The sequence below is a fragment of the Labrus bergylta genome, chromosome 15, assembly GCF_963930695.1.
Source record: "Labrus bergylta chromosome 15, fLabBer1.1, whole genome shotgun sequence".
NCBI classification, from domain to species: Eukaryota; Metazoa; Chordata; class Actinopteri; order Labriformes; family Labridae; genus Labrus; species Labrus bergylta.
This window is the reverse complement of record NC_089209.1, coordinates 10,215,341-10,337,236: the sequence shown is the minus strand read 5'-3', so window position 1 is coordinate 10,337,236 and position 121,896 is coordinate 10,215,341. Positions and strand designations below refer to the sequence as shown.

General features: G+C 39.7%; 8 protein-coding genes across 12 annotated transcripts; 7 read left to right on the top strand and 1 right to left on the bottom strand.

Annotated features, from left to right (window-relative positions):
- The first annotated feature begins 599 nt into the window (after positions 1–599).
- On the top strand, positions 600–15,995 carry LOC109989658 (apolipoprotein B-100-like). Its single transcript, XM_065963881.1, has 28 exons — positions 600–686; positions 821–850; positions 1,087–1,199; positions 1,318–1,463; positions 1,564–1,711; positions 1,858–2,010; positions 2,265–2,389; positions 2,487–2,572; positions 2,674–3,118; positions 3,267–3,381; positions 3,609–3,755; positions 3,840–4,051; positions 4,161–4,356; positions 4,459–4,638; positions 4,752–4,955; positions 5,064–5,231; positions 5,337–5,542; positions 5,878–6,060; positions 6,155–6,285; positions 6,388–6,598; positions 6,687–6,859; positions 7,261–7,421; positions 7,506–7,615; positions 7,701–8,074; positions 8,345–14,179; positions 14,268–14,379; positions 14,584–14,770; positions 14,857–15,995. Exons 1-28 carry the CDS (start codon positions 629–631, stop codon positions 15,838–15,840), a joined length of 11,193 nt encoding a protein of 3,730 aa, XP_065819953.1. The 5' UTR covers positions 600–628; the 3' UTR covers positions 15,841–15,995.
- Positions 15,996–25,453: 9,458 nt separating this feature from the next.
- Positions 25,454–69,982, top strand: LOC109989637 (apolipoprotein B-100). Its single transcript, XM_065964115.1, is given in 57 exon segments — positions 25,454–25,523; positions 25,936–25,980; positions 26,436–26,548; positions 26,660–26,805; positions 26,942–27,089; positions 27,483–27,635; positions 27,882–28,006; positions 28,274–28,359; positions 28,512–28,962; positions 29,045–29,159; positions 29,262–29,408; positions 29,511–29,722; positions 29,843–30,038; positions 30,181–30,354; positions 30,459–30,662; positions 30,778–30,945; positions 31,189–31,394; positions 31,626–31,793; positions 32,243–32,373; positions 32,525–32,726; positions 32,870–33,042; positions 33,162–33,337; positions 33,426–33,541; positions 33,672–34,045; positions 34,149–38,830; positions 38,942–40,059; positions 43,898–44,451; positions 44,454–44,575; positions 44,577–44,629; positions 45,327–45,489; positions 45,491–45,510; positions 47,251–47,614; positions 50,497–50,565; positions 50,860–50,965; positions 51,178–51,365; positions 51,490–51,659; positions 52,079–52,373; positions 52,469–52,562; positions 52,710–52,817; positions 52,950–53,095; positions 55,532–55,652; positions 55,795–55,935; positions 56,071–56,367; positions 56,452–56,679; positions 56,841–57,108; positions 57,260–57,389; positions 57,509–57,643; positions 57,789–57,926; positions 58,854–58,979; positions 59,279–59,350; positions 60,173–60,294; positions 61,291–61,483; positions 62,398–66,146; positions 68,251–68,335; positions 68,436–68,509; positions 68,611–68,716; positions 68,799–69,982. Coding segments are annotated over 53 exon segments (14,439 nt in total). The 5' UTR covers positions 25,454–25,468; the 3' UTR covers positions 62,530–66,146; positions 68,251–68,335; positions 68,436–68,509; positions 68,611–68,716; positions 68,799–69,982.
- Positions 69,983–71,715: 1,733 nt separating this feature from the next.
- laptm4a (lysosomal protein transmembrane 4 alpha) lies at positions 71,716–80,643 on the top strand. The gene is made up of 7 exons (XM_020641531.3): positions 71,716–71,930; positions 74,364–74,484; positions 75,976–76,052; positions 77,162–77,284; positions 78,121–78,216; positions 78,828–78,926; positions 79,679–80,643. Exons 1-7 carry the CDS (start codon positions 71,802–71,804, stop codon positions 79,751–79,753), a joined length of 720 nt encoding a protein of 239 aa, XP_020497187.1. The 5' UTR covers positions 71,716–71,801; the 3' UTR covers positions 79,754–80,643.
- A 968-nt stretch (positions 80,644–81,611) lies between these two features.
- matn3a (matrilin 3a) lies at positions 81,612–87,946 on the top strand. Of its 5 annotated transcripts, XM_065964137.1 has the most exons (8): positions 81,621–81,844; positions 83,200–83,700; positions 84,848–85,423; positions 86,261–86,386; positions 86,557–86,577; positions 86,773–86,871; positions 87,041–87,110; positions 87,206–87,946. In XM_065964137.1, exons 1-7 carry the CDS (start codon positions 81,655–81,657, stop codon positions 87,094–87,096), a joined length of 1,569 nt encoding a protein of 522 aa, XP_065820209.1. In that variant the 5' UTR covers positions 81,621–81,654; the 3' UTR covers positions 87,097–87,110; positions 87,206–87,946. The 5 variants fall into 5 exon arrangements, with proteins under 5 accessions (XP_065820213.1, XP_065820209.1, XP_065820210.1 ...); XM_065964141.1 differs by lacking the exon at positions 84,848–85,423 and having other exon boundaries at positions 81,612–81,844; XM_065964138.1 differs by lacking the exon at positions 86,557–86,577 and having other exon boundaries at positions 81,623–81,844.
- A 3,304-nt stretch (positions 87,947–91,250) lies between these two features.
- Positions 91,251–93,980, top strand: ttc32 (tetratricopeptide repeat domain 32). The gene is made up of 3 exons (XM_020641532.3): positions 91,251–91,396; positions 91,610–91,776; positions 92,792–93,980. The coding sequence occupies exons 1-3, from the start codon at positions 91,281–91,283 to the stop codon at positions 92,917–92,919; spliced, it is 411 nt and encodes a 136-aa protein (XP_020497188.1). The 5' UTR covers positions 91,251–91,280; the 3' UTR covers positions 92,920–93,980.
- Positions 93,981–94,648: 668 nt separating this feature from the next.
- On the top strand, positions 94,649–100,205 carry zpax1 (zona pellucida protein AX 1). The gene is made up of 21 exons (XM_020641480.3): positions 94,649–94,797; positions 94,868–94,950; positions 95,030–95,125; positions 95,211–95,335; positions 95,758–95,901; positions 95,992–96,081; positions 96,169–96,321; positions 96,401–96,497; positions 96,572–96,789; positions 96,877–97,033; positions 97,111–97,319; positions 97,419–97,536; positions 97,611–97,810; positions 97,878–97,992; positions 98,074–98,243; positions 98,318–98,433; positions 98,521–98,651; positions 98,739–98,928; positions 99,677–99,818; positions 99,897–100,026; positions 100,106–100,205. Exons 1-21 carry the CDS (start codon positions 94,778–94,780, stop codon positions 100,171–100,173), a joined length of 2,772 nt encoding a protein of 923 aa, XP_020497136.2. The 5' UTR covers positions 94,649–94,777; the 3' UTR covers positions 100,174–100,205.
- A 1,875-nt stretch (positions 100,206–102,080) lies between these two features.
- Positions 102,081–109,015, bottom strand: LOC109989675 (uncharacterized). The gene is made up of 21 exons (XM_020641526.3): positions 108,861–109,015; positions 108,724–108,782; positions 108,559–108,645; positions 108,352–108,473; positions 108,113–108,256; positions 107,861–107,959; positions 107,665–107,772; positions 107,190–107,292; positions 106,346–106,566; positions 105,905–106,061; positions 105,614–105,825; positions 105,408–105,522; positions 105,049–105,248; positions 104,823–104,937; positions 104,574–104,743; positions 104,390–104,487; positions 103,864–103,994; positions 103,197–103,386; positions 102,453–102,594; positions 102,261–102,357; positions 102,081–102,183 (listed from the first exon to the last, which is right to left on the bottom strand). The coding sequence occupies exons 1-21, from the start codon at positions 108,881–108,883 to the stop codon at positions 102,113–102,115; spliced, it is 2,664 nt and encodes an 887-aa protein (XP_020497182.2). The 5' UTR covers positions 108,884–109,015; the 3' UTR covers positions 102,081–102,112.
- A 1,374-nt stretch (positions 109,016–110,389) lies between these two features.
- LOC109989695 (potassium voltage-gated channel subfamily S member 3) lies at positions 110,390–114,452 on the top strand. The gene is made up of 2 exons (XM_020641550.3): positions 110,390–110,576; positions 111,171–114,452. The coding sequence occupies exon 2, from the start codon at positions 111,175–111,177 to the stop codon at positions 112,672–112,674; it is 1,500 nt and encodes a 499-aa protein (XP_020497206.1). The 5' UTR covers positions 110,390–110,576; positions 111,171–111,174; the 3' UTR covers positions 112,675–114,452.
- The last annotated feature ends 7,444 nt before the right edge of the window (positions 114,453–121,896 follow it).

Sequence of the window (121,896 nt, the reverse complement as noted above, 5' to 3'; positions counted from 1 at the left end):
TCTGGGTTGTGCTTTTAAATAAGCATTTCAGCTGATATCATGCAGTATATAGCTCTAAACTTTCTAAATCATGTAGAAATGAAAAACTGTGAATATATAGGATTTCTTGATTAACAATATTAATCACTGACATGTAAATCATTTTCAAAAAAGCATTTTACTATAAGAATAAGTGCATCCCAAGCAAGATTTTCTTTAAAGAAATTAGTCTTGTTAAGCGTTGATGCAGATGAGTTGACACAATCCTGTACAAACATGTCGTCTAAATACTGACTGGGAGGAGACTCCTGAAAACCTGGTATGTGTAAATCATCTGTCATATAAAGTACTTCTGCTTGTTTGTAATTTATTGTTTTCTTATTATGACAGCCACTTGAATGAAATCAAACATTTCAACACGAAAACACAGATTTTTAAACTATAGCATCACATTCATGGAAACTTCATGAAACTAGTTGCCTTTGTCCCTCCACACATACGTATAGAGTGGACTTTGGAGCTGAGACAGAGCAGTATGTAATTCCCGCCTACCTTGCACTGAGAACACCTTCGGTATAAAAGGCATACAAGGAGGAGGAGGTTGAGGTCTCAGCCAAAGGAGCCCCAAGGAGAGAGTAGCAGAGAGTCCATGATGGCGGACTCAAAGCTTTTCCTTTCTCTACTACTTACCACGCTAACCTTGACGCGTAAGTATTATTATTTAAAACTCATTTTACTATATGATTCATTTTTAAAGTATTTTTTTCATAACTTGAGATTTTTGTATGATACAAAGACTACAATGTAATGGTGTTAAAGTTTCATGTGTATATCATTATAGATGCCCAAGAGGAGCGTTCACCCTGCCTGAGTAAGTCCCAGTGCTTAATATTTTAATAACCTAACCTGAGGCAAAAAAATTTTTATAGTTGTGCAGCTGTAAGAAATAATACAACTTTAGGAGACCAGTGGTAACTTTACTACTGATGCTAGGACATTCACTTGATATTTTCACTCAAATTCCTGGATTAAATTAAAAACATTTCTTTACTACACAACATGTTATGATACCAGAATCTAATGTTAAATCAATATCTTCTCTTACAGTAAACCAAAGATACAAAGCCAACCACAAGTATGAATATGAGTACAATGCTGAGTCTTTGAATGCCATCAATGGTGCTTCAAATCTCAGGAATGGACCCAAGGCCACTTGCAAGGTACTGAATCAGATACATTTCCTCTTTCTCCATTATCTCAATTACAATTTAAGGCACTTTTTGTCTTCCTTCTATACTACATATAACAGGAAAAATCTGAAATGATCTTTTAAAACAGGTTGAAATTGAAGTACCTCAGACTTGTAGTTTCATCATCCGCACCACTGGCTGTAGCCTGAGTGAGGTGGTCGACATGGACACAGAGGGCAACCCTATGTTTGGTCCAGCTGCCAGCTCAGAGGCCTTTTCTGCTGAAATGGAGAGGTATGTTCCATCAATGGGTTTTCAATTAAATGACACCCAGATGCATGAAAACACAATTGCTTCGAGTAAATACATAGTAATAGTCTCGTATGTTCTGTAGGTACTCTCTGAAGGTTGTGATTGAGGGTGTGCACGATGTGAAACTGTACCCTGAAGTTGGTGAAACAACAACCATCCTGAACATGAAGAGGGGTATCATCTCTGCTCTGGCTGTGCCTCTGCTGGAAGAAGTCAAGCAAAGGAATATGGTAAGTGTCCAACACTTAAAAATGTAAGTTTAAACTTCTAAGATAACATTTCTTACTCCCTTGTGTGGATAGTTGTCTACAGATGCGATGAAAAACATACAACAGAATACATTGTTGATTCATATCTCTGTTAACACTTATTTCAGCCCACAATCCATGGCATTTGCAAGACCCATTTGTCAACCAACACGAGAGAGGACATCGCAACAGACATCAGCCTCACCAGGGATCTGTCTGAATGTGACAAATTTGTCCCAATGAGAGATCACACAAGCCCACTGGCACTCATCTCTGGCATGGTAAGGTACTCAAACAACACGTAGGTTGGTCTGGTTTGAAATCTTTAAAACATTTTAGGACAAGTTGAGCGGTTCGCTGCAGTACCGATTTTTTTAATTTCTGTGACTTCAAGCCCAACAAAAATCCAATTACAACTCTAGTTTTGACTGGTGGGCTTGTAGTCTACTGTAAAACCAAACCACAATGCATTCCCAAAATTGTTAAGGTGGTTAGACAAAACTCAGACAGATTAGATGATTTTTATGTCTTTCAGCATTTCCCTCTGTCCAAGCTGATCAGAAGCAAACAGACCTGCAACTATAAGTTTGACAATGAGAAGAAACATATGACCTCTGGCTCCTGCACTGAGAAACACATCCTCATTCCCTTCTCACACAAGTAATTGAACCCTGATATTTTACTCTCTTCTGCGATTTCAAATGTAATTGTCCGAGTATCGTACTGTACTTTTTAACATTTTCTTGGCTCTACACAGGGCAGAATATGGAGTTACCAATGTTGGAAAGCAAGACCTGACTCTGGTTCAAGTATCTCCTTACAACGATGGAGTCTTTGACCACAGTAAGCTTCTTAACTTTGTTCTTTTAATTAAGCGTGCAATTATCAAAACTAAAACTAAATGTCTGAACAATTAAATTTGATTCTTAAACTGTGTATCAAAGGTCACATTGTCAAGGGTCTTCCCATGGAGACTGTTGAGGACAAGAGTGTTATCCAGGATAAAGATGCAGGTCTGAAACTCCTCGGAGAACTGGCCACTCTGCCTGAGAATGAGAGTGACAGGAGGGCCAACCTCTTCCAAAAGCTGGTCACCATCGTCCGTGGAATGAAGACCGAGACCCTGAGTCCCGCCATCCCTGAAGCCCTTGCCGTGTCCCGTGTCCTGACCTTCCAGGTCCTCGCCCAGTGTGGAACCCCTGAGTGCAGCAGTGCCATCATGCAGATCTTCAGGACTCTTGACACCTCTTCACCCGAGGTTGATGCTGGTGTTTTTGCGATGGGACTCGTCTCCAATCCCTCTGCCTTGCTAATCAATGACATGCTCGAGATGGCCAAATACAAGCCCAGCAAGCCCATCATGTATGCCCTGAGCAATGTTATCAAGAGGTGAGTGAATTCAACCACACTTTCATCCTTTAATCCTATTAGAAGAATAAAAGTAAAGTATCTTCCTAAAAATAATTTCCCATTTGTTGAATAAGCTTAAATAAGTTAAAGGTTATAAATTCTAATTCAAAGGTTTGATTTTTAAAAGGTTTTATAAAGCTGAAGGAAAACTGATCCCAGAAATACATTCAGTTGCTGAGTTCATGGCTGCAAAGTTGGGCGACTGCTCTGGTGACAAGGACAGCACTTTCATGACATTGAGGGTAGGTAACTATCTATATTCAGTGTATCAAAATTGCCAGCAACAGTAAGCAGAAGGGGGCGCTGAAGGCCTAGCAGCTCCATGTATTTTTTACATGCGACAGCCCAGGTCTGACCTGCGGCTCCCGCATGTCAATCCCCACTCTCTTCCGATTATCTACTCTATCCACTGTCCTAGCTAAATAAAAGCAAAATGTCCACAGAAAAAAAACATGTTCTTTTACTGTAGGTTATTGGAAACATGGCTGCAGCTATGGGACCTGCCAGTCCTGAACTCAGAGCTGCTGTGATCCAGTGTGTGAACCAACCTGAAGCTTCCTTGTCTGTGCAGCAGGCTGCGATTCAAGCATACAGACTCACTCCTGTCCCTGAAGAGGTAAGTTAAATTCCTTCAAAGTCTGACACATTACTGGATTAAGTTCTTCTGTAATCTAATTTTGTCGACCTTCACTGGTCACAGGGCAGAGAGGTTCTAATGCAGGTGCTCTTGGACAGTGCCAGTCCCATGCAAAAGCGTATTGCTGCATATCTGGTACTTATGAAAGACCCCCAGCCAACTGAACTGGCCCAGCTGGCTATTTCCATGCCAAATGAGCAGGACCAACAAGTCAAAAGCTTTGTGATCTCCCATGTGACCAACATTTTGTCCTCAACTGAGGCAGAGACCCAAGAGTATGCAATCATCACTAAAAATCTAAATTTAATTATTTAAATGTGTTGTATATTTTATTCTACATTGTTAGTAGTTTACTGCTTTGATTATAAATTTTTTTTCCTACAGTCGGAGGCAGAGGATTCTTGATGCCCTACAGGGTAACGAAATTGGACCAATTATGGACCCTACTAAGTTTTCAAGCAACTATAAGATCGGATCTGTTGAGGGCAACATGATATTTGAGGGTACCAGCTACCTGCCAAAGGAGGTCATGCTTGAAATGACTCTCAAGGCTTTTGGCTATGACATTGACATGATGGAGGTAAACGATTTGAACTATTAAACTAAACTATTAAACAAATTTGACTTGACATAGTGGAATTGATAGTAGACAAAAAATTGGAAAAATCTATCCCCTTAACAGGTCGGTATGGAGGGCAAAGGATTTGAGCCAACTGTTGATATCCTGTTTGGAGAGGATGGATTCTTCCCTGACACTGCCTTGAAAACAATGTACTTCGTCTCTGACAACATGCCACTCAGAGTCAATGAGATCCTGAAGAACATGATGCCTGCATTGAAGAAGGACAGGATGAAGAGACAGGTATAAGGATAAAAAAATAATGCATTACAAATGTAGTTATTGTCGTATATATGATCAGAAAGTAAGATTTTAACATACAATAATGAATATAATATGGGTATTTATATGTACAGGCGTCCCAGAACCTGATGAGGGAAATGAGTCGAAACATCAACAAACTTGTGAGGGAACTGACGACAACCCAGTCCCCCGAAGCAATGGTTTATCTGAGACTTTTGGGAAATGAGCTGGGATACCTGAAGACCAGTGAAATCTCAGAGATGGCCTATTCCGCTGCCTTGATGATAGACAACATGTTAAAGATGTTTCCAACAGATGTAAGAAAAAATCCTTAACTTCAATTCAAAAATGTAATAGCTTAAAACATTTAACATTCTTTTTAACACATGCTACATTTGTAATGATAATGTTATTTTTTACCACAGCTTGTGAAGGCATTGATGACCAAGTCTGACAACACAATCTTTGCCCACTACATCTTCATGGACAATGAGTTCTTCTTGCCTACTACCACTGGTGTGCCTCTGAGGATTGCACTGTCTGGTACTTTCACCCCTGGCATCAAGGGTGGACTCAAGATTGCTCCTGACATGGTGGGTATTGAATCAAACTAGGTCTAGGTTAAACAGACATCTAATGATAAAGACTTCAGCAAAACAAATTAAAACAATTCCCCTATGTCTGCTGTATTTCCACAGAATGAAATTACCTTCATGCCCTCTGCTGGCATTGAGTTTGACACTAGGGTTGGTTCATACATTCCTGAATATGTCAAGTCTGGGTTAGAGATGCACACCAGCATATTCCATGAGAGTGGTCTCAGTGCCAAGATCTCCCTGGACCGTGACAATGTCAAGCTGACCATCCCTGCTCCAATGCATCCAATGAAGCTCGTCAAAATAACGTAAGTTTGGGTAAAACTTTAAGTTATTCTGCTAATTTTTGCCCCCAAATCGCTATGATGGGGAACACAAACACTGTAAATGACAAAAGAAACCTACAGCTGGGGTTTGCTTTATGATTAATAAGGAAATTTATAAGCACGATAGCCTGAAGAGGTTTGAACGAGTGGAAAAAGTTAGGGCTCTGTTTGTAATCAAAGTGCAAATTATTTGATCAGTCTAATTATAGCATGAATAAAGTAATTCAGGGGATCCTGTTTACCTAACTGCCACAATAAATGTCTTCACTTAGAATTAGCCAATCTTAAATTAATACTTTTCTACAATTGAACTATAGTAACAACTTGGTGGCAGTGACTGGATCAGCAGAGTTGACCATCCCTCCTACAGTGACGGACAAGGTTGATGTCAGTGAGTGCACTCCCTTCTTCGCTGGAATGAAATACTGCACTGCTCTACAGTACACTGATGCTTTCTCTCAAGAGACAACCCCCTACTTCCCCTTTACTGGAGACAGCAAGTGAGCAAAACTTTCTAAACCACAGACAAAGCATTTCATTTATCAAAATGAAATACAAGTGAATATTGAACAATTAATTTCATAATTTTCATAGATTTGCCATCGAACTACACCCAACTGGTGAAGTCACTGAGTATACAGCTACCATTGCCTACGAGCTCCTCAGGGAGGGAGAAGAGGGCCGGCAGAAGGTTGACTCATTGAAATTTGTTCTGAGAGCTGAAGGTAATGCATTGAAAATTATTCTTATTCATTATAAACTTAATTTTGATCATGTTATTTTGAATGGAATTGTTTTATTTTAATCTATTGGCTGGTCAACAACAGGTGCAGAGCCAACTGAAGCCACAGCAATGATGAAATATAACAGAAGGAAGAATGTCATCACAGCTGACATCCAGATCCCCGACTACGATGTTGAGGCTGGACTTAGGCTGGGTGTTGTTGATGGAAACACCAAGGGCAAAGGAACCCACTCCATCTCTCTTGACTTAATAAACAAGAACATCCCTCAGTTGTCCCTGGTTGGCCGTGCCAAGTAAGAAATCAGCTACAAACTCTCTAGATATAAAATGAATGTATCAATGATAACTGAGAGCACACTAATTCCCTGGGATGCTTTTCAGACTTATGGCCATGAAAGAAGGTATGCTTCAAGTCCAACTTCTTGTTCCCTCAATCAATGCTGACGCCACTGTCACAGCAAACCTGAAACGTGATGAAGAAATGGAATTGGGGCTCAAGAGTGAAATCAAGGTCATGGATGCTACATCTGAGCAGGAAATCGCAATGAAATATGGTAATTTAAATGTCATGCTGTTTATCATAATATATTATTGCAATTTAATTTAAAGCTCTTGGAAAGGTTTATATACCCTTGGGTCATAACTCAAATAAAGCCATGGAAAGACATTGGTGAAAAAGGGGATATATACAAAATGGGGTCAAAGTGACAAGAGATTGTTGGCAAGTTATGGGCACAAACATTAGGTTCAATTTGGATGAAAGAATATAGATATTTCAAAATTTATGCTTACCATTCTGAAAATACTGCTGTTATTAAATTTCCGTTAAAAAAAAAACCTGGCTTCTTGAAAATATCGACTTCTATTTTGTTAAAACAAATCTAACTTATGGTCTTAACTTTAGAACATTGTTTTATCATGTCGTCCAGCTAATGAAATTGTGCTGTTTTTGCAGATGGCACCAAGGTTGAGGTTGAAGTCAAGTCTGATGTGAACACTGAGACAACCAGCCTGCCAAAAGCAGACATCATTGACAAGTATGGCAACCAGCTCCTTGACATGCAGGTCGGGCAGACTGACATGAAGGTCCGTCACATCTTCGTGAAGTTTGTGGAGGTATGAATCATGGATTTAACAGTCATTCATGTAATTTTGGTAACATTTTGAAATATGCATAAAACTATGATAATTTTTTCTTAGGCGGCAAACAACTACATGGAACAGTATGGTGCCGATTTCCCTTACATAAAGAAATTCAAAGTGCCTGATATGCCTGAGATTTCCCTGCCAGAGAAACTGTACCTGAATACGTAAGTGTAAAGAACTCAATGACTATGTTTGAAACACATGGAAAAGTTTTCCAAAACATTTATGCATTTTATATTTTTTTAACAGTGAGGCGAAGGCCGTCTACTACTTCAACAATGAGCGCTTCATCATTTCTGTCCCTCTTCCTCTTGGTGGAAAGTCAACAGAAGAGCTTAACTTCCCACCAGCCTTGACCACACCAACTGTCTCTCTGCCCCAGTTTGGACTGGAGTTTGTCTCTATGGAAATTCCTATCCCAGAGCTTGTTGTCCCTGAGAGCCTTACTCTGGCTATTCCTCTTTTTGGAAAAGCTGAAGTTTCAGCTCTGATGAAGAGCAACCTTTACAACATGGAGGCCTCAATCGCTGCTGGGAAAGATGTTGTAGAGACACCAAGCTACTCAGCTAAGTTTGATGTGAAAGGAACCTCCCCACTCGACATTCTCTCAGTAAAGATTGACGGTATGTAGTGGATGCTATTCATTTCTTAGTAATATGTCAGGTTGTTATGCTCTAAAAATACAGATGTAAACTTAAGTTGGACTTGAATAAAGGACTTTATTTCAGTTTCAATGATAAAGTCTTCTCTGATAACACTAAACTACTTTATTATGTATATTTTCCTGAGAGTTATTGTATATCAGTGAATCTATCTCAAAAATAATTAGCAGAAAATACTCACACAATGCAATTATTAGTTTACAACCTCCTATTTCTTGTCTTGTTATTTAGGCTCTGGAATGTTGGCCACTTCTGATTCCATCAAGGCTGAATTGAAAAGCACTTTAGCCCATAAATTCATTGAGGCTAGTATTAATATTGTCGAAGAAGCCACCATCACAGACAAAATTTATTTGAAAACCAGCAACAAGATTGAAGTCACAAGCCCCCTCGGTCTCAATATTGTGCTAGGGCACACTGGTATGGCAGGAATCAACACTGAAGAAATCTCTACTGATAGCAACCTTGAAGGAATGTTGAAGGTTGGACCCATGTATGGCAAGACCATTTCAACCCAGTCATTCACAATCTCCCCATTCAAGCCAGAGGCCAAGATTGATTCCACTGTTCAGATTGACTCCTCAATTGTCAAGGCCCAGAACACCATTGCAGCAACCCTTGCCAATGGTGAACTGTCAGTGGTTTCCAACACCAATACCTTTGAAGACATTCTGACCAATGTTGCTGAACTTTCCTTCAAAGATAGCAAGCTGTCACTTAAATGTGATACAAATGCCATGCCTCTTGGCATGAAAATTCGCAATCAGGCTGAGGCCTCTGCTGGTGCAGGCGAAATCGTTCTGAGAATTGAGACAAACGCAGACTACACTGAAAACCGTGTTTACTCTCTAATGACTGCTTCCCTGAATACCAATGGTCTGACTGTGAACAGTGATGCTACCATGAAGCTCCTCGAGAATGAGGCTACTCACAAGGCTACTCTGACAATGAACAAGGATGGTTTGACAACAAGTGGAACCACAACCCTTCAGAGCCCCCTTACACTGGAAAACACCTTCAATGCTGGGCTTGATGCTTCAAAGGCTTCTCTGTCTATAATCAACAAGGCTGTTATGCATGACATTAAAGTTGATAATGCCAACACTCTGACAATTACACTCTCTAGCCTTGACTTCAACTCAAAGGCTGAAGCCACTGCAAGTGAATATGCTGCTTACACTCATGATATCACCATCGACCTGAAACCATACACAGCTTCTGCAAATGTCAACAACAACCTGAGACTTCTGACAGCCAACTTCATCAATGAGGCCCAGCTACAGGCAGAACTTTACAAAATTGATCTTACTGGTAGCCTGAAAGCTATCTATGGTGAGGAAGAGCTCAAGCACACATATCAGGTAAATTATGCTGATATGGCTGCAATTGCAAAATGCAGCACTACTGGAAAGTTCCTTGGAACACACATGAACCAAAACACTGAGCTTGAAGTTATAGGTCTTGCTGCCAGGATTACCAATGATGCTCGCTTCAACTCACAGCCAATGCGCTTTGACCACACCATCCGTTGCAGTATTGTTCCTTTTGATTTCAACCTTGATGCCATCTTTAACGCTGATGGAGACATGACCATGTATGGAAAGCACAGTGCCCAGCTCTATGGCAAGTTACTCCTTAAAGCACAACCCCTGGTAATCGCTAGCTCACATGAAAGCAGAGCATCATTGACCCAGCAGCTTGATAATGGCTTTTCCTTTGAGACAACCTTTGACAACAAGTTGGATAATGTTCTATCACTCCAAGAGCAGAAGGCCAGTTTCGGAATGAAATCAAAGGTGAATGAGCATGCTTTTAACCAGGACATGAGTATTTACAACACTGCTGAAAGAATGGGAATTGAGGTTTCCAGTGCCTTCCTCACAAACATCCTCAACACTGACTCCACAGAGGACCAGGAATTTGCCATCTCAGGCTTCCTCAAGTATGACAAGAGCACAGACAGTCATATAATTCAGTTTCCTCTTATTGAAAATCTGCCTGCCCTGTTGGAAAGCATCAAGGGCTTTGTTGTGTATGCTGCAGAGGCACTGCAAGGTTTCATTAACAATGAGGAGATGATAGTAAAACTTGAGGCTCTTCAACAATATATAAATGAATTTGTTTCTCAATTGCATATAGAAGGCAGGGTTATTCAGATGAAGCAGTATTTAAGTGACTTTTCACAAGAATATGTTATCTCCATGGAGGATGTGGAAGCCGTGTTGATAAATCTCAAGGCATCTTTTGAGAAATTGCTGTCAGATCTCAGTGTTTCCATCCAACAATTTTCTGTTGTGATTAAGGAGATCATTGTCGATGGCACCCTTACTGAAACACTCATTCAGACAATCCAGCACCATATGCTTGCCAAGACCATGGTTGTGTATGTGATTGATTCCGTCTCTGCGATGATCCAGCAGATTGACCTGGAAAAACTTAAGGACAGCAGCATTGCTTTTCTGAATGATTTTGAAACCCAGCATGAAATCAAGGCTAAACTGCAGGAGATAATGAGGCTTTTGATAGAAAGGATAATGGCCTTTGACATGCAAGTATTTGTTGCTGAACTGAAGAGTTACATGTCATCTACTGACTTTAAAGCTCACATTGATGAACTAGTAAGTCAAATTCCCACAAAGATGTTCATAGATATAAAATATTATATTAGGGATGTAATTCAGGACCTCAACATCCTAGATAAGATAAACACATTATATGCTATTATGAGAGACCTGATTGAAAAGTTTGAGCTTGACAGAAAGGTTCAAGCAATCTTTGAAAAGGTTGCAGATCTCATCAAGCAGTTAAAAGTTGATGACAGCATCAGGGCTTTAGCCCAGATGGTGAATAATGCAGACATTCCCACCAAATTCATGCAAGTCTTCAAGGGTGCATTCGACTACTTGCAAGCAACAAAGGTTGAAGATATAATTGCTGAGTTAAATGTATATATTCACATTATTGAGCAGAAAGTACATTTGTTCGTTTATAATGATTTTGTGGCTCAGGCTAATCAAATGATAGCCGAATACATTGCTTTTGTAAATGACCTCATAGAATCTCTTGAAATCCAAAAGAAACTTGAAGCATCAAGGGACTTTGCCAACTTTTTCTTAAACTCTATTCAGGATGCTGTGGAGCAACTGAGAGAAATTAACATTACGGAATTTTTGAAAAATTTCAAGGAACAAGTTGTGTTAAATAATCTAAAGGAATTTGCTGAAATTATAAAGCAGGAAATTGAAAACCTAGATCTAAATGCTAAAATGACTTCTTATCTGCAGATGGCAATGAAGCCCTATACTGAGTTTATAACCACTTTAACTGATATGTTCACCAATATGGTTGAGATGATTAAGAAGGCAGCACCTCAGCAAAAAATTGTCCAAGAGATTTTGCAAATCATCGAAGGCCTTATGACTGGCCTGAGGAATGTTGAATTTAACACGCCATCCTTCACCTTTCCTCTCACTGATCTTTTTGTACCTTCTATAAAGTTCAGTGTAGACAAGATCTACCAGTTTGAATTCCCAAAACAACTGGATATCCCTCAGTTCACCATCATGGGTTTACACACTGTGCAAGCCACTGCCATCTCAATGAATGACATTAAACAGATATTCATTGAATTGATTGATTATCTTCTCAACTGCCAGATGAAGATGTTTGATATCGGCACTTCATTTGGAGACCTGATCGTGAACTATATTCCTACCCTGCCTAAGTTTTCACTTCCGGAGATTGCAGTACCTGAGTTCTCTTTTCCCACCCTTCCCAGTGTTCAAGCAGAGAAACTCGTTGAGACTCTTCAACTTCCACCATTCAAGCTGCCAGAAATTCCTTGTGAGATCAGGATTCCTGGATTTGGTAAAGTGAGTTATGAAATGAAAGTCAACACTCCCATCTACACAATTAGGAATGCTGCTGAAGTTCAGAGTTCTCATGATGTAGATGGGACTCCTCAGCTGACCGCTTTCCTGACTTCTCAAGGTACATCTATTGGCTTTGAAATCCTTAACTTTAACCTGGATTCCACTGCCCGTATTGCTGTTCCCGGGGGGCGTTTGATTGCTGCTGAGACCCTTAAGGTCACTCATGAATTTCTGATTGTAAACCACGATGTCTCAATGACATTTTCTGACCTCTCAGCCCAGGTCTCAGTTAAGACCATACTTAAGTCCACCACTGGACCTTACAATGCTGAGCTTTTAAACGAAGCTTTCTTAGCTACTAATGGTGGTTTATCTGCCACTATGGACACTTCCTATAAACATGTGGTCAACCTACCCATCATTGGCCTCACTGGTGAGGCATCTGTAACTCAAAAGGCTGTTGTCCAGCAGGAAGGTACCTCTATTACAGTAACTGTGGGTAATGAGGGTACTGCCTCCCTCAACTCTCAGGAGAATTCCCACAAGAGTGACCTTCGGTTCACAGTCAATCCAAATATAGTTGAGCTGAAAGCAACCCATAGCACAGATTTGAATGGTCTGGTCAACGGAGCCCTATACAATGTGATTGATGTAACTCTCAGTCCCATGGAGATTGTGTTTAGCCTGCAGAATAAAGGAAACACAAAGGTTAGTTTGAATGATGCTCTTGCTGTCAAAATTGATCTGCAGAATGATTACTCAGCAACCTTCAGGCCTGACACACATCATATGAACACAGTAGCTCTGGCACGTTTTAATCAGTACAAGGTTTTCTGCAACTTAACTGTAGATAACAATGAGAGGGAGGCTGCCATTCTTACTGCTATAGAAGGGGAAGCAAACCTTGATTTCCTGACATCACCCATCAGCATTCCTGAGATTAATATTCCATTTGTTAATTTAAATACTCCAGCTATCAGTGATTTGAACTTGTATGAGGAAACTGGATTGAAGGACATTTTGACAACCACTGAACAAACTGTAGATGTAAATGCCAAGGTTGTTTATACGAAGAGCCAAGCTGCCCCACTTGTTGATATGATGGGTCTTATCCAGATCCACCCTGTCGGCAACCTGATCACAGATCTGTCTTTCAAGTCTGCGATCATTAATTTGAATGCCAATGCTGGACTGTTTGCTGAGGATGATCTTGTGTTCCGTCTGGGAGCTACCACAGCTTCTGTGTTTGAGAGTCTAAAAGCCAAACTTGATGGCACCACAAGTCTCACCACTAAGAGAGGAATCAAATTGGCCAATTCACTATCCCTTGAAAATCAGCACGTTGAAGGAACTTATGACAGCACGTTCAGTGTGAACACTGAGACCCTTGAAACTGCTGTGTCTGTGGCTACAGTCGCAAAGATTGCTCTGCCCATACTCAACCTGGAATCCAAACAAAATCTGGTTGCTGACACCAAAACCAAATTAAATGCTCTGTCCACCTTTAGGATGATAGGTGATTTCAAAATCCCGGTGATTAAGGCTATTGGAAAGGCTGACATGGACCATAGGCTTAAACTGGAGGGAACCTTTGAATACGTCTCCATGGAGTCATCCACAAGGGCAAATATGGATGGTACAGTGCTTGAAGATTTTCTAGTTTTTGGATTACTGGATAATGAAATCAATGTGTATCTGAATACTGATGGCTTACGCTCAGTTTCCAAAGTTATTGCAGATGCCAAACTTAACCATGGCACAACCAAAGTCATTGGCATGGATGTAAATGAGAGTCTTGAAGTTGAAGCCTCCCTGAGCCGTGTCTATGCCGTGCTGAAGTATATCAGCAACAACGAGGCAAACTTGTTAAATTTATACAATAATAGGAATTTACACAATAATGGGAAGCATATTGTTCAGACAACCATTGACTTCGCACCAACATCTTCATTGACTGCAAGTATGGAGACTGAAATATCCCAGACAAGCAACCTGGGTGACCTCGCCATCTTTGGGAAATCAATTGCTGAAGTAACAGCTGACAAGCAGAAGATTTCAACAAATGCCAAGTTTGTCAGCCCAGTTTACTCCTCAAACCTTGCTGCTGAATTGGATGGCGGTGCTCCTGTATTCAAGGTTGACTTTAGGTCATCTGCCACATCTGACATTATCTTCTTGGAATATGACATGGACTGTAAGTGTTTTTATTAACATAATACAGTTTACATATTCCATAAAAAACATAGGCTTGGGTTTTAACTAAAGTCCATGTGCTTTAACAGCTTCCATTATCCTAAACTTGGAGGATGCTGGAGTAAGATTGACTGGTAAAGGGGTTTTTACCCACAGCGACCTAACCATGGACATTCAACACATTCTTTCCCATACACTAAGGTAAGATTTAAATAAGCATAGTGTGTGAAATTTTGTGTATTTTGCTTTTCTAACTTTACTAGTAACTCCACAACACACTTTGTTGAATTTATTTTCAGTAACGACTTGGTCTCTTTACTGTAATTACTTCCTGTAAAATAGTTTGTTGGGTAAAGTTGTCTTCTTTACTAGAAAACAGTGACACGTTTCTTCCTTACTCTACAGTGACTCTCGCCTCACCCTTAATGTGGACATAACTAGCTCCTCCTTCACTGATATGAACTTGCGTTATGCTGTCCGCAAAGATGGAATCAGTTGCACAATTTCAATACCTTCTTCTGGCTTTCTGGGTCTTCACCTCCATGGCAGGATCCCATCTCTGATGAATGCCAGGCTTTATGGTCGTTATGCTGTAAGGATCTCAAATTTTTACATTTACACAATTATAGTAATAATAAAGACTTGTATATCTGACTTTATCTCTGTCATGCGAAACAGTCTGATCCTGGGAAGGATGTTGATATCGTCACCATTCGAGCCTCCGTCAAAGATGCTGTTAAAATAAATCTGAAGATGGTAATAAACATGGAGGCCCATGACATCATGCTCAATGGATTTCAGGAAAGGCTTCCAGCCATTGCCGCTAGTATGTCCAGCTTTGTTGAGAAATACCATCTGTCAAGACATGCTGCTCAGCTGAAGAACTTTATTATCTACTACACTGAGGAGGCCCACAATATTGCAAACAACCATGCCCCAGACCTGAGCCATGTTTCCATCCTCTTTAGGAACACTGTTGTTCAGTATCAGAAGACTGTTCTGTTATTACTGGATGCTACCATCAATGTCCTGAAGGAGACCAAGGTTAAATTGCCTGGTTCTGAGGAGATGACCTCTCTCATTGATGTGCTCAATAAGATGACAGCTAGCATAACTTCTTGGTTGGAGAAGACATTTAACTTTGTGGCTGGTAATGCAGAATACACTTTCAGTGTAGTAACTGGCCTTTTCAGTAAGATACAGGTTAAAATGCCCAATGGTGATGTTATGATTAGTGCCAAGATAATCGATGAGATAAGGGAAAGGGTAAGGACTATTACTAACTATATTATGGATCTTTTGAAAAACCCAGATAATCTAGATTTTTTCCTGGTGAACCTTGGCGACACTCTTAAATTCTTTGTTGACAAAGCTCAAAACTTTGTTGACAACACCCTTAAGTCTGATTTCCTTGATGCTATTGCTGTCTACCTTAATGCTTTCCATGAGGAATTTACTAGATTAATGAGAACAATTACTAAGTATGCAAACAGAGATTTGGACATAGAGTTTCTAAAGGGCACCATGGATTACATTCTCACGGTTTTCAAATCTGCAGTGAACCATTTTAACAAAACCTTTTCTGACTATCTGCATCAAGCTCCTGCTCCGTGGAAATTTTATGTAAAAGTAAAGGATGGAAAGCTTGAGATTAACCTGTAATTCCAACTGAACAAGTAAACTGAAGATTTAAATAACTGTTTAATTTGCTTCTATATAATTTAAACATATATGTAAGTTATGTTGTGAAAATTCTATACAAACACAAAGTGTCATTTTTAATTGTAATTAAAAAATAAAATAGATGGTAAAACATGTACTCAAGGTGTTACTTGTAACTTGTAAAACCAATGTTTTGCAAGTTTAATTGTATTGTGTGTGTGTGTGTGTGTGTGTGTGTGTGTGTGTGTGTGTGTGTGTGTGTGTGTGTGTGTGTGTGTGTGTGTGTGTTTTCGAGTTGCCTTAAATAAAGTGCATTGACTAAAGAGTATTGTTCAGTAATTCTTTCTACTTTCTACATTCCATTCAGTAATGTACACTTCCTAACTTATGCATTGATATAACCTACAATTTATATTACTTATGTCCATGAAAACCAGTGTATAGGAAATAAATACACAATAAATTAAAAATACTTGTTAAGGCATGTCAAAATATCTTGAAGGACTATGTTTTTTTAAAGATTTTAATTCAATTGGGTACCAAAAAAATGTTTTTTCATAAAACAATAAGCTAATTCTTTTTTTTTTACATTAAACTTAAATATGTAAAAGAAAAACAAATACAGTTTGTTCTTCTGCTTCTAGTAATATAGTGACAAGGGTCAAGGGTAATATGATTTGCTATGGAACAGTCTATTTTTGATATTAAAGAATCAAAATGACCAACAGGAAGAAAATGTAGATATTCTTATTTGCCTCTGACAGCATTCCCAAAGTATATGGGGTTGTTCCCCTTTAGCTCACTTGGTACATTAGGTACCCTGCCCTATATACAGACACTACAGTCCTCAACGCACCGGCCGCAATTTCAACTCCCGGCCTCAAGCCTTTGGTGCATGTCTACCCAAATCTCCCCATATTTCCCATTTCTACTCAGCTGCCCTATGAAATATCGGCAAAAAAGGCCCCCAAAAATCCTTAAAACTCACACGAGGAGTTTTTCCGATGGTGATGAAATGGACTGAAATTAAAACTGATGTCTCTTTAATTAAAAACAGCAAGACCAGAAGCATCTGGGGGGTAGGTGTCAGAAGAAGTGATGAAGGTATGTCCCAGGCAAAAATTCTGGGCATTTGAATGTAGTAGATAACAGGTAGACATTTTGTTAAAATATAAAGAAAAACACTGTATACATGTACAGGACAAGAAAAGGCAGCTTTGTCCACAGGGGGCTTCAAAGGAAGTTTAATTAAGCTTTAAATTCAAGTCACTGCACTTTGTACATTGCTTATTATTTTAGTATTACTTGGTACTTATTGCTTATTTATTGCTTATTTTCTTATCTCTATTCTATTTTATTTTTACATTCTTTAATTAATTGTATATTTCCTACTGCTATGTTGTGTTTAAGAGCAACTGTAACAATTGAATTTCCCCCTGGAATTAATAAAGTATTTCTGATTCTGATTCTGAAATGAACACAAACTAGAAGTTCCTCACAGGAGCTTTAATAATATATTAATTTCCCCCCTTTTTGTCTGTTGTTTTGTTTAATGGTACTGCGTGATTAAGCTCTTTCGTCAAGTTTTTATAGCTAGAAAAAGATAACAGACATTCTTGTCGTTTTGCAATTTTTGTTGGTTTTAGCATCTATCATCTTGATAAAGAGATGATAGATAGTCTACTTAATAGATCCAAATGGAAATCGAGAATATGAAACTTTTTCTTAAAGATTAAGATTCATAACAACATATGATGAAGATATCAGTAGAAAATATTCTTAATTGTTATGTAATTAAATTGCCCTCAATGCAAAATGGAATGCCAGGCATCTAATGTGCATACACAGCCAGATGGGGTCACTGCAGCATGTTCTTCTTACGCTATGATTTGACTTTACTGTATGCCAATACCAAAATAAAAATGGGATTCAGGCTTCTGGTCAATGTGGCTGCCTGCCTTAGGGTCCTGTGTTAGCTAATGAAACAAAGGCTTGTGTTCATTTCTCATTTGCACAGTAGCATGACATTATGTAAAACCGTGAATGGCAAACATGTTATGGCCCTCCAGTTGGTTTTATCATCTGCATGTTTATATATTGTAGCAACAGACTTTTAACCACTATCCTACAAACAAGCAACTGCATATATTCAAGATACATTCTCTCTCTATGTTTGAACCTAATCGGACCTCCTGTACACATTCCAGATGACTTTGTTGATTTTTGCAGAACTATGAAATTTGCTGAGGGCTACTTAAACAGTCAAATTAGAATACGCACCTAAAATACGGTATGTGATAGCATGTGCTTCTGTCAGGTTAAGTTATAGAAAGTTATTAAGTAAGTAATTAAGTCAAAGCAAGTCTTGGCAATCATAGTTCAGCTGAACACTCAATTCCTGGGATTTGCCTTTGAGGAAATTTTTTCAGAAATTGAAACCTTTGATCCCTGACTCTCCTTGACAGTAAAAGAACATGTTATCAAGAAGTTCCAGAAGATACCAATCAAAGGCAACCAGGATAATGCTGTCAGGGTGCAGTACACTGCCCTACAACAGGTTCAGTGAAATGTGTTCTTGGAAAACAGATTCAACCAACAGTACACACAAACAATAGAGAGAAATCGCAGATGAACTATACATTATATACATAATATACATTTTTAATATGCTGAATAGCTACGCAAAGGCTGCAGGGTTAGGCAGAACTTATTCACTGGCATTCAAAAGGCTTTCATTTTTTTCTTTCATTTTATTTTAAGAAAAGTATGAACCTGTCCACTTTCAGAACAAGCCTGCAAAGTTTAGCCTGATTTGAAACAGCAGATGGCACTGTTTAACACATTTAAACCAATTAAACATTCAATTTTTATACATTTGGTCAAAAAAGTCAAATGAACAACAGCATTAATGTGTTTTAAAGCACAGCCGTATCATTTATTCTGCAGCTCAAAAACCTTGTTTTGGTTTGCACCAGCTCTTTAAAAAAACACACCTTCTGCATGCCAGAACAATTGTGCAATAAATACTAACCTAAGCCGGCCCCAACATGTTTGATTAATTTTGGAAACTCACACTGCGGGCTATGCAAACTAATGCTCCTTCATTACATCAGTGATGCAACTTACAAACATCCACACACATATGGTTGATGAGTAAAATGATCTATCAACAGACAAAGGCAACAAATAAGAACTAAATAAAATGCCCCTGTGGCTCTACTATGCTTCACCTGATTGAGTTGGTGTTGAGTTGCTGCTGAGAGCATTGGGGAGTTTATATCATGTTTCAGCTCAAATGAAGAAAGAATAGATGTTCTCCTTCTGAGATTTAGAGCGAACCAGATATTATAGCTTTTCCTCCCCTAAGCAAGGACCGTTGTGTTTTCTAGCACCTTGGGTAACTCACTCACACCCACAACTTCAAAACTGGAAAAACCACAGGTCAACTCCCTGCATTAACAATGTCACAAAAAGTCTGCCCAACAATAGTATCACAATCTTTTTGTTTTGCAATAAAGGGTGCTGGTAAGAAGCCCACAGGATGAAGCTTTTCTTATTTACTGTCCTGTTGAGACACATCTCTACCAGGGCGGGGCGATTTATCAAGTTTTTAAACTATATCGATACATTTTCAAACAAGATAAAGGGAATGACAATATAGTTTATGTTGCATTAAAATAATGTTATACGTGTCTTCCGTAGAGCCGCCAGTTCACCTATTTTGTATCTATATTTATTTCTAGAGAGAAAAAAATATGGACAAATATATCGAGTAATGACATTCAGCTCAATAATATCGAGATATGAGTTTTGGTCCATATCGCCCAGCCCTAAATTCTAGAGATGAAAGTTTATTGTTTTTGTGTAACAGTGTATAAGCCTTATTAATTGAAAGAAACTGTCTTTCATAAGTAAGTCTAACAGTAAAGTACAGGGCAGAATCACTTACATTAATACTTGTTTCATTCCAAACAGCAGTCCCAAGAACTCCTTATGGACATGCTGGCTCACTGGCAGGCCTTAAGGAATGAGATGGAGGCCTCACTTTCACCTGTGCACTTCCTGTTATGAAGAAGAAGAAAAAGTCAGCTGTGACAAATGTTTGTTGGGCAGTGTTTCTGTTTCATTCACTGGAGCCTATAAGACTTTTTTTCACAGTGCAATTATGGAAATGTACAAGTGTATATAATAAAGGGGGAACACATCTGGAAGCAATATATATTTTATTTATACACAACAATCATCGATTGTTGAAGGTTTCAATCTTCTGATGCACTATAGGTGATAAAAAAAAGAGCTTATCATGTGAAAGAGCTGCAAACTGTCTTAATGTGTTATTCACATACATATTTTTTATGGGCTAAAGGGCTTGTTCATATTTGAAAGGGACATTATTGAGCGTTAAATAATATAGCTATCCAAATTTGCTATCGACAACTAAATCAAGAGAATATTCAGTTCTTTTATAATGCAATGTGATTATTGTTGCTGAATATCCAACTATTTCACTTGACTTGTGGACTATTAAGATGCATCAAAAGGCAAATTAAACCCTCCAAGCTCTTGAGATAAGAACTGAGGTGGATTTGGGTGTGTAGTGATGAGACTGGACAGACATTTGTTAGAACAGTTAGGGCTTGAAGAGCAAGTTTTGAGTTATTTTAACCTAGCTCGTCTTAGTCAAAGAAATAAGAAAAATCCTGTTCAAAACAACAAAATGATGACAATTAGTATGATGCAATCCATCAGTTTCGATTGACTTTTTTTTCCCATTCATTGATGGGTCAATTAGTCAAAGCTTCTTGTAATTAAAATAAATTGTTGGACACACTGTGGACTTTTTTTTTCTCTCCATCTGGCTCTATTGCACACATTTCAAGCTATCCACACAGATTTAGGAACGACATTGTACATCTCGTCAGTGTTTAATCAATTTTCTGTGTCAGTGACCATTAATAACCAATTAAGGTATTATGAGTCTGAAGCCAAACAGTGAAATTTAGCTAGCTAGCTTGCATAACACAACATACAAGCAACGACCAGCGTAACTTGTATTATGAGAATGTTGTTACTACTACCTACTTACCCAACCTGGAAAAAGGGAAAAGCTTAAAAAGTGTACACTCTCTCTGTTTATTGGAGTGTTACAGTGTTACAATTCACTTGGCAGATGCTTTTATCCAAAGCGATGTACATCTTGCCCAAGGACACATCAGACGTACTACTCAGCTGGGGTTTGAACCCTTGATCTTTGGGATGAGAGGCAATGACTCTGCCAATTGAGCCACAGCCACCCCACAATTGGGATGGAACTAATACTTGGTGTTTAGACAACAAAGCTTTGTGTACAGAAGCGAGCCACAGGATCCCATAGAAGTCCCTATAAGTTGTCTTGTTCTACATTTGCATTAATGCATGCTTATTTATTTGTAGTAAGTAGATGTGTTTTTATTATGGAAAATATGAATGATAATTTATTTACTTTTTTGTCTCTTTTTTGGTTTTTATTGCCAGAAAAACCTTATCTCCTACTTGAACCAAGTCCAGCAGTTACGACTTGATGCATCTACATCACTGTTTCACCACAGAGGATGGTGAGCTGATTTTTCTTATTACTTAAAATGAAGTGATGTGATCTGGCTCCGGCTAATCCAGAGAGGGTCCACAGAAATCAAAGCCAGAGAAAACATCAAGACACAATAGGGCAATATTGACTCTGGGACGCTTTGGTTAAATAAGGTTACCCTTTAACATTTTAATAGCTAAACTTACTGGTAGGCCCTTATTTATCCAAAAGCTCCTTCAGTTGGAACTTGTTACCCCCATACTCTGTTTATAATCCTACTTTATAATCTACTTGAAATATACGTCACATTTTTGCTTTACATTAGGCTATTTCTGTACAGCTTAAAGGTTTCTGATTATTTAAAAAAAACACTTATTCCTTAAATGTCCATCTTGTTCACTTTTGCCCTCTTGTCCCTTGTACACCTGGTCCAGATTTGTTAGCGAACAGTATAGCATTGGAGGAACACTGTAGCTATTTAATGACACCACATGTAACCCATTGAACGGCATAGATGTGTTCTCTGGTCTTTTTGGGTCGTTTGGGTGATCTCAGTGCTTTAAGTACAGCAGATGAGCAGTGTCATAGGATGAACTTTGGCTCAAGCTCAAAAGTCCCTCAGACTCGGGAGTGGAAGAAGTTAGGTTGTTTTTTATTGAGCTGTGTATTGTCTTTTATACGACATAAAGTGTCAAATTTAAGAACGATTTAATTATTATTCCTATTATTTGATAGCGACACCCTTTTCATATTACTTTGACATTAGAAATGTTTGTCATCGCAACATAGAAAGGCATCTCTACATACAGTTACTCTTTTCATTAATAGATAACTTTCTTTTTTTTTTAGCACGCTCCCAGGGCCGATAGGTCCTGGGAGGCCGATTGAATATTTTCGACACAGTGTAATCACTGTGATGAAGGCTGCTGTGACTCTTATGTAATGTCAGACAGCCTTCCTTTGCCTGATTAACTTATCTTGGGTTCACGTCTGTTATATACCTGATCAAACCGCCATCACATGCTTTTCTAAGCAGGTGAAAGGTGAGCTCGGTATGTTAGCGTTGAGAGATCCATTTTTTGTAATACAAAGAATTTAACAGACGTTATACATTTTATTTAAATTAAATCTCAAGAGCCACTGGAGCACCGCTGACTTCATTTATAAATGCTCAGTCTTAATTATAGCTCAAATGGCTTACTCTTAATTTTTTAAACAATAACATTATTAACACTACAGGGCGGTTAGTTGATAAATTGAGCATACCAGAGGCCCATATTTGCTTAACAGGATTATTACAATATAAAACAAAGACAAAAACTGAATTAGTAGGATTGTCAGCATAAACTTTAATCACAAATATCTGCTGTTTTGTCTATTAGACACATCGTGGTTAAGCCACCGCAGTGTCTTCCTTGTAGTCAAAGTGATGGAAAAGATCAACCCTGTTGCATCTTTGAATGTCTCATTTCAAATTAAAACTTCTAGACGGATCAGTTGACGAGTCAAAAGTAATATCCACCTTATAACACTCACTTTTTTATTGTTCCTTTCCTTCCTTAGTAACAAGTTTCTTTTTCTATAGTTAGGTTAATGTTGTAACCTTCGATCTACCTGAAGGTCCTTACTTTACTTTGAAATGAAAGCTGGGTTGAATTCAAATAGCTAGTAAAGTACTCTCAGCTCAAGACAGTACAAAAATTCAAAATAAAAGCCTAAATGCATAATTATGGAATTTCAAACATGCGATTAAAAGTGTGGTTAATAACAATAAACTATTTAAATTTTGTGATTACAAGTTGATTTTGTTTGACAGCCTTTGTGATACATTCATATTAATAAATCAAGTATTCATATAACCTAGAATATAATACTGTGCAAATGTCAAACATATTTGTAAATGGTACACAACATTTTAGCCTGAAACTAGTTGAAAACTTTATTGTCCTCTTTCATGTTTTTTACTTCTAATTAATGGTGAGTTATTCAAACACTTTACTGATGGAAAATCACTTACAACACACTGTAAAAAATAATCCATGACAAAAACAAAGACCTTAACAGAAAACTTTACTCAGGCATCAAAAGTAAAAGCATCTTTTATTCACAGAGACATCTCACCAGCCACATGAACTTAAAGACAATAGTCTGCCCTTACCCATTATAAAGTTCAACTTTACAATCGCATTGAGATGCTGTAATACCTTAAAAACGTTAATGTTAAATCCTTGTATCTCTGTTTAGCTAATGTTATGGCTAATTCAAAAAGAGCATTGTCCTGCTAGCCTCCATGCTGGACAGTAAGTTATGTTATCCTAGCTAACTTCTCCATTTTAGTATAGTCGCTCTGCACAGATGCTAACCTAACATACCCCTTCTTCATCCTTTTTTAATACCTGGCCCCTCTATAAACAACATTGCATGCGGATTTTAGTGTTTTACTCGCCTCTGTTTATTGTGTGCCATTTAGGTATGTGTGACTGTTTTTTTTTTTTTTTTTACCAACTTCTGGTTAAAAAAAATGACTCCATTCAGAAGTGCCAAAACAAATTAAATTCCTCAAGTGTCGACTTGAGTCCGGCTGCAAAAGCGAGGGCGTCCCCATTAGTTCCCATATTAGTATGACCATTTTTAGCAGAAATAAATATGTTTACATAGGGAACACATTGTTCTAAATAACGTTTTTAACTTTATGAAGGCTAAGAGTTATGCAAACATTTACATAAATCTGGGTGTCACTAAAGGATTGACATGTGGACGTGTAAGTAGCGGTTTGCCAGGAGGCTATAGGCCAGTCTCAGTTCAAGCTCTTTGCCTGTTTCCAGATTGATCTAAAGTTAGTTTGAGATAGCATTTCAAACAAGGTGACAGCCATTGTTGGACTTCAAAACACCTCTTCATAAAACCAGTGGGTGATGTCACTGAGACTACATCCATGTTTTCTACAAATAAATTATTATAATAATAATAATAATAATACATTTTATTTAAAGGCGCCTTTCAAAACTCTCAAGGTCACCTTACAGAGCAGAGATAAAAAAAACAACAACAAGGTAACAACACAACAATAAAATTAACATTAAAAAAATATAAATAAATAAATAAATAAATAAATAAATAAATAAATAAATAAATAAATAAATAAATAATAATAATAATTGAAGTCCAAGTTATGGCGTGAAATTAAACTAAATAAGATAATGTCATAAAACAGTAAAACACTTTAAGACACGCTCTAGTAATGTGTCAAAAGCAGCAGCGGACCTTGGTTTCAATTCTGTCATTATGATTCATATTGTTAAGAAGTCATGGGGCAAAGGTTTTCTTACTTTCCTAAAAAGGCTTTCATGTTTTTGTGAGGTAGTTGAAGAGACATTATAGTGTAACCTTTGTTCTAAAATAACATTTAGGGAGGAACTACAGAGTATCCAGGCTCCTTCCTTTTGAGTGTCTTTACACACTAAATCAACCCTCTGAATATTTAAAATCTAAACCTGCTTGATTTTAACACCATATATTTTTAAACATAAAAAATGACAAAAATAAGATGACAGTTAAAACATTAAAGTGCAGTTTGTGACTTTGCTGATTCAATCTCATATCTAAGTCTACATTTGTTTACTGCACTTTGAGCACTGCAAACAAGCAGTTGATGCTGATGATTCACAATATATGAACGTTGAACTGATTATTCTTTGAAGACGGATGATATTTTTATTATTTACTTCAGAAATTATTACCATAATTGTTTTAATTTCTTAGTCATGAATTGTCCTATTGTCTAAAGAATTCAACACCAAATGTGTAAACAAGAGTATAAGATAAAAAGACAGAATCCTCCCCCACCCCATGCTGACAGACATTCTAGTTTCTGAAAAGTTTTAACCTTTGGCCTGCCACAAGGACAGCTCAGACTTTGGAACCAGGGCAACACATTTGCAAGTAATCACATACAGTAAAGCCTATAAAAGCCAGAGCAGTGAACCACAAGAATTAGTCTTCACTGAAAGAGGAAGACTCTCCCTACCTTAAAGCTTCAAGGAGCTTGACTTAAAGCCCATCATGGGGGGTACTAAAGTCTGCCTTTTGCTGCTTCTCGGCACATACGCACTGGCCCGTGAGTATTATTACGCTGTTGTTGTTTTTTATTTTAACTTAGCAAATCAATTTTAAACAATAATAAATATTTGATAATTTGGTAATATTTGATGAATGTTAGTGGTTGTCTGTTGCTTGATATTTATAATGAGGACTTTTTCCTTTAAGTTGTTACTGGTTTTATGTGACAAATTAGAAATGCACTAATGTTTAAGAGCATTCTTAGTACTTTGTCAATTTAATATAAAGGTTCTTTTTTTTAATGACTGAAATGGAACAATTATAGCTAATAAGGATAAACAAATGCTGGTAGTTTGATTATATTGTAATTTTGTATTCTGTTATCTAAGTGTTACCGTATTGTCTGGTGTTTTTAGAACACTATTCGGCTTTTCAAAATGTCAAGCAAACTATTCTTTTTCCTTTCACAGAGCAAGATGTGGGAAGTGTTGAGGAACAATCTCCAGCTTGCTCTTGTAAGTAACTTCATCAAGCTTAAAACTGTTTAATCACTTTTTTATGACATTTATAAGATGTGATTTAATTTGATATACTGAACAGAAAACACATTTTAAGTCCTTCTTATCAGCTAATCTTTCATAAAAGTTTGATTTTGTATTAGGTTGTACATTTTCAGTAATTAAAGTTATATGTCAAGCTTTGTGCCTGTTTTAAACAGACTCATGCCTGAGCTAGTCTGGGTGCATGACCCCAATTTATTTATATATTTATTCATTGATGAATGGTCTTACCTACTCTTACTGGTGGAATTTTAAAATGTGTTTGCATTGTGTGTACTCTGTTGGTAGAATGTCTTACAGATGAAGATTTTTTTGATTGCATTTTTAAACAGGATTTTGTTATAAAGGTATGCAGTGTATTTAAAATAATCATAATAGTGCTTTAACTGATGTTTCAAACAAATTTTCAGTGTCCAAAAGATTCAAGAACTTCAGACGATTTGCGTACGACTACAAAGCTGAGACCTTTAACGGCGTGAATGGAGCCAGCGACAACAAGAGCGGCCCCAAAGTCTCCTGCAAAGTACGTTTTTACATCCCTGTTGTACAGTTACTGCAAACAAACAATTAAACAAAACAGTCCCATAACTGAATTTAAACAAAAGTAAGTTAAAATGCTTGATTTTCTGCACAGGTTGAAGTGGAAGTGCCCCAGACCTGTAGCTTCATCCTGCGCACAACAGAGTGCTCTCTGAGCGAGATCTTTGATGTGGATGAGGCAGGAAACTCCCTGTACCGTCCTGCTGCTGAAGATGAGGCTTTCAGAGATGCCATGGCCAAGTAAGTCCCCTCGTTTTGTTTTGAGCATTCAATTCAGATTCAGCATTTTTCTTCACATTGAACCTTAAAAAGATGTCGCTCAAATGTTAGAAAATAGTCATACATTGCTAGATATTCAATATTTATCTGTTAACAGGAATCCCTTGAAGATCACCGTTGAGGGAGATCTTCAGGTCAAGCTCTACCCTGAGGACGATGAGCCCGTCAACATCCTGAACATCAAGAGGGGAATCGTCTCCTCCCTCATTGTGCCAGTCATGGAAGAGGACAAGAACAAGATAATGGTAGCTACCCTGACTGTTTTTTTATTGCCTCGTTTTTGTTTTGTCAGTATTTCCAGCTGTTACCTATCAATTCAGGTCAGAGTCACAAAGTGGAATCTGATTATCATGCAAAGATAAACAAGTTGCACAATGAGCTGATAAGCTGCCCCAGACAAAGGTGATAAATGCTCACGTAACATCATGTCCTCAGAATGACTATCTTGAGCTGCAGGGCAAAGTCCCAGATAACTTTATCTTGTCGATGACCTCACCTGCTCTCATAACAGGGAGGCAATCTGTCAGATCAATTGATAATTCAGGGAGGCTACTGAAAGGACAAAAACATGTTTACTCATCAGTCTCTTGCAACTCTGTGAGGTTAATTGTTGATGATGCCTGTTTTTTTGTTTTCAGTCCACCGTGCATGGAGTCTGCCCCACTGACTTCACTGTCAACGCCAGAGAGGACATCGCCACCGATGTGACTGTCACCAGGGATCTTTCCAAATGTGATATGTTCTTTGCTCGCAGGCAGCACACCAGCCCCTTGGCCCTCATCACCGGCATGGTGAGAGACTAATACTGGCAGCGTCACAAGCTCAAGCCAAGGGTTGTTAGATTGGGTGTAGGATTTAAAAATAATTCAAGAGAACAGCACTCATTTTAAAAGGATAAGAGAGGATAATGCATTTAAACACACTATTTTAAAATAGCATATTATTTATAAAGAGCTGTGCTTTCTCTGTCCGACATCCAGTAAATCTGTTTTCAAGCAGAATCTAATAGAACCTTGCTTTTGATTGTCTTTCTACAGAACTTCCCTCTGTCCAAGATGATTGACAGCGCCCAGACTTGCAACTACAAGTTTGACAACCAGAAGAAGCACATGACCAGTGGAGTCTGCACAGAGAAACACATCTTCCTGCCCCTGTCCTCCCAGTAGGTTTAAAAAAAGAAAAAGTGTTTGACATATGATAGAGAAGCAAATTTACCATCTCTCTACACTTTCAAATAAACTCGTCTTTACAATGTGCAGAGGGCAAAACTTTAGATAATACATGACAATTTGTAGTGTAGGTTTGTTCCTATATTTGTGAACAATTTAGTGAGTTTTGCTCATTGCATTTTCCTAACTGGCCTTCATATCCAAACTGAGTTGTACGTTTTCCAATCATGACCAGTTTATCTATATTTATTTGCAAACAGGAATGAATATGGAATTTCCACGCTGGTGAAGCAGACTGTAACTCTGAGGGAGACCTCCAAGATCAACGACAGAATCTTTGACCGCAGTGAGTGTTTAAGTTTTTTAATTACAAAAAAATGTGAAGAGTAAACCTTACATATTTAATAACATGTAAGATTAAAAAAAAGCCTGTAAAATATCAAAATCTGTCATCATTTTCTGCATTTTGTAATTGTTCGTGATTCACTTCCTGTGCAGATGAGGACAACCTTAAATACCTGTCCATGGATGTTGTTGATGACAAGCTCCCCAAGCAGACCACCGATGCTGCCCTGGTCACCATGCAGCAGCTGAACACCCTGTCTCAGACCAATCAGGGCGAGGAGCGCGCCGCCCTCTTTAACAAGCTGGTGTCTGAGATGCGTGGCCTGAACGTTGACGTTGTTGGATCTGCTGCCGTTGAGATGATGGCTGTCTCCGAGGCTCTGACGTTTCAGGCTCTGGCTCAGTGCGGCACCCCAGAGTGCACTAGTGCGCTGCTGAAGGTTCTCAGGAACTTTGACCAATCTGCTCTTGAGGTTGATGCTGCCGTCTACGCCATTGGACTGCTGCCCAACCCCTCCCGACTGATGGTGAAGGACATGCTGGCCATGGCTCAGTACAAGCAGAGCAAACCCATCATGTATGCCCTGAGCAATGCAGTGAGGAAGTAAGTACATCTATCTTCATATTTGGGAGCTGGAAATTGTGTTTATACCATATAAATCACTAATCACTTATTTATTCCTTAGACTGTACCAGGCTGAGGGTCTCACCCCTGAGATCACTGCTGTCTCTGAGTATATGACTACCATTCTGGGCCCTGACTGCCCTGGAGAGAAGGATCTGACCTTCCTGTCCTTGAGAGTACGTTACCAGCTCTGAAATTCAGCCACTTACACAAAAAAGGTAAAAATCTTTATGGCAACTTCTGGTACCTTTTTTTAAATTGTCTTTCTTTCCATCCAGGTTGTTGGAAACATGGGAGATGCAATGGAGGCTGCTGACCCAGCCATTAAGACCATCCTGCTGAAGTGCATGAGACAGCCTGCAACCACCCTGTCTGTGCAGCTGGCTGCCATCCAGGCTTTCAGACGCATGACTGTGACAGATGAGGTAACAAACATCCCTGTTTACAAACGATTAGTGTCCTAGATTATACATTTTAGTGTCACTAAAAACAATGACAAACAAGTAACGGTATTTTTTTTTCTCCAGGTTCGCGCTAACCTCCAGAGAGTCAGCCAGTACCCCAAAGGTGCAGTGCAGAAACGCCTGGCAGCTTACCTAACTGTGATGAGGAATCCTCAGGACAGCGACATTGAGATGGTAAAGAAGCTGGTTACGCAGGAGCAGAACGTGCAGATCAAGTCCTTTGTGACCTCCCACATCTACAACATCATTACCTCCACCGACCCAGAAACCCAGGAGTAAGAACAGAGCCCCTTTCAACTGACAGCCAACTTCAGTCTTGATTAAATGGTTACCCATTCTGCTGATGCAGTGCATGTATATTTGGCTGATTTTGTCAAATGTTATTGTTCCTCCAGGCTTGGTAGGAAGATAGTGGATGTCCTGCAGGACACTGAGGTCATTGCACACGGTGAATACAGCACAAAGTCTCGCAACTACAAGCTGAGCGGCATTCAGGGAAACATCGTCTTTGATCCTAGCAGCCAGATCCCAAGGGAGGCGTTGCTTGAGACTACACTGAATGCTTTTGGTTTTAGCATGGATGTTTTGGAGGTATGCAATATTTTTTTTTGTCTTGTTTACACTTACCAGAAACTCAAGCAAAGGTCTTCTATTTATAACAATGTAAAAGTGAATATGTGGTTGGCCTAGATTCACACTCAAACACACTAAACTAACCATGTTTTACCAACAGATTGGCATGGAAGGAAAGGGCTTTGAGCCAACCATTGACGCTTTGTTTGGAAAGAATGGATTCGTCCCTGACACCGTGTCCAAGGCTCTGTACTGGGCTGATGACAATATGCCACCACAGGTCAGAGAACTTCTGAGGAAAGGGTTTGGTCCCATGGAAACAGAAGGAAATAAGGTATATTTGATGTATAATTACTTCTGTTAAAAATAATAATCTGAGTTATGTTATTTCCACTGATACCATCACAGCTAATACAACTTTTTCTTTTTTCTCCAAAGGTTCCTGAGAATCTTATGAGAGAGGTTGCACGAAACTTCAACAAGCTGGTTAAGGATCTGCAGAGTCAGGAGTCCCCAGAGGCCATGGCCTACCTGAGGATCATGGGAGCTGAGCTTGGCTACATCAAGGGCAACGAACTGAAGTTTATTGCTGATAATGCAATTATGTATGCAGAATTCTTCATGAGGATCCTCCCTACCAAGGTACTGTTCTGTTTGCAGGTTGTAAATGTATGAAAAAGCCTGTCCAACAAATAACAGCTCTCTTCTGAACAACAGTGGTTGAACATTTAAAGTGACTTTTGACTCTTTTTATCAGGTCATGGCTCAGCTGATGTCCAGCACTGACAATGAGCTCTTCGCCCATTACATCTTCATGGACAACAAGTTCATGATGCCAACAGCATCTGGCTTGCCTCTGACATTTGCTATGTCTGGCACATTCGCTCCTGGTGCAAAGGGAGGACTGCATATTGCCCGTAAAATGGTAAATGTTAAAAAATATATATTTTGAAGTTTTTTTAAAATTATGCCACAGCTCTGTTGTTAATGTGCTTCCTCAAAAAAATCATGATATTTTATTGAAATCTATGATCATTATAAAAGTTCCATATAAATAGTATAAACGTTATTTTGTAAGAGATTAAAGTTGCATGGAGAAGAAGTGTTCGTATATTTTTCATGATTCTGCACACTTTAACATTTGATTGTATTTGTCTTGGCTTCACAGAATGAGCTGGTGTTCATGCCATCTATTGGAATTGAGTTTGTGACTAAGATGGGAGTCCACGTGCCTGAATTTGTTGTATCCACTGTTGAGATGCACACCAACATGTACCATGAGAGTGCATTCAATGCCAAGATCACCATGGAGGGTAGCCAGGTCAAGCTTACAATCCCCGCCCCACAGGGCACCACAAAGCTCTTCACCATAAGGTGACAAAAAAAAACACCCTGATATTTCATATTTAGTCAATTTAATAGTTGTTTGTTGTAGTATTTCAATTGCATATGTATTGCCTAGTTTTGTGTTATGCCTTTGTAAAACAGTTGTAGATAAGGTTTAGTGATAATTACATTTTCAATGTCTGCAAAAGAAAAGAAAATGTGTATGTTCAGTTTTCAGATACAGAAAACCAATTTTGCTGTTTGTTTTCTCTGTCATAGCAATAAGGTGCAGATTGTGGGCGGTGGTGTTGCTCCAGTGATCCCATCCAAGGAGGGTGAAATTAGCTGTGACACTCTCTTTGGAGTTAAATACTGCACAGAAACAAGCCGTGCTGACACTCGTGGCAAGACTGACATTCCTTTCTTCCCCCTGAATGGAGAGACCAAGTAAGTCATTCTGCAAAGATTTAAAAATGGATTCTTTTTTACAATTCTGTGTCAATGATGGCAACATAATGAATGATTATAATGTTTTTAAGCCCCAAGAAAAGTGTGTTTTTTAGTTTTGTTTCATCTGTGTATAGTTACATCAGTTTGCTTAGTTTCATTTGGAAAAATAATCTTGATTGAAATATAATTCATGTCTAAACATTGATATACATCCCCTCAAGTTATTAGCTCTGCTACCATATAAAATCCACTGCTTTACTTTCTGAGGTGGTATAATACGTTGGATTAATATCTTTACATGTAATGACATGCCAGTAAGTGTGTACATACAATATTGTATGCAAAATGTAGGTAAAGTTTGGCGTTTTTGATGTTTTCTTAATTCATGGTGCTATACCAGTTAAGATCCATTTAAAAACTCATCAGACTTCAACTTGTCTCCAAAGGTTTGCTCTGCTGATCAAGCCCTCTGAAGAGGTCTCTGAATACACAGCCACCATCGTCTATGAACACCTCAGTGAAGGAGAGGATGGCCTCCAGAAGATTGACTCTTTGAAATTCGCCTTGAGAGCTGAGGGTATGAACTTCTTATTTGGAAAAAACATCTAAAAAATAAATTAGTTATAATTCATTCATAACAAAACCTCCTTATTAATTTTTGAGAGTTTCAAGCATGAAAAATAACGTTGTACTTCCTTCCTTCTTTCCTTTTTACTTATTGTCCTTAGGTGCTCAGCCTACAGAGGCTACAGCCACCATGAAATACAACTATTACAGGAATGTCTTCACCACCGAAGTCCAGATCCCTGACTTTGATGTTGAGGCTGGTGTTAAGGTTGGCATGACTGACAGCAGTGCCAAAGGCAAATCCATTACACTTGAGATCTCCAACAAGAATGTGCCACAGATCTCTCTGACTGGCAGTGCCAAGTAAGTCAGCCAGGCCATAAACTTAAGTCAAACAATGAAATAAATGTAATATCTTATCTAAAAGGAGGTACTCATGTAAACAGTTTTTCTGAATTTTCTTCCAAAAGTTGACATTGTTTTTGTTGTTTTTTCATAATTTAAAGGCTTCAGGCCATGACTGATGGCATGCTGCAGGTTCAGCTCTTGGTCCCCTCACTTAATACCGATGCTGCTCTCACTGCTACCATGAGCAATTCTGACGGACTCACCATGGAGATCAAAAGTGAGGTGAAGCTCCCAGAGACCTCCTCCATCCAGGCAGTCACATTCAAATATGGTAAGTCTGTAAACCATGGTGATAACAGACTTCAAAGATTAATCATTTCAGGAACTCATGATTTCTCAAAAGTCCAGTTTCAAATTAGATGATAAAATTCTGAATGCTTTTCATCTCAGGTGAGGAGCAGGCTGAGGTTCAGCTGATGTCTAACATGAACGCTGATACTAAGATCCTGGTACCTTACACTGAAGCCCTCCAGGCCTGGCTCGTGCAGTTTGTGGAGGATGTTATGGACCAGCAGGTTGTCAAGACTGACATGAAACTGCGTCATATCTTCAACAAGGCAGTTGAGGTAAAGATAATGTAATTTTGACCATTTTAGCTAAGTTGACTTAGTCCTTCCAACCTGTAACATAAAAAATGTGATATTTGATCAACAGGCCAGCAATATCTGGATGGACAAGATCACAACTGATGTCCCCTATGTTGAGACTCTGAGGAACAAAATGGAAAATGTGGAAATGCCTTCCATGCCTGAAAACATATTCATGAACCTGTAAGTAAACCCCCACATATAGTTATATGGATTTTGCTAAAATTGCAACTGATCCTGATTAAATTTGAAGACAAGTACAATAATATTTACTAACCATTGAACAACTTTTCTTTATTTGTCCTTTCACCAGTGAAAGCACATTTAAATACAAGTTCAACAAGGACCGTCTGACCATCACTTTCCCTCTGCCTCTTGGTGGCAAATCATCCAAGGAGCTAATGATTCCTCCAGTGGTCACCTCCCCAGAAATTTCTATGCCTCAGTTGGGCATGAATGTTGCTTCAAAGGAGATCAGGATCCCCATTTTCACCATCCCCTCTGAATATGATCTCACCCTACCTCTGATGGGAATGGTGGAAGTGACCTCCAAGGTCAACACCAACTATTACAACTGGGAGGCAACTGTGTCTGCTGGAAACAACACTGTCGAGTCTCCTAACTATGTGGCCAAGTTCAGCATCATGGCTGACAGTCCTATCAAACTTCTCAGCTTTTCAACAGAGGGTAATTTAATCTCTGTTCTTTTCATTTAAATTGTTATTTAACTCAAGATAAACAGTAGAAAATTGTAACTAATTCATATTTTACTGTTTTTTCTATTTTATAGGAGCTACAACAATCACTGACACTGCAGAGAAAACTATGAAAATGGCCATTGATGGTTCCCTAAACCACATGCTCATGAACACTGGTCTTAGTGTGCTGGAAACCATTGCTGTCACAGACACCGTGTTGACAACAGGAAGGTACAATGTGTACGCTGTATCCCCTGTGGGTCTGGACACTTCTCTGACTATCACCACCCAGGTCGTCCTAGCCAACGACATGCTCTCTGGAGATATCAACACAGACGGAAGTGTGACTGTTGGACCCATGACGGCCAGCACCACCTATCTCCACACCTTCTCCGTTGAGCCATTAAAGAAAGAAGCAAGATTGGAGAGTACTCTGCGTGTGAACTCTGAAATCCTGAAGGTTGTGAACAAAGTGAAGGCATCATATGCAAATGAGGAGCTTCTGATTGAGTCCAACACCAACATGAACAGTGACCCCATCAAGCACACCACCAAAATGAGCCTGAGCTACAAGGATATCAAACTGACTGCCCAGGCTGACTCTGTGACCAAGGCTAATGAGCGAATGCTTCGTAGCCAGATCGAATTCTCTGCTTCTGAAGGACAGGCAGGCCTCAGGATAGAAAATCAAGCTGAAGACACAGAGAACCGTGCCTACTCTTTGCTCACTGGTACCATGAACCCCTCTGGTGTGGAGATCAATGCTGATGCCTCCTTGAACATCTTTTCAAGCCTTGCCTCCCACAAGGCAACCCTGGCCCTGAACATGAATGGCCTGACCACCAGCTGTACAACTACTGCTCAGCACAGCCCAATGACCTTTGAGAATGTTTTCCATGGTGGAGTTGACCCTAATGGTGCCACCATGTCTCTCACCACTAAGGCAGCTATTAAAGATAACACCGCTGAGCTCAGTGTTGAGGGAAAGATGGCAAGTACAGAAGTGTATTTCAATGGCATCCTTAAGGGTAACCTCTTTGACATAAACACCAGAAACAGAGTGAACCTCAGACTGAATGAAGATGGCCTGGTTCTCTCCAACAACATTGTTGGATCTCTCCACGAGATGAGGACTGAAAATACTCACTCACTGTCTCTTTCTCTGAGATCCTTCACCCTCAACTCCAAGACTGACAACGTCCTTGACAACAGAAACACCTACATGCATGACATCACAGTTAACATGGAGCGTTTTACTGCCACAGTTATGGTGAAAAATGACCTGAAGATCATGGAGGTTAACTTTGTGAATGAAGCCCAGTTCAAGGCCCAGCCTTACAACTTTGAGCTGTCTGGAACAATGATGGGAGTCTTTTCCGAGGAAGAACTCAAACACATGTATGAAGTCAAGTTTGTTGATGCAGTCCTCTCTGCCAAGAGCAACACCAATGGTAAACTCCTGGGCACTCACATGACACATACCACTGATATAGAAGTTGCTGGTCTGACCACGAAATTTAACAATGTGGCCAACTTCAACTCACCAGCTCTTCGCCTGGAAAGCACAGTAAAAGCTGTTGCTGAACCTTTCACTCTGAACATTGATGCAATTCTCAACTCAGATGGTGCAGTGTATCTGTATGGACAGCAGAGTGGCGACCTGTACAGCAAATTCCTCCTGAAAGCAGAACCCATGCTGTTCACACATTCATTTGAATGCAGAGCCTCAACAACCCATGAACTGGAAGGCAGACCAACTATTAAGACCAACATGGACAACAAGTTCAACAGCATGCTAAGCTTCCAAGAGCAAAGTGTCACACTGAAGGTTACATCTAAAGTGAACGAGCACACTTTTGATCAAGAAATGAGTGCCTATAACAACGCAGAGAAATTGGGTATTGAGATGAAAGGAGAAGCCTCAACCCCTCTCTTCAGTGAGGCAAGTGAAAATTATGCAATCTCTGGATTTGTTAATTATGACAAAAATAGTGAAAGCCACTTCCTCCAGATCCCATTCATTGAGCATCTGCCTGCCTTTATTGAAAACATGAAGACCACAATGATTAACCTGATGGACCAAAGCATTGAGATGCTGAAAGATATCGACATCAAGTATGAGATCAGCACAAAGTTCCAGAACAAAATGTCGGAACTGAAGGAGGTCATTGACAACTTTGACTTCAACCTCTTTGTCCAAGACCTGAAAAAGTTTCTCACCTCAATTGAAAACGTTTTGACCAACCTGACAGCCAAGTTGCCAACTGAACAGGTTGTGAATGTGTTGAAAACAGTAAAGGACACTATCATGGCCTGGACCAACAAGTATAACATTGCTAACAGGTTTAATGTGATATATGCCAAGATTGAAGAGATCCTCTCCAGCTATGAGGTTGAGAAGATGATTGGGGCCATCATGGATGAGGTTGTCAAAATTCTGAAGCAGTATCAGGTGAGGGAGAAGATCCAGTCTGTATTTGTTGCTGTAAGGTCCATTGACATCAAGCCTTTGCTCAAAAGAGTTATGGTACCTCTTCAGGAGCTTGTCAACGAACTGTATGCCATTGACTTCAAACAGCTGATCGATGATATGAGTGACTATTTTGTAAGAATGGTCCAGAAAATCAAATCCTTTGATTATGACACATTCACAATGGAGTTGAAAGAGAAGGTTTTAGATATGAGCAAGATCCCCTGTTTTGGAAAACTCTCTGGAGAGTTTAGAGTTACTTCACCTCATTACACACTCAGGACCTCTGCTGCCCTGGAGAACACCACGACTACATCAGTCACACCTGAGTTCAAAATGAACCTCAACTCCCAGGCTTCTTCTACCTTGAGAGTCCTTGACTTCACTGTGGATGCAGGTGTTCATTTGGCTGCACCCAAGATGAGTCGCCTCTCCATTTCTGAGAACATCAAAGTTGACCAGTCTTGTTTTGCTCTTGACCACAAAGCAACAATGAATCTCTATGGCCTTTCAGCTCAAACTTCTGCTGAAACTACTGCAAAGGTTAATACTGAGCTCTATGTTGCAGAGCTTGTAAATACTGCATTCTTTGCCATGGAAAATGGAGTGTCTGCCAACACGGAGACAAGCTACACACATGAAATCAACCGCTTTGGTAAAACATCAATGAATCAAAAAGCTGTCTTTGTGGTTGAGGCAGGGACTGTAACTCTGACTATTAACAATCTGGCTGAAGGACAATTCGCAGTTCTGGACTTCTCAGATGAGGCAACTCACAAGAGTGATGTAGAAGTGGTCATGGATCTCCACACAGCTAAAGTGACCTTCACAGGAGCAACAGGCAGCAGCAACTTCAAAATGAGTCAGAATGTGATGGCAGATGTTTGCATTTTCCGCCACGTCATTATTGATGCCAAGTTTGAGACAGAAACACCTGTCATGAGGGGTAGTGTTGCAGAGGTCAAGTTCCAAGCTAAGGTTGAAGACATGAAAATGGATTTCACTGCCTCTCACAATGCAGAGCTCACTGGACAGGTTGAGGGAACTCTCTCAAGCTCTGTGCTTGCTTTGGTCACACCTAGTGAGCTTACGCTTGACACTAAGAACAAGGGAAATGCCAAGGTTGCCCTTCCATTCAAACTGTCTGGAAAGGTGGATCTCCAGAATGACATCTCTTTTACCCTGAACTCTGACGTGCAACAATCTAGCTGGACAGGTGTGGCTAGATTCAACCAGTACAAGTACTCCCATTACTTCAGCATGGATAACGGTGATAGAGAAATTAACATCTTTTCACAGCTTAATGGAGAAGCAAATCTTGATGTTCTGAAGGAGCCAATCACCATTCCTGAAATAACTGTACCAATTTTTGGTATCAAGACACCAAGAGTGGAAGACTTCTCCCTGTGGGAAGACACTGGCCTGAGCAATCTCCTGATCACAACTGAGCAGTCATTTGACATGAACTCCAAGGTGAAGTACATGAAGAGCCCTGAGATGATCACCATTGATATTAATGTGGCTCCAGTCATCAATGTCATCAATACCAATGTCAAGACTCTGCACAAGAACATGCTCATTGGCAAGGACAAGGCTGCTGACATTCTGGCTTCATCTTACGACACAGCAAGATCAGAATACGAAAAATATAGCATTGAGTTGCCAAAAACCATCACAGTCCCTGCCTACAAAGTCCCAGTGATGAATATCGAGGTCTCCACTTTCACCATTCCTCTGCCTGACTTCAGTCTCATCACAATGCCTGCTCTTCATGTTCCATCTGCCCTCAGCAAGCTTACGCTTCCAAAGATCACTCTGCCCGAAATCCAAAACATCAGGATCCCTGTGATGGGTGATCTGACTTATGAGTTTGCCATGAAAACAGCAATGATCACACTCAAAACAGATGCCAGTATTCTTAACCAGGACAGCATAATCATCAAACTTGATGCTTCTTCATCTTCTGAATTTGAGTTCCTGACTGGAAAGATTGAGGGCAACACCAACATTAACGTAGTTGGCGGACTAAGAATGGCATCTGCCCTTTCTGCAAAACATGCAATGCTAGAGGGAAAGCATGAGAGCACCATCATCTTAAGTTATGAGACTGTGGATACCTCCATCACCAATTCAGCAAAGGTCAATCTACCTGCCCTGACTATGGAAATCTACCAAGAGGTAACTGGAAATCCAGATCAAGGCCTTGTTGTGTCTATGTCTACTCCATCTGCAGGACTCATTGCACTCCAGATGCAGACCAAGCGTCCCGCCCAAGTGAAAGCAAGGGTCTATGGTCGCTACCCGGTAAGAAACTTTTGTGAACTTGACTGGTTACTAATAACCTTTTTAATGTTATCACAATGTTAAGAGTATTTCTTTTTTTGTAATTTATCTTTTGTTTCATGTTGCCCACAGTCCGAGCCAACAACAGACATTGATATCTTGGGTCTGAAGATGTCTGTGGTAAACGCTGAGAAGCTGAACCTTCAGACCACCTGGAATATGGAGATGCCATATGAGATGATGCTAAGAATGAAGAAACAGGTGCCCACAGTCATGGAAATGGTGTCCGATCCTGCTGTCAGGACATATAACACAATTTACAGGCATGCTAGAAGCCTTGAGGGTTCTTTTGAACAGGCTAAAGAGCAGGGTAAAGTGGTGTTCAACAGGGCTGTTGAGAATCTTGCAACTGTAGATCCTTCCAATATTATGACAACTGTCACAGATAAAACCATTATGATCCTGAAAAAGTACCAAAAGAGAGTTGGAATGGTTCTTGATGCTGTTGTTAAATTCCTGAGAGATACACAGTTCACATTCCCTGGGTATGAAGAGAGGCTGTCTGGGCTTGACATATACCAGAAACTTAGTGCCTTTGTTGCTGATGTATCTGAGGAGGCTGTTGAAAAGATTCCAAAGTACTTTGTCAACATGTTTACCACAGTCCTTGATTATTTCAAAGCCATTGAATTCACCATCCCTGGCTCTAACTACATTGTAAGCGGAAGGGAAATTCTTGATGACCTTTCTTTATTTTTGAGGAAAATTCAGGACCAAGTCATTGTCACTGTTAGGAAACTGGGAAATATCCAGCTGGAAGACATCATTAATAAATACACAGAATTCATTCAGTTCACTGTTGAGCAAAGTGAGAAGTTTCTCCTGACCCTTAAATCTCAGAATGTAGAGAAGCTCTCCACCTTTGTGACTGATGTATACACTGACGCCATCAACTCTCAAGTTCTGGCTGATGTTGCAAAGCAGGTAGAAGAGGCCCGCAGAATTGTGATGGAATATGTTGAAGCTGTGAAAGCTAAACTCCAGAGTATCTTGGCTGACATGTCTACAGAACAGCTTCAGGCTGATATCCAGTCCTGGATTGACTTAATGGTAAAACGTATTAATGCATTCCAAAATAATGTCATCAGAACTCTTAAGGAAAAAAGCAAAAATGTTGAGCCATTTGTCAGAGTAGGTGATAGACAGATGGAGATTGACATTCCTATACCATTTGTTGCTAAATCCAACTAAGTGACCATTGCTAACAGTGTTTGTGGTGAATGTACCTGATGTGTAAACCAGCTGTTAAACTATTCCATCTAAAACACAAAGCTGTGTTAATAAATGCTCTGTAGCATCATGCGTCTCTCTACTCTGTTTTTCAAATTTGTAATTGTTTATTTCACAGTGAACTCCCAGTTCTGACTCAGCTGTGACCTTTGTGTCTTGTACTATTTAAAAAACAATGTGTGTCATTCAATAAAGACAGTTTGTACCGCATACAGCTCTGTGAATATTTTATTTATTATTCGATATAGGGGTTTGATAACCAAATGTATTGGCATGCTTATTACATTTTTTAAAGCATAAGAACATATAATTATTATAATGTTTTCATGAAGGTAACATTTAAATCACAATGGATATTTCTCCATGGTGTAATACTGTTAATAGTTGCTTATTATTTTCCTCAAAGTCACACATGTATGGTAACTCATGACAGAAACTGCATACTGACTCAATTTAAACAATGGAATATAGAAAAAATACACAAAAATCTTAATACAACCTTGTCATATGCCCATGAGTCCTTTTATACTCATCCTCGAGTCTAAATTTAGCAGGTACACCAATAGCTGAGAATCTTAGGCGCTCTTTCATCATTAAACAAAGAGAGTTATACAGAAATCGAGCCAGCATGACATTTGTGAAAAATAGTAAAATACTCAAATGTACACAGTCACCCTTCAAAATACATGAATGTATCTTTCCAGGTGTGTAATGGCTATGTTTAATCAGAGGCCTTGATATAAGTATTTAGATCTTTAAGTTATATATAAGTAGAAATAAAACATTAAATTAAAAATTATATTATGGTGCTTAAGCTTGCAGAACTGAAAGTATGGAAATATGAACTAAATGTACTGAATGAATCAAATGTTGGAAATTGCCCTTGTCATGCCCGTGCATGTTACAGTTTTCCTGATTTATGAAATAATGTGGAAGCACTATTATAATGGTGTAGTTTCCTGGGTGGAGCATAATATGAGCCCCTACTTGGTACACTATTCTATCATAATGTGCCCATTTTATATGCCCTTCATATGTTCTGTATAGAAAACAATAATCAGTATTTTCTAACTGTAGCACTTGGAAGGAAAGGGGGAGTAAATGTACAAAATGTATTAAGTATATAGTATCAAACAATGGAAATACCCTGAAAAGATCAAGTAAATGTAAGAGTGCTTGCTTTCAACTACCATAATGTCTATATTATAATTATGGCTCAAATGTATCCTCCAAAACCACCCGCTCTGGCATCTCTCTATTAGTTCATGTCCATAGGATCCCGTTTATGCACGTGTATATTTCAGCCTATGTGCGTGTTGCATTACTTACAGAGTGTAAAAACAGACATTTCCCCTTCCGGGGATCAATAAGGTAAATCTTAATCTTAAAACAGCACAAGATGGTATTAAGTTTTTATCTTTATTTTGAGAAAATGAGGGCAAAGAAGGAAACAGTTGAGGTGGTTGCACACATTGATTCTTTATTGACTCCTCCCCCGAAAAAGTACCACTTGTTCCCTTACATTCTGCATTGGTTTTCCTCACAAATATTCCCATTGCTCCCATCTACCCGTCAAAATTCAGATTAAGTCATTGCATTAATGGGGTCTGCATTTGACACACTGGCCATTGTTTCCCTTCTCTGTTTCCAAGTCAAGAATGATATAAAAACAGTGCTTTCTGATCAGTGAATCATTACATTGAAAATCAGAGGCACATTAGGGGGGCCAGTGTGGGAAAGTTAACCAGTCCAGCACAATGCATTCCTGTGCAGTAAGTCAGCAAAAAGCCCAGCAACAGCAGTCAGGGAGGAATGTGACTTTTACACCGATGTAACTCTAACTGTATTGATACAGGATAGCCTTTTAAACTCAGATGTCTCTTTACTAATAGTACCTTACTGGACAAAAATAAAATGATGTTTGATGGGAATTTCTTTATCTTCGTGTTTTCACCCAAAAAATAACTTGCATAGTGAACTTACTAGGGTTTTACCCTGGATTCCCAGTGTAGCAACAATCCCTGTAATCGATGTTCATAGCTGTCATTTAAGTGATAATCTCCACCATTGAGTAAAGGACTAACACTTTAGAGGAGAAACAGATCAAACAAGGGCTGAATTTATTACACAAGTATGAAAAATATGCTAGAATACATTGATTGCGGTAGCGAGCTTGAAAGCTTCAAAAAAAATAAAAATAAAAAGACAAAATTTGAGGTACATTCACAGTCATAATGGAAGACATTGGGTGAAGTTTTGTCTCTTAACCAATCACAATTCAGTTTTACTACGGTAAACAAAGTTTTTACAGTTTCATCAAAAATCCCTATTTCATTTTGATTTTGTCCAGTGTTTCAAAGCCTTTTGTTTGAGTTTGTTTTTAAAAAGGGGGCGTTTTAAAAATCACATGATACTCTTCCATTGAAATCATACCGTGCCATCAGATGGCTTTATCCCATATATGAGTGAATGCTGGCTCACAGAGCTCTGACAAGAACCCACTCTTCTTTTCATTACACTTTCTTAGAAAATGTGTTTCACTGAGAAAACACTCACATGCTTGATCCTTTCACAAGCTCAACCTTCTATTTGAAAAATATGAACCATACTGAAATAAGTTACAAAGAAAATGTCAAGCATTCCTGGATTTCAGAGGTTATTGAGGGACACTACATGTGCTCTAAATGATTTTGTCCAAATGAGCTGTGGGAATTGTTTTTTTTTTTAAAAAACAAGTATTTCCTTGTCCTTAACTGGATACACCATTCACACGTTACATTTTCTTTCATTACTGGTGATGGTGATTAGTCAAGAAGCATTTGTTTTCTCCCACTACAGCCAGCGGTAAGAGTACATTTTAGGGTGACAGCATGCTTAAAAACCTAATAAATAAGATTTTCCTGTTTGTGCACTTAACTGTGAAAAAACATCACCCTAAAAACTTGCAAAACAGCACAAGACAATATGTTAAGCCCTTTACAAGCCTGGCTGAATGTTTAGTTTCTTGGACCTGTGTCCTGTTGCACAGACAAACAAATAAACAACTATTGTGGAGTCAAAAACATACTTCTTGGATGTGGTTCAAACTAACAAAGCGGATTAAATAAATGTGATTTCAACCTGACTTTGTTTCAAAATTGTATAATACTGTGTCTGAATAACTAGTGCTATGTGCTGTGCAATTTCCCAAACGTTATCACTTAACTATAAAAAGTGGACATAAATAATGAGTGCAATTTCTTTATTCTACTTTGTTTATCACAGAAGCTAACCTTGCCTTGGCAGTGAGGCAGTGGCCTCTGCAAACACTTAGAAACACAAAAAGTGAGTATTTTATATCTTGGCTTGAAAGCAATCCTTTACAAAGGCCATGTCCACAGTAGAAGTGGGCACATATCACTTCAACTAAAATGAAGCCTTTGTCCTTTTTTACCCCTCCACCTGTCAGACTGGCACCATGTGACCCACAAAGAACATGCTGTAACCAGTGCATTTCACACACACACACACACACACACCGAACACACACACACACACACACACATATATGATGATCAAGTGTGCTCAAAACAGCTTGTTTGCAGTCATTAGTTTTGGTTCAGTCTGGGTCGTCTGTTTACAAGGGAGTGTCCCAACCATGATCACTTCCCCTACATGTTCAGACACCGCTCCCAGTGGGAGAAACGTCTCGTCTGCGTGTTGTGGCTCTCCAGAAAAGGTCGATTCACATCAAAACACAGCATTTTAGACAACTTTTGGAGGGTGTCGTTCGTTTTTGTAAGGCTGCTCGTGTTGCAGTCTCAAATACCTCCCAGATCCCCTCTTTGGTTTTGGCAGAGCACTCCAAATAGTCATATGCGCCAATGCGCATGGCCATGCCCCGGCCATCCTCTGCCTTCACTGGCTCGAGCTTCAATCGGGACAGCTCGTTCTTTACGTTCTCGTCGTTGCGCAGATCTTTTTTGTTGGCCACTAATATAATTGGCACATTGGGACAAAAATGTTTAACTTCAGGCACCCACTTTTCAGGGATGTTTTCCAACGAGTCCGGGCTGTCCACGGAGAAACACATCAGAATGACATCGGTGTCCGGGTAGGAGAGAGGGCGCAGCCGGTCGTAGTCCTCCTGTCCAGCTGTGTCCCACAAAGCCAGCTGGACTTGCTTGTTGTCCACTTCAATATCTGCCACATATGTCTCAAACACAGTGGGAACATACACCTCGGGGAATTCGTCTTTGCTGAACACAATCAGCAGACATGTCTTCCCACATGCGCCGTCACCCACCACGACGAGTTTCTTGCGTATGTCTGCCATTCCTGCCGTTTTCCTAGCTCGCCCTCAAATGTGGCATCTGAAAACAAAATGTTCTCCTTGCACTCACTCCAACTACCCTAAATAAAACTCGACGGAGGGGTCCGGTAAGCCGACCTCTTATTCCAACTCCAGAACCTTTACTGGTAAGAACTGCGATCTCTTTATAAAGCACAGGGTGGTTTCCTAAATATAGCAACCCAATCGGAAATAGGGAGGTGAGATCACAGTCTGTAAAGGAAGAGGTGATTGGATCTCATGTAGAGGAGGGTCATGGACCACGAGGACCCACCCGACCCAGGATCAGCTGAAATCAACCCAAATGTAACTGCAACATGATGTATTCGGGGTTTTAGTGTTAGGCCTAGATACTGTGTCATTTTCCATTATTGTATTTTTTTTTTATTTAACTGATGTAAATATGTTTGATTTTTAATAATTATATTCCCTGTTTTCTTGAGCTGCTGTAATGCAAAAATTTCAATAAATCAATCAATAAAGTTTATCTTTATTATTTTATTTTTAAATAGGCTATCACGTAACTGCGACTCTTTTTTTATGGAGCATCCGATCATTTAAACATAACCCATAACCCGATTAATTAATTGTGCATCCTGTCTTTATCTACTCCCATACTGAGTCACTATTGTGCAGAAAATTGAATCACCTTATTATTCAATTAAGAAACATGTCAGCAAAAAAAAAAAAACAAGAGTTTTACCTGTCTTGTATTAAAAACACTATGATGGGACCTTAATAATAATCACATTTTAAATAAACCATGAAGCAGATGTTTTTTTTTTTTTGTTTTTTTCCTTCACATGTTGTCAGGCTACAAAAAAGGTACGCAAAGGGGGGTGGGGGGAAAGGTCCCAATTTACACATCGGTGCATTGTTATACGCATGTCTACGTAGTTCACGCTATTTACAGGGAGGGGGCACTATCGCAGGCGAAACTCGTAGCATTGACTATCAAGCCTTTGCTAAAAAAAAAAAAAAAAAAAAAATCACCGCTCTCTCTCCAAGGAAACAAAACAATATAGAATTTGGGTTTGACGGCGTGCGACAAGCAGAGACCCCTCTCTCGACACGACAACGCGTGAGTATCCCCCTGGTTTTTTGTGTTTTTAATTATTTCTCCACAGCTCCGGGAAAGGTTTGATTTGAGCCGAGCCGTGGTGTGAGTATTTCCCCTTTTGTTTAGCGGTTAAGGCCCCTCTTGTTTGGAACTTGAAGGGGGGCCATGTTGTTTAGCCTACTGAGTGCTTCTGCTTCATGTTTCATACAAAAACCAACTTGGAGGAAAAAAAAAAAAAAAACCCAGCGTTTGCTTCCTCTTAGGTTTTCTTTTCTTGAGCCTCGATGTGTTCAGTAGAGGTGCAAGACAAAACAACCTGTCTATTGTCCCCCCCTCCCCCGCAGCGGAACTTAACTAGCGCACTGTAAAAATGTACATTAATGATTTTAACTTTGATGTGCAAGCGTCTGAAACCAATAACAAACAGAGCAGGCCGCAGAGGTGAGTGTTAGCTCCACGGCTAAGCTAACTGCTAACGCTCACTCTTTTTAATGAAGTAAATAGCATCCAACAAGAAGAAACATCCATGTCCCCCCGCTGTTGCCAGTCAATTAAGTCACGCCAAAGCATTAAAGTACACCCGCGTTTGAAGCTGCTTTCTTATTAAAACGTGATTTATTCAAATTCTTACTCGAAGCCGCTAAACTAGCTCGCTAATTAGCATCGGACTTGAGGCTAAGTGGTGCTAGCCGTGTTGCTGATGATGAAAGACTCGGGTTTGCTTCACTTGTCAGCAATGTTTTAGTTATTGTTTGGGACATTTTTTTCCTTGCAACAACAACAACAACAACAATATAAAATCACCTGCGTAAAATATGTTTAGACTAGCTGTTCTATCTCAACGTGATGTTACCGTGATGTTACATCAGTGCTAAGTGATCACATGCTAACTGAGGCTAACGTTACTTAGCATGGTCGACACCGCTGTCCACCATCGTTGTGCAAAAGTAACTTGTCGTGTTTTCTGCTTCACTCGTACGCAATCGTGCAAAGGGGCTTTTTATTTAACACCCCGTTTTCTGTTCGTTATCGGCTGGTGGGGGGAAAGCTGTCGTATTTACACGTTTTCATGGCCACCGTAGATCACAGGTGTGTGATCTGTAAAGTGTCTGTGAAATACTGTAAGTACTGCTGGGTGCATCATTGTTCTCAAATAGACTTCTAACATCGGTTGTTATCACGGCTTGTATAGGAGTATAATACGTGTTTTACCTTTTTTATGAGCATTAAATTGCAAAGTCCCATCATGCAGTTACCTCACTGCGGTTCTGCAGAGTAACAATAACCAGAAATTAGACATTTTTTGTTGTTGCAATTAATCTGTTTTATGTCATTATGGAGGTTCAGAGAAAACTGTGTGTGCATGTTCTCTGAAATAAATATGAATCACATTGTTTCTCCAAATGTTATACATGTCAGCTTTTACAATAACTATCATAGATTCAAGGTTTTTTTTTTTTTTTAATTTGTCACATGCTCATACAGATGTGCAGTGAAATGTAAAAGACTGTTCCGCAAGGCCATGCAATAAACACTCAAATTACTTGTACACATGTATGCAGTAAAATATAATGTAAAATTTAGAAAAGGAAATATTTGAATATACAGAATAATGTAAAGTGTCCAGGGTGTCAAAGTGCAGATTGGAATGTGTGGTGTGTGTGCCTCATGTAATCACAGTTCTGTTTTGTTTAGTTCTGTTTATGTTTTTAACTGAGGAGAGTGGAGACTGACTATATCATGATCCTGTGTTTCATTCAGGCTTTCCCGTGGAATGAGCGTTCCATGCAGCATCCTAGGTATGAATGACGTGGCCTGGCAGGAGACAAGAGGTGGGATGCTGCATGCAAATGGCGCTCCTGAGAGTGGAGGTGTCAGAGTTCACGGTGGAGGGCCCTTAGCCTCAGTTGGGGTAGCTGGACAGGCTCCTGGAGTACCGCATTTACAAGGCATGGACAGGGTTGTTAACCCTACTCCAGGCACCCCGCAGCCCCCTCTGAGTGGACGATCTCAGGACGATGCCACTGTTGGATACTTCTTTCAGAGGCAGCCAGGGGAGCAGCTTGGAGGTTGCCCACCCAGCAAGCATCGTTGGCCAACTGGAGATGCAAACCATGTTGATCAGGTGAAGAACCATAATTCAGTGACCAGTCTCGGTCACCATGAGACTTTTTTTTAGATATGCAATACACAGGCTACAACTAGATTAAGATAATTTGAATAATTCCTCTCCTGGTTAGGGTTATTTAGGGCTTGTAAGTGCAGCATCTTGCTTTATCTGGGTTTTGTGTTTGCACAAAAGATGCAATCTGCAGGCCAAATAGTTGGACTCTGTTACTCACAACTGAAGCTGTTTTCACATATACACTCCTAAAATATCTAGATAATTTCAGGAGGACTGCTCCAGATATTCTCCTGACCTGGGTGTTCATGTATGCTTCTCATATTGGGAGACTATCCCTGTCAGACGGGAAGGGCGGGCGGGGGTCTCCTGAGGTAAGACATGACGTAGAAAAAAAAGACGCTGAAGTAGCGGACAAATCAACAGAGTCCGCTATACGATGCTTTAATGAGAAAATATTCTCATTAAAGCATCAGAAGAATCACACTATAAACAAAAGAGTGTAGAACAACATGCGAACAAACAGAAAACGTAATGTGGCAGTTAAATTATGTGCACGGAGATCGTAGCGGTTGCATGCATGCACTTCATGCTACATGCAGAAGTCACGGTATATAAACGTCACTCCCACCTCCCAATGTCTCCAGGTGAATTATCCGAAGAATATCCTGCTGCGTTCTCACATCGGCTCACTTGGACTTGATGCGGGAAAAAATACTAGGGGTCAGGCAGGAGAAAATCTGGGTGAAGTCCAAGGGAAAAATGTGTCTGTTTGCGTTCACACTTACAGCTCCGCCTGGAAATATCAGGAGTTTTTCAGGAGTTTTCTGCAAGTGTGAAAGCCCTATATTTCACATGTTCAGTTAATCTGTCATTTACACAAGTTACCAGGCAATCCTTACCTCCAAATAATTACTTCATCTGGGCATGTTTTAACAAAGCTACAGGAGAGGCATTGCTGATGGGTTTGGCAGTACAAAGATTATACCAACCATGTCCTCAAATATACATTTTTTTTATTCTGTACATAGAGAAATATGCAGTGTTTCCTGATTATTCAAAATCTGTATACAGAGACATTACTGTTGGGAATACTTTTGAGGAGTAAGAGAATGGAAAAGGTCCTTGTTGATGGCAGACTTGTTTGAATTTGGGTGCCACACAAATATTGCTTATCCCAGCTCACACTGGTGTACAGGTGTGTTGCACCATGGCCAGATCACCAGTTCCTCAGAGTGCAAACCACAGCTAATCCAGGTGTGATAAGATGGCAATAGCATTCCTTTTACAAAAACACAGCCTCAGTATTGACTGTGGGCAAAATGTGTTGGACCAGTGCTTTGGACAATGCTTTAGCACAGCAGGAGTGTCATTGTAGCTGTGATAACTTGTAGAATGTTGTCTTACAGTTTAAGAAAGCCATGTCTTTTTTGGCATCTAGAACTCCTTTTTAGAGTTATGGATTTGTTACTAAAACTCATTGTCTGAGTCTTAAATTTAGCCTAATGCAACATGCACATCTCATTTAATGTGCATGAATTTGGCCAACATAAACACGCAGGTATAATAAAAATGTGTTGGAAAAAAAAAACCACGCAGGTAAAGTACCGGTACTTGTTGGAAGTAGGCGTGTTACACAAAAGTCATGGTCTCACTTTGTACTTCAGTTTTAGGCTCACAGTTCAGTTTTAATGTTTGGTACAACTGGAAATAAATCAACAAAAAGTCCTTAATGCTTAGTTCTAGGTTCCTTATTTACCCTGTTTTTTGAACAGCCTGTAGTGTATTAAACATTGACAAAAAAAAAGAGGAAACGCAACTGAAATGATGCAAACAAAAATAAATCGCATCTCCTGATTGGAAAATATAAAATACTTACAATGGAAAATATTAGACACAATAGAAGACAATATTCAGGAGCAATGTATCATTTGTATGGTCACATAGTTGGGCACTTAAAACATTCTCAGCTCGTAGTCTCGCTTTGTAGTGCACATGACTCGTCTACAGCACGACACTCAGACGAGATGAAAGGACTCCTATGTGATTTTAAAAAAAAAAAAAAAAAAAAGTATAGATCTTGCACTTCACTTTCAAAATCTTAAGAGTTGTTGCTGCTTCCTGTTTGTATGTGACACTAGGTGGGGCATATTAACTTGCACTACTGTCTGTTCTAAATAAATGAGAGAAACCTAGAAATATGTATTGAGGACTTTTTAAGTTGCCTTTTCCCTGTTGAACCGAACTATGATCTCAACCGTTCCAGCCCTACTGAGTTAATTATTATACTGTCAGGATTCAGTCAACAGGCCGTTGAAACAGCTTCATGTTTTAATAGTGTTTTCCAGGACTGGAGTGTTTGTTTTTCAAAATGTTCAACATTTAAGTTCTCTGATTTCTACTCTTTAATGTGTTTTTAAGCTTTTAACATCCGAATGTGTTCCAGCTCTGCCAGCTTCAAAGATTAAAATGCACAAAGACTGATCCAAAGTATGAACTGCTTTTATTGGCAGAGTTTGGCTTTGGTTACTTGGTAAATAGTATTAATTTAGAAGAAAAACGATATTACTGCTGTTTTTCCCCCATACAAAATAGTTTCTGGCTTTTGTTTGTTTGTGGTTTTAAAGTGTAAAACAAAAATCATTTTCATGACTAATCTATTGAGAAATATATATATTTTTTTTTGCCAACAATCCTGTGAAGCCTATATTTTGAGTTCAGAAAACCAAACTATTTTCAGTGAAGATACAACTTAATGTGACCAGGCTGGTTTGTTTTGCTCTGCTTTGAACAGAAAAAGTAAGTTTAGATGTCTCTAGTTTGTGGCCTATAATTAGGGCGGCACGCTTTCTGTTAAAAGTCCCTTGTCCTTTCCTTTGTCTCAGGTCCGCGCTGTTGATGAAATGAACTACGACTTCCAGGCTCTTGCTTTGGAGTCGAGGGGCATGGGAGAGGTAAGGGGTTTTTCATCACATCACATGTCATGTCAGAGTACAATAATAAATCATTAGTCGTGAAAAATGCACTCGAGTAATCACTAAAGAAGCAAACTGAAAACTCTTAAGACTATTTCAAGTTTGGACGGACTAATGTTCAGCTGACTAAGACTACAGTGAAAACATTTCAGCACATTCAGTTTAACCCGTGGTTGTTGATGTTGGTCTTTTATTTATTTTTTTTATTTCACACTTTGCTACACTTGAAGTGATCCTGCAGATGCTTAGAAAATATTACACATTTATTTTCAGCTTCTGCCAGCCAAAAAGCTCTGGGACTCTGATGAGTTGGCAAAAGATGGAAGGAAAGGAATGCTTCTCGGAGAGGAGTGGAGGGACAATGCCTGGGGATCACCTCGTAAGTGCCCCTTTACTATTGGTCTATATTTTTAATACATGTCTTGTGTCAAAGAGTTCATTTTAAGTTGACGGTGCAGCATGTATTCTGTTCAATTAAAATGTCTTAAAAACCTCTAAAAGCCACGCTCTTAGCTAGAACTTTATTTGGTAAGGTTGTTACCCGGATTTAGTTCAAACACGCAAATATTTAGATATTGGCTTCTCATTCAGATCATTCAGTGTCTCAGCCAATCATGGTGCAGCGGCGACCAGGCCAGAGTTTCCATGGGAATGGTGATGCCAATTCTGTACTTTCACCTCGCTCAGAAGGTGGAGGCCTTGGGGTGAGCATGGTGGAGTACGTCCTGAGCTCCTCTCCTGGGGACAAGATGGACGGTCGCTACAGGAACGGAGGCTATGTAAGTGACACGTCTGTAAAAAAAAATGTAACTCCGGCAGGGGGCTTTCCTGCCACATCAACCCTTGTCTAAAAGGTGGCACATGGTCTTAGATGGTGTTTTTTTTTTTTTTTTATGTATACAGGGTGGTGGAGATGTTGACCAAGACGGGAGAGAGAAAAATGATGCCCAAGAAAAAGTGTCCCCCTTTGAAGAGGACAAGAGTCCAGAGATGGTCGGAGAAGAGAACGATCCCTCTAAAGCCAACGGAAGAGGACTACTGAACGGCATGGACAGAGACTGCAAAGATTTCAAGTAAGTTTCTTTATTTCTATAATGTCAAGAAAAAAAATAATTGACTTTTTTAAAATTATTATTTAATTGATAAACAGCCTATATTCCATTTCCCCCTTCCTTTCTTTTGTTTATTTTGTTTTGTTCTATAATTGTACCATAGTGAAAGATGCATCACTTTGAAAGTTAGTTAACCAATGACGACATTATCTGCATCAGTAATGTAATATAAGAAAGACCAAATGGCATTGAAGTTCCTCTAATATTTGACAAGTTTTAAGAATCTCCAGTTTAGAAAGCGTCAGATAATGAAAACGTTCAAATAAACCATGTAAGGGTGGTGGCTTCTTTGCTTTCGTTTCTTGGTTATTGTCAGAGACACAAGAGTTTTGTACTAACAACACATGGGCTCCAATGTTTATCTTAATAAACTTTCACAGTCCCACCCCTGGAAGCCGCCAAGCCTCCCCCACTGAGGCTGTGGAGAGGATGGGTCCCAGTCAGACCGGTTTGGAGATGATGGGACAGCACCACCCTCACGCCCTCCAACAACACAACCCCGCCATGAACAAGGGCCCAACGGAGGACTTCCAGAATCAAGAGGCCCAGAACATGGGAGGTATGGAGCAGCAAGCCGGCGTGGAGTCCCTCCAGTTTGACTACGCTGGGAACCAGATTCAGGTGGACTCCTCCGGGACTCCAGTAGGATTGTTCGACTACAGCTCTCAGCAGCAGGTCTGTTGAAAAAATACAAAAACCTACCGATAAAGCGATCTTACTGTAAGTTTGCTCAACAGACTGTGATCTTTACTGTTTGTTTTTGTTTCTAGCTGTTCCAGAGATCTAATCCCCTGACTGTGCAGCAGCTCTCTGCAGCTCAGCAACAACAATATGCTCTGGCTGCAGCCCAGCAGCAGCATCTTGGTAAGTCGGGCTCAGTGTGTTGTGTAATACTTTTAAAACCCCCCCTTTTTTCCCCTTTCATCTAGATATATTATTACACTTGCATAGTCATTTGAATGTGAAAGCATATTGAAATATGACTAACACTACTGTTCCTTATTTACCCAGCTGGCCTCGCTCCTGCATTTGTGCCAAACCCTTACATCATTAATGCTGGCCCCCCTGGAACTGACCCCTACACTGCTGCGGGCCTGGCAGCAGCAGCCTCACTCGCAGGTGATCACGCAGAATATTATTTTAACAAATACATGAGAGTATCCATAGAATGCTGGTCTGCCTGGTTTAGCGAAAGGACAGTGTGATGAGAACGTTGTAGAAGTGTTTGTAATGTCTCAGTTCTGTCCTCAGGCCCCACAGTGGTTCCACCACAGTACTATGGAGTTCCCTGGGGAGTGTACCCGGCCAATCTTTTCCAGCAACAGGCTGCATCAAATGCCAATCACTCGGCTAATCAGCAAGCATCCAATCAGGGACCAGGGCCGGGCCAGCAACAGGTAAGTGCTGTGCTTGGTCATGCAGGGCATATTGTGAATGGGGTCTGGTCCATAAATAATTATGTTGGCATCAAAACTGTGGGCTATTATTTATTTATTTATTTAATCAGTGCCAATTGTCAAGTCAATTCAGACCAGCTGTTGATGATTTCTTATTGACTATATTTCTATATGAACAGCGTGTCTCCTCGTCTCCTCGTCTCCTTCATTGTACAAAAGTTTACCCAAAGTACCCCATGACTTAATTACGTCATACGAGACATTCAAGACATACGCAGAAGGAGCTGGCTGGTTGAACAGCCGAATTGACGGCGTGCCCCTCCCGCTAACCGAAGCGCAGATTCAATTAACCTTTAAAAATGTCAGAGATCCCGCAAAGATCTGTACAGTCCACATCAGAACAGATTATTTTGTTGGTTTGCAGCATTTACTCACAGTTGCAGAAATATCAATGACTGTATTATGCTTATATGTTTTTGCTACTTTTTCTCTCACCTTTCCTCTTGGGTAAACAGAGCTGTAGATCTTTGTTATATCCACCCTTTTTTTTTTTTCATCAAATTACTTATAATATCGAAACTACTCCGTAAAAACAACACTTTGACATAAATCATTATGATAACTATCAGCACTATTGGCATTTATTTTGATTTTATAGTCTGACCCAGGCAGGTTTTTTGCCGGGTGATCTTAATATTTTGGCTTTACTCCCAGGCTGCTCTGTCCATCTTTATATACAGTCTCTAGCCTTTCTTGTATTCCAATGTGTCTATTTCTCTAATTCTAAAACTCATGTAAAGAGCGAAAACATGGTGAAAATGTGATTTAGAGTCGATGTGAAACAATGAATGAAGGTTTTCCTACTTTTAAAAAAAAAAAAAAAAAACTGCAATGCATTTTAAAAGCTATCATGTTTACTAAAAGCTGCACATATCTTTAAGAGTAAAACATGGAGCTCAGATTTCAGTTAAACAAGTACAGTCAACATTTAAATTTCATGCATGAAGAAAACGACTTTTAAAACAATGACGTACATGTGACTTATGTAAACCTGCTTTGTGAAGCAGATTGGTCTAAAATATAAGCGTAATCTGTACAGTTTAACTGTTAACCTTCTTATGTTAAACACTTGGCTTCTTGGCTTTCAGATCCAGGGAAAAAAAATGATTTTATTAGAAATGATAAAAGGGCCTCAGCAATTTTCCTCTCCTATTTTTGCAAAGAGCGTTTTGTTCCCAAAGGTATAATTTAGTAACATTCTGTGAAAATGCCGTCTTTATATTTAATCATGGATACCTGAATTTGTTGTTTTGTTCTTTGGTTTTAGAGTCCATTAGTCCAGGTAGTGTTAAATAACTGGCTTTTTGTTTTGGTCAATGTTCTTCCATAAACAGTTAATGGGGGTGTGGAAATTGTATGATAACCCATTACCATGGCAACCGCTTTTGCCACTCTAGCTCTGTAGCTCAAATTGAGGTGGAGTCCTTTGTTGATGTTACTAGGCAACAGTTTTTCAAATTTGATGAAACTGGAAACCAACTTAGTTCCGGTTGAAAACAAGCCTAAGGCCGTGTTCACACTTGACTTCTTTTTTCAACTGCCAGCGCCTTTTTTACATACAAGCCTATGAAAAAGTATGACGCCTTTTCAAAAAAGCGCTGCGCCCGACGCCTTTTTCAGTTGAATTATTTCAACTTGTCAGAAAAGCGCTGGGTGACGTCAAGCGCCTTTCTGACAGCTGACCAATCAGGATGAGTAATAACCTACGTCCCTAGTTGCCTGTGCCCAACAACGGCAAACTTCCACCAGATATGTGTGCATTGTGTGTCCGCTCCGGTCTGTTACGGGTCCGTGCATCCTCATCCATCAACACCCACCGGCTGCGTTCTCAGTCTGCAGACCGGCTGCGTTCTCGGTCTGCAGACCGGCTGCGTTCTCAGTCTGCAGACCGGCTGCGTTCTCCGTCTGTCCGGCTGTGCAGAGAGCCGGACAGACGGAGTACGGAGACAAAGGAGTTTCCGCGGTAATTTAACAGATTCACTCGCGACAGCACGAGATAATACGATGTTCGTGGTATAAAACTTAATAAAAACCTTATAAATACACAAACAAACGGTCGTTTTTCTGAACCGTCAAAACGGAGGGTGTTATTCTAAAAATAAACCGTATGTTTTAATGTTGTATTGGTGTCTGACTTCCCGTCCTGCTTGTTCTTTTCTGTGTTAAATTGATGCGTTGTGCTCCGGCGCAGTTGCACCGTAGACTGGATCCTGTTGTTAAGGTTACAGAACACTCGCACATAAGCGCTCAAAAGGCGCTGAAGGCAGCGCTTTTTTCTGAAAAAAGAAGTCAAGTGTGAACACGGCCCAACTTGAAATCGTTTCAAACACTTCGACAGCATTTTGTTTCTGAAAGCCTCCTTACCTTCTCCTCCAGGTGATGCGCACAGGAGCCAATCAGAGACCTCTCACACCAGGGCAAGGCCAGCAGAGTCAACAGGAGTCTCTGGCTGCAGCAGCTGCAGCAAACCCTGCGCTAGCATACGCAGGAATGCCTGGTTGGTAGTCAACTTCATGCAGCCATCATATATATGCAGCCCTACGTCTTCTCTGCTTTGTTTTTCATTTTGCGTCCTCTTTTAAGGAGCTTCTATAGTCTTTGCTGTGATTGCTGACCGTCTTTGATTCTTCAAAATTCAGGTTATCAGGTGCTGGCCCCTGCAGCCTACTATGACCAGAATGGGGCCCTGGTGATGGGTCCTGGTGCCAGAACTGGTCTAGGTGGTCCAGTTCGTCTAGTCCAGACCCCTCTCCTCATCAACGCCGCAGCAGCACAAGCTGGTAAGTACCTGTCTGTAGAGCTCTGAATCTGTTGGTCTTCTTTTTTTCTTTTTTTTTTTTCTTACTAGAATATTACCTTTCAACCTCAGCTCTCGTTAAACTCCTCACACTTCCCTTTCTGTCTACCTGCACCAGCAGCCGCGGTGTCAGCATCTGGCTCCGGTAACAACATGTCAGGTCCAGCTAACGGGATGTACCGCTCCATGCCTCAGCCCCAGCAGCAGCAGCAGCAGGCTCCCCCGCCCAGCAGCGGCCTGCCCTCTAGCTCATTCTACGGCTCCGGTTCGGTCCCCAACACCTCTCAGAGCAGCTCCCTCTTCTCTCACACCTCGGCTGCTCAGCAACAGGCTAGCTCCTCGCTGGGTTTCAGCAGCGCTGGTGGCTCCCTTGGTGTTGGCCTGGGCTCTGCTCTGGGTGGCTTCGGCTCCTCTGGTCAGTGAATCATCCACTTCGATTAGCTACATGTTAATTGATGAAACAGTCTGTTTTTCAAAACCTATCTTTTCTTTCTTGCAGTTTCCAGCTCTACCAGTAGCAGTGTATCTCGCAGGGATTCCTTGTTGGCTAGTTCTGACCTGTACAAACGGGGCGGGAGCAGTTTAACTCCCATCGGCCAGCCTTTTTACAACAGCCTGGGTTACTCCTCCTCACCCAGCCCCATCGGCCTCACACCAGGTCACTCCCCGCTCACTCCTCCTCCTTCTCTGCCCTCCTCTCATGGATCCTCTTCTAGCCTTCACCTAGGTAAGCATCATGGTAATATAATTAAGTGGTAGATGTTTACCTTCGGTTTGAGTGGAAACATAATGTGATGGTGGTTAACAAAATTAACTTTCTCTGCGCATCAGATAAAGAGAGAGATGAAAAAAATCATTCATCAGGATCTTGTCATTCCCTTTTCCTAGGTGGCCTGACGAATGGAAGCGGGCGTTACATTTCAGCAGCACCTGGAGCTGAGGCAAAGTACCGGAGCGCCGGCGGGACATCCAGTCTCTTTAATTCCAGCAGCCAGCTCTTTCCTCCGGCTCGGCCCCGCTACAGTCGCTCTGATGTAATGCCATCCGGACGCAGCCGCCTGCTCGAAGACTTCAGGAACAACCGCTTCCCAAACTTGCAACTGCGTGACCTGCCGGGTCACATGGTGGAGTTCTCTCAAGACCAGCATGGATCAAGGTGGCTGTGAAAGTCCTTTGGCTTGAAAATGAGTTTTAGTTTTTTTTAAACTGTAAACCTTAACACGGGGATTGCCTTGCGGGGGAATTTGCTAGTCTGACTAATTTCTTCATTTCCTTCGCGACTCTTTGTTACGATCTTGTCTGTCTAGATTTATCCAGCAGAAGCTAGAGAGGGCCACTCCAGCTGAGAGACAGATGGTGTTTGGAGAGATTCTGCAAGCGGCTTACCAACTGATGACTGATGTATTTGGGAACTATGTCATCCAGAAGTTCTTTGAGGTTGGGGCTGTTTTAAAGTTTATCTCTACTAACCACTTCATATCAACTTGAACACTGTGGGTGAGGCTCTAGATTCTGTAGCATCTGGGCAACAGATTTTGTGTTATGTGTTTTTAAAGTTTGGAAGTGCAGACCAGAAGTTGGCTTTGGCGACACGTATCCGCGGGCACGTTCTCCCCCTGGCCTTGCAGATGTACGGCTGCAGGGTCATTCAGAAAGCTCTGGAGTCCATTTCCTCAGACCAGCAGGTAATTGTAAGTGAGACTTTATGTCTTTTTAATGTTTCTGCTTACATTTCTTATGGAGGTCTTTTTCCATTATCATGTCAGTATATTTCTATCTTTAATTTGAACACAGTAACATCTGTAACAATCTTTGCCTAATTTTCGCCCCCTCCAGAGTGACATCGTCCGCGAGCTCGATGGCCACGTGCTGAAGTGTGTCAAGGACCAGAACGGCAACCACGTGGTGCAGAAGTGTATCGAGTGTGTCCAGCCCCAGGCCCTCCAGTTCATTATTGATGCCTTCCAGGGACAGGTGCGTTTGTTATCATTTTCATAAGCAATGTGTTTTCTATTCTACATTTTGAGTTTGTGGAGATGGAAATTTAAAAATGCTTTAAAGACGTGTTAATGACTGCAGATGTATCTGTGCTCATGTTTTATATTAATTAAAGAATGAAGTTGGAATAAGATGTGGGGATAGAGGATGACAAGCTTTTACTAAAATCATGATGTTTTTCATTAATACAGATTCTGATGGTTTTTAGCATTTCAGAATAGACTGCTAGATATTAGACTCTAAACAAGTTTCATGAAAAGAAACATTTCTTCACTCGGGTAGTCCAAACACTGAGTTGTAAAGTCATTATTTGTTAATGAACGTGCTTGTCATGAGCAATATTAAAGATTTACTACACCAGTACTAAATGAACGTTTCTGCGCTGCGAACGACAGGACGAACATGCAGCGCTTCTCTTATGACAACAGTCTGTTGACAATGACCGCTATATGCCCTACACTGCTCCTTTACTTTTAGTGTATGTTTACTGTTTTTTATTATTACCCAACAGAGAGGATGTGGGTACAAGACCCGATCCGTAGGCAGCAAAACTACGGGGAATATCGTACATTTGGGGAAAAAAGCGCTGGTGACCTCAACAGCGACTTTCTGAAAAGTTAAAAGATTTTAGCGCTCAGAGTGGCCGCACAAAAAAAGGCTGGGAACTAAAAAAAAAACATACTGGCCACTGCACATTTTCTCCAGGCAGCCGTCAGTTGTTGTAAACGCTCTCTCCATATTGAAAAAAAGACGCTGGCGCTCAGAAAAGAAAACTCTAGATGGACATGTGGCCCAACATGGCATCTCGATATGACCTTTAATCTAGTTTATTTCAGTATAAAACTGTAGTTATGTCTTTTTATCTTTTTTTTTTTTTTTTTTTTTTTTACATGCTTCTCGCAGGTGTTTGTGCTTTCGACACATCCCTACGGCTGCAGAGTTATTCAAAGGATTTTGGAGCACTGCACCCAGGAGCAGACTCTTCCCATCCTGGAAGAGCTGCATCAGCACTCTGAACAGCTGGGCCAGGTGAGCACATCTGTCTCATTTCTTAGCCCTCACTGTTTGCAGATGTAATCTCTTTCTCTGTGTTTGCTAGATGTGACTGATCATTGTTGAGATGTGTGCTTGTCTGGTATATACGCATGTCTCTTTCATGTGTTGAGCATTTCATATTATCAGCTTGTCATTGTTCCTGTGTACTGTAGACGTGCTCTGCTAAGTGTAAAGTGTAAGATAAATGTACATGTACTGTTAGCTGTCAATACATCTGACATGTTGTGATTATTTAAACATCCACCCTACCCCCCCTCACTTATTCCATCTAGAAATATCAAGGCGTTTCATTGGAGATGACACCCAAAACATATTATACAGTGTCCCGCGATGCACTGTTCAAGGTCAGAGCAATTTGCCTCTCTCTCGCGGATGTCCCCGTGCTCCTCTCTTCCTTCTTTTTTTTTTTTAATTTTCTCTTTTGTTAAGAGTCTTAATTTAACATTTAGCTAGCGCTCCGACTCCCAACTTTTATGAGCCCTTTCCTAACCCACTGAGCCGCCTCTTTCTCTTCTTTTCCTCCCTCTTGCTTTACGCCACAAGGGATTCACCAGGCACATGCTTCCCCCACTGTCTGATGATTCTATCTTTAGCCTACAGCATCTCCTGTTCAATCTGTTTTTCTGTTTGCATCATAATTTCAACAAAACCGAATTCTCCGGTTTAGTAATAAAGCGATCAAGAGTAGCGCTTTGAATTACTGGTTACTTGATCTTGAGCTCGACATTAAGGCTTAATAATGCAGATGATCTAGTTAAAACAGATTGACGAGAAATGCATTAAAAGGCAAATACTTTCAAAATGAAAGGTTACCTACCCAACAACAAAATGCCAGAGTGTTGTTATTTGTTTGTCCATCTTGTCACTCTCAAATTACACCCATAATGTCCATCACCCATTTCTGAAGGGGCAAAGATTCTACTGGTTGTGTTAACTACCAGCAGCATCTCTTTTGTCTGACCTTCAGCAGTGATGACGTAAGGGTTAATTTAAAGACTTGAAGTGGGGGTGTCACTCATTCGTCTCTCATCGTACAGATGCATGATTCTCTAGTGCATGAGTTTCAATCAGACTAAAAACGGGTGTCTCACAGATTCTTTGTGATCATCATCATTTATTGAAAAGGGACATTTACCTCGAGCTCATGCCTACACTACCCCCTACAGGATCAGTACGGTAACTACGTCATTCAGCACGTTCTGGAGCACGGCAGGCCAGAGGACAAGAGCAAGATAGTCGCAGAGGTTCGCGGAAAAGTACTCGTCCTCAGCCAACACAAATTTGCCAGGTGAGTTTTCTTTTCATTACGATCACCTTTAAATATTCCATAAACTTTGGCACTGTTTTATTAAAACGTTGGTTTCACCAGGATTGTAGTGCAACAGCCAGCATAAGAAAATGTTGGTCAATTCTGTGTTCAAAGCAATCAGGTTTAATATTTTGTGTTGGGAAAAAAAAAAAAAAAACAATCTTTCAATTTAAATGTTATTATTCAGTCTCAAAGGTCCAGCTCACATTAAACAAACTCAACAACAAAGATTTTTTTTTTAATGGTTGTTTTTTAGATTCTTGAAGAAAATAAATGTTAACTGAGAGTTTGTTGCCTGATTGAACTGTGAAAATATCATGCTAAGAAAGTAGAGGGGTTTAACAATGCCTTGTGAAAAGCATGATGGATGAGTTTGGATTGGTTTAAGGAACACTCACACATGCTTAAACAGGAACATGACGGGAACTGCAGAGCTGACATTTATGTCTTGTTTTCATTCACATAGGCAGAGTAAAGTGTGTTCATCAACATACACTATCCACTCAAAGTTGATCAAACATGAACTCCATCCAAAGCAAAGATTTGGACATATCTTCAAACCATAAAATATATTTTTTTCCCCTTTACCTATAAAGTAAAGTATTTGAGGTTTATGGGAGGCAAGTACTGTATACTAAAATGTTAATTTCATGCCTTAAAGTTGAGGGCCCTTTGTTTTTTGTTTTTTGCAAAGAGGCCTTACAGACTGCCTATTCTTGGGCTTGTGTTGATCTGCAATGGCTAACTAATGATAAAGAAGTGCCTCTCTTTCTGCCCTCCCTGTGGTTGGACTCAAGCCATACTAGCATCTAAATAATTGAGTTGTTATTCATTTGATGCATCGCCCACTGGAGCCAAATGGTGAAATAAAAGCATCCTCCGTGGTAGGCTGGTGCTCCTTCAGCTCACTTATGGATTTGTTTGTAACGGAAGCTTTTTTTTCTCTCTCTCTCTCTCTCTTTGTGTTTTTTTTAGTAATGTTGTGGAGAAGTGTGTGATCCACTCTTCACGTGCAGAGAGAGCCCTGCTCATAGACGAAGTGTGCTGCCAGAAAGACGGGCCTCACAGTGCCCTTTACACCATGATGAAGGACCAGTATGCCAACTACGTCGTCCAAAGAATGATCGACATGGCGGAACCTGCTCAACGCAAAATCATTATGCACAAGGTGGGTTACCTACCAAACTAGTGTGAGCAAACATAATAGAACAAGGGGGGTTGGTAAGTACATCAGGAGTGTGTACAGTGTGTATGATGGTAAGCTTACGCCCAGCGTTCACCGTACGATTTGTAGGAAAAAGCTTGTAGCTGATATCAGCTCACACTGTACCACTGTATATTATACGATGCACAATTAAAGCTCCTAATTTAGATTTGTACAACCTGATTTTTCGGGCACGACCTGAAAATGAGGAATTAACAGGACAGAGCATTCACAATTTTCAATAGAAAAAAAAAAACAGATTTCAGTTGTCTCATGCACACCTCAAAACAAAAGTAACTACAGAATAAATCTTGAGGATTTTTTTGCTTTGTCGCTAATAAAGAGGCATCAATATAAACGTCAGCCTGTTTCATAAAAACAAAACTTAGATGCTTACTGACTGAAATTATTAAAAGTGATCTCACCCAGTTTGAGTTAAATCAGTTTTGAGATAGATTCATTGTCTTTTTTTTTTTTTTTTTTTAGATCACTCTGATCAGTCTTGTTACAAAAAGTCTTCAAAACTCAGAGTGTAAAACATGTTAAAGTTAAATGTTCTAACTTCTCCACCTCAGTCTTTTCACTTGGTATAAAGGAAGGTGATTTTTTTTCTTTCAGAGTAATTAACATTGATTTTGTTCTGCTTGTGCTGCAACACTGTACTCAGCAATTACATTTTTTTTTTTGCTGAGTATTTTTTATTTTTTTTTAGATCTATAAATCTAAAAGTTCTGTCTGTTAGAAGCTAAGCTAAAACCTTTTTGTCTGATCTAAAAATGTCTTTTATGTTTTTGAGCTCATTGAGTCGATCTCCTACTTGTTTGATAATTTTCACTCGCCTGTGTTTTTTCTGACCTCTGTCCTCTCTGTCTTCTTAGATCCGGCCTCACATCGCCACTTTACGCAAGTACACCTACGGGAAGCACATTCTGGCCAAACTAGAAAAGTATTACATGAAGAGCGGCTCTGAGCTGGGTCCCATCGGCGGCCCGACAAACGGCCTCATGTAGTCCCGTCGACACTCGGGTTCCCCTGAAGAAGAGAAGGAGCCCCATACCCCTGTTCTGTGAGAGATGCTCCTTAGCCATAGGGGTTAGCCTTCGACACCCTCTGTCGCCCCCCCCTTTTTTTTTTTTTTTGAGGGGAATTACCAAAAAAACAAACAAAAAGAAGACAAGTCAACTCACCTAAGAACGCTGTGACAACTGACCCCTGTTGCTCTGCCGCCCCTGGTGCAGCCCAGCGCGGCCCCCAGGGGACGCACAGTCAGCAGGGTACTTTTTTTTTTTTTTTTTTCCTCTTTTTTTTCTTGGGTAAAGCACAAGCCCATTGTTAATGATGTTATTGATGTATTTGACTGGTTTTCATATTATCTTGTACATTTAGTTTTTTACCTTGTAAATTCTCTGTAGAAACACAAAACTTATTACACATTTGCTCAAATTTACAATTCCTACAATTAACACCAGCAAGTGATTTTATAAGGCTGAACTGAGTGAACCTTTTAAGAGAAAAAATACAAACAATTTCACTTGTTTTTTGTAACTAGACGTATTAAGTCAGCTGTTCTAACAGACGTCCAGGCAATTAAATCTTATATTTGTATATTACCCCGTGCACAGTAAAATTTCTCCCATGCCAAAGCAGCTGATGGATTAGTTTTTCATATAGGCATAAGTGATCCAGAGGGATTTAAACCCCTCTATCCACAGGGGACTACTACTTGTCGGTGCCACCGTCACTCAAAGGTCTCTTCAGACCAGTTTGCAAGCTCGGCTTTGGGGATTGGTGCTCTACTCCTAGGGTCGTGTTTTTTCAGATGGTGGCTTTTTCTCACCTCTTTTTCCAGGCTTACGTTTGGGGCCCCTGTTTACTCAGCAGCTTGATGATTCGGTACTATATATTTCAGACTGACCAACCTGAGCTGCTGCATTCAATGAGCCCTCACTTTGAGCCGTCTTTTCCCTCATGCAGAGGATCATTGGGGAGGGGGGGGTTATGCTAGAATTAAAAAAAAAAAAAAATCTACAGTTAAATTATAGAAGCGGAGCATGAGGTTTGGTTGTACAGCGGGCGTGTAACCTGGTTTAATATTAACATGAAATGAGTAGTGCGGGGGGCCTTTTTCGTGGGGATAGTTGGGTGGGAGTGGGCTATGTGTTGGCATGCTGTGACAGGTTTTAATCCTTGGAATGATTTTTTTCTTTATCATGTTTTGTGTAACATCTTATGTCTTGTAGTTTGAGATGAACACTGCCCAAGAAAACGGTATCTTTATGTACTGAATAATCATCTCTTGCATAGAAGTAGTTTAGCGATGTATAGCATTTTTACGTACGAGTAAATTGTTGCTTTTTGGGTAGGGGGGCTAGCAGCAGTGATGGGACCCCCACCGCCTGAAGGTTAGAGTAAGGAAACAACATGTTGTGAGCTTATCCCAGCTTTGTACATCTGAGGTGACATGAACGAGAGCTTGTGGGATAACTTTGAGAAAGGGATGCTGGAGGAATATTTTTAATGGCTCTGTTTCTGTTTTTTTAAACAACTTTTCTTTCTTTCTTTTTTTTTTTCCATTTGATTGGGTATGCAAGTGCATAGGTGCAGGCCGGTGGGGCCTTTTAAAGCTATACAAATCACCTGTAATGCTCGTAGTGATGGCTTCTTTGCTTCATATGAATAATTGTAGAATACATGTAGTATATGTGCAGTTAATAAGTGTAAGATTATTAGTTAAATTGAAAAAAAAAATGTCTAGTCGTGGTGTTTGACAGGCCTTGCTCTAAATTTGTAGTGATGCTTTTATTTTGTCTGTACAGTTGTACATTTGTAAACGTTGATGCTGTAAATGGGATGTCTTTTACACTTTTTTGGGGAGAAAAAGGCAAAAATTGTGCATTTTGATGTGTGTATATTCATCACTCCTTTCCCCCTTGAATATAATGTATACAGTTTTATTTGATCAAGTGTTATTTTAAAGAAAAGAAGACTCTATGGCTTCATAATCTGGCATAGTTTTTTTTTTTGTTTTTAATCCGCTTTGGGAAAGGCCAGCCTCTATTTGTACTGGAGCTGTAACATCCACTGTTGATAGTCTTTCTGATGTGTGACAGTTTAAAAAGAAGAAAACAAAAACACTCTGTACTCAAAACAGAGGCTGCATTTAGTCCTCTCTGCTACCATGGAAACTTCACAGGATATGACAAGAATTATTTTTGTACAGAAGAGTGCTGTATTTTGGAACAGCTACTACCTTGTAAGCAAAAGCAATGTAAAATATTGTCAATTATATAAATATGAACATATGAGTTTTGTCACACTGTCAAAGTCATGTACATTTTCAGGTGGCCTTATGTACATTTCCAGATGTTAGATGAAGAAAACAAACTCATTTTTGGAAGCAGAATTGTGACTATGTATGATTAAACTGTTCTTCTAACATTTGACCCGCATGGTTCTGGTTTCTCTCATGTTTGTAGTTTTTTTTTAAATGTTTTATTCTTAAGCATGAGTTACTCTGAATAATCAGCATCCAACTAAAAAAAAGTTGCCTCGACAGGTTTGGATTTACTTAAAGGTATATATTGTCAGTAGAACTATTCCAAACTTAACTTTGAATGATTATTTGTGACAGAAATTCTGATTAATTATTTGTTCTGAGAATGATTTAATGGTGACGTGAACATAGCGAGCTCAGCTCTCTCTCAAAAACATCTGAGGGGAAAAGAAAAACTGATACGCCCAAAATATTTACTATATTATACTATTTTAAGATACTTGAGTGTTTTGCGCTACTTTGTCGTTCTACTCTTCAACATTTCAAACAGTTAATGTACCGTATACTCTTGTACCCTACACCAGAACATTTAAAGCATCTATAGCTGCTTTCTAAGTAAGATTTTGCATAATCTATCATAAAGTTATTTTTTGTATTTAAGGGAAGTATAAGCTGAAATGGAAAATAATTTACCATTGTTCATCCAGAGGCACATCAAACTAAATGTGGTTTCTAAATCCTCATTGCACAAGGTCTGCTTCTCTTGAGTATTTACATTTTCAGGTACCTTTTATATGTATACTCCATACAAAGTCAAAGGCATATATACTTCTTACCTCATAACATTTAGTTTGTTACCGTATTCTAATTCAAAAATTAAAACACTTTTTATTTTGGTACTTTAACTTTATTTCAACGCAAATTTCTCCTGGCGCTGTTTTTTATTTATGGTTGAATTTTTTTATTATGATTTTTCATAGAATTCAAAGATTTGAACACTTTATCCATCAATGTACCTGAGGAAGGACACATTGTTTTATCTCAGGGCATGTGTTCAAGTTTAATGTGCCATTGAAGTGGTTTGCTGATAAAGTGAAGTTCATAAAACCAGTAAATTATTGTTGTTTTTTTTGTAGTTCTCTGTAAACACTATAACTGAAGTTCATGTTGTTTTTCGTGGTTTATTGGTGGGCGTGGTTTCTCAGCCCTGCCGTCAATGAAAATACCTGATGAGGTCCTGAGACGAGAGAGAGAATAAGATAAACCGGTCGCCGAATCGACTGAAACATGAGGACACCCCTGACTGCCTGTTTTTGTATAGCTTTGGTGTTTATATACCCAGCTCATACGTCGGTAAGTCATTTAAATTCTGTTTAAATAAGTCAGACAAACATTTTTATCAGCTACCTCAATCTCGTGCTCACCTTTATCACTTCCTGAAGTTAGCAAGGGCTTGTTACTGACATACCAAGGTGTGTTTATTTTAGAGCATAGGCTGTATGTAAGCTTTGGTTGTGGTTAATGTTCGAAGCCCTGATACGTTTTTTTCAAAAAGTGTATTTTATTTACAGCACTTTCATTTGTTAATTGTCATTTGTGTGTTTAATTTGATAAAGGTTTATTTAAACTCATTAGACGCTCATTGGTTGGTGTCAAGGTGATTATTTCCGTCTTCGGAATAAAATGTCTGGGGAAAAAAAACAAAAGAGTGCGTAGAAGTCAAGATGTTAACAACCACAGGCAGTGCTTTTAGTCAGAGGACATCTCACTTCTCATTTTGTGGGGACTTTAAAAAAAAAAAAAGGTGAAATTACCTGTGGCTTTGGAATTCCATTGAAGTTGTTTCCATTTTTACAAACTAACAGCATATTTATTACATAAATATTTAATAGTTCCACCATAATATGTTTTGACCTGTTTGCCCGAGGCTTATGGACATTAACACATCAGTGCTATATCCAAAATGTTTACTTATAAAAGCACATAAATTAGGGTTGTTGAATGACCCTGTTCACTACTCCAAGACTGATATCATTTAATTCCAGTGTTTAATTGTTACTCAAACATTAACGTTCAAGAGTCTTCTGATTATGATGTAAATTTGACATATTGTGTGTGTATTAAACAACGTAGATATTAAATTAAAGGCTATGAAAAATGCATTAAAATACTAAGTAAATAAAGTAGTGTATGAGAAACTACAATATTTACCTGTTAAAAGTAGCATGATGTAAAGCAATGTAAATATTGCAGTAAAGCTACTTTTAAACCCCAGTATAACATACAGTACTTTCTTTCCTTCCACCAGTGAAATTTGGCCAGCTGTAGGTGCGGCACTGCCACAACTTCAGTTTAGTTCAATATTTTTTTATCAGCATGACTGTAACAGTGACAAAAATGCGCTGTTGACTCACAGCAGGGAGATTACTGGTTCGAATCCCCTCTGTTTGGAGTCTGCACGGGTTCTCTCCGGCTTCCTCCCACAGTCCAAAGACATGCTCGTTAGGTTAATCGGTGACTCTGAAATTGCCCGTAGGAGTGATTGAGAGTGTGACTGGTTGTCTGTCAGCCCTGTGATTGACTGGCAAACATCCATTGGTGTACCCCGCCTCTTGCCCAAGACTTAATGCATCATTCAAGCTTCATGACTTGTGTTTCCAGCAGAAACATTGTAAGTGTGCACCGACGGTTAACACACAGACAGCATTAATACAACTTAATATCCAGGAAGTACATGAGATTATTTTTGGTATTTATTTTCAGATTTGTGTCTATCCACCTGGCTTTAATATTAAAGTCTAAACACAAATTTGAAATTTCCTCCACCGATCTACACCCAACCTTTGGAGCATCAAATCTTCATTCTCTGCAGCCTTTCAAGCTCTCTGGAAAACATTCAGAGTCTGAAGTACTTTGCAATGGTTACACTGAACACAGCTTATAAAGTCCCCATCACTGAGTTATTTGGCCCAGTATAATGCTCAATTTAATTTTAATTTAATTTAAGGTAATATTATTGCAGCATTACTTGAGCCTTGAGACTTTAAATGCAAATTGATGAGTCAAATAAGAAGCATTTACTTTTAAGAGCTTTCTAACGTGATGCTGAACAGCTAAACACAAAACTAACAGACTGTGTTATTTTCCCTTTACTGCTTTAACCAAAGGGTGTGGTAGTTATACTTTAATTCAAGCTATATTCTCAACTCATTAACTTTATCTGTGATAACATGTGCATCATCGTGGGTTTGGCAGCCACAGATTGTGGGACTTTGTATCTGGACTGTGATTCATGTCTTTATTGCTTTCTTCTGGAAAGTACCTCTAAACGCTTCCTTAACCTCTTGTTTGTTTTCACATTGCTAATAATAAGACAGGAAGCACTATTTTTGTACTCTTAGTCAGCAGTGAGCCACATATTTATCCTCATCTCTTTTTTCTTCTTCCATGTCATTAGGTCTCTGGCACTCCTGAAGACCTGGAGGGATCAGGATATGACCTGGACAGTTCTGCGTCCGGTTCAGGGGATTGGTTAGAAGATGGTAATGCTGAGTACCATAAGAAATTGTTCGTCATCCAATTTACATTGTGTCCATTTTTGCAAAAGGTATATTTAATTGTCTCCGTTTTCAATCTCATCAGGGGAAGATGAAGTAAACGAGGAAGTCCGAACTTTAACAGAAATCCTGGACGATGGAGCCAAGAATCCCTCACATGTATGCCATGACTTTTTTTTCCCACTGTTGTTCATCTTAAAACAATGACACGGCAGGGATATACTGTGATGTCATGTGACTGTTCCATCTTTTGTCTTCAGGGTTCTTCTTTCATGACCTTTGACAAATCACAGTGGCCCCCAAAAGACAGCTACGTTATTTTGGCCAACAGGAAAAGTCTTTTGGAGAACCAAGAAGTCGTTGGCGGTACGTCCAATATGATGATCTGAATTTCATCAGAGTAAAACTATGTGTAAATGTCTCTTAACTCAGTAATTGATGTTTACAGGAGTTATTGCAGGAGGAGTAACCGGATTGATACTTGCAGCTACAGTGGCAGCCGTATTGATCTACAAATGGTGGAAGAAAGATGATGAAAGATACACTCTGGGCCAGCATAGAGCTTCAGACGAATATTATCACAGACAGAGCAGAGATGAAATCGTTGTTGTTTGAATGTTAACAAAACATTCACATCATGTTTTTTTAATGCCATCATCTCACATACCGGAAGCTACTGTGGGAGGTGGTTGCATGGGGAATAGCAGTTATTGTAGCACTTAATTCACTGTATATGCTGTTGCTCTTTAATCATTTATTTATATTTGCAGACTATGAAAGATTATTTTATATAACTATTCTTTTACAAAGCTTTCATGTGAGGCTTTGACCTGGTAAGACCTGTTATAGACTATACGAGAGTGTACAAATGGAAGACATGAATGTCACAGTTAACACAGGTTCAGTGAATCAAATGAATGATGGCCGCATTCCTTTTAGCTGTTGTAGGCACTGTCACACCGTCACAGATAATAGGACACTGAAATGGAACAGAGAACTGTGAATGTAAGCAGAAACACCTTAACTACTCTGTTAAGAAAACTCTCTGCTGCACAAAAAGCCTTTTAGCGTACCTTTTTGGTGGCTCCCACAACTATATATTTACATGTGTTGGATCCACTGTGTTGAGCAGAAAACCTCAGTGTTCACCTCTAAATGTTTGGCTTAATGACCCATGTGATATATGAATGAAGAATCAAAACTCGTTTGGGGTTGTGAATATAAATAATGATTTGGTAAGGATGATAGAGCTGCTAACATGTAATATGTTATTTTGTCAAGATGTGAAATAATCACTATTTTTATAGTCTTTAATTTTTAATAAATTATTACTGTTTAAATCCTTAATATATTGTTATTTTGTAGCGGCATTATATTGTAAATATTGTCTGTTTAAACTTATTTAAGACAATGAGAGATCATTATGTAGCCTACATATTAATACACAGTTATATTCAATAAAAGATCAGTGCAGTACAGTGATTTTTATATTCACACCAAACTGTTGATGAAACTTGCTTGGATCTATTCTCCTGATCTTTATTCATTGTTTCATCCTCATGACTCTGATGAAGGCCACAAGCTGAAACCTGTCGGTCTAATTTGTTAATAAAATTAATCTTTGTGCTACAAGTGTTGCTGGAGCTTTTTGACCTCTTCCATTGTTTCACCTATCCATCATTATTTTGAAGTAATGTGGTAATGTGTAAACAGTCTATGGTGTAAACAGGTTTATGTTTTTCTTGTTGTCTTTAACCGTATTTGATCTCTGTCATGCATGTTCTTCTCTTTTTATTCATGTAGCCATATGTAGTCTCATTTTGCTCCCATGTATGATGAGATTATTTTATGGAAGTCATGATAAATTTAATTTTGATCTTGAGTTATTACAAAGGGCTCTGGAAAAATGCTCAAAAAAACACACAATATATAAACAAATAATACATATAAGAGGGGTAATCTATCATCATCAACCATCAACCTTTATTTAAGTTCTCGGAGAGATCATTGAGGGCGACCCTCATTTACAATGATGCCGAGAAAACATACATAAATGATAAACAATGAGAAATTAGATAAAGCTACTACAGAAAATAAAATCAATAAAAGAGCAATAACAACAATAAAATATACACACTAAAATAATTTAAAAGCTTGAAATTACTACAGTGTTAAGTCAGTAATTAAAATTAAATAAAACAGTTACAGTCAGGTATTGGGCGGCTAAAAATAATATTTCTAAAGTGTCCATAAGGGATAAAAGTGCTCAAATTCAGGTCCTGTTGTAAAATATTCCAGGAGTTTGAAGCACTAACACTAAAAGCAGTTTTCCCCAGGTCAATCCTGGCATGAGGAACCTGGAGAACCAGCCTCTGGAGCGGGTTAAAAATGGACCAGGGTTCAGATGTAACAAGGTGATATATGATGGAAGCTTTCCAGTGAGGGCTTTATAGATAAAAAGAGACCAAAGTGCGTCAGTAATGGATGTACAGCAATCAAGATACACGAATAGAAATCTGCAAAAAGTTAAAGTAGTCTACCAACAAGGCCCCTGTGCCCATTAACGATAAGGTACCAAGGAGCATCTGAGTGCTTTCCTGACCTGATTGGTGATTAAACTTTGTCTTTAGACAAATCTATGATATGCAAAAATTTATGTCAGGCTGCATGGGCGGTTCTAGGCAGGGGCCAACAGGGGCCAGTGCCCCTGTAACACTGAGCTTGGTCCTCCCCCTGTGGCCACCCCTCGAAAACGAAGAGCCCCCCCCCCCCCCCCCCAATAACACTATACACAATATTTGACTCAACAACCAGACTCACAATCTACTGTGATATAACTGAAACAAATGTAAATCATGGTATTTAATGATGTGTGCTATTATTTGGCATAATATTTTGCTTTTAGTTTCGTTAGTTGCTTTGTTGATTAAATTTATTTTTATTTCTATTTTTTCTTCTTGTAGCACTTTGAGATTTTTTGGGAAAAATGTAAAGTGCGTTATAAATTAAATGTATTATTATTATTATTATTATTATTATTATTATTATTCATAATAATAATAATAATAATATATTTTTAAAGTGATTATCTTTGTCTATTCTTCACCTGGGTTTAATGTTCCCCTCTGACAAAACAACTGGCCCCCAGTTTGGCCCCCCTCAGTAAAAGTGGACTAAAACCACCACTGTCAGGCTGCCAATCGATATATTGATTACATTTCATCAAAATGCACGAAAATGGCTCAAATTAAGTGATGATTGTAATTTCTTCATAACCATTGGATCAAATCCCTGTCAGTCAAAGTGAATCCTCTTAAGCCCCGCCTCTTCCGGCCCGTCAAAAGCGTTTGTTTTTGGTGGGCGTTCCTCCGTCATCGTTAGCTGACTTTGTCGATGGTGAGGAGATTTTTTTTTTTTCTCTCCCCCCCCCTCTTCACTAACAGCTCCGCCGATGTTTCTTCCTACGCTCGTGGAGGACATGCATCACTTCAAACCCAGTCGAGACAGATTGTACATCACCAGGTGTTGTGGATGTTGCCATGTCCGGACGGGGACCATCATCCTGGGAACGTGGTACATGGTACGTAAAATGGTTGATGGGAGTCAGGCGAGCTAACAATGCTGGCTAGCGCCGTCCAGAAAAAAAAAATGCACGGAAGTCTTTCCGAAGCAGCGAGTTAATATCGTGTATCGTTGAAAAAATGCAAACTGGAAAGTATCAAGAAAAGCACAATGTAGACAATAACTACTCGCAGCTAACACGTGGGAAGGACATTTTGACTAAATGTTGTGTAGGACATTAGCCTGACTTAGCAACCCGACACACCGCTGAGACTGTCAAATCACAACAAGCTGAATTCACTTCCATATATATATTTTTTCCCCCCACATGCATCTGGATTAGATCACATTTGCAGCTGGAGTCGATAACTTTATGTCTCTTATGCTATCCTGAAGCAGCAGTCGTTGCCCTCTGCCCATTTTTTTTTTTTGAAGCTGGTTTCTGCAGCATTGTGATGCAAACCCACAGCTGAGTTAATCTCTTCTCCTTTTGGCGACATCACATAACACATGACCCTGTTTTTTTTTTTTTATTTTGCTTGCGTTTCTTCATAAATCCTCTCTGAAGATTTTTTTTTTTTTTGCCAGCTGGACAATGTTTGACTCACTAAAACACGTGAGCCACGTTTCTGTGTCGTCGTCGTCCACACACACACACACACACACACGCACGCGCACACACACACACACACACACACACACAGAGCACTCAGACACCTGTGTTCAGTGGATGTTCAAGTCTCATACTAAAACCACTCGTTTTCTTCACTTGATTTCTAGTTTGCTGGTAAAAGCTGTACATGTGATGGATTTGTTTATTTATTTTTGTTGTTGTGCCTCTTTAATTTAGTTTAGTTTAGTTTATTTGCACATTTTTTTGAAAGAAGAATCAAACAGAAAAAATAAAAAATAAAACACATGTGCAGGTGAGGTAGAAACCCATGAGGGCGTATCTCAAAACCTCACCTTAAGAGATTAAAGTAAAAGTAAAATACAGTAAAAATCAACAAAGTAAGAGTATTTACTATCACAAATACAATTTACCCAATTGAAAATTACATAATGACTTGATGACTTAAAGGGCTGTGTTCAGATATTTCAAGTTTAAGAAAATGTACAAGAACAAAGTTGTGAGACGGTATGAAAGTGGCGTTTTGTGTGTGTTTTCCTTCTACTTTCTGAGGAAGTAAAGACTGAATTGTCAGATTTGTTTTATGTTGGCATGATATTCATTCACTGACTGTAATTGGACAGAACCATCCAGATATTTCTTGTTTGCTTTTTGAGTAAAGGGGGGGCAGGCGAAACAAGAATTATTCTTCTCCCTGCTCCTTTACATACATGGGATAAAGTGTGATTTTTATTTTTATTTTTCCCTTTTCTGTTGTGTGTTTTGACATGTACGGAACAAATAAAAAAAAAGAAAAGAAATGAAATTAAGGAGTATGACAGGCCAATCCATTTGTAGGTGTTGCTAAGGGACTTTTTTAAGTCAGCGGTCAAGTGTAAACTGACTTTCTTAAAAAGATTTACTACAAATCCATTGTGATCTTGAGCCTCTCAGCTTTGTTGACTTCTGTAAACAAACAATTGGTCGTCGCTTCACGACATTAACTTTGATCACAAAGTGTCTCTCTCCTCCCACACACTGATTTGAAGGACTTATTTTTCTTTGAACATTCAGACCACTTGTTGAAAGAAAATACTAATGTTTGAAGGATTGGTCAGTAAACGCTGACTCCCAGTAAGCCGGTCTGTACTTAAGGTTGTAAACGTTTTCACCCAGCCTCTTCTTGAAGTTGTCAGAATACATGGAGCGTTAAACACGGTTGATAAAGAGAGTATCTTAAAGTCTTGAAGTGAAGTGGACAGACGGTCTTTGCATAACTTTTAGTCTGTGTTAAAGTCCTGACATTGATAATAGTGTTTTGTTTAGTCCATTACTCTCTTGGTACAGTCCACTTTCAGTTCCCTTTTCATAATCACATTTCTCGTCAAAACAAATTTTTTTTTATTCAAAGCATTAATGAAGTTTCCTTTTTCCTTCCTTCCAGTTAATCGTTAGTTTCAGTTAATTCCAGGCAGTATGGGTAATGTCATTTCCTGCAAAATTGCTACAACTGGTTGTTTGTGGTGTAGAGTTTATTTTCTCAGCTACTTGTAAATGCAGCGTTTGTCCCATCGGAGAGTCCTTGAGTTCTTCAGATGGCTTTCCTCATGGCTGCATTCTCACATGACGATAACGTAACCTTGAAAAAAAAAAATGGGGAATGAATTGTTTGCTGTTATCTTTCCTGTTTCGTCCTTGTCTTAGCGAGTGGATTTCACACAGCATTCACACAACAAACCTTCAAAACCCATTCCAAGCCGTGTTTTGAAAGTGTCCGTTTTGCGAAAGGTGTCCTTTTTTCATATTTGAATTTCTTTTAAAAATCTGTCTTCCTCTCTGCAGGTTGTCAACCTGTTGATGGGCATCCTGCTGACTGTAGCTGTGACCCACCCAGAGAATGTGCCCACTATTGACTTGCAGTATGAGGTCATCGACCACTACTTTGCCTCTGACAGGATGTCTGGTAAGTAGTGACAATCTAAGTGAGTTATTGCATGGCCTAACAGACTGGATTCATGCTCGTGTAACTATTCAAGTCATAGTTAGAAACATTTTAGAAGTGTAGCGAACAGGTTTTCCACTTGCCCATGAGGTTGTCATGTGACTGACTTTCCACAGGGAGCACAGTTCCCCCCCAAAACAAGTCATGAGGTCAACAGGGCCCTGCTGTACATGTTATTGGTGTGCTGTTACTTTGTACTTCCTTAATGAGTGTGTGGATGCTGGCTGGCTGTTTGTATTTGCATGCAGGGCTGGCGAGACGATCCGAGCGCCTTTTCTTTCTAGCTGTTGGTAGTTTTGTAGTCACTTCATCATTCTCAGAAACAGTGACTCAGCAGGGGAGGAAGGGAACCAACTGGGATGGGTTGACCTTCCCACAGCATGCTAATGCCAGCGCAGAGCGCAGCGGAGGTTGTCCACAGCCCGCAGAGCCAATGTTTGTTTGTTCCACATAATAGGGCCGTGAATAAAAAGCGAATTAACTGATTGAGGAAACATTTCAACATCCACCGCTCACTTTTAGTTGTATAGTATTTTTGTATTTTGAGGAAATTGGAAAGTGATTTATAAAATGCTAAATATTCTCCCCTTCAGTGCTCTGCTCTTTTTACTTTGTGATTGTGAGCAGGATATTTGTGGGTCTATGGACCCTGTAAAAAAAAAAAAAAAACATATATTTTGTTTGCCTTTATTAGATAGGACAGCTGAAGAGAGACTGGAGATGTTGGAAAAAGAGAAAGCGGGGGATGAAATGCAGAAAAGGGTCGGTTTCAAACCAACATCCTCTGCTATGAGGTCTCTCTCTCTCTCTCTCTTTCTCTTTTTGTTTGTTAAATAGAATAGGTCAAACATACATTGTTAAAGAACACTATACACATTTTAATTTATAAGAGAAGTATAGGAGGATTTATGAGGTCTGCTTTATGGTGTTTTTTTTCTTTGTTTTAAACATGTGATATTAGATACATTTTGACATATCTGATCTTAAAGTTGAGCTGCAGACCGTCCTCTTAATAGTTTCTTAAAAATGTTCTGCTTGAGCGACAGACATACCAAAGAAAAACCTCTGAACTGCATTGCACAGCCGCGCTCTCACGGGCCTCCGCTCTCCAGTGCAACAGGCGAGACAGTTTCAGGAAGTAAAAAAAAAAGAGAGCGAGTGATGGGCGGAAAGAGGCTATGAAAAGCAGACCTATTAATTATCCCATACCAAGTTTCATTGCATGTTTGCAGACGCTACACGGCTGAGAGCGAGAGGCTTAATGCTCCCCAGAGCTGGCCTTTTAAAACAAGCGTTAGCTGTAAAGAGAGAAGCCCTGGAGACGGTTTCACTCTCACTGCTGCAAAGAGAGCAGTCAAATGTATACATCCATCCACACTCAGCGAAAAATACATCCAGACTACAGATGAACAGAAACGCAAATTAATCCCTCTCTTACTTATTCTCCCACAGAGAATGCCTGTGTTGGATTTGCCATCTCTCTGCTGATGCTAACTATCAGCGCCATGATGGTGTATGGAGCGATCACTGTAAGTCTTTACAGAGGATATGTCTATTTTTAATTCTGTTTTGACAGGAAGCACTGTATTAAAAGACCCTGTCGCGGTCCTTATGCAAATATGTAATCCCAGAATGTGCATCGCTGTCGAAGTGGTTTAATAAGAGCAGCAGAGCAAAAGGGGCGAGCGAGGCGTAAGAAGACGGAGGGGAATCTGAGTTGGGGCGTTGTGACGCAGTGGGAGTGTAGGAAACAATGACTTGTCTTTGTCATCTTCACCTCACAGGCCTGTCTGATGGCATCAAGACTGACAGGTTTGATAGCCCTTTGATGTGGCCCAGCTTTAGGCTGCGAGTGTAGATGACTGCTTGGTTAAAGTATGACACGCATCTGCAGGCTCGTCCAGCGTGGCTGTCTGTGTGAGAGTTATGCTTTAGCTGAGTAAGTACATCCTCCCAGACTGCTGTAGTAGGCTTTTCCTTTTCCCTTTTACGGTGTGGTGGTTCACAGTCACTCTTGCTGTAGTCTCCCAGAAAACACTTTGAACATTTGAACCATTGTCATATACAAACTAGATTTGACATGTTTCTGTGTAACGTAGGAATGTAGTCAGTGAAGTAGTATTTCTTTTTTCTTTACCAGGGCGATATTATACTCTGTATTTGGTAGAAACGAATACCTGTAGATATCCTTGTTAAGTTCCCAAGTTGAAAGACTGAGCTGTTTTTTTTTGTTTTTTTTTAACCTGGACTGAGGTTTGTTACAGTAAAAAAAGCAAAGTTACAATGACACACTTCCTGTTTCTGTAAGCAGAATCTTACCCCAAACCACATGGGATGATTCAGTCACAGTCTCAGAAGGACAGATGTTTTGAATCCAAAAACCCTTTGATTGGACACGAAGAAAACAACTTCTCAACAGTTCGATTCTTGGAGCACAAATGTTGAACTTTAAAACATGAAATCTGAAGTTTTATGCCACTCTTCAGATTGTAAATGTCTCCTCCAGCGTTCAGTTTGTGGGCGATAGAATCAGCCCATTAGATAAAGATATAATCGACGTGTGGAGATTAGGTTAAAGGAAATGGTCCTCATACAAGAGTTTGTTTTATAATATGAGGTCTGTGGTCGTTTTCCTCAGCATCGTGACGGCTGGCTCATCCCGTTCTTCTGCTACCAGCTGTTCGACTTTGCTCTGAGCTGCCTGGTGGCCATTAGCTCTCTCACCTACCTGCCCAGGATCAAGGACTACCTGGACCAGCTGGTCAGTGCCAACTGTCTAATGTGACTCAAGAATCACGAGTCTGATCCTGTTGATGTTAGGAATGTGTGACTTCACCGCTCCCATGTTTATTTTACCACAGAGATCCCTGACAACACAAACAACACAATCCTGGTTTTACAAAATACGCCTTTTTAGACCCCGTGTTTACCGAAGAAAAGGAGCACAGGAGAGTAGTTCTTATGTCAGTCTTACATCTGCACACATTAATAATAAGTGCTTTCCTCCTACTAGAGGACACTGTTGACATTTTGAAGAACATGATTCCACATTCAGAGAGACTGGGAGCGAAATGGTCGACACGGCAAATGAACGGCTGACTATGCTGCTGTCGTGTCAGAGACCCTCGCACTAATTATCACAGCAGTGAAGTAGCTCTGAGCAGATGAAGCTCTATGGAGCTTCGGGCCTTTTTTTCTGTTCGTGCTGAAAAAGGATCTGAAGCTCTTCGGCTTCACAGTCAGAAAACACAACAGTGACATCTAGTGGCCAATAACTAATTGACAACTGGTAATGCTGGAGCCAGAGCATTACACAAACTGGCTGATTTTATTAGTTTGAGTTTAATATATATGTACATTTTCAACAAAGCTGCATGTCAGTATGTGTTTCTAATTATGTTTATAACTGCTGTCCAATGTCCAAAAAGTTAGAGCATGACCATGATATCAAGTAATGTAAGAGGCTGGAGTGTTCTCAGTCACTCTGTGTTCTGAATTCAGGATTCTGGAAAAATAAAACTCTTCTTTTAGCCAAAATTCTTATAATAAAAAACAAAGACTCAAAGACTCATCGGACACTGTTCTTTTCCTCCTCAGCCGGACTTCCCGTATAAGGACAACCTCCTCTCTATGGACTCCAGCTGCCTGCTGCTCTTTGTGCTCGTCTTCTTTGCCTTTCTCATCATCCTGAAGGTGACATGATCTCTCACAGCTTAACCTGGTTTATGTTTTGTCTGTTTGTCTTCGTTTAAGTTGTCCACAGTGATATTTGTTGTGCTTTTTCAAGAAGATACAATACAACAGGTACACACACAAACAGTGAATACAAACACAGACACAACCAAGGCAAAAAAAAATGAAAATAATTAAACGAAAATGAATCAAATAAGAACATAAAGGGAAAAAGGAGACAAAAAAAACCCATCTCATGTGATTCTTATGTAGCAGCTGTGTTGAGTGACATTACTTTGGCTTAGTGGTGTATGTCAGTTTTTTCGTGGTTAGATAGTTGAACATTTTTTTAAAACAATGTACCACTGTCCGCATCTCAGTGCTTTACCAGGCTGTTGCACTAATGTGTTTAGCCTGAAGTGAGCAAAGAGTAAAAATCTCTTTTTGTATCTGAAAGTCTCAGATACGGGTGAGACAGAGCGAGCAGAGCTGTTCAAGCTGCATTTAAATGTCTCCTGGTGTTCTGAAGTAGAAGAGGGGACGACGTGTTTTAAGAAGCTCCAGGAAAGATAGTGTTGTTAACCTCATTAAACCATAAAACTCTGAACACTATTTTATCTTTTGTTTTCCAGGCCTACTTGATCAACTGTGTGTGGAACTGCTACAAGTACATCAACAACAGGAACATGCCAGAGATCGCTGTGTACCCTGCCTTCGAGACCCCTCCCCAGGTATAAGATAGAACTTTCTTTAAGCTGCTCTCTCAATGATCTTTAAGATTGTTTTAATTAGTATTCTGTACAGTCAAAAAAAAAAAAACTCTTGACACTCATTGAGCTAAATTATATGTAATGCTGAGGAAAGGCCAGCAGATGGCGCCCCATTCGCACAGACAGTCTGACAAGCATAAAGAGGACAGTCACTATGATACACTGTACATCAGTTAATTGGATTCTACCATAACCATTTGTTACCAATAACATTTAGATATATTTATTATGTACAGTTTCCATCAAAAAGGACTTAAACCATTAAGATATTTTTAAGATATCAAAGGATTGTTTATCCGATGCAGCAGAGAAAACTGCACTGTTCTCACGTGGTGAAGTGAACTCAGAATGAGGAACGGAATTATTTCCATCATCACATACTCTGCACTTTATGTTGAATAATCATTAAATACATTTTGTTTTAAAAAGTCCAATTGAATTCCTGAAAGCTCAGGTTGACATATTTCACTGGTAGTTTTTTTTTTTTTGCAACATAACGCTGAAAACCAAAACATGAACGGGTCACTATCATAAAATCAAAGGGGGAGTTTTTTCCTAACAAAATGACTTTTCACCAGTAATCAAAAAACAGGACGAGTAATTGACAGAGTCCGAGCCAGCTGATAGCACGTTCAGCTGGAAAAAAGAAATGCTTGTTGGTGTTTGTCTATGCAGTAACAGCAATCTTCATCTTTTTATTTCTTCTCCTTCAGTACATCCTGCCCACTTATGAGATGGCAATGAAGATGCCAGAGAAGGAGCCACCTCCTCCTTACATGCCCGCTTAAGCACCGGCCCTGGTGCCAAAACACACACACACATGCACACACACACACACAACCATATGCATTCCTACTTTCCCTCACTAACCCTTTCTGAGCACCACTAAGCCCTTACCCCCCCCAACCCCCCCCCCCCCCCCCCCCCTGTGTATGTGTAGAGCCACTTAAGCGTTTAGTTCAACCCCTCCCTGTGTATTTCTAAAGAGCCTTCTGGAGGTGTGAGAGGAGAAAAGGTGGGAGAGACTGAAGTCTGCGTGAAATAAAATGAATGAATGTGATGTTTGAAAAGCAACAGAAGCTGCTACCCCTCCCACTCTCCGGCCTTTTTTATGTCTTAGTAAAAGGGATACATGTGAAAATAACTAGCTTGAAATGCTTTCATAGATCCAGCACCATCCTATCTATAGATTGATATGAAGTGTAAAAAGAATCTATTATGACAATCCACTTATTATAGCTCTTACTGTTGAGTTGTGTTACTTTACCCCCCCCCCCCCTCCCCCCCATTATGGAGATCTAGGCTATTCCATCTCAGTACTGAATGGAGTCTGTAGCACTTTTTTGTCTGTTATTTATTTAGTTTTGCTGTGGTTCAGTTCACTTCCACCAGCCCCCGACGGTCTCACCACTTTCTACTGCCCCGATGTGTTAGCGACGCTAGTGAGGAGTTTCCCAGCTGAGAACGAGACCGTAACAGCAGAGGGAGCTGATGATGGATCATAGTCTCTGCTTCTTTCTCATGCCACATCTGGAGCAAACAGCTGGTCTTGTGAACATTAGTAGTTGCATGCCGATCATCAACCTCCCTCAACATTATTTTGCTGGTTCTTATGATTTGATCTTACTGTAGTGGAAAAAAAACATTTGACTTCAATAAACGTTTAAAAAGAAATGGACACCATCGTGACTCTTTTTGTTCAAGTTAATTTAAAGCAAATGTGAAGATCTTTAGGTAAGGCCTGTCTGTATGATTCATTTCCTTACTCATCTGCAGATGAAGATCATTTAAAAAAAATTTAAATTCTTAAATTGTGGGGTTTTTTTGGCAGTTAAGACCTCATTGATGCTGGCTTAAACTAGTTATTAGGGTTTTATATAGATAGTATAGATTTTGATGTAACTTAAATCAAATTTGGAATTCAGAACAATATGATTCTCAAACAATAAGTCATTCATCAATGTGGATGAATGAAATGTTAAAAAGAAATGGCTGATTGCTGATTTTTGGTAACATAAACGCTTAATTTAGCCGAATGACTCACATTATTGACAAGATCAAAAAGTAACTAGTGAGGCTCAACCACCAACCTCTGCTTTAATGCCTTGACATAGAAGGAATTTACTAGTGAGGACAGGTTTTTTACTTAATCTGTTTGTTTTTTTTTTTTTAAAGCTGTTATAGGTGATATACATCCTGTGAAGTGTACAGCTGTAGGGTAAGCTGATTCCAGTATCTTTAGTCTCAACCTTTTTAAATTAGACTTCACTTTTACTCCAGCTGATACTTTGTGGAAAGTCTCTTAACACATTTAAACCTCAGGGGGAATAACTTATTTAGCGCACTAAAATAACAGGTGTTAAAGAAGGAAATGTTACTAATCTTACTATAGTGTAGGCTGCAGCTTTGCAAGTAAGAAATATTAAAACAGGACGAATAAGAAGAAAAAATAAACTTTAAAAAAAAAATGTAACTGGGCTGTAATGTCCCTTTGTGGTCCTCTGAGTGGTTTTCCACACCGTAACCTGCAGGTCATGTCCCGGCTCTGGATTGGGCGAACGGTTTGACGTGTGGCACCGGCAGCCCCTCATATGTGGAGGCGGTCAGACCCCCCCAACCCCCCCCCCCCCCCACTGAGTTGTACAAGACCCTGTGAGGCTGACAGTCGCCCCGGAGAGCAGATCACACCATGAGGACCCTGAGAGCAGATATGATGAAGTCTTTCCTATGGAGCCTCTTGTACTGCGGCTCACTGCTGCTGTCTGACGTGAGGGCCACGTACCACCTCAGTGCAGGAGACCCTCACCTGTTGGCCGCACAGAGCCACGCACAGAGCAGACATAATGGCAGACCACCATTCAGGACCCTCAACCCAGCAAGTAAGTGTCACTGAAAACACTGTTTAGTTTTCTAAAACAAAGTTGTAGCTATATATGGAAGACAAATTCAGAGTAAATTTCCTTAATTAGGCTAGGCCTACTGCTGCAGTTTTAAGGTTTACACCTACATGAATGTCACTTTATATTTATGCGTCACTACATTAAAACAAATCTGTACTTTTTACTCCACTTATTTCACATGACAGTCGTGGATTCTGGTGACTTTTCAAATGTATTGTTAACATAAGCATAGTGTAGCCTATAATAAGTTTATTTTAGCGTTTTGCAAAAATACATTGAAAATGCACGATTGGCTTCAAGAACAATATTTACCTGTACGTGGTTTCCAACGTTACATATACGGTAGAGTTACTAACTGTTTCACAGAAAAATAGTTGAGAAAAGTCAATAGAAGATTTGCAATGTAGGACCTGTACTTGTAATTGAGTATTGTCGTTGTATTTATTTAGTTTTTTTTTAGTTTTTTTTTTTTTTAGTTTTTAGTTTTAAGACTTGTGAACCTCTAAAATGCAAACAGAATTAAAAGTAGATATTGTCAAAACTATCAATTTTTTTTATTGTATAGTTTCAGGCTATGGATACACATTCAAAGGGGATGTGCTCTCTTCATTATTTAATTTTTGGTAGTTTAGTTGGAAAAAATAAATAATTCTGTATGAGCTTGCCTTTGTGCAACCTTATTCTAAAAATAAGTGGAGGAAAAAGTAGAACCTTTCCCTGTGTAATGTAATCAAGTTGACGTATAAAGTGAGGTTAAAGGGATGGAATCAAGTGTTAAACTTGGCCGGTACAGTGAAACTGCGAATGGCTCATTAAATCAGTTATGTGTGATTGATTGTGTGGCATTTCATACCAAATATTGTTTTCAATGTGGTATAGAAATTTGACTTTTGACTTGAATAAGCTGCTTTCCATTAACAGTGAACAGTAGAAATCTTTTTCTACAATAAGGATTTGCAGAATATATTGCAGACAAGTCATTTTAATTTAGTCTTCTTGACATTAAAGATATCATTTATAAGGACATTGCTGGTTTAAACAATGATTTATTAAACGTTATTTATCCAGCAGTGTAATGCCAGAGTTTTACTCTGCTCTGGAAAAAGAAATGCATGAAAAATGTAAATCTTTACTGGATGTTTCACAAGCGCTCTACAGGATAATCCAGCTTGTTGCAAACACACCAGCTGGCTGAACTTACACTCGTGCTTCAACTAATAATTTGTCTGTGTCTCAAGAAAGCAAAAGTTGTTTATTTCAACACAACTTTCCAGTTTACCTGCTTTCATCCTACTAATGTTTTCTATCACTTCTCCTTTCTGGTGGGCCTGTAGTTCACAGAAGTGACTACACGTATAGAGGAGGGTATCACTACCACTACCAGCCACCCAGGATCCCTCCACCGGTATTGTTCCAACCCCTTCCTCTATCTCCTCCAGTGACTTACCACAGACCTTCAGTCCCCATGCCCCCCTATCACCACAGATTTAAAGGGCCAGTGTTACCACACATGCACCACATATACAAAGGTTTATCTCCACCTGTATCACACCATCCTCATCAAAGGCTCAAAGGCCATTTCCACTACAAAGTAAAAGGTCCATGCCCAGAAAAGTCAGACCCAACACTACCAACACCACCTGTGCTACTCCCCCCCACAATCCCTCCAACTCTACCAGAGCCAACAGTGCTGCCAACTCAGCCAGAAACTACAGAGGCACCGCTGACAACCGTCATGCCAGTGTTGGTGACCACTGTGGAGACCACCGCTCCTGTGACGCAACCGGTCAGTACCCAAAGCGGCTTCATCACCACCGTCAGTCCTGTGGAGACAGGTAGAAATATTACCAGTTAGGTTTGCTTTCCAACCCAAACACTGCTCCTCAATGCTTACCACGTTAGATCTGTTTGTTTTACCATCAAAAAGAATATAAAGAAAAGAAACACCACCAAATCCAATCATTGTTTTAGGTAAAGAAATAAGTCAACCCTTTTTGTGAAATAAACAAATTCTCAATATTTAAGAGGTAAGGAAGTAAGGAACGATCATCCTCTCATATATATATCTCATATATATGCTTTCATCCAGATAAAACCACTTTAACATCCAGCTGTACATGTAAGACTGTAAGATTTCTTATAGAGAAATTAAATGTGGAAACAATGTCTTTACATACAATGACTTTTTTTTAATGAAGAATTAAATTGTTTCAGATCGTTTTTAAGTAGTGGAAAAAGTGGAAATTCAATCTTTCTTACAACTGTCTTGTTGATTTTATTTGTTATTATTATTTTATTTTACACCAGCTGAAGTGTAAATAGGCCACATAGTGATTGTATGGGGTAACACGCTGCCTTTTGCAATACATTTGTGGCGGCTTGAGGTGTAAGGTGCTTATTTCAATCCATCCAAAGTCTGAACAGCAATTTACATGTCTCAAGAATTTGAGCTAAAACTTGAAATAACTTGGAAATATGAGTTTCAAGCTTTAAATGAGACCAAGCATGAACTGATCTATTTGTGCAAATTACGAGCAGAGTCACTATTTTTAACTAAACAGCAGAAATGTAGTTTAGTTGTGTAGCGTGTGTGTTTGTGATTTGTGTTGTGGGGTCCTACCACTGTCTCCAACTTCAGGTGGGATGTCACTCTTTATGTGTGGGCATCGAGCATCCTTTTCTTTCAAGATAATGGGGAAAAAAAGGATACAAATGATGAAAATGGAAAAAGTCTGATGACACTGAAATGACACAGTACAAACTATGGCTTACTGTATAATTTCAGTAGAACTACAAACTTTCATTTTACCACTGCAGTGATGCACAATACTGTCCTTGTGTCACCTTTGGAGCATATATTCTGCATCCCTAAGTGTCCTGTGTTTTGTTCCTGAACGTTAACTTCGCCCCTCTAACTGTGACAGTGAAACAAGCTTGAATAATTAACTGGACTTAATCTGCTATGGTTTGGTTGATCACCAGAGACAGACTCTCAGTGCAGGAGCCGTCCCCTGGACCTGGTCTTCATCATCGACAGCTCTCGCAGTGTGCGTCCTGTTGAGTTTGAGAAGGTGAAGATATTCCTGGCCGACATGGTTGATACCTTGGACGTGGGCACAGAAGCCACCAGAGTGGCTGTGGTCAACTATGCCAGCACGGTGAAGATCGAGTTCCTGCTCAAAGACTATGGCAACAAACCCAACATGAAGAAAGCCATCTCCCGCATTGAACCCCTGGCTGCCGGCACCATGACCGGCCTCGCCATCAAGACGGCCATGAATGAAGCCTTCACAGAGCAGTCCGGAGCCCGGCCTCGCTCCAGGAACATCTCCAAGGTGGGAATCATCGTGACAGACGGGAGACCCCAGGACCAGGTGGAGGAAGTGTCCGCAGCAGCTCGGGCTTCAGGCATCGAGATCTACGCTGTGGGCGTTGACCGTGCCGACATGCGCTCCCTGCAGCTGATGGCGAGCATCCCCCTGGAGGACCACGTCTTCTACGTGGAGACCTACGGCGTTATTGAGAAACTCACCTCCAAGTTCAGGGAGACGCTGTGTGGTAGGACAAAGAGACCCATGAGACCTTTTCCCCACCATTAACCCTAGTTCTAGTTCCTCAGTAAGGGGCACCTTCAGTCTACAGGGGGTTTTGCTGCACAGTTCGGATCAGTTACTTTGTTATTGGTGAATTATAAACTTTGAAACACGAGGGAAATACTAGATGCTCTCAACCCCCACATGGACTGCAGATGTCGGTACTAGAACCTGCTTGTGTAGTTGCCAAACTAAACAAGGGTAAAGTCTTGGGGCCACACAGCCCTAAACTTTCAGCTTTATTTTTTAAAGCAAAGATTTAAAGGCCTATTGATGACTGTTCATATGTTATGCAATTAGTTATAAGGCATTATGCCATTTTTGTAACATATTTCCAATGTTTCAGAATCAGTCTGACGTTTGTCTTATCCCTCTTGTACTTGTGAAATAACTTGTCCATGTTACTGTCTTTGCTGTTGTACTAAAGGTTTCTGTGTGTTGTCCAACACACAGTGAACCTAAGCAGTTTGCAAAATCACCTTGGCTGAGATGTGGTGAAGGATGAAGTTCTCCACTACAAATAACATGTGGTCGAGTACAAACGCAGAGGAAGAGCTTGCAAGTATCATTTATTGAACTTGAACAGGCAAAACAATGTATTAAAATTGGAACCAAAACTGGCTGCAGCATTGAAAAATAGAACATATTTTTGCATTTATCCTCCATTAGAAATAGAGGTTAAGTAGATGTTTGCAATTTGCAGAGCATACCTTACCTTCAACTAACTACCTATTTGTACTATGTTGTATGCTAGCACACGAAACCGTATTAATACCCTGTTTTTATCCCCGCCTTATTGCAGGTTTGGACCCCTGCGCCATGGGAAATGACTGCCAACACATTTGTGTCAACAGCAATGCCTCCTATTACTGCCAGTGCCGGGATGGTTTTATCTTGAATGCAGACAAGAAAACATGTTCCCTGAAACGTAAGGGCGTACTGTATGGAGTTTTGCAGCAAATGTTGATATGTTTTTTTTTCTGCTGTGATATTGATGCTTTAATCATGCTTCAAAAAGAAATGTACAGTGTGTGTTTGGCTTCATAACATCACCTCAAACTGATGCATGACTTTGCTATTATTCTCTGTTGACTGTAGCATTTGTTGGACAATTTTCAGGTAATATTATCAAATTTGATTCTTTACATCTTCTTTATTATTGATAACTACTTGGGTGTTTCCCAATGTGCTTCTTTTTGTTCAAGCTTTACTTCTTTTCCATCCCAGTTGGAAAAAGTAAAGTGGGTGTTTTTCTGTGTGTACTCTCTACATGATCTGCCACTCTGATGTGAAATGTCTTTCTCCTGGGGAAAGAGGTGAAGGTGGAGGTGGTGGAGGATCCCTGTAAATGTGAAGCCAGGCTGGTTTTCCAGAAGAAGACGCAGGCTGCCATCGAGCAGCTCACAGCCAAACATATCCTTCCTGTTGTTTCAGATGGAACACATTTTCTGCAGCACGTGAAATTTCACTGAGGTCACTTATTCCTACCAGCATGTCGTGTATATGTTTAAAGAGACATACCGTATACCACCCATTTTTCATTTAAGTGTTCCTGTAAATGTATTTCCTTGACTGATCTCACTGGTTGCTGTGTCTGGGAGAATAGAGCATCTGGAGAACATGGTGGGCCGTGCTTAAAGCTGGACTTAATGGTAGGTGTCGACAGCTTTCTCTCTGGGATGTTTTGTAGTTAAACGACCTTCTATCAACCGCGCACTTTGACCTTTTGTTTATTTACTTCCTGCAGGGACAGCTAGATGGTTTGCTTCCTGTTATCCACTCTCCCATCACGACGGGATGGACATCAACCTCAGATGGTGTGAAGTTATTGACTGGAGTAAAGAGTTAAAATAGAGTTCATTATGTTTTTTATTGATATTAAATGAAATGTTTTGCTGTAAAAGCAGTTTGAGTAACGTGATGTAAAATAATGAACCCAAGAATAAGAGCATTATTTCCATTTCTTTTGTACTGTTGTATGTTTATGTTTTGTACTATTTGTTCTATATTGTATATAGTAGTTTTGTCATATAAGCTATATTCAGTAACATATTATAATTGAACAATGACTTCATGCTCTGAGCATTTAACCAATTATCAGTTAACTGTATGTCATATGTTTGCATATTCTCTTTATCATATAATCTCTGTTGTAGTTTTAACCATGAAGATTTATATTGTTACAAGTTGTATTGTGTGTTATGGATGATGAATGTTAAACTTCTATGTCCAAACATCCTTGTTAAGAAAATGTGACCACAGGAATCGGAAAATAAAACGAAATAATAAATAAAAGAAAACACTTGTTTTTGCTTTTCTTTTCTGTTTTTATCTACACGGTTATACTGATAATATGTGTCCAGATAGCATTTACCAACCATGTATGTCCAACTGTAATGTATTATCTTCTTTTTCATTCATTTGTAAAGGTGTTTCGATTAAAAAAAAGTAACACAACAGAACTGCAATAAATCATTCTTTAACATTTTATTCTTTCAAGTCTCAAAAATAAGATGTAATTAAAAAATCATCATCACAAAATGACTAGCCGTCTGGTGCAACACAGTCGTACATGGATGAATTTTGAATTTATGTCCCCCACACCCTAATTTGGTGTGGGTCAGATTTAGAGGGGGGACAGACCACCCAGTTCCACAAGCTGACCACACCACGGTTAACATCAGTAGAAATATCACTCTGTAATATACATGCATGTCATGCCCCATGCATTCATTGTGAAAAACAATTAGAACCAGCTACACACAAGACAAGCACTTTATAGAGAGGAAATAACAGGAAGTGGATTCATTAAATGTCTATTGCTTTAAAAATTATAAAGACTAAATCTAATTTAGTCTTAATTCGTTTTAACTCTTTACTTCTAATAGCAGAAACTTTCACCTATTAAAGATGTTCAAATGTATTTGTATGTGAAGAAGAAACTTTTTTTTTTATAAATACATGTTCTCATGTTTTTTTATTAAATACTTTGAGTAGCTTTGTAGGGGTCCTCTGAGAGAAGAAAGTATTGTTGGGCACTGGAATGTATTTGGGAGATTCAACATACCATCTAAAATCTGTTTCTGTAGATACAAAGAGGCATTATATCCGTCTTTCTTATGTAACTGTAAGTTTTAATGTCTGGTATGTATTTCTGTGTCAATATAGAAAGGTAAATATGATAGTCGGGCTGTGACATTTCTATGAACAATGTGTTATAATTTACTCCTGCTTCAGAAAAACATTCAAATCCTTCTGATATGTGAGGTCAGGGGACGATCAGTTCTTGACTTTTAACCCTTTTTCTATAAAACTGCATTAAAATCAAATATGTATGAAAGCTCTAAATATACTTGTTTTGGATGGTAATACATGTTAAAAAAAAAAAAAAAAAAAAACTCACGTACACCCCATCTGTGTCTTAACCCTGTTATCACCCTCATGTCTATTTGACACCTTCATTATAGCAAAGAAAAAAACATCAACAGACGGGGTCACGGTGCAACCTCTGGCATATTTGCCTGAAGCAGCACTGACAACAGAGCTCCACTGTCTGCTCCGTCTGTGTGAGGCAGAGAGTCAACACGCCAACGTTTACCCCGAGTCTGGACCGTCTTCCTTTAACCAGACAGCTGTTTTATGTTTGTTTGCTATTTCAGGGGCTTTCATGGCTACTACACACACACACGTCTGGTCAGAGAGGTGAGCCCACCAGTGTTTCAAGAAAAGAAGATGAATTTGACTCACACACCTCTGAGAAGTGGAAAAAGACACATAAACTTTAGTGCATAGAGTCCCCGTCAGGCAGGGAAACTTTTAACAATATCTCAGAACAGTGTCACAGTCAACTATTTTATCAATAACTGTGTTTTCATATGAGTATAAGGGGCAGACGTTTTATACACTGGACAATTCCCCCCCCCGCCCCCCCCAAAGTCTTCCCCAGGTTTAAGTAAACACGAGCGGTTGCACAAAAGTGACAGTCCAAAAAGAAAACAACATTTCAGAACAACATTTAGTAAATTGCATTTCATAAAAACATTACATTCAATGACAACTACACAACTTTACACAAAACACAACAACATCTCTGATTAGAGAAAAAAGGTGGTTTAGCGTAATACTTGAAAAGTTGCACCTTAAGACGAGAAAGGTTGGATGTTAGACTGATTACGTAAGTAAGTAAGTAAAAGTTTATTTATATAGCACCTTTCAAGAGCAGACGTCACAAACTGCTTCGCAATAAAACCAAAACAGAGTACAAACAGTCACATAAAATCAAATACAGACGGATCAAACAAAGGCAAGTCTGAACCGATAGGTATTTAGCTGCTTTTTTAAAAGTGTCCACAGAGGTCACGGCTCTCAGTTTTGGGGGAAAGACAGTTCAAAGGTTTAGATGCCACAAGCTCAAAGGCACAGTCTCCTTTGGTTTTTAGCCTTGTGCGAGGAACAACCAGCTTACCTGTTTGATGTAAAGACACACAAAAAAAAGAAACACATTCCAGAAATACACTGCCATACTTATATGTGCTCGGTTGCAATGCTGCTTTTTGTCCTCCTTTGGGAACCAAGAAAGAGCACCAGGGCAACCAGCACTGAGGTTTCCCTTTTACAATGATGTCTAGATACAAAAATGCACCATTACAGCAATACATAGTAACAAGGGCTCGGTTCTGTTAGAGGAGAGGACCTCTTTGGATTAGGGTCTGTAATGGATGTTAGGCCTGGTTCTGCTCAGCCAAAGTGGACTTTAATACTTTGTGTTGATTTTGTCGGCAAACAGCAACTTTAAAGGAGCAAGAGGAGCTTCTGAAGGTAGGAGTAAATACTTTGGGATTAGACGTTGACATGCCAAAATAAATCTTTTAAGACTTTCTTACACTTGATGGCTGACTGTGTGCTTCCTTAACATGTATATAACTTCCTAAGGTTTTTGGATGGAGGTACTCCTTGATCCATGCAATGTAAAGGCCCGCAGCTCACCTACATCCCCAGGTTGTATGTTATTGCGATTTTCTCAGCAGTGTCAAAAGGCAATGTGCTAAATATTTTTTCTCCGGGTCAAACTGGTCTCTGTTTGATCTATTTCCACTGGTCCACACAGTCTGGAGGTAAATGGGCCACAAAAGGGAAGCCTGTGCATAGCTATAGTGACCTCTACTTCCTTAAGGTGTCATTTTTTTACCAAGGCTGTTGACTTTATGACCTTGGAGATTGTTTGAAATTTTCTCACCAGTTTGGTTATAGGTTTCCTTTTTGTTGTATATTTACTGCAGCAAGTGTCAATATTGTCCTTGAACTGCAGTAACCGATGTTTGAGTCTGTAACCCCGGGACATCCTTTCACTGAAATACATAAAATGCAAATCCATTTTCAACTTAAAAAAAGCTTTATGCTGATCAAATGTGTAAATCAAACTATTTTTGAATTGCATCCATCACAGTACCTGCATTGATAACGGCCTTGTTTTAATATGATCTGATTCAAGTCTGACTCTTGCAGTTGTAATAACAACAAATCCGTTAGTTTTAACAAATGTTTATTTTTTTTACAATTCTACAAATTAATAAAAATTACAAGAGTTCAAAACTAAAATCAATAATATTAAAAAAAAGTGTTGTTCCACACACAATAACAGAAATGTAGGCAAATCAAAACATTGCCTACTTATGAATATATGCAACGTGAAAACAAATCAAGCATTTATAAGCCACGCCCACTAAGGACGCACTCAATCATGATTGGACGTCATGTTTTTGACGTCACATCCGCAGGTGAAAAAAAAAACAAAAAAAAACAAACCAAGCAGAATTTGAACCATGGAGGACAATTACACCAAAATACTTGAACATGCTCAGTCCGAGTTCAAAAACCAAAATTACAAACAGGCGGAGGAACTGTTCACGAAGTTTATCTCTTCCTGCTCACAGCACAGGTACCCGTTATCCTTTAGTGGAAGAGTAAAAACGTGCTAAAGTCATTAGCTGAGCTAGCTAGTGTTACAACACATTTTGTAACCCTGTCAAATCCGTGACTCGCCTTCTCCTCAGCTCGTCACAAACGTTACACATCTTTCTCTTTCTACAGTGTCACTAACCTTTACCAAATGTTTGATATCAGACTATTTAACTGTGTTATATCTCCGCAGGGAATGTGAAGCTAGTAATCTGGCCACTGCCTTTAACAACCGCGGACAAATAAAGTATCTCCGTGTGGATTTCCGTGAAGCAGTAGAGGATTACACTTCCGCAATAAAAGTTGACAGCAGTTCTGAAACGCCTTTCTACAACAGAGGGCTCATCCACTATAGATTAGGTAAGGGTCCTGCAAAAACACAACTGAGACAACTTGTCTGTCATAAATTCTAAACTCATGCTGTGTTGCGATATTTTGCCATTTTTTGTCTCATTATTTATTCAATTTCAACTTGAAATACTCAAAAAAAAAAAAAAAAAATTCAAACACACAGTGGATCTGCATGTTTACATATGTTTTTTATAATCACAGACTGACCTTGTTACTTTAAATGAAAGATATAGGTCAACTCTGTACACAACCACTATCACACCAATGAGGGAGTATGTTTTTTTTTATTCCATTTTAAAAGTGCTCATTATCTCTACAGAAGAATTGGAGAGAATGAGTTAATCCTCTGGTTAAGGTATTGAAGCTGTTTATCACCCACATTATTGCCCAAGACCTTTATTAGGACTTTCCCCCTGTATGAACAAATCTGGAAGTTTGGTTAATGGTGGGACTGTCTCGTCATGTCTGTCAAATCAAAATATGGACGATTCAAAGTCACATTACAAAGAACCGAAAACACTCAAATATACAGTATATTAGCAAACACATTTTCCTCAAAAATATATACATGTTTTTTTTTTAAAGATGTATTTTGGGGGCTTTTTGTGCCTTTAATGGATAGGTAGGACAGTGGATAGAGTCTGAAATCAGGGAGAGAGAGAGTGGGGAATGACAGCCTCCGTACATGGGGCGAGCACACTAACCACTGCGCCACCAGCGCCCCTCAAAAATATATTTTTAGTAATATGAAAACACAACACAATCATGGTGCATCTTGTTCAAATAAATCCTGGTTCAATGAATGTGTATTTGTTACAGTTGCTGTTGGGACTGACATGAGATTATATGTGATGATCCTCTGTGTGTGTGTGTTCCTTCCTACTACACTAGATGGAGCTGTGCGTTTACTTTACTAATGCTGCCTAGAAAACAGAACTGCTGACTCCAGCCAAACTCTTTTTGCATACTATGACAAATCACAAGGACACTTACTGTGTTTTCACGCTTTGTTTTAATCTTACAGGTTTCTTTGATGACGCTAAGAGTGACTTCCAGCAAGCTTTAAAGATTAATCCAGATTTTGAAGATGCAAAAGTGAGCCTGCAACAGACACTTCTGGACCAGCAGGACAAAATCAACAGAGGATACTGACAAACGCACACACTGCAGAGTGCTTGTTTATAGATCCTGAAATGTGAGAAGATGCTAATTGTCAGTTAACACTGATCTGTCACATAATATGTTTTTTTTTTTTTTTTAAATCTGAGAATGAGCAGTTTTTGTTTTTTTTAAAGATATCATTTTGGAAAGTCCTCTAAAGTGAGGCATAAACTATTATAAACAGTTTGCAATCACACCTTTGAAAACCACATGATCATTTTAATAACACTCGATGGTAGGCCTGCGTCTTCTTCTGGAAAACCAGCTTGGCCTCATAAAGAAATAGAAGACTTACTGGATGAGCTGAGACATTTATTTGGATTGATGTGACTGTGCAAGTCTGAAACTACACGGTGCAGACTGAGTGACCCCAGCTTAGCAGGTAAAATGATGAGCTTGTGTTTTACTGTGAGTAATAAAACCACTGGATGAGGTTAGTGGATATAAAACAAATACAGTTATGACACAGGAGGCTCTCAGCTGCAGAGGAACACATTTTCTGTCTTATATTGAACCTTTGACACAAAATGTAGCTCCTGTGAGAAGTTTTTAGATTGTTATGAAATAGACTTTTAGTAACACTGATGTCTCTTTAAGCAAACATAAGAAAACATGACCATCAGCGACAAGATCGATACCTCCTTATGTAACCTCTTTATCTGGGTTGCTGTCAGACAGGGGAGTTACGACACACTTCAGGAAACAGCTTTCGTTCACAAAGATGCACAGTGAGTGGCGTGTTTAAATCTGATTTTGTTCCATCAGTAAACACTCCTTACACATGGGCAGTACAAGATCAGTGGAAGATAAAAGGTCCCACTTTGTCTATCGGGGCGGCACAATTGTCACAAAGTTACTTGAAGGAGCTTTTAGTCTTTTTGTAAGACGGTGTAATTCAACAGAAATCAGTTGTACTACAACTTCACACATTGTAATAAAATGTACGCCTGTTTGAGCAGAAACACAGGGTAGCTTTGAGCTGGCAGGAATTGCAGAGACGATCACTGTTATTTTCAAACCATCTATAAAACAAATTAAACCTATATCCTTTGGTTTTTGTTTAGTTTACTCAAAGGTTTGATTCACTGCACCTTATACCGTCTTCCATAATCATTTCAGACATATTATTTAGATTGAAGCCCTCATTTTATCAAAATGTTTTTCTCTAAAGAGAACTATTAACAGCTACTGCAAATTCTGGCTTATTAATGAATCTCAAATGTCCAGTAATTTATCGAGATAACAGAATATTTGACATAAATTTGAAATCTGTCCGTACATGATTAGGTAGCTGTTATAACACAGTGCTTTACACAATCATTTTCCCCTAAAAAAAACATCTCTGACGTGATCATTCTCAGGGTAGATCAACATGATCATGACGTTTGTGTGTACACCAATTTTTTTTTAGATTGTTTTTCATGAATCAGAGACACAAAACTTTAAAGTAGTTTTGTTCCGGACAGCTTCTGAAAAGGTTTACTTGACCCACTGCTGCATGGATTTTTCCAAAAATCTAATGTGTATGTATGTATATATATATTTTTGTCACGAGCAATAAATTATTTAAATGATATAAGTTTTGATTGTGCTGTTTTCTGCACCCATACGTCTCTCTCTCTCTCATATGAAACTACATGTGAGGTGGGTGGGGCATCACTGATGAGACTCACCTGTGCAGTGTCATTAGGGATATAAAAAACACCTGGGGAAAGCTGAGTTAAGCAGTTATCTCTTTCACTTCAGAGTTGGTTTTTTTGGTTGGTGTGTGCTGGCGTTTCAGTGCCAATTTCTGATAGTGACTGGAATCCTGCAGGTTTTTTCCCTTTGGCTGTATTGAGACTGCAACATGAGGAGACTTGGGAACATGTAAGTTTATTTAAATGTTTCTTAGTGACTGTTTGATTGTTCTAATGTTACTAAATGTTGTGTTTTTTAGTTTAAGTTTGTTATGGAACTTGTTGGCTGCAGTTACCATCCTGGGGCAAGCAAGGCCAAATATGAAGCAGAAGTTGCAGTCAAGTAAGGCTTCATTCATATGGAATAAGTTTCTATAAATCACCGTTTTAAGTATTGTAACCTCAGCCTGTTCTTCAAACAGACAGTGGATTAAAGTCTGACTGTGTGGGGAATCTCATGAGGCTGTCGTTGGACAAAGCGCTCGCAGTGGGAAACCAGCTTGAGGTGGAAGCCCTCAGTGAGTGTAAAATCCGCTTTCAATGAGCAGATTGGTTAATCACTTTTAGAGATGAGCCCATCAAGTTTTCCTATTTTATTTTCAGATGGCACCAAGCAAATTGTGTTGACACCCAGCCTGGCTGCTCAGTGTGGCTACAGCATGGAGTCTGACCCGTGGGGCAACACCAGAATTTATACCTCACTGATGGCCTGCTACGTTGACAACGAAGTATGACCTGCTGAAGTCTTTAAATGACAATTTTTCTGGGACGTCGTTGTAGTTTTACTGTCAGTAATGCTTACTTAGTCCATAAATACCATAGTTTCTCTGAAAAGTTACCACTTGAAACCAAAACTTGAATGAGGGTTGTAATTGCACATATTTCAGCTTTCCTAGTCTACAGACCAGTTGAAAGACATGTTGCATTTCCATAAACACTTTGAAATATGCAAGTCTGCAATTTAAAGTATTAAATGTCCCTGCTTAAAAAGCTGAACTGTCCTCGGATATTAACTTTACCTAGATGGAACAGACAGATGTAGCTTGAACCTTGAACTTAACAAATTGCTTGTTTTAACTCTTACTTCCTAGATGGTTTCATTCTTAATTTCTCACCTCATGCACTTCCATTTGTACTTTTCTCTTTCAAGGACGATACAACATTTAACATTGGCCTGAGAGTGAAAATGTACAGCCAGAGTCCTTCAGACGTGGTTAGTCATGATGTGACGCAGGCCTGCAGCTACACTCGATGGGCCTCTAGAGAGATTCTCTGCGACAGGAACTTCATGGAAGTATGTCACTTCAACTTAATACTTGCTACTATCTTATTTGTGGTGACACATTACAGCACCATTTCCTTTTCGCTTTTTTTTTTTTTTAAGGTGTCCAACGTCATTGCTACACCTGATGCACAAGCTGAATCTAAGTGGGAAACTCAGGAAGACAACTCCATGATGAACCCTGTCCCTGAAGTAAAAACATTACTTCATTATATTACAATAATTGCACCCTTTGGCAACTCTTGTATTGAAATAATTGTGTCTTTTTCTCCCTTGAAGGCCTCTGGTATCTGGAAGATGACTTTTTATGCTCCTGAGCCCGTGTCAATGGTGCTGATGGAGGCTGAACAAGCTGGCTATGGTGCCATGATGACTTCCAGCCGCCTGGTTATGCGAAGCCCGTACAACACAGCCGAGACTTATTCAGAGGATGTAGGAAAAACTGCTTGGCACTCGTATTTTCATCGGGTTTTTTTCTCCTTGTACAAGTCATTGTATACTCTATATTTAGGTGGCTGGAGTCCCAATGGAAGTTTTCAGGGTGAGCGCTTACTACAAAGTGCCCAATGGTCTGAATGTGGTGAACTTGGCAGCAGCTTGTCCCACAGGTGAGTCTCAAGCAAGATAAAATGCAACAAATGGGTTGTTGGACAGTAAAGTTAACGTTCTTCTTTGATAACAGGTGGCGTCCTCTTCACTGAGGATGGAATCTCTTGGCACGTGCCTCGCAGAGTGACTCCTCTGATAGACGGTGCCTTTAAAATCATAGAAATGCACATGGGTATCAATGGGCAGCGGCTGGATAAATCTCAGATGGCCAAACTGGGGTACACACTCAGCACTACAGACTTCCACATCATCATTGTGATCCCAGTGGGCTCACCTGATGGTTACTTCAAGGTTTGAGGAAGTCTCTAGATTCCATATGCAAGATTTCAGTCACTGGTCCATTTGCATGTTTTATTGAAATGCCATGAATAATTGCAGAGCCATGCCCCAGATAACCAGTACCACATCACATACTCTGTGGAGCCCATGCTGGAGGTGCTGTGGAGGGCCGACAGCACCCAAGATGACACCAGATATAAGGTTTTGTTCCCCATTACCACCCCTTTGATGCCCCGACCTCCACACTTCCAAGACAGTGAGTCCCATTTCTTTGCTGTGAGACTTGTTAATTTCAAGCTCTAGGAAGTGGTTAACATCCCTTTTCTCGTTCAGATACTGTCCCAGGGGACCGCATGTTCATCGTACATGTAGGAACCTTCCTTCATGATGTGGAGTTGATGAACATCACATTCTCCACTGGGGATCTCACTGTTGAAGAAAGCAATGACAGAGGATTTACTGTCCAGGAGCACAGCTTCCCCAATGGAACCAAGAGCTTCTCTCTGAAAGTGCCCTTTGACACTGATGTTGTTGTCGAACATGTATGCAAAATCTTACTACCCTTTAGCCTGTGTTTGGTCTGCTTTTTGTCCTGCTTTCAGTGGCATATCTGAGATTTTTTTTTTTTCTGATTACTACAGAATCCTGAGCTCTTGGTTACAAGCTACTTCCTCCCTCTGGTCTTTGGGTTCATCATTCTGCCTGAAGGAACTTCATTCACCCATCCAGTGGATGTACAGGCAACTCTGCAGGATGTTGGTGAGCTTATTGACTTACCATTGAGACTCTTGCCCAACTGAAACGATTTGTAAGAAAATCTCATTTGGTTTTAGTGCTACCAACGGTCACCGGCAACTGCGACGAGAACTTGTTTTACATCAGTGTGGCATATGGAAACCAAGGACGTAACTTCGAGACCATGGTTGGACCGCAACAACTTACTGATGATTTGGCTAAAGACTACAGGTTTCAAGAGAACGGCACACACTTCAGCCTCATAGTGCCGTACACTGCCAAGGGCATAGCGTTCGAGGTAGGGGTACATACTGGGAAATGTCAACATTGGATGTCTGCGTTGGGTAACTTATTTCATCTTGCAGCAACTGACATCAGATTCAGTCAGAGCCAGACTTGACGTGCTGCTTTTCGATTCGATCAACAACTGGGTGCTGGCCGATCTCTACCTGGCCTGCAACTTCCCGTTGACGACAACCGGTAAGAAGTTGCGACTTTTAGTGTATTCTGCTCTCCTAATGGATAAAAGAACATGTTCATAATACAGTTTCTCCTCTTTAGAGTGCTACTCAAATGGAACGATGACCACTCTTGCTGTCAAGGTGGAATCAGTTCCCAAGCTAATCCCCAGTTTGCTGACTCTCAGGGATGAGTCATGCAAACCGACTTTTAGCGACGATCGCTTTGCATATTTCTCTTTCAGCGTTGATTCCTGTGGGACCACCAGAACGGTAAAGTGAATGAGAACTAAATTCTAGATATTGAAGCACCCTCTTACAAATGTGTTAATGCAAACATTTTTCAGTTCTTTGGCAACTACATGCTGTATGAAAACGAGATTGGCCTCTACTACAATAATGACAACAAGAAGCAAAACTACAACAAAGTACCCAAGACATCAACAATTGATCCCGATTACAAGTAGGTGGACTCTGCCACTGTTTTATCCTCATGGACCATCTGATGTTGTATTTCTTGAAGTTAATCACACTTCTACATATTCTCTAGGCAAACCATTTCCTGCTACTATGTGGTCAATGACACTCGGAGTGTTGCATTCAACTACAAACCCGGAAGCAATGAGCCTGCAGCAGAGATCGGTTTAGGACAGCTGATGGTGCAAATGAAGCTAGCTCACGGTAAAACTGAATTTGACTAAATTGCTCATCTTGTTCCATAGTAGGTGCATTAAGACTTTACTGTCTGCTCAATGTCTTCTTCTCCAGATTCTTCATACAAGCTCTTCTACAAAGCGGCTGATTTTCCAGTGGCCGGTATTTTGAGAATGCCTCTGTTTTTCGAGGCGGAGCTGATTAAGTCGACTGACCCACAGTTGGATCTCAGCCTGGAGAACTGTTGGGCCACGCTGCATGAAGACAGGCTGTCTCTGCCTAGCTGGGACATTATTGTGGATAGGTAATGTACTGCATAACAAAACCTCTTTAGTTACATTAGAAAATGTATGCCCTAGGGGAACTTTGCTTATGACAGGGTATTAAAAAAGACATCAGACATTTATAAGTGCTGTCATTAATTTGGGAACTTAACATGTATAAATCAAATGCATCAACCAGCATCCAGTAAAACATTAAGTATTGTCTTAAGTACTGAGTTGTTTAAAATCTTTGTTGATTGCATGTCAGAACCTATACTTGTCAATTTCATAATGACAGGGAAAAAATGTTATTGAAAGTTCTTTGTTCAAATAAATGAGTCATCACAACCCAGATACTTTTAAGATTTATTTTTATGCTTTTTTTGGACTGCACCTAGAGTCAGAAATCAGGTGGCGAGTGGGGCATGACATGCAGGAAAGGAGGCACAGGTTGGATTCAACCTGGGCTGCCCACTTGGAGGACTACAGCCTCTGTACATGGGGCGCAAGCACTAACAAAGCCCCCAGATTCTACTTATCTGTTTTATTTTCATTTAAAAACTTGAGCCATAAACTCTTTCTACACTTTAAGTACTTCAACAGTTACTCAATGCTGTGTTCTTAGAGATGCAAATACCAATCCAGTGTTTGGGGATTGGACAGGTTTCCATACTGACTGTCCTGTTTGTGCAGTTTTTGTGATATGAGAGATGCAAATACCAAATTAAATCCCATATTCATGGGTTTAAAAAGCTGCTATGATGCGTTCAACTTCTCTACTTCTACTAGCTGTGAGAATCATGATGACAGCTATGTGACACTCTTCCACCCTGTTGTGAGGGACTCCAGGATTACAATCCCATCCCACGTCAAACGCTTCTCCATAAAGATGTTCACCTTCACTCAAGATGAAGCAGTTCTGAAAGACGAGGTACAAATGGAGTCAAAATGAGACCGCTCTTGGTCAGCTGCATGTTGCTCTGCTTAATAAATCCATCTTCGTCCACAGATTTATGTCCACTGTGATGCAGTGATTTGTGACTTAAACAGCCGCGCTGACGGATCCTGCGGAGGACGGTGTGTGCAAACTGCAGAAGAGAATACCTCAAGGCATCAAGGGATTAAAGGAGTAAAAAGACGTGAGTTTCAATGCTTTACATAAGAGTGAAATGTTTTTAAGTCCATGTGCAGCTACTGATTAACACGGCTTGTTTCCAGAAAAAAGAAGTACAGACTCTGAACATCACAGACAGCTCTCCTCTGGACCCATCACTCTGTTTCAATGATTCAAAACTCTGAAAATAAAGAGTGTTCTTAACTTTTTGTCTACTTCGTTTTTGATCCCTGCATAAAAGGACTTAGTTAATATAGCAACAGGGCTTAAAGTGACAGAGGTGGAAATAACTACAACGGAAAATGCTTATCACAATGGCAACAAACACTTAAAATAAATATAATTTCATAGTACATTGAAGTAACTTCTGTTCAAATGATGTTAGCTACACATATTCAGGGAAATGGTTGGGTTGGGTCAAGAGTGAACAATTAAAGTGATCAGCTCTGCATGCATAAAACATTGATAAGTCTATTAGAATATGCACAAAGTAATTGAAGGTTGGAACACTGAGTACCTATAGTGAAGTCTGCATAGGCCCTGAGGTTTTGGGATAGTGGTTTCCATTGTGTACTTGCAAACCCCAACCATTGCTTTCATGAACTCCAGTGTCCTGAGGACTTGATCCAAAATATGGCCTACTTTATGCTTGAACTCCCAAGACTCTGGGGTTAAGTGAGGATGTATTTATCTTTAAACATTTCCAGATTTGCCTGGTCAAATGTCCTCCCCTACCTGAAGACCAGGTTCATGGGAATTTCAGGCTGATGCTGGTTTGGAAATTATTTCTGTTGGAATTTGTAGCATCAAGACTGTCCAGGATAATCCCCATCTTGGACTATTTTTTTTTTTTTTTAACTTAACCAAAAAAAGTCACTAATAGGGTGCAGGTTTGGCCCTGTGGTAAGGATTTCAATCCAACCCTCTATCATCTCATCCCCCAGCAATCTTTGAAAAGAGTAACTGAAAACAGGATAGATCAGTTATGAGAGCTTAATATGTCTCTTTATTTTAAAATGACAGGCTGAAACTATTAAACATCTAAGCTTCAAATAAGTGAGAATGACATGATTGGAACAGTTTAGCATCTCCAAGTTCTGTTTTCTGTCCAAACCGAAGTTACTAAAGATCTTTTAATTGGTGAACTTACATTCTCTTTATATATTGAGTTTGTCTATACACTTGTTAATACTACATTCCTGCACAGATTTATTGCTTGCATGTTTAAATTGTTATTCTTTTATTGTACTTAATTTAGTGTTATTTTCACTTTAGCAATGTAAGTTTCCCCATCCCAATTGAAATCAATATTACAACTTCTATTCTAACATTGAATCTGGGCTTTGTATGATCAAGTGTTGGTACCATTGTATTGCAGGTAAAATGTGTTCTCCCCTTTGTCAACACATCAAATGAATCCCATCCTTAAGGTGATACTGTTAATTGCCAGATATTTTGAAACTGGCAACAAAGTAAAAAAGACAAAAATTGGTGAAGTCCTCAGTGAAACATATTAAGAGGACTTGTCAGATCTATTTGAAGTCTTTTGCACACCATTTTGGTTTAATGCCTCAGCAGGTTTACCTAAGAATGATCTTCTTTACCCCTGATAAAAAGGAACTCATTCATCCATGAAATTGTATTTGCAACCTCATGTTTATCAGGAACATTCATACTCATGTATAATCAAGGCACATTACAGCATCTGTAGACTTCTAGATCTGCATTCATGATAAACTTTGTATTGTTAATTAGTATAGACTAAAGCTTGTTTTTATTTTAAACAGGTTGAGGTCTGTAGGGGGCCGGTAGCCTTTCTGTTAGTACACACCCCATGTACAGAGGCTGTAGTACTCGAAAGCTAGGATGTGGCATCTTTCCCCACTCTGGTGTTTGACTAACTACTGTCCCATCTCTAAAATAAAAGGCCCCAAAATAATTCTTAAAAAAAAAAAAAAAAAAGGGGTGAGGTCTGAAACTTTAGAAAAATAATTACAGTAACAACATGGCTTGAAAACACCAATAACACAGCTCTGTTGTGTTTGTAGAGCTGTTGTGTCAAGTAGAACAACGTAAGACTGAATTTGTTTAAAAAGATTTTATTATGTTTGTTAACTTAAATGTATGGGTCCTGAAGACACATGTTTGACACTGTCTTTGTCAGGAATAGCACGTCTTTGACCTGTAGAGCAGAAAAACAAATTTTTAGCCACTTTTAAAACATGTTTTCCCCTCCAATCACAGAACACCATTTCCTACCTTTAATTTTGTTTTCCTGGTTTGAACACAGCCCAGTACAAATTCCACCCTGAGGATTTCTGGCATCACAGATCACCACATCACAGTGGACATGAACCTTCAAGGCATGTAAAGATATTCATAAACATTTAACAGCTTTACAGGTAAATGTTCAATTTCTGCAGAATTGAATAGTTGCTTTTATCAAATTACCTGGCGACTCAAAGTTTCTTTGTCTTCAGAGAACGCAAACATGCTGACCTCAAAGCGCTTAAAGTGAGAGGGATACTGAACTCTGTCATCAGGCCAAACTGGATGGAGGATCAACTGGTACGGATCCACTGGGTTTGCACAGCTGAAAGGGGGAAGAGAAAAGATTTTCTATGTTAGGCGCTTTCAGAATAAGGTAAACAAGTCCTGCCTGTTGCCTTCATGACAACTTATCATATACTCGACCAACTTTCTACCCATTAATAATACTCTGCTCATCCCCCTTCTGATGTCATGTTTATTGGGATGGATAAGACAGACATCAATTTTTTTTAGTCAGTGATGAAAGCCAATAATCCAATCAATGTTGAAAGTTTTTTGTTATATATTATGTAGAGTAAAAGCCAAGTTCTCTTGCTCTCATACATGTACCAGGATTCATTGCACTTCAGCAGCCATGGCTTCTGCAAGTGTAACCTCACCCTCCACAAAATTTGGGTTTGCCAGTTTTGCTTTCTTTGTAGCCGTTGTGCAATTCAACCCAAGGGGCAGGCTACCAATCAAAGCTAATGAAGTTCTTCCAAGCTACTTTCTCCAAATACACAGTAGTGCATGAAAACATTTTTTTTTTTTTTAAAGCTTGCCTGAAAGACAAGGAACAGTGAGAAAAACTGCAAATGGGTTTAGGATTTTAAAAAAACATAACTATTACATTTTGTGAAAGGTTAAACATCCTGGCATAGTTACCCATTTATGATGAGGTTCCACCTTGGTTGGGATGTCCTGTCTACATCCAGCGTGGCCCAGCAGTTCTCCAGCTCCACAGAGAGTTTGGAGTTCATTGACCTCATTAGTTCCACCTCAAAGTACAGCGACTGCAGCAGGTACTTTGCTACAGGATAATCCTCCACTCTGTAAAACGCACTGTACGAGTTGTCTGAGTAAAAAAAGAGAAAGTGCATGTTGACCTGAATCATCATCAAGGGTTTGGACAGAACTTTAAGGTGTATAATAATCCAAAGTATATTCAGTCCAATTCTCTTAATGACCAAGTTGGCAAGTGGCACAATGAGGGCAATGAAACAGCAATTAATTTAATATACAAGTCCTATTACTTCACCAACAAGATTGATTTAAGATCAATTTGTGGAATTACTTCTGGACTTTAGAGAATGGTCAATTTACCAATTTTGAGAGTGTTGAATTGCTTTTGACACATGTGCAGCCCTCCAAAAACAGTCACCATAAACAGACATCTGATCCATGCATATTTTCAATAATGTCCAACTTTCCAAGGTTAAAGAACTGTTTTTGTTTTCCCAGTTTAGCTTAAATGTCTTCATCTAGCTCTTTTAAAGTTTAGGTGAAGAAAGACACACATTTAGGAAATATACATTTTAAACTTTCCCCTTACCGGAAGCAAGTCTAATTTCCACCTGGAGTTCTCCTTTTGCATTTTCAGCATACGGCTCACTCCTGCGAGGTCTGGCATGGAAGGCCACAGCGTGGGTTTTGTTGATGTCATAGTAACATGACACCTTTAATCTGAAAAAGGGACACACCAGATATGGCTTGGACAATAAAATACATGTTTTTGCCAAGCTTACATCAGGATTCATGTTGAACTGAATTTTACTCCATTTGGAATAAAATTACATGAATCTGGTTTTAATTCAGAGTTGCATGTGTAACTACTACTTAAACAGCAGCATTTCGTTGAGTGCAAGTTTCTAGAATTTGTTGGAGGTTTTTAAAGATACAGCTTTTCTTGTTCTACCAGAGTGTCAAAAGTCAGAAGATTGTTTGTGACTGCTAAAGCCTAAAGATTGAAGCAAAACCTTATCCATTTTGAGGCCAACCAGAACATCTTTGAACAAAATAAACTGGTGCAAGATAATCTCCTGAAAACAGTTTAATTTCTTAGAATAATAAAAACTTACTCAAACTCTGGTTCTTCATTTTTTGAATCAGTTTTTTTTCTTTCCAGTTCATCCGGCAGAGAGATTTCATTCTCATACAGCATCACATTAGGCAAAAACTATGGTAAAAGTAAAGTTAAAAAAAATCTGGAAGTTTGTCTCATGTGAACAAGCTTTATTAAAAATGTATTCAAACATACTTCACCTTTCTGGTCGTCCCGCAGGAGTTTGCAGTGAAGACAAAGTAAGCGTAGTGGTCGTCGCTGAAGACAGGACCACAGGTGGGGTCTTTGAGTGTGAGCTGACTGGGGTTCAGACTGGGAACAGACTCCAGTTTGACAGCCCAGGCTGTCATTGTTCCATTAGGAAAACACTCTGAAAGACAAGAGCCAGACACAAGTTTGCGTCGAGTGTTTTGTTAGCCATAATAGGCATCTTTAACTGTCCGACAAACCTGTTAGTGGTGAAATGTTATTGCAAGACATGGAGAATTCTTGGATTGTTTTGCTGGTTTCTGGGTTTTTCAAAACCACATCTAGTCTGCTCCTGATAGATGACAACTGAACAGACTACAGGGATACAGAAAGCACAAGAATTATGCCTTACATGAGCACCACATATCTACAAAAATGAAACCAAAGAAATCCCTGCCCATTTATCAAGACAGATAATGTTAGCACCTCAAACACAACATCAAGGGAAGAAAAGGGCACAGCAAAGCTGAAGTGTGTCCCGTTCTCCGTGAAGCTGTACTGCTGAGCCAGGCGAGGGGTTAAAATCTGCTTCCCCACTGTGGTCTGAAAGTTGAAGCCGTGGGTCCCGTATTTAACCAAGATGTAGAAGTTTTGGTTATCACAGGCACCAGAAATAGAGGGAGGAACTGCCGAGGGAATACATAGAGATTCAGTATCACAGTAATTTAGAGTCTTGTTGACATTCAAGATTTTAAAAAGATCTGAATTGAAGTCTATTGTGCAATATTATTCGTTGACCTGCTGGGGACCATTTGTTCATGATTAAGACAAATCAACATCCAAACCATTTTCTACTAATTTGGCTTCCAGATAAGCAGTGTGAGTAAATGGCGCAAACTCCGGCAGGACCACCAGGCCTAAGGTGATGTGAAGAGTGTAGACAGTTATCCCCATTTCACGCTGGTGGGAAATAGAAAGAGTTTAAGATTCAATTAAAAAAAGAGGAAGACATACTATTTTATTTCCAAGTTTTAGACTGATTGATACCTACCATTTGAAGCACGACCTGGTCTGTGAAAGGCACCTCTACAGTTAAGACCTTGGAGCTGCTCTCAGGATACATCTGCTCCAAGACATTAATGCCTCTGGCTTTGCAGTCTGCCTCAGAGAGAACCTCAGAGGGGAAGGTGATGTTCATTAGAGCCACATCAGAGCTGAAGGGCCCGAATAGCACTTTAAAAACCCGCTCCTCAGGGATAGTGTCTGTGGGGCAGAAGAACCAGAGAAATTAAGGCAGCTTGCATTTAAATATCAGAAAAAATATATATAAAATAAGACTCACTGTCGATGACTTGTGGAGGTCGAGACAGTAATGGTGTTGTGATGGGAAGAAGGACTTTGTAATGAGTGTCCCCGTGAGTGGAGTCTTCAGTCCAAAGCATCTCTATCATTGGCTCAATTGTGTAGGATGTGAGGTATTGACCATCCTGAATGTGACTCTGCAAAATTAAAGATCCTTTGTAAAAGGCCCACCTGAAGGATCCCATGTCAAACCCACATTTAAACAAGCAAGTTTCACAATTCAGCTTGATAAAAAACAAAGTTTAAGTTTCACACGGCTAATTTCCTCTTAAATGTTGGCTATAGTTGCATTGATTCAGACATAAGATGTGTTTTCAAACATTTTTCATCTTGAAGTCTATTGAGCCTGTAAAGACAATTTAATTAGTTTATAACCTTCATATTAAGTTATTACCTACAGCTATTATTTGGTGCCACCAACCTTAAAGTAACCGCCAACAGCCCCAATTGGGATTTCAACAATGATGTGCTTATCATTGACTGTCAGAGAGTATTGTCTGGCAGCCATCTCAGCAGCGTCCAGTTTCTGACCATCGACACCAATGTGGACTTCCAACAGTTGGAACTGACCCGAGGAAATCAAAGGGTCTATGTGCCTCGGCAGGAACCAGCTGATTGAGTTTGAGGTGAAGAACACACTTCCTATAAACAAAGGAAAGATGCTTTGTGTTCTTGTTTACAGGTAGACGAATAGATCTATATGACCTTCAAACTTGTTGAATTAAAAATAAATAAATAAAAAAGAGAAAACAACATTGGAAAATGCTAGTTTAGCTAATCCCAAATGTTGACAGCAGTGAACAACAAACTACGCACTGTAAAATAAATATGCACAGTGATTAAAAAGAAACTGTTGACATTAGAAAAAACTGCATATGCTAGTAGAAGTATAAATGACAATTTGTGGTTTATCTGGGCTGGTGCCAGGCTAGCAGTTTTCTGCTATTAGCTAAATTAACTTCCTGCTTGCTCCACTTTCATAGTTACTGAAAAGACATGAGGTACAGTCTTCTCAGCTAAAAAAGTGGCATTTTTTTTTTTTACCATGTTAGACTTACAATTGTTTTCTGCCATTTGAAATTAACTGATACAAGGTGTATCAAGTTAAATAAAGCTGACTCATTGGAGTCAAATATGAACATTTCCAGTTCAAAGATATTTGGTGCAGCCTATCAAAACAAGTATATTACTGACAGCAAACACCAAACAGCATCTCCAGTGTTAGCTTACAGCCCTGCCTCCTGTTTTGCTAACATGCTCATTACCCTCCAGTATTGGACAAGCAGCTGCTGCGTCGATTTCAGTCGCCAGCCACTTCTTTTCAAATAAAGTTGATGTTTTGACAACAGTCATGGGCACTCCTGCGACCTGTGTGGTAAAAGTCACATAAAATTGAGTGCAAGTGTTTGTTAGGTCCATTAAATGCTTTCATGGGTGAGTTTGGGGCATACTGTGGGAACAAGAGAACATGAAATACCTCAGGATATTTGTAATTTGACAAAATGTAGGATGTAAATATAATAACAGGGTTGGCTCCCAATATATGCAACGCTTCCAACTGGATTTCAGACAAAGTAATCAATCTAAAAAGGCAGTTTGACTCCATTGATGGATTTAAATCCAATAGTTTACTGGCTGCAGGTTTAAGCAAGTAGTGAGTTATCTAATGGACTGCAAGTAATTCACCCACAGAGTCTGCCTGAGAGGAACTTGGAAATTTAGTGACCGCAGTGCACTTACAATCTGGGTGTATGTTTCAGGGGAAGTCTTCGGACTTCTCAGGAGCAGCCTTGGAGCAGGAGTGGTGATGATGAGCGTGTTCATTCTGGATCCTGCCTCAGGGTGTTTCTAGATGGAAAGTAAAGAATGCCATCAAATACTGAAAATAAAAGGGGGTTCAAAAATATAAAAAGGCTTGAAGATTAGCTCATCAAACCTCAGCATCTCGTCGAGGATCACCAAACCTTGAATTGGCCCCTTTGGCAGGATGTTTAGGCAGGACATAATCATCTGGAGCTGCCCTTTTCATGGACACCTAGAAATGAGGCCGCATCATAAGTGATAATCAATCTCCCGCCATCCCCTCTGCAGTGACATCAAATGCAGCCTTGATGCTCAAAAGGGACATACAACAACTTATCATATAGACTGGAACATGACCCCTGAGGTTCCTGCTGCCTTCACTTGCCTCCATATAGTTGCGTTCACAGACAATTTCCCTGGAGGCCCAGGTAGTGTAGAGGCAGGTTTCAGACACCTGGTACACCTCATCTTCACCCATCCGGTTCCCGTGTAGGTGAAGTTTTAATGTTGTTGTGAAAGCTGTATCGTCCTACAAACGCAAGTAAGCAAGACTCAGAATTCCCACATTAAAAATCTCTATTTGCAACACTATTAAAATAAAATTAAAAATCTAGCTTTTGTTACCTCACTTTGGACAAAACAGTTCTGAAGGGAGGCATAGATCCTGGCATTGCCAAACTGGCATACTGTCATACTGAAGCCACACTGTGAGGCCATACTTGGTGTAAGAAAGATGGTGGCGTTATCTGAGAAACAAAAAGAGGACAGTTAAAGAGAATGGAAAAGTGAGACAAAGACAAAGAAACATTGAATTTAGAAGTGTTAGCTTACTCATCACAGCAGCAACTTCAAGAATTTTTCCTCCAAGTGGACCGACATCCACACGCATGACATTTCCCAGGCATTGTATGCGGATATCTGGGATTAAATGTTTATATTAATTTGGAGGTAGAGAATGATTCATGTAATTCTGTTATCAAATGGTCAAAAACATACTTCTAGGCAGCTTCTTTTGAGCAGCTACAAATACAACTGCAATCACGAGAACAAACCACCTGAAAGAGACTGAATCAGCTTTGAGATAACATAAAACAATTTGAGTGAAAGCAACAGATAAAATCTAAACTACAAACCCAAATCCGATAAATCGACCCATGGCGCATAAGGTGTGATACTGCAGCCTCAGAGTCCCTTGCTTTTTCAGTTTTATTTGCGGTTAGAAGAGGGAATCAACTCTTTAGGCCTACCCTTTGGGCAGGTTGAGGGAATTCCTTCTTCACAAATACACCCACTCACAGGTGGATCACATTACAGCCTGATGAGGATAATTGTGCAGACTTGTGTCTTTTAATGTGGCCTGAATCCAGACACATGAAACATTCTGATAGATGATAAACTCTTGAAGTATGTTGTGGAATAAAACATGTTTTAAATAAGAATCAATCATTTTCAAATGGTGTTTTGTTCCTTGCAATCCTATGATCACAAGCCTAAAACAGTAAAAACTGAAAAACAAAATTCATAATGTAATAAATGTCAAAGCTAAACAACAGAAACGTATATCTCTGAGTAAGCGGAACGTTTAGAGCTTGAAACAAAATAAATGCCAATCAATAAAAATGACCCTCCTGCCCTGTCATCAACTGTGACATCTCCTTCACCTCTGCATGAAGATGTTACGTCTTCGTCTTTGAGCCGGTTCAGATGCAAGACGCTGTTATTGCAGTATTTTCCAGTCGAGAGCTTTAACATCAAAATGTTTTCACAAAGCTTTACAATGACACAAGAGCAAGAGTCCGGACCAGCCTGTAGTTTATTCAGTAAGTGCAAATTTAAGACATTTTAACAAATTTGCAATTCACAAAATTACAAAAACAAGTCAACAAGCTGTGCAGTTGAAGGTCCTGCCCTGGTTCATTTGTTAACTTTGTCTGTAAGCCCTGCATGGCTGAGGTGCAAAACAGTACAGAACTTATTGCAAATCCTGTGCAGAAAGGATGCATCAAGGGGTGTTTACCTCGCCACAAAAATGACACGTAGCCTACATTATAGGGTTGGAATACAGATCCTCTGCACAGGGTAGAGAAATTAGTTTTAAGCCACACATCTGGGAGATTCTGAAAATGATTTTTGGGGGGAAAATAAAATAATGGATGAAACAAAATGACCTATGACAGCCTTCTTTTTTTTTTGTTTAACTATAAAGGTATGTTGTACTTCCCCTCTGCCAAATGCAGTGTTACTGCCTCGTTTGGCACTCAGCCTTCCAGCAGTGCTCTCTCTCTCTCTCTCTCTCTCTCTCTCTCTCGCAGATTGAAATGTCAGAGTGTGATTTTACTTACTTCCCTCCAGCGTGCCGACGAGCTGTGGTTCGCTGCCTTCAGTTGCACCACTTTAACATATATACAAACCCGGTGCAATTTCGCTTTAAATATTTAAAAGGCATTAAATTATTGCAGGTGCTCTTCTAAACCTATACTTGAGGAAAGTACCTTTAAATAGTTCGAGGAACTTAAGTTAAACAAAAGAAATATAGCTTCCTCTGAGTATATTACCATAATAAAAGGACTTGATTATAATATAACGGTAAATCCTCGCATGGTTTTCCAACAGTCCCCCCCCTCCTCTCTCCACTCTCCTCTCTCGCCCCTCCCTTTTCCCTGTAAAAGGAAACAAACTGCTGGAGCTTCGCGGTCCCTCCTCTAGCTCCTCTTGTCCCGTCCGTGAAGCTGCAGCTCTGCTCTCCCTCCCTCCATCGACCTGCTCTGTGTGAGAGGTTTACTCACAATGTTAGAACGAAACCAGCCGGATAAAAGTTAGTTTAATGGGAAGAAAGGCTCCAAGTACAGGTAAGTGTTACCTTTAGTAATTGACACAACTTAAAAGTAAATGACTTATTTTTTTTAAATGAGGTTTGGTTTAAAAAGTAATCAAATACAATCATGCAAAAGTCAGCAAATGTGCTTGCAAAGCAGCACATTGTGTTGTATTTCTAGGAGCGTGGTTAACAACTAGACCCACGAAAACAAAACAGAAATCTGCACATGTTGGAGAACAATTTCTAATGCTTGCTTGAAATGATGTAAGGGTTCAGTTTCAACTTGTTGCCTTTGATTTCCTTTGGTGTTTGTCTAGTCCTCTCTGTAATTTGATTCCTCTGCTAATAATCCGGCACTGGAGCCCTCAAAGAAGTGACAGTATCTCACGCTTCTTCAGTCACTCCAGCTTAAGCCATTTCCTGTGTGTGCTTTATTGATTTTTTTCTTCCTTCAGAGGACGAATGTGTTCTACAAACAATGCAGTCAAATGTGTCTTTATCTCTCTGAATTAATATATACTAATTATAGTTCTCGATGAAAACGTGTGATGCATTTTTCTTTTTGTCATAAAGTCACTAAAAATGTCAGCCCTCATTTGTAGTTGTGATATCTCTGTATCATTAGGACCATGGGGTATGGGCAATTCCTCCACCGGCAGGGCAATGAGGAAGACCAGGTCCACCTAAATGTGGGAGGGGTACGACATGAAGTGGACCCAGACATGCTGCTCCGCTTCCCTCACACACGCCTGGCTCGTCTGCTGTGCTGTCGAAGCGAGGCGGCGATCCTCGAGCTGTGTGACGACTACAGCCCGGCAGAGAAGGAGTACTACTTTGACCGAAATCCACGAGTTTTCCTCTGCGTGCTCAACTTCTACTACACCGGCCAAATCCACATGATGGAGGAGCTGTGCGTCTTCTCCTTCAGCCAGGAGATCGAGTACTGGGGTATCCATGAGCTGCACTTGAGCTCCTGCTGTAACAACTGGTACCACGAGAGGAAAGAGTACATCGAGGACAAAGACTGGGAAATCCAAAGTGACGACCAGCAGCCGCCCAGCTTGGGCTCTTCCTTCGAGGAGCTCTCTGCTCTAGATAAAGACCTGGCTAAGTTCAAAGGTGCCTGGTGTGCTGAAGTGAGGAGCTACATTTGGCTCCGGCTGGAGGATCCAGGCCACTCCACATCCTCAAAGATCATTGCTGTGGCCTCCCTCAGTGTGGTGTTGACCTCCATCATTGCTATGTGCGTCCACAGCATGCCTGAGTTCCAACGCTTGGATGAAAATGATAGACCCATCGAGGATCCGGTCCTTGCCATCCTTGAGGAAATCTGTATCGCTTGTTTCTCTGCAGAGTTCATCATCAGGCTAATTGTCGCTCCCTCTCGGAGAAAGTTCCTTGGAAACCCCTTAAACATCATTGACGTGGCTTCCATTTTGCCATATTACGCCACTTTAGCTCTAGAAACAGCCGACGAGGAGGCCGCTGAGGAGAACGAGGACTTGGAAAATGTGGGGAAGGTGGTACAGGTTCTGCGCCTCATGAGGGTTCTTCGAATCCTCAAACTGGCTCGCCACTCCATTGGACTGCGAGCGTTGGGCGCAACAGTCCGCCACAGCTACAACGAGGTGGGTCTGCTCCTGCTCTTCCTCTCGGTGGGGATTTCAATCTTTTCTGCCCTGATCTACTTTGCTGAGAAGGAAGAGGAAAGCACAGATTTGGGGACCATCCCTTCAGGCTGGTGGTGGGCGACAATAACCATGACCACAGTCGGCTATGGCGACACATGCCCGGTGACGCTAGCGGGGAAGATTGTGGCCACTTTGTGCATTGTCTGTGGACTATTAGTCGTAGCTCTACCCATTTCTATCATTTTCAATAAGTTCTCAAAATATTATCAAAGAAATAAAGCCATGGAGGAAAAGTGTATCACTAAACCTGAGAGAAAAGACCCTGAACTCCCTCATTACAACATCAGAGAACTGTTCACAGAAAGCGTGTACCCCTTCATTGGAGGAATCGCCTTCAGGAACAGTGAGAGCAGCGCGGGAGACGACACAGATGCCTCCAGTCTCCAGGACGTAGAACTATATGATAATGACACTTGTGAAAATGGGGCGGCAAAATGAGTTTCTCCTTTATGACTGCAAGTCACTTGGTGCCTCTCAGGGCAGAGTGCTCCATCACTGACCCTGCCTCCCTGTACTGTCTTCCTCCTGCAATTTGACGGAGAAATCATGGCCATGAACCTTTTTTTTATTATTATCTATTTGGGAATAGCTTGCAAAAAACATACCCCATATCGCTAAAACCAGGAAATCTTAAGGGAATTATCTGAACCTCGCTCAGAGGTTTCAAAAGCCCATTTTCTGCTTGACAAAACAGCGATGATGCATGTAGGAGGCCATAATGTTAATGTTTCTCAAAGTGATGCCCTGTATTGATTCGTCTGCCTGCTGAAAGTTCAGACCGACAGTTCGACAGATGCAGAAGTCTTCAATGATAACAACAATGTTTGATGCTGAAATATTGCATTATATGTCTCTGAGCTGGCTGATTTTACACAGTCTGCATGAACAAAAAATGGATGCGATTCTTCTGTCGGATTATGCAGTTTTTATTGACGCCGATGAAGAGAGGCAACAGACTGTCTCAGAACACTTTTTGAAATCCCTGGTTTGCCAGGTTATTGTTTTGACATTTGTCGTTCAGACAGTTGTTTGGGCATGCTGGGTGACTCCTGTGGGGTAATTCATGTGGACATGAAATAAAACTCAGTGAATCAGAAGAAACATGCCTCCCATTTGTGACAAGGCATACAGTAGGTAACTCATTCAAAGAAACATCCAGTTGAGGTTCGTCCCTTTTATTTGTTGCCTGGTGTCGTGGAAATGCTGAAATTCAACACTTTCCTGCCTGATGTGACTTTAAAATTTCTAACTAGAAATCAATATCATGGTTTTCAGCAGTGGTGAAATGCAGGGAAATTGTGGCAGTAACTTTCCTCACTCTTGTCTGTTCCTGAAAGTATTGATTTCCTGTCAGCTGTTATAGTGTACGCTTGGATTAGCTGCTGTTCTATACTAGAGCAAGAGATGTAAAAGATCTTTTCTCTGCAGGGGACTCCAAGGTGTTGAGCAAAAGCAGTTGACCAGAAACGTCCTACGATCACAATAAACCCTCCAAAATGTTACTTGAACTATTTTATTGTCTCAGATTGGATTTAGAGTTTAGGTTGTCGACTGCTTGAATTTCTCCCTAATGTTAACAGATAAGACCATTACTCCCTGATAATTAGCTAATTGTTCTAAATGAGTTTCGATTACTTGGCTTCTTGTGTAAGATTTGAAACACTCAGGATATATTAGCATAGTGCTTAGTCCACACTTTATTTTTTTTGCCTTTGTCAGCTGCCATTTATTGTAATGACAAACACACAGTATTGGTACCGACATGCAATGATTTTCATTAAATAGTGCAATCGATTATGTATAAAAATGCAAATCATGCATCGATACGTCAGGGTTTGCAGAAGACAAAGTACATCTCAAAGGTCAAGGTCAACTTGGCCTAATGCCTGTCCCAAAAATACTGCATACTTCTTCAGGACGTTAATCAACTTAGGTCACCTAGAACAGGAAAAAATCACTCACTGGTTTAATTGCTAACAAGAGGTCAAGAGTTTTTTCATTCTTTAAGGGCTAAAGAGAAAAAAAAATAAGAAGGAAGTGAGGATGAACTGGATTATGAGCGGAAAACAAAAGTGTAAAAATGATCTATATGTGCCATAAAATAATACTGGATGCTTATGATGATCATAAGAGCTGTTGTTCTGACACTTTGACTGATGCTGTTATAATGAGTACATCTCAACAACCTCAAAAGAATAAAAACATAATTTAATAAATTCCTTCACACATGTTTTTTTTTTTTTTTTTTTTTTACAATTTGTGAGTTATAATTGGTTAAAAACTTCAATCGTCATCAGATCTCATCTTTATTCGATTCGTTTGTGAACAGCTGACCGCAGTCTTTCCACGAGTTGCAGATGATCCAGCACCGTCGGCAACAGATAATGATAGTTTTATGTTCCTGAAAATTACTCTGAGCCTTACGGGTTCAGGCCTGGGTTCCATTGAAGGATTTTGATATCAATATTTTGTCACTTGCTGCCAGCAAGAAGGCATCCACTTATTGACCTTGTGTCAGGATGTTTTATTATTACCATAAATTGCCAAAGCTGGTGTCTCTCATCTGACTGGTGTTTAAAAAAAAAGGACATTTTAGATGCTACAGTTTAGTTTGTGTCACAGAACTCATTTTAAATGATGGCAAAGACTGAATTAAAGATAGATTTTTCACCTAAATCACAACATTTCCAATAAAATTTGTGTCAGATACCTCTGAAGTATATAAATGATATTGGGTACATTCCTGTTTAATATTGTGTTAGCAATAGTCAAATAAGAATAAGCAAACTATGGACCACACAGTGTTAACACCTCAGAGAGTCAAACCATCACCAAATGGCACAAGGGCAGCTATAAACTATCTAGCTTTAACTGATCAGTGCGGTCCTCTGTTCCATTCCCTGTTGGTGAAACCTATAAGAGGCAGGGGAGAAATGGTAAATGAGAGGGAAAATGCAGGATAAAACTGATGAACAAGCCGAATTACAACATACATGAATAGTTTTTACACTGCTGCGTTCTCTAAATTGCTTGCTGTCATATTGATGAGAGTTGTCTGTTTTATTTGTTGAGGGACTGGGGTGAGGATTTTAACAGGAATATAGCTTCTGTTTGTATAGGCTACTGAAGGATATTTATAGATAGCAATATATTGCTGCAGGTGTTACTCAGAAGACAGGGTTTCAGAAACAATAACCTCTTCCAAAAGCAACAGGATTGATATAGATCATATAGTGGCCATTATACATGACATACATGACATTGGTCAGGTGGTTTTTAATGTATAGGAAAAAAAAGCCAATTACCTGTAAAGGTCAAGGTGGATGTGTTGGCAGAAATAGTGAGAGTTGTTCTTCAAACTTCCCCCTGTAGGCATTTTTTCCCTTTGAATGAACAACAACCTTCATTACATTACGGCTGAGGTGAACTTGCTTGCTACGATACTTCTACTGCTGGTCAAATAAAGTCTTAATCCAAGCTGATTGGATGTAGTGGAGCGTGAAACCACAAGGATAAAAGGTGTCACTGAGCAATCGAGTTTCTGTCAGAAACACTGTGGTAAGTTTAAGAAACAAATCAATAGATTTTTAGTCTCTTGCAGATTTAATATGTCATCGCTGCCCGCCCTTTGTTGTTGGTATGAAATAAGTGGTTTGAATAGAGACTGTGATGTTTCAAAGCTTAGTGTTGTCAGGAAGTGAAAAACTACTTCTGCAAACAATGCTAGCTTTACACTAATCCATATGTACCGTTCTGGTACAGCATACTTCAAGTTCCTGAAGACAGAACATGAATCTTTCCTGGAAATTCTGACATTTGTTTTCAGGTATGGAGTATGAACCTGTTAAGCCTCAGGGTCCATAGAGGCATTTGTCCCTGTACCTCACACAGAGGAAAAGGTCAATGCAGTGATTAATGTGTTCAGGGTAAAGTGTGTGTGTTGTGTGTGTGTATGAGTCTACTGAAGCTAACTCAAAAGCTTATCAGCTTTTCTTATTATAATTTTTCTTATATCCAAGTGCAACGCGGTGGAGCGTTATCATCAACATTTGATCAAATATCGATTCATGTATTTTGTTAGTTTGGTAGCTGACCTTTAATTCATTCAGTTCTTATCAACATTAAGAAAATTAAACACCAACATTATATTTTATAATGATGAGATAGTGGTTTTTTTGGGAGGGTATTTTATACCTTTATTTAAACCCTTTTCACACATACGGAAATCTCCTGAAAAACTCTGGAGATTTGGCTACCCAGAGGTGCTTTAGGCTATGTGTGAACGCAAACAGCCACATTTTTCGCGCAGACTTTACCCGGAGTTTCTCTGGCCAGACCCCTAGTATTTTATCCACAGAAAATCCGAGTAAGCTAATGTCTGAACGTGGTAGCATATACTCCGGATATTTCAATTCGAGCCAATGGGACCCGAGTGACATTTACAGTCACTGCCTAAAGTGTCTGCACGTGACCTCTACGATCTCCGTGCACGTAACTAAACGTCTGCATTATGTTTTCTGTTCGTCAGTATGTTGTTCTCCTCTCTTTTGTGGATGTTGTCATTCCATTGGATTACACATAGCATTGATATAAAGGCAAATATTCTCATTATAACGTCGTGTAGCGGACTCTGTTGCTTCAGCCGCTACTTCCGCGTTATTTATTTGCATCACGCCTTACGTCAGTAAAATCTCCCTAAATTGCCTATTAGTAAGTGTGAATGAGCTGTAACATAATAACACATTGGTTTTTGTACATGGGTCATGTGGTAAGGAGATGGAGAAGATGAATTGGGTTCTGATTTGACGTGTTGGTATACTGCCCCTGGAACATATTTTTACTATTTCAGCCGTTAGCTCATATGAAATGTTCTGTTCAGAGTCCTTACATGGTACATCTCACCACAGAGTCGCTTACAGCACAGTCAGCTCACTTTCACTCAGCCATTAAAAGCAGCTGTCTGGAAACCCACTTTGTTTATAGAAAGATCCTTCTTCTTTTTCTCATCCAGGTTTATTACAGTTAAAGCTGAAAGGACATTGTTATTGTTTATGTCCATAATCATTTATTACTCTGACAGTTCGCCGGGCAACAAATAAATCTTTCATGTTTCACTTTTAGAAAACCTTCTACATTCACATTCATGAGTCCAAGCAATGCATAACTGAATTTGTCAGTAAAAATGCGTACTAAGAATGAAAGTCGTATTTCCTGTTTTTTGTATGCCATCAGGAAATTCCCCACTTGAGAATAATTTCAATCATTCTCCATTAACCTTCAAATGAATATATTCTAACATGGGGCGGCCCCTGGATGGAAAGCATATTAACCCACTTATTATCTTAATGTAAAGTGCTACACGCAGACAGATCAAGTAAAGCATTATAGTCTCATGACTTATCTGGATTCAGCAATAAGAAATAGAACAATTTTCCCAGTCTGACAAAAAAATAATCAGCTTGGGCCAAACTCCCCTTCACCTCACCTTGGACACTGCAGTGTGACCTATCCAATTAAAACCAAGAGCGGACTGCAGAATTTTCCATTAACCTCTTTGGACATGCCTATTGTCCATTTAAAGTCGTGCCTCGGAAACTGTCAGCAATCATGGAGGCAGAGATAAGCAGATAATCCAGGGTCCCATGTGTGGATCTTGGTATCCGACTCAGAGGAGGGTTCAGGCCTCCGTGGAGCCTCTGCACTCCAGTTCACATCTCACAGCGGCATGAGCTCTTCTGGGTATTTACTATTTACCCCCACAGATGAATTCAAATCCTGTGTGATTGGACAGGTTACGTGAGGTTACAACCTAAACGGTGCAAGGTTGTTGCGGATCTATAAACATCAACATAAGCATTAGTCAAGCACTGTGCTGTAGTGAAGTGGCTCTTAATCTGTATAGTATTTTTCCATTTCAGTTTAAAGTATAAAGGTTTTTATTATTGGTTTTTAGTGAAGCCATATTTAAAGGTACTGTGTGGCACTTAAATTGCTTTATTTGCGCCCACTGTGGAAAAAAACAATACCTCTAATCTCTTGCTGATCTCGTCCTGTACATGTGTAGGTTGTTTCCTCTTCAGAAAACTCTCCTCCTTCTGTCCTTTAACAATCAAACATATCAGTCATTTAGATTTTTTTTTGCAGTGTAAAATGTGAACAAAGGTTGCGATTGTGCTGTCAATCACCTTGTTGACATGAAGGTAGTAGCTGATAGCAGCAGAAACAGGCAATAAAAATAATGAAAGAAATAGTCAGTCTCATTCCTGATGAGCCTGTTTGCTTTTGCAGGTCCTAAAGGATCATCAATAATAATTTCAGTCTGTTTCATTACCAGCTATGAAATCCTCATAGGAGCTTTAACAAGGTTAAATACTTAAAGTTATTATCATTATTTTTTGCATATGCACTTTTGATAGTAGTAGAAATATTTTAAACATGTGTTTTGCATATTTTTTTGCAAAATTCAGACTGACATGTTTTGATATCTTTGGAAACTTTGAGACATTAAGTTCAAATTAACTGGATAATTATGCACATTTACTCCATAATTAATGTTTGTTGTACACTACCTTTAGCTCCCCTTCATTATTTACTTCAGTATAACAGTGCATACTTTTACATTTTCAGTTCATTGTTTCTCCACAGCAGGTAAAAAGAAAGATGCACTTGTTATAAGAGCTTCAGACATGCTTGATTTCTTCTACTGTTAATCAGCAGTTCATAAGCATTATATGAAGTGAATTTACATTTCATTAATGTGCTTGAGAGTGACAAAGAGCTGAGCTTGGCTGGGCCATATAAAGATAGAGGGAGTATAGGATGAGAAATGTGGAGTACATGACTGGAGCTCTTTGCCCGAATGATAAACGGACACTATCCATGGAGAGTTGCAATACAGAGAGCAAGGATTTAATGGAGGCAGTAAAAGAGGGCAGGAGGGCTGCTAATGAATCAGAAGAAGGAAAGAGGAGGAGAGAGGGAGAAGGGGACTAAGCAGAGGAGGGATGGGCCCGAGTAGGGCACAAGGACAGAAACACTACATGTTCTGCAAAGCTCCAATCTGACACGGACGCACAAATCTCAAATTCTTCCACATTATAGCGCTGCATGACTCAATAAAGACTGAAGGCAGAGTTTGCAATGTTTACAGACATTATTGAATTAAGCACATCAACCTTTCAGTAATGACCCAATAAGCAATATGTCTTTTGCCAGTTGAATAGCAATTACTATCTCTTAGTGGTTTCCATTATTGTGTTGTTCTTTATCGAGCAGCATCTTTTAGCAATTTATATGCAGATGAAGAACACAGCCAGGAATAGTTAACTTTTTCACATGGTATAATTGTTCTTTTTATTGACGTAGCAACCACCTGCATCTGCTTTGGATTCAACTAGTTGTTGGCTGTTTTTTTTTTTAAGACATATTTTCGGAAAAATGTTGCCTTTATTTGATATTTCAGCTGAAGAGAGACAAAATATGTTGGGAGGAGAGAGTGGGGGATGACATGCAGCATCCTAGAAAAAACAGTCTTCAATCAATTATTGTCCCATCCAGCTCAAAACTGCATTTTTGATCAATTCCAATCTGGCTTCCGAGCTCGTCACAGAACTGAAACAACACTTCTCAGAATTACAAATTACTTGCTTTTAGCAGCGGACTCTGGTAAATGCTCTGTTCTCCTACTGCTGGATCTAACTGCAGCTTTCGACACAGTTGACAATTCAGTTCTCATCCAGAGACTAAACAAATGGGTTGGGGTCTCTGGTACTGCCTTAAATTGGTTTTCGTCCTACTTATCCAAGAGATCTTTCAGTGTTTCCATTGGTAACTTTTCATCCTCCTATGCCCCCATGGTGTTCCCCAAGGTTCCATACTTGGTCCAGGCCTCTTCTCCATTTACTTACTCCCACTAGGCCAAATTTTTGAAAAGTACGCTGATGATACACAGATTTACCTCCCCCTGGAACCAAACAACTACAACAAACTCACAAACCTCACAAATTGTCTTCAAGATGTAAAATCTTGGATCTTGGATCTTGGATCTTGGCCACAAACTTCCTCCAGCTCAACAATGAAAAAACTGACGTTATCTTGGTTGGTCCACAGCACTTGGCAGACTCAATTTCACCCCATCTTGGCCCATTGTCCCAGTAAGTTAAATCTCAGGTAAAAAATCTTGGCATAATATTTGATTTAGCACTAAAATTTGACAAACAAATAAATCAGGTTGTAAAATTAAGCTTCATGCAGCTCCGATCAATCTCCAAATTAAGACCAATCCTGTTATTCCGACCTGGAGAAAGTTATTCACGCATTCATATCCACTCGCATCGATTACTGTAATTCACTTTATTTTGGTATCACTCAGTCATCTCTATCCCGCCTTCAGCTCATACAGAATTCAGCAGCCAGAGTCCTAACACGTTCAAAAAGAAGAGATCATATCACCCCAGTTCTTACCTCCTTACACTGGCTGCCAGTCAAACTGAGGATTGATTTTAAAATACTTCTGACTGTGTTTAAGGCATTAAATGGACTTGCCCCCGCCTACCTCTCAGAACTCCTATCCCCATATAAACCGGTGAGAGATCTTAGGTCATCAGCACAAAACCTTCTGTCACTGCCTAGATCCAGGACAAGGTGCAATGGGGATCGGGATTTTTCTATTGCAGCACCAAAACTATGGAACTCTTTGCCCCCAGACATCCGTCTCTCTCCCACTATTGATGTTTTTAAAACTCGCCTTAAGACTACTCAATTGCTTTTAATGTTCAGTATCCCATCAAGCAAAAAAAGAAACCATAGCTCTGTTATTCTTACACTGTAATTAACTGTCACTTGTTCTTTTCTTTTTTTTATTGTTCAGCACTTTGGATCAACAATGTTGTGTTTAAAGTGTTATATGAGCAAAGCGCTGAGGTCAGATTTGAACCCACGCCCACTGAGATAGGACTATAGCCTCTGTACATGGGGTGTGCAACATAATCGCTATGGCTATCCAGCACCCCTCAGTCGTTGGCCGTTCATCCAGTTTAAGAGGTTTATTTAGCCTTCTGTGATAAATGTGGCTCTTTTGTATTAAATCACATCTTATAGTTAAACCAAGAAGACTGTCAGCCACCGCAGTAATCATTGTGGCAACTCTTTGTGGTAGAGTACATGCATGTGTCAGGAATCTGCCTGCATGTAGTCAGCAGATGCTTAGCTGTATGATTTTATTACTTCCAGCCATGCATCCATAAAACCCATCAGCAGATAGCTTCTTTTTAGCATGACTGCAGATTTTACAGTCTTCTGATGTTGACTACTTGAGCCATGATGTGCTACATAACTGTGGCCACTCAACCTCTCAGGGCATCAATACATGTCTGTAATTAAAATACAATCAATAACAATCTGATTTTAGCTTAAGTGTAGTTAGTTTTATGCAACACTGATCCATCCATCCATCTGTTTATCCATCCATTCATCCATCCATCTGTTTATCCATCCATTCATCCATCCATCTGTTTATCCATCCATCCATCCATCCATCCATCTGTTTATCCATCCATCAATCCATCCATCCATCAATCCATCCATCTGTTTATCCATCTGTTTATCCATCTGTTTATCCATCTGTTTATCCATCTGTTTATCCATCCATCCATCCATCCA

What these genes read in the sequence shown, in the direction of transcription:
- matn3a (XM_065964137.1), top strand. Translation starts at nt 81,655, where the DNA reads ATGAGGACCCTGAGAGCAGATATGATGAAGTCTTTCCTATGGAGCCTC. An exon ending in CAGGACCCTCAACCCAGCAA is followed by an intron (nt 81,845 to 83,199) that starts GTAAGTGTCACT and finishes GTGGGCCTGTAG; the next exon opens with TTCACAGAAGTGACTACACG. An exon ending in ATTTGTTGGACAATTTTCAG is followed by an intron (nt 86,578 to 86,772) that starts GTAATATTATCA and finishes TCCTGGGGAAAG; the next exon opens with AGGTGAAGGTGGAGGTGGTG.
- LOC109989675 (XM_020641526.3), bottom strand. Translation starts at nt 108,883, where the DNA reads ATGGGTCGATTTATCGGATTTGG. An exon ending in ACTGTTTTGTCCAAAGTGAG is followed by an intron (nt 108,257 to 108,351) that starts GTAACAAAAGCT and finishes TTGCGTTTGTAG; the next exon opens with GACGATACAGCTTTCACAAC. An exon ending in CCTGCGGGACGACCAGAAAG is followed by an intron (nt 104,488 to 104,573) that starts GTGAAGTATGTT and finishes CTTTTACCATAG; the next exon opens with TTTTTGCCTAATGTGATGCT.
- laptm4a (XM_020641531.3), top strand. Translation starts at nt 71,802, where the DNA reads ATGTTTCTTCCTACGCTCGTGGAGGACATGCATCACTTCAAACCCAGT. An exon ending in TCCTGGGAACGTGGTACATG is followed by an intron (nt 71,931 to 74,363) that starts GTACGTAAAATG and finishes TCCTCTCTGCAG; the next exon opens with GTTGTCAACCTGTTGATGGG. An exon ending in TGGTGTATGGAGCGATCACT is followed by an intron (nt 76,053 to 77,161) that starts GTAAGTCTTTAC and finishes CGTTTTCCTCAG; the next exon opens with CATCGTGACGGCTGGCTCAT.
- ttc32 (XM_020641532.3), top strand. Translation starts at nt 91,281, where the DNA reads ATGGAGGACAATTACACCAAAATACTTGAACATGCTCAGTCCGAGTTC. An exon ending in TCTTCCTGCTCACAGCACAG is followed by an intron (nt 91,397 to 91,609) that starts GTACCCGTTATC and finishes ATATCTCCGCAG; the next exon opens with GGAATGTGAAGCTAGTAATC. An exon ending in GCTCATCCACTATAGATTAG is followed by an intron (nt 91,777 to 92,791) that starts GTAAGGGTCCTG and finishes TTAATCTTACAG; the next exon opens with GTTTCTTTGATGACGCTAAG.
- zpax1 (XM_020641480.3), top strand. Translation starts at nt 94,778, where the DNA reads ATGAGGAGACTTGGGAACAT. An exon ending in CTGATGTTGTTGTCGAACAT is followed by an intron (nt 97,320 to 97,418) that starts GTATGCAAAATC and finishes TGATTACTACAG; the next exon opens with AATCCTGAGCTCTTGGTTAC. An exon ending in CCAAGGGCATAGCGTTCGAG is followed by an intron (nt 97,811 to 97,877) that starts GTAGGGGTACAT and finishes TTCATCTTGCAG; the next exon opens with CAACTGACATCAGATTCAGT.
- LOC109989658 (XM_065963881.1), top strand. Translation starts at nt 629, where the DNA reads ATGATGGCGGACTCAAAGCTTTTCCTTTCTCTACTACTTACCACGCTA. An exon ending in GCACTTTCATGACATTGAGG is followed by an intron (nt 3,382 to 3,608) that starts GTAGGTAACTAT and finishes CTTTTACTGTAG; the next exon opens with GTTATTGGAAACATGGCTGC. An exon ending in ATTCTTTCCCATACACTAAG is followed by an intron (nt 14,380 to 14,583) that starts GTAAGATTTAAA and finishes CTTACTCTACAG; the next exon opens with TGACTCTCGCCTCACCCTTA.
- LOC109989695 (XM_020641550.3), top strand. Translation starts at nt 111,175, where the DNA reads ATGGGGTATGGGCAATTCCTCCACCGGCAGGGCAATGAGGAAGACCAG.